The following is a 144179-nucleotide window of genomic DNA, read 5'->3' as shown; positions in this document are numbered from 1 at the left end:
TTTTTATTTAATAAAAAAGAAATGCAAAAATTGGGTGGCACTGTATCTCTCACTGGGTGAATCTTTATCATAAATTTTATGAGTCGCAGAATGCCAAAGTTACTCAACCACTGTGCTGACCTCATCTGAACTGAGAACTGGACAAATCAATTAATGAGACGGTTTGTTTAATTTAGCTCACTCAAATCATTAATTCATTTGAATGGATCCTTCATGAAAGACACAACACTAGATGGTAGTATTTCAAATAGTAAGGGTCAACAGTCCAAAGCAATGAAGAATGTAAAAAAGTGTGCAAGCAGATTGGAATGAGTGGAGGAAAGTGTCACGTGTGACATGTGATAGGGTTAGGGTTAAGGTTACCAGAAAGAATGAGAGGAAAAGTGTACCAGACAGTAATGAGACAGATCATGTTGTGTGGTTTGGGGATCGTGCCAATGATGAAAAGACAAGCGGTAGAAGTGGAGGCTGCAAAACTCAAGATGTTGAGGTTCTCTTTAGTAGAGATGAGGATGGATAAGATCAGGAATCAGTGCATCAGAGGGACAGCACTTGTTAGATGTTTGAATAGGCCAGACTGAGATGGCACAAGAGGAATACCAAAAAGAAGATTTAAGAATGTGGTAAAACACAACATGAAGCATGAAGTTAGTTGGTGTGAAGGTAAAAGATGCAGAGGATATGAATAAATGGAGACGGATTATTCACTGTGGTGACCCCTCAAGACCAAAAAAGTAGAAGAGTTAATACACTACCAAATAAAACATATTTAATGACATTATATATACTAATGCATGAAAAAATAAATCTTGAAATTATTCCCAATTGAAAGAGCAAGGCAATTTATAAAGCTTGTTGTGTTCAGGGACATTTTATGTCCGGCAACACAAGGCTTTCAGCACCAGACTTACAGACATCACATCCTGTGACTGCAGGCCCACCCTACTATGACTGCACTATTCACACCATCTGAAGCTTTTACTTTCCCTGTGGACACACAGAGCAGGGACATGCTGAGCTACTTTGATAGAGATAGCTTACATTTATGACAAGCAAAAAAGAGGGGTGTAGGCATGACTTCACAGGGGGTGGAAAGTGACAAAACAGCACATCAAAGTGTGATAGCAAACAGTTGTTCACATATGACCCAGTCATTTAGTCTCACATTCATGCGTGCTCTGAGTTTTGCATGCATGGTTTATACACGGAGTATGCACATTTTGTTGTAAGAGCTATGTGATGTGTTTTCTCATTACTCTCCTGCAGAGAAGCTGCACTGCAACTGGATTGGCAGGAATTTTTTTTCTCATACTTTTTCTTCCATTATTGGGCCATAATATATATATAAAAAAAGAAAAAGATATTTGGACATAAACTTGGTGACCTATATTTTTTCAATCTCAACTACACCAGACATCTTTGGTAAATGGTTATGTTTAAGTACTTTTCTCTACGTAAATACAACTCATAGGAGTTTTGAATGACTGAAACATTTTCTCCCACATTTATTTGCGACAGGCCACAAGAAAAGTAGGAACAAGTCAGAGAAAAAGAAGAAAAATACATACATTTCTGAGAAAACAGTGATTTTTTTTTGTGCAAAATATAATAGTTGAGTGTGAGATGACAACATCCCCTTTAACCGGTGGAAAACAAAAAAAACCCTCCCAAAAAATCACTCTCAGGACTACTTATAAAATCTGAGAAATTCATGTCTGCAGGAATGCTTTTCAGTTGTTGATGGGGTGAGATCAGAACTTTTGTTTTTTGAACACTTTTACTATACATAGCATGCCACCGCCACATGTGCTGTGGCTGTAATGAGACAGGCGGGTCTGAGCAGTGGTACGCACCACGCTAGTCAGTAGCTGTAACATGTGAAACGAAATAATAATTTATGTTGGGCTATCTTTAGGCTGAAATAAAACATTGTCTAACTTGTAGTAGTTAGGCAAGGTTTAATTCCACTAAAGTTCAAGGTTCACTGACAACTCCATGACATTCAGAATCTGTAAATAAGTCAACATGATCCCAGGGAGGCCTGTTCCTAGTTGGTGTGTTTTTATTTTTGTGTGACTGGTTGCATACATTACGATAAGGCCCATTTGTCAAAAAAAAAAACAACAAAAAAAAAACATGTTGAACATATCAACCTTTTAGTAGGTATTAAACATACTTTTCATTACGTCCACATTTCTCTCTAGTGTAATATTCTTATCTTAAATGTCTTGTTTTCATTGACTGTATCCAGAAAACCATCATAATTTACATTAACAAAGGTTTCATATTGTCAGTCTGTGTGTGATTAATCTACTACTATTTAAACCTCGTCCCTTTTCCTATTTGTCTTCTTCTCTACATCTAAAGGTGAAACAGTGTGATTAATTATTGTTTTGTAAATATTATATTTGATGTATATGTTTTATACAAAAAAAAATTAGAGCATTAAAAATTCATAGTAATCTGTGATCAGCAATGCATACATAGTCATTGATCTATATGGGAAATGCGGCTCTCGTGGGGACAGACTTGATCCATTAGCTGCAGCTGAAATATGAGTGAGGGATGTTGAGTGCAATAGTAATTTGCAATCACATGAAGAAAATACATGAATTTCCTGGAGTGGAGTGTGAAGGTGAAAGATGTTGCACCTACGTGAAATTGGAAGCAGACACAACTCTTACATAAATATGATCCTTAGACAAGTGCCTTTCTCCATTCTGACAGCTTATTTTCTGGGCAGACAGATGAGCGATGTTTCAATGGGTGTGACAAAGAGAGCGAAGCTGACTGTGGTTTTCTTTTTTCCAAGATGCTAAGAGCACAAGAGAATTCTTTTTGCAGAGAGCATTGAGAGGAAGGAAGAGGACATATTAAATGGTGGAGAGAAGTTTTCTGATTGAATGAGATTTTTAGAGAGAGGAGAAAGCATTTTGGAGAGAAGTTGCACTAAAAAGAAAATTGAAGCGCTAAGAAAGACATCACACCTTGGGAACTAAGAAAAGAAGATTTGCCACCTCAAGTTAAATTCAGATCCAGATGTTGTTTGCACATTATTCAGCACTCATCTCTTTTGTAATTAGAAATTGAATGTTGTTAAATAATCTCAATAAATAATTTATAGCACCTTGCATTGTACAAATACCAATTAAAGTTCAGATCATGATGATTTTTATTATTATCATTCATATTAGTATAACAATAATAATGATGATGACAATAATAATAATAATAATAATAATAATAATAATAATAATAATAATAATAACCTTTATTTAACCAGGTTTATCCCATTGAGATCAAAAGGCCTCTTTTACAAGAGAGTTCTCGCCATGACTGGCACAATACAGAAAGACAAAAGCATCTGTTGCCAATACTCTCTTATCCTTGAAGGCTTGCTGGAGACAGTGCCTGTCTCCAGCAGTCATTGAGCGAGAGGTGGGTATACACTGTACAGGTTGCTAGTCGGGAAACGGAGAGATACAGGACAAATAGTCATGCATCACACCTAAGGGTAATTTTGAGAAACCAATTAACCTAGCAGTCATGTTTTTGGCCTGTAGGATGTAGCTGGAGTACCCGGAGAGAGCACTCATGCATGAGAACCTGATAACTCTATGCTGAAAGACATCTTCAGTTAATTAGGAGGGAAAAATGTTTCTGCCTTGAATCTGGGTAGAACAAAATTATTAGTTATTAATGGGGTCACTCCCTAATTGGTGGCAGAACAATGTCCACTAAAACATCAAGATGTCTGATAAACCATTAAGGAAAGGAAACATAAAAGAAGTTAGGAAAATATTAATGATTAATGTAACTGTGGAGCATCTTTAGGTTGTTTGTTCTGAGACGATATTTTAAGCTTTTTGTAGCATTTGAAACAGGGACAGATTTCAGAGCTTGGTTGCATGTAACTGAATAGGAAAGCAGGAAATTGAAGGTATATAAATGGATTTGCCAGTAAGATTTGGGCATGCTGTGTATGATGTCTGCTCTGTGTACTAACTTTGACAGTGGTGGTGTCCCATAGACTGCATGTGCAAAAAAACAACGTACTTAATGTGCTATGCCACAATCCATTTACCTTTTTTTCTAACAACAATAGAAGTAGTTATTGATTTATATGTTGTTTTACTTTAATAATTTAACTTAGAGAAATTAAAATCAAGAATACTTGAAAGGAAAGTTTTTTTCTCTTAAAGTAAAGACTGAATCTGATATTGTAAAAGTGTTTTTTTTTTTTTCTGGCAGAGTTGTCACTTAGCATTATCTTCAAACTGTGATTTTTAGTGCATTTATTCTAAAGGATTCTACACATCTCAAGACATAAAGCTCAATGTGCCATCTACCATGTTTACATTACATATTTTATAGCCAGAAGTGATGTGGTAGAGTTTAGTACATCATTTGCTAATCCTTTCTATTTTTCTGTCTTCTCCTTTTAGTCTCTTCATAAAGGACCACCACAGTGAGGACAATCTACAGTAACAGTGGGATCAAATGATACACAGTGGGCCATTTTCACCACCTTAATTAGTATTTTATTTCAAAGGGAATATGGCTCAAGGAGACCCCAAGCTGAAACAACTGCACTGACTCCTAATATTTTTCCTAAATACATGCAGATGGTAAGTCTATTGCTATAAGTGAAATTATTTGCATGTTTGATTAATTTTGATTAAAGTAAGACACCATAGTTTTGAACAGAGAAGCACGGCTGCTAATAAACAACAGTAAATGAGATTTCATAAGTCATAAGCACTAAAGATTTTACCAAATGATGTGCAAAACTAATGCTGAGTGCCTATAATACATGCTGTAAAAATTTTTATTCACAAGGTAAAGTTCATAAACTATTACTTTTTTGTTTAGAATTTTTCTAACCAAGCAAGCTGCTCAGTAACATTGCTGAACATTTACAACAGTTTTATTCTTCTAATTGCATTAGAATGTATTTGAGTGAACTGCATTAATCTTATGCTGAGCTGAACCTTTGATCAGAATGCCACTGCACCAGAAAGTAAAGATATATCTATGCAGCATCAGGGAAAGAGACAATCCTCCATTGCTAACACATTAATATTTAATGTGTATTTTCTTAACAGTTGCTTCTTACCATCAGATAATATCGATAATTCCATTCTGGGTCAGGTCAAGGACAAACAAACATGTTCGAATATTATAATATGGTGAAACACATTACTGGTAGAAAACATTTTAGAAAATGTTGCACCTTGTAAAAACCTACTTTCCTTGCATAATGAGATGGATGGAAGAGTGCATTATTTTTCATGAGTTCCTATAAAAAATATGTTTGAAATATGTCCAAATGTTCTGTTGCTGAGTTTGTCAAAAGGTCAGTATTTGTTGTATCTCATGCTAAAACCTTAACTAGCTGCTTCCAGTGACAGAGCTGGGTTAGCCTGTCAACAAAAAAAGTTACTACAAATGGCACAAAATACCATTCTGCATTGCCACTACTGTTGATCCCTCAGACAGCATAGAGGCACGGGAGAAAAGAAGAAACCAAGGAACTTAAATGCTGTGGGCATGTAATGAGTAATGTGAACCAAGGTGAGTACAATCAGCAGAAAGTAGAGCAGCTGGAGGAGAATCAAACTGAGGGATAGATGAAACACAAAGGATCTAACGAACCAAAACCTAAGAGTTTGTTATCAACATTACAGATTAAACCAAAATGCACAAAACAACGAAAAACTAAGAAATTTAATGCAAAAATGGTACTAACATTGAGAGATACTAATAATACTAACATGATCTGAATCCAACCGAAATACAAACAGCATTGAATTATAACATATTCAGCTATTTCTGTAATGCTGTAAGATTTTTTGTCCAATTTTTTCCCTGAAACCAGTAATCAAGCTTTACAAAATCTTGTTTTTAGATCAAAAACAGTCCTATTCTTACTTCTCTTAAAAGCTAAAACACATGGTCCTAAGAAGAAAGAACTACTGATTTCAGCCATGATCCTCATCAGTAATCAAAATATGTTGCATCTATCCAAGTACAGTCCTCATATACAATACCATTGCCTGTGTTCATTCATACAGTATACCTACAGTACTTCTGACATGGCTAGATCAAAATGTTTTCTTTCAGGTCCAAGGTCTTGGAACATTTCAGAAAATTGTTTCTGTTGTACTAGTAAATAATTAATTACTGCATTGATAGTATGTTCTAAGTTAAGTTTTTATTCTTCCTATAGCTCAAATATGTTTCCGTCCATTGACCTCAGAGGACAAGTAACCTTGAGTATCCATCAACAGGCTTTATTTAAGATGGATGTGGAATAGTCTGTTTTCCTCTCATAGACAAGTGGCTACTGACACATTCTTTTTCACATTAGCTTGATGTTTACTATCTGGATGAGCAATGAGAGTCATTCCAATGCAGGACAACCCAAGTAATCATACATTTTAATAAACAATACTGTCAAATGCGTGGTTTGAGAAGGATGTCTTTGGAACTGTAGATATGCATCAGTGCAAAATGCTGCATAACCCAGCTTTGCTGAAACAGGAAAAACATGTCTTGTCACTAATTTAGAATGTGAACACTTTGTTAGAAAGTAGAAAATGATGGCACCAAAATAATTACTTTTGACAAGTCGATTGATAGAGTGTTCAGCTGTTGACAAATTGCAGCAACAAAATCTTGTTTCTGTCAGCCAATTTTTGTATAACCATTTCCTTTTATATTGATAGAACATTTTCAGGATGGAAATTGACATCTGAATTGATACAATCTGTCATTTCCACTGCATTTCATATTTCTTTGTCAAATATTCAAATCTGCACACATGGCATTTTGAGAGCAGAAAATTTATATTTATAAATGTCAAATTTATATGGAATGGTTGATAACATGGATGTTGCTGTCAGGGATTTAAACAAGAGCAGTGGACTACAGAAAATTCGGGACACACTAGCTGCCTGGAAAACAGTCTCACTCTACCGTTTCCACATCTTCATCATCTGAGTACCCAGAAAAAACAAACAAGCAAACACAAACAAATATCGCTTTTTTATGTGATCAAGTAAACCTTGTTGCTACTATTCTTCATAACCCGGATACAATTTTTCTTCTGCTGGCTGAAGTGTTTCCTGAAAATCTTATGAACCTTTTTGTAGAAAAAGAATCAGGTGATGAAAAAAACTTTAACAGAAGTGTGTAAGAGCATCCCAGGGTGTGCAGTTTAGCACTTTTAAGAAATGGAGCTAACTGTTTGTTTTGGTGAGATTTGCCTCCATGATCCAAAGAGAGAGCTCTAAACTGCAAGCTTGTCAGTTTCAGGGCCCTTGACACCCCTTCCCACCAAACCCCCTCTCTCCCTTTGCTTGGAAGAAGGAAGTGGAGAAACATATCCAATTAACAAATTCCTCTTTGCAGCTTTGCATGAAAGTTTTGCCAAGAATAATTTAACCAGTCTCTATTGATTTCAGTAGTGAGGCAGCCAATTGTTGTGAGTGGAGTGTTTCTTTTATTTATTAAGTTTACATTTTTAAATCTTAAAAAAAGTCACTATACAGTTTTACAAACTACATAAATAATCAAGGTAAATTATTATTCAACTGTTTAAGCACATGAACAGATCTTGACTGCTTCTAAAGCGCCTCTGCAAAATAACAACACTGGATTACAAAGTGCTCTCATAATGAGGACTTGAGCACCCCCAAAGGGACAATTAGGTGCAATGAGAGAGGTGTGCTGACATCGCTGATCTGTAGAATAATTAACACCTCTGCCCTTTGTGCTATCCCTACAGAGAGATCTTCAAACCACATAGGTGTGTAAGTTGTGATGGAAACTTACACATGGATGGAATAAACATGTGCACCGGAACACACAGAGTCAACCACAGTTTAGAGGATGGAATACTAGAGGTCTGTAAATACTGTAATCAAAATTTTAAAATGTTCCAAAAAACTCTTAAAATAAATAGTTATTCCTCCTGTCTCTTGTCATTGAAATCTTTTCTCTATTTGCTCAATTAGTGAAGTTAGTTTGGGTCTGCCAGAGAGCCTCTAATGAAACACTTGATAGCTAACACTGTTATTGAAACTATTTAAAAATCAGACTACAGTCCAAGGACAGATGCACTTTGATTTGGTCTATATAAAGAAAGACTGTTGCTGTTATTTTATACTTGTTTATCAATTAGTTGTGCCTTTAATCAGTATTCTGTATTACAATTACTTGACAGCCGTCCTAAGGTCAAACTTAATCTCTTTCTTAAAGGTTTTCTTCCCCTTCTCATCTGATGAATGGTAACTTTATTCCCCCTGTGCTTTCAGTCGTTGTTCAGCATGAAACAGTAAGTAATTGAAATTCTGTCCATATCATTAGGCTGAACTGTCTTGCCTGTGTCTTATCCTTGTAGGCCTCCGATAATGGTAAATATTTGAATTCTGCTTCTTGAACCTCTTCATATGTAATGTGGTCAAAAATCTGTAATGCCTCTCAAAGTTTCTCACATTGTCACTTAACAAAAAATTTCAACATATTACAACTGGAAATGTTTTGAGGTATGTCATTAGCAGCTTTGCTGATTTCAAGATGAAATCTTTTCCCAATTGTTCTTCCTAAAATAGATAAAGCTTAGCAAAATCATTTTTAAATCTTGCCACCGATTCATAATTGAATTTAGGTTTGAACTGGATCTGGTATGATTAGTTTTAAATAATGACAATTCTTTGATCCAAATCACTCCATTTGACAATGAAAAAGTCTTTATTACAAAAATACACTTAGCTTTAATCAAATTTTTACAAAAAAAGATTTGCATACTTCATCTCTCTAGACAACTGAGTAAAACATGGAAAAGAAATACATTAAAAATAGCTAATCTTTTCCTTGAGTAGCATCCAAGATAATATAGTTCAGATTTTATGCCTGACACTGAGTGTAGCCTCTGTTCCCCCGGTAGCCAGTGACTCCTTGTCAATTTAGCAAATTATATTTTATAATTTTCTTTTCATTTCCATTATTAAAATGGTTAGGAGACTGAGGGATATATTCGCAATACAAATTTATTTCTTTTTTTTCTGCTGCTAATCACAATCCTCTAGAAGGTTAGTATGGGAAACAGAGGGGATGATGAGGTGGAAAAGATGGAGAATGTGTTCGGGAGAAGATGGGAAGGGAAAAGTTGTGGGGTGAGTTAAGAGGACCCTTGGCAGCAGCTTTAAGAGTCATAGATAAAAGTGAGGAGGTAATGTGACTAGGCTGAGCAGGTGAGGAGCACTGAGATCAGCCTAGAGGAGAGATAATTACACAGAAGCACAGGGATTATCGTGACTCTAGATGAAGTGGGAAAGCCATGCAAAGCATATTATTATGATGAGAGGAAGTAGAACTAGATCTGTATATAATTTATCATCTGTGGCAGCACGAGAGGGAAGGATTGAGGAACTTATTTATCCCTGGAGGAGTTGAAAGTGTTTAGGCCTAAATAACAACTGGGAAGACTTCAAAGTGTGTCATCTTCCAAACAGGTCTACAACTTTGCCAAGCACTAAAATCCCAGAAAGATCTGTAATCAGATATATTAAACAGTGAGATTGCTAATTCAAGAACTTCAGATAAATCCAAGATTTAAGATGAACTGAACACTTCCAGCTGTACTAAAATCTGATATTCATAGCAAAAATTACTTGTAGGTGTGCATGTATTATAAAATTCATAGTGCTGTCCATTGATTAAATTTTTTTAAATCAGATTAATTACACTGTAGCGCTGTGATTAATCACGATAAATCACTATGCCCATCTTTATAAGGTTGAAATATGCACAGAGTTGTGGTTCTTGCAGGAATAGTGTTGTAGGCAAGCACACCTTCTGCCACACTCCACCCAATTAAAATGCAAGCAATTATCTGGATTATTTTGTAGCAGAAAGCAGGTAATGTAATCTCCCTGTACTCATGAGCAACTAACTGAAACTTACTTCTATACACATGCATACAAGTAGTAGCAAACTTTTTTCAAGCGACAATTGACAGATAAGCTTAATTTTATTTTCTAGTTCTTGGCTTCCCCACCCCTTTATGATGCCACCCTGGGCAACTGCCCATATAACCCATATCAAACCGTTACTGTATGCACATTCACGTTTGTCTAAACCAAACATGTCTGAAATTCTCAGTTTTCCATGTTATTATATTCAAGAAGGCTTAAAGGAAGAAATTTTGTTTTAAAAGTTATTTTAGAAATGCGGGCTGCACAGTGGTGCAGTTGGTAGCACTGTTGCCTTGCAGCAAGAAGGTCCTGGGTTCGATTCCTGGCCGGGGTCTTTCTGCATGGAGTTTGCATGTTCTCCCTGTGCATGCGTGGGTTCTCTCCGGGTACTCCGGCTTCCTCCCACAGTCCAAAAACATGACTGTCAGGTTAACTGGTCTCTCTAAATTCTCCCTAGGTGTGAGTGTGTGTGTGCATGGTTGTTTGTCCTGTATGTCTTTGTGTTGCCCTGCGACAGACAGGCGACCTGTTCAGGGTGTACCCTGCCTCTCGCCCGGAACGTAGCTGGAGTTAGGCACCAGCAGCCCTCCCGACCCCATTGGGGACAAGGGTGAACAGAAAATGGATGGTTGGATGGATTTTAGAAATCTTCATACATACATTTCCTATGGTTGATATGGTGACAATCGCTTCTCCTCATCCAGCCAAGTGACCGGCGTAATTTGTGCTGGTGAAATTTTTAACTTGTACAAATAAAAGTATGCATACAGACTAGCAACACAATACAAGAGAGATGAAAAATTTTCAACTTTTGTTCCTGTCTGGTGTCTCGAAAACGTTTTACCTTTCACAGTTGTTCATCACTTCCCATAACAGAAACGCATAACACGTTGCTAAAAGATAAGCGTGTTAAGTGACACGCTTTTATATCACAGTAGGTTGTTTGATTAATCTGCATTATGTAATATTAACTTGTTAAATTTTTCAGATTAATTGCATGTGTTAATGTTGACAGCCCTAAATTGTGTTCATGTAAAATTCCTCTTTATTTTCCATCCATCCATTTTCTGTACACCCTTGTCCCTAGTGGGGTGGGGAGGGCTGCTGGTGTCTATCTCCAGCTAATGTTCCGGGTGAGAGGCGGGGTACACCCTGGACAGGTTGCCAGTCTGTCGCAGGGCAACACAGAAACAGACAGAACACACAACCACCATGCACACACACATTCACACCTAGGGAGAATTTAGAGAGACCAATTAACCTGACAGTCATGTTTTTGGACTGTGGGAGGAAGCTGGAGTAGCCGGACACGGGGAGAACATGCAAACTCCATACAAAAAGACCCCGGGCTGGAAATCGAACCCAGGATCTTCTTGCTGCAAGACAACAGCTCTACCAACTGCCCCACTGTGCAGCCCCCCTCTTTTTATTTTGATATCACTATTTCAAAGACCAGCCTAATTTACACATCGTTCCATTTTTATCTACAGATGCCGGTTCTACTGTAGAGCATTAATCTCCCCAACACATTTCTGCCAGCTGTGTTTTTGTCGGCATGTAATTAGCCATAGTAGGTTATCAAATTAGTCTCAGAGGAGAATACTCTGTTCATGTCCTGGCATGGTGTATCGGAGACAAACAGAGTCTACTGCTTTTTCTCATAACTGAAAATATGTTTATCATTTAGCTCTTATTGTTTGACTGTACAGTTGTCCTCTACTATGCATTTTTTTTTTTGCACTTTGCTTTATGCTCTTAATCTCTCATTCTCTCTCTATCTCTTGAATAATATATACAAATACAGACTGAACAACTGGGTTCACTTTCTTCCCTGTCATTGCCAAACTACAGGCCGATTATAATTCTAAAACAGAGCAGAAAATTCATATAACAAAAGAAGTTGTTATGTTGTTATGTGCTCAGTTTCTCCAGTTGAAACTGAACTAGAGAAATCAAACTCAGTGGAAGAAATTCCAGAGCACTGTGTCACTAGCTGCAGTGGCTAATAGATGATGTCCAAACCAGTAATGTCAATGAAGAAGTCTCACAGTCACTGAAATTTGATTCTACTCCATTTTTGTTAACATTTTGTGAGGACGGAAGTTGCGTTTGTCTTCTTCAGAAGTTTTGTGTCAATTCTTTCTGTAGTTCTTGGTGCAGCGCCACCACAGATGAGGAGAAGGAACACGTTTTTCAATTAGTTTGAATCATTTCATTACACATAGCACTAGTCCATCGTTCATAGCTTTTTTGAAATAGTTGAGGGAAAAGCAAAGCTATTTCAAAATTTGATCAGGGTGGTGCAATTGATAGATCTTCACTTGCTCATACATAAACATATATACATATGTTTGCAGAAATGTTTACCTGGTGTCATGTTATCGGTTGCTAAAATCCTTTTGGTTACTTATGCTGACAACTTGCTCTGTGGTGAGGCTTCAAATCTATTAGCTTTCAAAGAGTGTAGCTATGATACAACGACACAAATCAAATTTTAATGCCAGGTGTGCATGGTGGTTCTTGGGATTGTCTCATTCTCGTTCCTTATCAGCCAGGGCACATGCTAATACCAGATTTGAACAGGCACTGCGTATGTCCTGCCACCACACAGAGTGTTTTCAGGGGTTAATAGAGCTCAGTACATTTTCAGATCTGGCATCAGTAGAATTTATTTATTTCGAACAGACTTTAAAACAATCAAAAATAAAATAAAATAAAATGGAATGAAACAACTTAAGAAATAAAATATGAAACAAATTATTATGCCCATGTGACATGCAAAATTTTTCTGTTCGAAAAGGAGCAGGTAGAAGATACATCTTATAATGTCCTGCCCCTTTCCTACTTGTCAATGTATTTACAATGAACTGTCATAACATCAAAAAGAAAATTTTTTCCATTTTTCCATCATGTATAACTATACAAAATTATTTTAAGTACTATTTATATCATCAATTACATTATAGCCTATTGGATATTAAACATCTTATACAGCATATTTTGAAATGAGCTCTGCTTTAATCAGCTTTTTAAATTGGTTTACATTTGTAATTTGTTTTAACTCATCATTCAATCCATTCCAGACATTTACTCCACACACAGATAAACAAAAACTCTTCCTTGTTGTTCTAATATGTTGTTTTTTAAAATATCCTTCACCTCTTAGATAATACCCACCCTCTCTGTCAGCAAACATTTCCTGTATACTGTGTGGAAGTTTTTGATGTCTGACCTTAAACATGAATTGTGTCGTTTTAAATGTTACCAGGTCCCAGAATTTCAGTATATTTGATTTAATAAATAACTGGTTTGTGTGTTCCCAGTATCCCACTTTATGTAATATTCGGATGGATTGTTTTTGTAAGAGGTATAATTGCTGTAAATTTGTTTTGTATGTATTCCCCCAGACTTCCACACAATATGTCAGGTGTGGTGCAATGAGTGTATTATATAGAATAAACAAAGATTTATAGTCTAGTACGAAGTTAATTCTTCTTATAACAGCAACACTCTTGGCTATTTTAGATTTTACTTGTCCGATGTGTGGTTTCCAGCTGAATTTATTATCTAATGTGACACCCAAGAATTTTATTTCATGTACTTCTTCTAAATTAACACTGTCAATTGATATTTTAATTGGATTATTTTCCTGTTTTTTATTGTTTCCGAATATCATAAATTTGGTTTTATCTAAATTTACAAATAATTTATTGTTTTTGAGCCAATGCTGTAATTTTTCTATTTCTGTGTTGATCACTTTAGAGAGTTGTTGAATGTTTTCTCCGGTACAGAAGATACTTGTATCATCTGCAAATATAATATATTTTATAAGATTTGATATTTTAACTATGTCATTTATATACAAAATGAACAATTTGGGTCCCAAAACTGATCCCTGCGGAACTCCACAGGTTATGTTGAGTACATCTGATTTCTGACCATCTAATTCTACAAATTGTTTCCTATCTCCAATGTAGCTCCTAATCCAGTTTAATGGCACCCCTCTAATGCCATACCTTTCCAGTTTTTTTAATAACATGTCATGATTAATGGTATCAAAAGCTTAACTAAATCTAATGTCTCCATGGTTTTCCCCATAATTGCTGTGGTAATATGTCCTGAGGATGACAATGCCAGGATGCATCAAGTTCAAACTGCGAAAGAATGGTGAAAAAAAAGTAGAATGCATCCTTTTCACAAATGGATAAGCTACCATGCAGCTCTTTCCTTAACTTTACTGAGAAACTTTCAGATTCATTTTTGCTAAACGGCACTCAGTGTTTTGTCTCTCTCATCAGTCTCAGTGAAACTAAATATTTACATCAATTATTGTGTTAGTGGGAAGTTGTTATGCACTGATGTATAAACATGCTTAGAGCACAGAGCTTTATGCCGAAGAAATTATATCTGCAGTGCTGGCATGCAGTCTGCAGTAGTCTACCCCAGGTGTCTTCAAATCCAGGCCTCGAGGGCTGGTGTCCTGCAACATTTAGATGTGTCCGTGGTCCAGTACACCTGGATCAAATGCCTCAATCACCTGCTCCTGTGCAGTCAAGTTCTCCAACTCCTGTTAATGTCCTAATTATTGGACTCAGGTGTGTTGAAGCAGAGACACATTAAAGAGTTGCAGGACAACAGGCCTCAAGGCCTGGACTTGAGGATCCCTTGCCTACTTCAAATAACTGAGGAAGACAAATTAGTAATGACAGTAAACCATCTACTTATTACATGAGGATAATACCTCAATTTAAAACAGCATCAAATAAAAAAAAAGTTTATATACATTTTGTATATTTCGAGATGATAAGATCACAATATGATATTCATAAATTATAAACTAGTGGTGCAAAAGTTGTGCATTTGGTAGAGACTTTAATATTCTACCTTAATAAAACATCAGTATCACTGAAGTGTGTGAGATATTGCTGATTCCTTGAACATGTCACCTCAGTCCTGAGCTCTCTACCTAAAATGGGGCTTTTGAGATGGATAAATATGCTTTCATTTTTCATCCTGTCTTACCACGGCAGGCCAACTACCTTCCATTTGCTAAGGTCTTTGCCAATAAAGACAGAAATTTGATATCTTAAGATAACAGAAATGATATTATCCAGAAACCATAACTGAGTTCTGTCATGGGGGAGACGGAGTGAGTGATTGCCCCTAGTTATGCAAGAGCTGATTTATCCCATTAGGCTTTGGTGTAGGCGCAAGCCCAGAGCTTGTGCCACTGAGGCTCACTAGCAGTTATTGCCTGACATGAAAATTCTTCTTCAAGCGTAAAATGTCAGAAAGTAGGATTGATGCCTCTGCTCATTATTGCTTCTGCATTTAGGGATGAGAAAAGTACTATTATCTTGGAAAAAAAAAAAATGAATTGTGGAGGACATAGTGGGAGTTTAGGGTTATACTGATAGAAATAAAAGTATATGAAAATAAACTGAAAACAAATAACCATTTAAAAGAGCTTAATGTGTGTGACAACCTATGAAATAACGTACAAGTGGGGGACATAAATTTCTTTTCACTTATGAGAATGTAATAGCACCTCAAAAGTGTTTTTTACAAAAGCATATTACATGCAGTATGGATACAGAAACCAGATGTCTAGCCATTAAATTAACAGTGGGTAAAAATATGTACAGATGTTGAATGACTAATCAAAATCTACTACTTGGTATGATGCAAATTTTATTACTGGTGTGGTCTAGTGTTAGTAGCCTGAAATGAAGATAGTTAAAATATTGGGCTGGTTATGTATCAACACCAAGAGGTTTTTAATGTATATCCATGATTTATTGAGTTTGCACGGATTCTTAATAAAGAATATTTGTTTAGCATAACTTGTTCCTCTATGGACAAGATTAACATCACATTATTGTACAAGTAAAACGAAAAATCTGTCAAAACATGGGTAGTCTTGCTGTCTTCTGTCCCAGGGAATTCATCCAAATGTTTATTATCATCTGTGGGCTCACCTTTCCACATTAATTAAAAGTTTGCTTATTATTGTAAATAAGCACTAAACTTCAGTAAAAAGGCTGTGATGGTGTATTTTTGTTGTGTGATAACAGTTGCAACATGTCCACTCTGTATACTGTCCCACAATTATGTTTTCCTGTTCAATTTTTAGATAATTTAAAGGGGTACTGGCCACTGCATCCCCATGCCTACTCAGTGACAGTGAACCAACTCATTTATAGTAACACTGCTGGCACAACAACAATCCGTGCTTACTACGCTATGCATGATTTGATGAAATTGCACATACATTTGTCGCAGAAAGCTGTGGTTTTTACAAACTGTGGATATAATTTTTAGTCTAAGACTAAAAAATAAGAGTAGGTTTTAGTGATAGGTTTTGGTAGGTATGTTAAAGATACATGCTCACCATTCTTATTTTTGATTGGAGAAAAAAGTTTGAATGGTTGCTCACAATTTTTCACGAGTTACAAGAACTTCAGATTACAAATTCAACTAAATTCAAAACTACTTTATTCATCTCAAGCAGAAAGTAAATGGGGAAAAAAAGGATTTCTTATTGTAAGGTTACAATATAAACTGTTAGTTGATTTTGGTTGATTCCACACCACACCAGTAATAAAGAAAATGTAAAATAAATTTACCGAAGACTACTTTTTAAACAATCTGACATTTAAATGGTTTGGAGAAAAAAGAACATGGCTAAAGAGCATTTTAAAGCATTAAAGGTCCATACAAAGGACCTTTGTGGAAGCAAAACAAGCAAGTGGCAGTGGTCCACTGGTTGTGTAGAAAACAGAATTAACCTGAACAAATACTCCTTACAACAAAAGCAAACCATTCGGAAATCCTTCCAGCACTGAAAGAGATCCCTAGTTAAATTTCCCTTCCTACCCTCTCATAAACATGCATAAACAGCTTTATAATTCCCTCTACTTCCTAAAGCACCCACAAATAGATGTGCCAATTACAAAACCCCTCAGTTACATAGTGTACCTCCAAGACGGTAAGCTCCTCAATAACAAATGTATAAATTTTATTTTCTTAACAGTTGGCATTGGCACACAGAGGGCAGCAGGAACAGTCAGCTCATTAACAAAGCTCAGCATGCTGCTTCCGCCTCGGCAGGAAATATTAACACAAACCCGCACAAGATATCATTCTCTTCTAATATCAGTATATGCAGCTGATAAATACCGAAGACATTACTGTTATTAGCAGTGTTTTGTTTTTTGCTGAACAGCCTTTTTCTATGCTTCCTAAAACCAAAATTATTCCTATTAATTTTATGGTAACATAATTCAATCTTAGTAATAAATAATTAAATGTACTACAACAAATGGGTTCAAAAATGTAAAACATGAATGCTTATATTTTCATGCTAGGATGAAAATAATTCAGCAATAAAACTGAATTAGTTTTATTGCCCTGCATAAAACAAATTCAGTTTTGTGCAGATGTATATGCACAAAAAACCCTAAACTGTTGTTTCCCATCATTAAAGAGTAAGGATGAAATCCCATACTGTTAAAATATGTAATAAAAGCGTCTGTCCAGACCTTTAAAAAGTAAATATGCGTTTGAATATATCACATGTCAAGAGCTTGGTAAAGTTTTTCAGACTGTAATATAATATAAAAAATACCTTCCCTTTAGCACATTTTGTCTCTACACCACTGAGTTTTTACCTTTGGGGGTAAATGTTTATTTTCTTTCATCAGACTTCCATTTTTAGATATACTGTATGTATATTGACAACATAGTGACACAGTGCCACTTCTACTGCTCACCCAGTTTTAGCCTGTAACTCCCTGAATCTTAGCAGCAGCCTACTTAAAACTGACAAAGTAAGTGCTATTCTGGTTGGCTGTAAAACAAACTGTTGAACAACGTCTCTGCAGATTTTGTGAAGCTCCATTTAATAAAGCTCTTTACTGGCTGACATTTCTACCTTTGCCAGATACACAGGACAGAGCATGCTTGTGTGCAAGTCATATCGTGTTCAAGTTTTAGGAGCAGTAATGGTTTTTTTCTTTTTCTGGATTATAAAAAAAATCTATTTTTCTAAACTACCAAGGTAAATTAGAGATATTTTGTTTGCTATACATCATCTAATAAAACATTAGACCATGAGCAATTTTCTTATATTTTTCTTGTCATTACGGTGACACACAAAACTGCTGCCAAAAATATTTTCACAATGGTAAATTAACAACTCAAATATGCCAAAACCAGAATGAATCACTCTGATATCCTGAGTAACATCAAATTCAACAATTACTGTACAAAAGCAGTGGGATTATTAGTTTCTCCATCTTTCTGTTGGATTTTGCTGATAAGAGTTTTGATTGGATTTTTTAGGTTTGCCTTTCTGTTTCTGTTAATTGGAACTCATTCAATGTATCCATCCTCAGTTTACAAAGTGAAATACAAACTTTCAATAAAATTGGATGTTTGTTGTTTTTTTTTTTCTATGACCTCAGTAACCACCACACATGTAAGTACTTTAAGATAATAATTTTTTAAAACATAACATTAATAGTGGGGCCCACGTTTTTTGTGAGAACATTTGAGTCACATGCTGTCTACAACCAACGACAACAAAGACAGATATGAGGTGGAAGGAAGCCCCAGGGGAAAAAGGCCGTATGTCTCAGTTTCCACCGCAACAATGGAGCACGTGCTGTCCGTATTGTTGCTATTGTTCTCCTACATTGTGTGTATCAGCTTTCCAGAAAACAACATCACATCCTGTCGCTGCTGATCTGGAATTTCGGGGCCTCACGCATTTGAATAGATGTGAAGATTTCCGTAACAGTCATCTGCTGGAAGTGAACCCCAGTGACCCCTGACATCTGGCACTTGCATCATTTGAAAGGGATGTGAAAGTCAAGCTTTCCACCAATGGTGTTATGCCACGTCAATGTTCTGACCAATCAGATTTTTGTATTCATTTAAAAATGTAGGGGTTTTTTTTGGCCTTTTTCTTTTTTTTTTTTTTGCTAACCACAGCAATGAAATGAAATAGTCTTTTGTATAGTATAGTCTTTTGTTAGTAAATGACTGGGTATCACTTAAATGTTATGTAAAGATACATAGCAGTTTTCCTTGAGTAATGAGTTTAAAAATGCCTTATTTTGTGAATGGTCAAGACTATTGCTCTTGAGCTTTTCAATAGCACTGGTGAGGGCAGTTAAGACAAGTAGCTGGGCGAAGAAGCAGTTAAAGCTGCCTAGCTATTGAGGAAGCTAATGAACGAGAACTGTGAATGGGTGGTATGGCACTGCTGGAGTGTGATTCAAACAAACAAAGGAATGGGCTACGGGGTGGTGTCAATGGTCTTACTGGGGCATGTGCCGTTTAAACCGTTGGGTTTTGCCACTAATCACTGTCTTCTAATCCCCGAGGCCCCTCATTTTAATTCCCAAAGGGTTCTTGGTGTTGAATGGGAATTATATATGTACAATACGAGTCAGGGTGAATGTTCTGTTGTTGGAAACTGACAGGTCAGTGTGAAGAGCACTTTGGAAGGATTGCAGTGCACGATGAAGACGAAGGTGTATTATACTAAAACAAAATGTGTTTTCCTGTCACCACTTCCATACTAAATAAAACCAAAACACCCTAGTTTTCAAAGGGTGCCACTGATAAAATAAGTACTTCTGACCAAAGAATATTAGGGGGAATATTTGAAGGGAATATGTTAGCTTTATTTATTAGATTAGATTTTAACAGCTTTGTGACAGCAAAGGAAAAACCCAAAAGATGTTGTTTGAATTTGTTTTTACACAAATTAACAAAAAATCTTGCTATTCTACTTGAGGTCAAATTTATGTGGACAACAGCCTACTAATTACTCCAAGTTTGTGCAACTTAAAGACAGTACTACTTAGTGACTTAATTAATGTATTTATTATTTATTTGAATTGAGTCTTAAGGGTCCCCAAACAGGTGAACAGGCTTTCAAATTACTTCCTACTTAGTGTGAATTAGAGTTAGGATGAATAGATCTAAAGGTTTAATTATTGGAAGAACGGACGGACGGACGGAAAAGTCCCAGATACATAAAATTTGATGCATCTTTTTGAACCAGTGTGAATGAAAATGGTTGTACAACTATGTCTTGCATTGGCCAGTGATCATAAATGTCTTTATGTCTTTAGAAATCTTTATGTTTTCAGATTTTTTATTAGGCTTTTTATTTTGGACACTTCATGCCTTGATGGGTGAAAGTAGAAAAATGACCATGAATTTGTGTGGTTGGTTACTCTTGGTAAAAATGTCTAGATCTGTTCTGTAGTCTCTGTCTGACTTCTGCCGGTTGTTTTGGTTGGATGTATTGGTGTGGGTAATGGGATTACCATCTGGGTGTGTTGTGCCATCCAAGTAAAGGGTCTTGCTGCAGGAAATATAAAGCAGTTGGCAGCACAGTGCACATCAGAGCAACCACATCTTGTTTACTCCTGCTGCAGCAATGCAAACAGGAACTGGGGCAAACAGACTGAAACATCTTTAACAATATTCAACTGAAATGTGTCAGTTTATATTATCCAATAAAAAAATAAATAAAATACAAGACTAAAACTGCAAAATATACAATTTGTTTTCTTTATGCAATAAATGCACCAGGATTACTTGGTGTAGTCCAGGTATTTGAAGAATTTTGAGTTTATTGTTATGGATTTTATTTTTTTTTAAAACAAATTTAGTCAATAAAAATAGCAAAATAAATGAACCTCTATCTGAAGAAAAAAACACATGTAAATATTACCAGTCCTCATGTTATCGTTCTTGCTTGCCTAATGGGTTGCAGTATCTGTTCTCATATAAAGTTTGATGCAGAATGCAGAGGGACTGAGTAAAACAGGAGCAACCCAGTAGATTTCAGTTTCATTACCAACTCTGTTCAATGATCATCTTCATTTGCTAAGAAAACAAACCGAGGCCAGATGGCAAAGCTGATGAGTGCTCATCGATCTGTGGTCCCTTTTGCGCTCTTGCTTAATTTTGGAAATAGAAGGGATGGACTTCTGAAAGGTGAGTAGGGAAAGTCTTAAGCAGATGTGACTTCTCTTGTTAATGCTGAGAATAGCACTCTTAACATGAGTGATATAAGAGTTTTAGAGTAGCCCTTAAAGTTTGGATCAGTCTCGCTAGTCAGCCTCTGTTCCTCAATGTAACAGAAGTGCTCATTAAAATATGATAATACCATTAAGTGCACATGGCTCATTAAACATGCAAATAATATTTTAATAGTCTCAAAGACATATTTGATAAGTCACATCTGTTAATTAAAGTAGTGTTTGAGGAGATCTCAGGTGCAGGAGATCTGGTCTGATAAAGCTACTTCACAGAGAATATTTAACCTACAGCCTTTGATCATTGTACCTCTGAGACTTTCAGATTTAGATGGTCTTTTGTTAAGTTTTTTAATAACAGAAACACTTTTACAACCTATTACATAGAGTTAAAAGCAAATATTCAAACCTGGCACAAGTTTAATTTCAACAAAAAGGCTATTTCATGATAATCATCTATGAAAACTTTATGTTTCTATAGACACTTAAAAGTTCATGATTAAAAAGTAAGTAGCAATTTAATCTGGATTTGACCTTAATGACCCACCTCCCCCATCACCACTTAGGCTGAGATATTAGGAGAACAGTTCTGTGATAGAAGTACCTTATTAAAAAACAACCCTTCATTACCATAATACATGGAAAAGTGGTTGGCGTCCTAATCTTTGGAAGCTGTAGATGATTATTTTTCCATGACCCAAAAATTTCAGCACAGTGCGACAGGGGAAAAACAACAACAAAAAAAACTGTAAATGTTTAGCCTCTGTTGTGGCCAAATCTCTATTTTCACTGTGAAATTGTGTTTAGTCATGGTGTAATTTTTCCGTATTGGCAGGGATGCGGTTGTTGCCTATTGGTCTCTGTGAGTGGAAGAAACAAAGTGAAAGACGGAACAAACGTGAGGACACATTTAGTGAAAGTTTACCAAAGCAGCACATAGAATTGCTGTAATGGATCAGATTATAACCAGATGACCCATCAACCAGGGGCATGGGAGAACTTGTTTTCATGCCAGGATTTGACAAATGCAAAAAGGCAGTGAGAGATGCCTAGTGAATACCAATTGATCTGAATTCAATGTGCTGGTGAGTGCCATCCAGGAAAGTTGGCAAGCACGGCTTCAATTCCACCAGTGGCACAGGACAAACAGATTGAGCTGATTATGCTGCTGATTATGTTAGCAGGATGAGAGACAAGAAGCAATAATAGCAATAGAGAAAGACATGATTCCTCCTGAACAGCTGACTTATTTTTCTATCAAGAATAAAGCTTTGCTTCCATAAAGTTCAAATATATACAGGATCTATGTATATATCTATCTACATATACAGATCTATGTGCAACACCGTAAGCATGATAAAATTGACACGGAAAATTAATAAAGAAATGACAATCCACAAAGTAATCCTGGTCCAAACTATTTTCACTAAGTCTTATATTTTGTTCTATTTACAAAATATGGAGCCGTTTCTATTGCACGTTTTAATTTCAGAGCATTAAATTGCGACAAATATAATCTCGCAGCAGTTTATGACACAAACAATTCATTCCAACACAGTCAAGCAATGGAGTCAGATTTAGATCTGGTTACAGGCAGTCCAGTTTAACCCAAATTCAAAATGGCCAAATTCAGTAATCATTTCATGGAAACTGGTAAAAAGTTATCTTTTTTAAGCTCATCATGACACACTAAATTATATTTTACAAGCTACAACCCAGGAATTCCAGTTGGGCAAAGTCTTGTTTTTAGCTGGGCACAGTTGGCAGGGTTAGCTGGCATAAAATTTGCAAAGAGTATGAGTGGTGAGACCCAGGCAGCCCTTGGAGGCAGTTTGCCAAATGTTTTACTTTTTATTTTTTGTCGAATCACAGTCAGATAGCTTCAGCTGATTATTGATCCACTTACTGATCTATTTGCAAACATCTGTTCCCAATTACCAATAAAGAGGACAGGGTGGAATTAATAACCTATTTAAGTTGATGAGATGAAAGAACAATACCTGTACATCTCCGTCCAGTTGATGGCGGTGATGCACAAAGTCTATAAACTGCCATAAAATGCAACAGAAGAAGAAGAACAATACCTGGAAGATTGTTGATAAATGTAAGAGAAAATTGAATATATTAAGATGTTTGGCGGGTAGTGATTGGGGAGCAGGGAGAAAAACCTTAAAGCAGATTTATACGGGGATAATTAGATCTGATCTTGATTATGGGTGCTTAGTGTACGGTTCAGCAGCTAAAACTCACTTAGATAGATTAGACAGGATTCAACATCAAGCACTAAGAGTATGTACCGGAGCATTCAAAACAACACCAACAGCAACATTAGAAGTAGAAATGGGAGAAATGCCACTAGATCTAAGGAGAACTACATTAGGAATTAATTATTGGCTAAATTTGATGGGCAATAAATGTGGACATCCAACTCGGGAAATTTTAAAATCATCTTGGGAAAAGGAAAAGAAAGAGATGAAGAGTTATGGATAGAAAATTGAAAAGGAAGTAAAGGAACTTAAAGTGGACACTCTGGAAATTAGTCAAATAGATCCAATATCAGTTATACCACCGTGGATTTTACCAGAAGCTATAGTTGATTTAACAATATTGGTAAAAAAACAAGATAAGTCAAATGTTGTAGAAAGGTATGCAGTGCAATCACATTTAAATAATTACTATAGACATGTCCAAATTTATACAGATGCTTCAAAAATCGACGGAAAAATAGAAATAGCATGTACAATTCCAGATTTCAAAGTGTATATTGGGAAGAGAATCACAGACGGGCTATCAACAGGAGAAATGTTAGCAATACTTTTGGCTTTACAATGGATTGAGGAAGTAAACCCTTTGCAAGCAATAATTTGCTCCGATTCAAGCTCAGCTTTGCTAAGCATAAAATATAATAATACGGACAGTAGGATGGACATTTTATTAGAAATATATCATAATCTATTTAGAATACAACATTTGGGATTAGTAGATACCTTTGTGTGGGTTCCAGCACATATAGGGATAGTAGGAAACGAGAAGGCTGATATAACGGCAAAGAAGGCAATAAATAATCCTATTAGTTTTACAGTTAAGATGAGTAAATCGGAAGGGAAAAGTAAAGTCAAAGAAGAGCTGATGAAAATATGGCAGAGAAGGTGGGATAAAGGGTTAACAGGAAGGTGGTTTTATAAAATTCAGGTGGCTGTAGGAAAGGAAAGAATAGGAAGAAGGAATAGGAAGGAGGAAAGAATAATAACAAGGTTAAGGTTTGGTCATACAGGGCTTAATTATTCACTTTTTAAAATACAAAAGCATAAAACTGGAAAGTGTGATTATTGTGAGAAGTCTGAAACAATAGAGCATGTTATTTTAGAGTGTTGTAAGTATGAAGAAGAGAGAAGATGCATGCTGAGAGAGTGTGTAGGTATTAAAGAAAGGTTTAATAGAATTTTTGAGGAGAGATTTCGGGAGTAGACATATTCAAATAATTATTCGGTATCTTAAAAAAACAAAGCTATTTCATAGGATATGAGTAGAGCAAGTTGGGTGTGAATGTGTAAAGAATATCAAAGAGGGGTATATAAAGCTATAAGCAAGTTGAATAATATAAGCAGGTGTGTATGTGTGGGGGTATGTTTAATCAGGAGTTAATGGAGGGAAAAGATAGAAAGTGTAAGTTTATAGACCATCTCGAACCACACTCCATACCGGTAAGTGGCGGTAATGCTACTGTAAGTTTGTTGCCAACCGCCAATAAATACCAAGAAGAAGAAGAAGAAGAAGAACAATACCTGGAGTTGACTTTGCCAAAGCAGGATCTTTGAGCTTTCACAATTCTTGGGTTTTTGTATGATTTTTTTTTTATATTGGGTAACTTTTGCTTAATAGTTTCTGCCATTTTAGTTTGTTCCTTGAGGACTGTTTATATTTACTGTGTTCCCCTTTATGAATCATTTTCCCTTAGAGTTTTCTTTTTCTAATCACAATCCGTGGTGTTTTTACCTCCGTTCAGATCTCGTCATATTCTGCACGTATGTGTTCCCTTGTATTAATTATCAAAGGTTCTTGCCATATTGTTTATTTCGTTTCTTAGTTTAGTGTTTCATTTTGTACTTTTTGCATTTCTATTTTATTCCCTTGGGCTTTCTTGGTTTATTGTTATGTTGTCTTGGTTGCTTTCGTGCTAGTCTGCCTCCCATTTGCTGTGTGTTAACGCCAGTCATCATTACTCATGCCATTCACCTGTGCTCCTTCATCACTCCCATGTGTTTCAGCTGATCTGCCACTCATTCTGAATTTGTTTTCTCTTCAGTGCCAGATTCTCCATTTTCTTTCTGATTCACCGCTAATGAATTACTCTGGTCTTCCTGTTCTTGAGTTTCAAAAGTTTTGTTGTTAAATTTCTCAATAATGCCTGTCATTAGTGGTTGTCTGCACAGTGGCTGTGTCTATTAAACATGAAGCTTGACAGGTTCCCATAGTCCTCTGTGTGCCAGCAGAGTGAGCCTGTGACAGATTAGGACCAAGCAGACACATTTTTTTATTGCCTGTATAGTGCAGAAATGTATTGGGAGTATATTTACGGGGAAACACAGACAGACTTTACCACCTGTTACAACAACAGGAAAAAGTCAGCAGTAAATGTGGTTAAAAAAGTGTCCCAGTCTATTGAAGGGTAAAATGTAGAAGTGGTGGAATTGCATACATACCAGCTTGCTTAAACCACTGGGTAGGAGAGACACAGGATTTTTTACTATGTTACTTTACTTTGCTTATCTCCTCCTTCTCAGACTTTAATTTCTGAATTGTCTTACTACCCTCATGTCATATGAGGATATCAACTGCAAATGAGCAATATCAAAACTCTGCTGGCACCAACCAAGCACAAATCTTATCTATTTCTTAGTGCACGTATTCTTTTCATTCATCAGTTCTTACAGATTTTTCTTTTAATTGAAAAAAATAGATGTAACTATTTGTAGGTAATGATAAAAAAATGCATTAAAAATTAGATTCTATTCCACTTTAAGAGACAGCAATGCTGACTTGAAGGTTTTCAGGTAAGAGTTTTGGCTAATTTGCTTGTCAGAATTAATTACATTTTAAAGCAAATGGACTTGCAAAAATGCAATAAAATAGACTTCAAATATATATATGTAACCCCCATAAACTATGCTGATCTGTCTGTATGTTTGATGTGTTTGTTTGTTAGTTCTTAGAATGTCCTGTAGAGGGCACTAGACCCACATTTCTCCTGTGTCGGTACGAGAAGAAGAGGGAAGAAGAAAAAAAGGAAATGGCAGACTAAGCACGTTTCAGCAGAAATAGAGAAGTTACTACTCATAAGTGCTGCTGTGATATGAAAGAAATCTGTTTATTTTGAACTGGATAATGTACATTCTGTTCTGAGATTTCTCCGGTGAGTCTGTTGTTTTATTTTCAGCTGCTTACTTACGCAGAATGGCTACCTAGCTGGAGCTAACGTTGCTCAGTTTTTCCGAACTGGAAAAAACAACAACCGGAGTATAAAGTGTCGCTCTGTAAGCAGCGTAGCTCTGTGAAATGAGACTGTTTATGATGATGATGTTAAGTAATTTCTTTATTACTGAGCGTTTTTGGTTTATTTTAAACGCTAATTTGATTTTCACTGAGAAGTAATTGAAAGATTTCTAAGATTTCCGTATACCTGCCTGATCGGTTAACGCTCTACATGCAGGTTGGTTTGTTTTTTTGGACGACCGATACCTGAACGAGCCAGAACCAGGAGGGTTCCGCCGCCATCTTTGTGACTCGGACTGAAGCCTGGAAAGACGGAGGAACTGGTGCTGCTGGATGTTTTGCGTGGACAACAGATAAGCTTATTGAATAAAAAGGGGGGCCCCAAATCTTTTTTTTTTATTCCACAAACTATTTGTTCATGAACATTTTCATAACGGACAACTTATGTGCACATTGACTGAACTGACTGACCGAACTGTTATACTGAAGGACTAACTGGAATATGTAATTTCTTTTGTTGAAATAAGCTTTAAAGCTACTGTTAAAAAACTACCCTCAATTTTCTATATATTAATTTGGTATTTTTATATAAGGGTGGACAATTTAAGTTTTATACCATAATTTTATTAAGGTAATTAGTGTTACCTGGGTTTTCCTTTTTTTTTTTTTTTGTGGGGAAAGAAAAATAAACTTGAGTTGTTAAAACTTGTATGCTCATCATCCTCCTGTGTGGCCCTAGAACAAAAGTAACTTTCCTACTGAATTTATTGCTAATTAAATTAAGTAGTGGTTACATATAAAAACTTAAAGTAAACAAAAAATGTGCACATTTTCACAATTGTGTTTGAAATCATAGTAAATATGCAAGTCGGGTGCCATAAATTGTAGGCAGTTTTTAAACTATCTTTTCTTAGCATGCATGGTTGGATTGCTGCTGAATCGGAGTTTAGCTATGGCTTCTTGAGAGAACAGAGTTTTTCCTGTTCTTCTCACCAGAGTAATGGTTAGAGCATTCCTATTACCTGCTCTGAGCTCTGAAGATGGGATTCCTGTTGAGAAGGCTGGGAGCGGCTCTGCTGCACTGCATTGTGATGAGTTATCCACTGATGTTTTCCTGCTCTTGCTTCTCTCGACTCATCTCAACAGTTTTTCTTTGCTTGCCTCCTCTCCTTAACCAGAGCAGTTTTTTTTAGTATGTCTGGCCTTTTGAGCTAATTCTGTCCTGTTGCTTCACCGACGTTTACTTTTCACACTGCATATTTTTCCTTCACTTTTTGAAACTCACTTTCTAACTGAAGTTGAAGCAAATTACATTATAGCTGATTCAAGCAGCTTTTTGTGGATTATCCTTTCCTTGTATTTTCTTTTTAAAACACCCCTAAGTTTCACTTAGTTCAACAGTCATTATTTGACCTGAAAATACAACCTAAAATGCAAGTAGCCTTTTTTAACTTTTATTCCTTTATGGGGAAAAAAAAATAATCTGAGATTGTTCACGGTCTAGACTGATCTTTTACTGTGTTGTGCCTGTGTAGCCTGGCAGTGTGATAGATTGGCGATATGTTTACTTCTCGCGCCTTGTCATCTGGTATAGGTTTCAGATAAGTTGCAACCCTGAACCAGAAAGCAGGTACCAAAAATGAAGACGGGAAAATCATGTAGTAAACTTTACAAGTTAGAAAACATAAAACAGTCAAACTTTTAGCTTGCCTGACATTTATTGGCTTTTTTGCAAGCTATGGACAATTACATACAACACCTGCTTCTACAAATAATAAATTAAATATATGAAAGGCAGACTGCCTGTCTTTTTTCCAACAATTGTTGTCTTGCAAGATTTGACTCCCGTGATCCATACCTTTTTTAATTGTTCTAATGCAGTAAGGCATTGTTTTATAGACTCATCTGCACATGTGGCAATATTGGATGTTTATAATAAATAAAACATTGCATGTGTCATGTTTTAATGAAAATATGACAGAATTAGTTTTATTGGTTGATTGTATTTATTTTTTTTAACCAGCTGTCAAATAGATGTTAAGCGAAACCAAAGTTTCACTAGACTTCAAACAATATTATGGCAAAAAAAAGACTTTTGCAAGAAAGGACATTTTTACAAAGATTGGCTCAAATTGTCAGGAAACCAGAAGCCAGCTTACTTTCATTATGGAGCTTAAAGAAGCAGAATGAGATGCATATGTGATATGTGCCTCATATGCAATAACAAAAACTGGGAAGTTTACTTTCGCAAAGAAGAATAGAGAGACTGAAATTGGCATCCCTTTGGTCCCTACTGTCAGTTTGTCTCCTTATTTTTAACTTCTGTCCTCATCCTCATTTCTCTCTTCCAACTAATGCTTCTCTATGTTGTCACTCCATGTCGTGTTATCAGACACCATTGTCATCTTATTTCTCATGGGAACCCCAGTTGTCTCCTTATTCCCTCTATATCCTCTCTCCTATCCTGCCCTCCTACTTTCTCTATCTTCCCCCAGAGCCTGTTGTCAGTTTTTGGACTCCCTGCGGCACATCTCACAGCAAACATTCTTGAGTCATAATTGTAAAAAGATTTAAACAGAAATATAGAATTGAGAGGATCAAAGATATTGCAGAGAAGATGCAATGTAGTAGCAATCCAATCAGTAGTAAGTGCAAAGATGTGTCTCCATTGCTCTTGTTTCATAAACTCAAGAAATTTAAAGACAGTTTGAGACATGGATGCATGCTGTTTGTTTGTGTGTGTGCATGCTTATAGGGGTGCAGGGGTGTGTGTGTGTGTACATGTAAAATAGGTGCCAGGCTTGAAAGTAAAAATGAAGTCTATAATCCCCAGACAGCTTCACACTATTCCTTCAGACAAATACCCCTCCTACTTTCAAAGCCATCTTCAGGGTAGTTCTGGCATGGGACACTCTTTTACTGGGGAGTCGACAGGAACCAATATCCTTTCCCTCTGAGCCTGCAGGAAGTCTGGGTTTCTCATCACAGAACTGGCTGCCTGACAGCTCATCCATTCAGCATGGCCCCACTAGGCTTTGCCCCAGTGCTTACTGTTTTAACTGGGCCTCCGCAACAAACCTCTTTGCCATGTTGACTGTGTAGAATAAAAAGCCGTGACACTGAAGCCGGTCAGGCTGCATGATGGTCAGGAGTCGAGGGGTTGTTGGTATGGTGGGAGTGGAAGAGGAAGAACCTAAGCAATGGGAGACAGAAAATAAAGAAAGACGGAATGAAGAGAGATCTTACAGTAAGTAACCTAAAGCAGCAGTGTAAGGAAGAATAGGCATTTCTCTTCCAAGTCCCTTGTGGTTAGCACAGTGAGCAATTTTTCAAGTTAAAAAGAAGGATTTGGGTTAGATATGGAAGCCCATGAGAGTCAGTGTGGCATTTGCACTACATGTTTAGCACCAGCTGAAAAAGAGAAAAGTCCAGAATATGAATAAACAGGAATGTGTTTGTATTTGAGACATAATGAGAAAAAAAAGATTTGTGTGAAAATAATTTCAGTTTGGTGTTAATTACTATTATAAAACATGAAACACCTTCCCATTTGAAATTTAATAGGTGTTAGGCATATAGGCGCCACTCTTTTAATCACGTAGACCTAGATTCAGAGAAGCGCAACCAAAATAGCTCCATGTTCCACCCGTTTATTCCCTCAAGTCTGCGGGTGCACCACTGCTCAGTGACGTCCTCCATACTCTGATGGTGGCCAGCCTCCACCACAGATGGAGGGAAAAATATACAGAGACAAAAGAATGGAATTAGGACAAGCAAGGCCTGAAGCAAATGGAACAAGTAGCTGGAATCAATTTTATCATCTAATTATCATTTTGGCCTGACCTCTGTGCACTCAATATCACTTCTTACAGTAATAGATTTGAAAGCGCTTTCTCTACATCCTAATTAGAATGGGCACATAAACCTACAGGTGGACATGCATCAATTCGGCTAATATGTGTGAGTTTAGACTTCAGGTGAAAATTGTTAGAATAGTTATGTGAAATCATACCCATATGTTTGAAAGCTAATTAAAAATAATTGAATAATGAGCCTGGGACAATATGGAGGCACATCCACTATTTGCAGAACTGGTTTTTTGAGTACCAGGTCTTGGACAAGTTAAAGTGTCTGTACACATGCACATTGTCCGAGTTTGCTCTTAACTTAGTGTATGTACTTTGACTGTGATTGCAGGGTAGGGAAGGGGGTCTGAGTAGAAGGCAACAACAACTCAATTTACCAATTTATTCTACCACAGTATGTAGAATACCATTTCTGAATACCCATGTCAAACCTTGAAGCAGACGGGCTACAGAAGCAGGAAGACATCCTGGGTGCTACTATTGCCATCTAAGAATATCTGAGGTTACAGTTCACTCAAGCTTTCTGAAACATTAATAAATTTAAAAACTGCTGCCTGGTTCAATAACTTTCCATTTCCATCTTTATAATTCAGATGAAAACTTTGAGTAGCATTCATTATACTGTCAGTAAACTTGAATGGTGTGAGTATGTGCTGAAACAGGTAAGGCATCCCTGTGAGATTCAAAGCATATCTGCATCAGTGATACAGATGTGCATGTTATGTGAAATGTTAAATTTTCAGCATTAATGTTGGGACATTACTGTAAATATGCAGGTTTTTATCTCACATCATGGCTGCAGCCAAGCTGTTTTAGCATCTACCCTTATCATTAGGTCACAGTTACAACTTTTAAAGACAGTTAAAATTTCAAATATATAAAATTAATTATATCAGCCCAGAATCTGTGGATATATAAAATAAATGCATGTAATATTTGTTTTTAAGAGATAAAACTAGTGGTAGCCAACATAGCTTCATCTTAGATCAAACTGAAAAATCAACTGAAAAATGAAGAAAAATGCTCCAAAATGGCATGAGGTAAGCTCTTACCACAAGATCTGTCTAGTAATTTTTAAGAAAACAATGTATTCTATTAAAAGATTTGAACATAGCAAATGTACAGAATAACATCAAATCATCAGGGATGTTATTGTATGTTACTGGCTTGCTGTGACACCACTGGACACAACAATCAGTTACAAAAAAAAGCATGCTGACACCAAATTTCTGTAACGAGATCTTGCTATCGTGTTGCACAAAGTGCAGACATCAGGCATATTTGTGGATTAGCAGGAGTGAGCGACCTTTTACCCAACAGCAGCACTTGTGAGTCATGTTTCCTTGTTTATGTATCCTGACTTTGCCTCTCCTCGTCTGTACAGTGACAGCCAACAGTGACCTCTGCCAGCATACTTCAGACCTGACCTGCTCTCGTCTCAAATAATGAACAAGTTAGGCAAGGAGCTTTGTAAATAGAAGGAATCCCCAGGCTGGTTTCTGGATAAAATTCTATTTAAAATTCAACTAAGACAAAAGAAAATACATGTATTTTTAAATTACTATTATACTTTTCAATTCATTATGCGATCTGTTTTTTTTTTTTTTACAGTTTACAGGCTTGTAAAGCAAGCATGTTCAATGCAGTCGCACTAACAATTATAAGACACTTTAAAGAAAAAATGAATGTATGTAGACCTACCTCTCATTCTGTGCTCCCACTCCTTCTATTTTCATTTATAGCTTACTGTCTAAGAATACAAAATGCTATTTGATTCTGAAGCCCAGCAAGATCAAAGTTGTTTTTGTATGGATTTATGAAAGAACTGATTTAATTTAGGAGCTTTACTTTCCTTTCTACAGTTTTGTTGTCACAGTGCACAATAGAAATAAATCTTTGTGTAAGATTGTCTGTCAGCAAATGAGTCAGAATCTCAGAATTGTCTGTATAAGCTGACAAGTGTCATAGTTGCACCAAAGAAGAATTCCTTTGTTTTAGTGCAACATCAAATTGCATTTAAATAAGAATATGATTGTATTTCACCTTGCTCTTGAGGTATGTCACAAAAAATAAATAAATAAAAAAAGCCATAAGGTTATTTGCATAATTCCTCATTTGAAATTGCACAATTTCTCTACTTATATTATTGTATTTTGAACACTTAGCTTATGCACAATGTTATCTCAGTCATATTCATGTTTTGGTATATGACCCTATTGCACCCTCTTTTACTAAAGCTGCATAAACCTCAATGTAAAGTGGCAACCTCTAATCCCCTCTCAGGATCTCAATGCTTACTTTGTAATCCTAAAATATGATGGAGATATAGAACTAAATGTTGTGCTAGTGTGCAATAAAAGTCTTGTTGTTGCGTCACTTGAACAATTTTCAAAAAATTGTACAGTTTTTCCTTGTAGTTTTACTGGCTAGATTCATAAAACTTTATGCACTATGTGTTACGCCGATCCATCTTACAATGTAGGAGGAGTAATCCAAGCTTTGCATTTGTCTCGGTATAGAAAAATAATCTAGTTTGGTAGAAGTGTGCATGGCCAATGTAAAAGTGAGGTAGAGTCATTCAAGGACTGAGCTGATATAACGTTCTTTAGGGAAAGGCCCCACAATTTAGGAGTCGTTAGTAAAAACACATTGTCTTCCCCAATAGGGCTCCCCAGATATTGAGGGGTAGGACATTTTTAGTCTTGAGTAGTAGTTGGGTTTTTCTGCCAAATTGCCTAGTCAGCTTATCCCCTCATTTTCTGGTTCTTCTGGCCCACATGTTTTAGATTAATAATAATTAGTGAGAAATACAAAATCCCTACAACTACAATAGAGTCCCCTGCTATGCTGGGAGCAAGAAACGGCCAAGCTTAGCATGGTGCATTTGCCTGCTTCTGTGGACTTGGAACCTTAATTACAGTTAACAATTTCTTCAATGGAAATACATTTTCCACACCTGAAGGATTTATTTTAGAATAACATTTATTTATCAGTCTATTGAAACAGATTATGTTGCATAGACCCTTGAGTATATGGGACCCAAAAACACGTTCTTTGTTGTAATGGTGTAGGTTAGATTTCATCTGCTGGGTTATGTGTTGACATTTTCTGCTACTCAAATTGATGTAATCCTCTTAAGTGTGATTGTGGAAAAAGCGCACAGAAGCGGGGCGACATGATGTCGCTGAGGTTAGTAATAAAAGTAATTGTAACAGCTTCCAGAGAGACCGATAGTAATCCATATGGGAACCTAGCAGAGATTAAAGCTTCTGACCTTAAGGGTAACAGTGTCACATGTGGCTGGATAAATGAAACCAGGACAAAAAAGTGATTCAACTAAAATTGATGACTTAACTTTTATTTTGCTACCTCTTCCTAAAAGTAATTTTAAGAGATTGGATGGTGCAATGTCCGTACAGTGATGTAGTGGTCAGCACTGTCACCTCGAAGCAAGAAAGTCTAAGGCTTTTATCTCAGGTGTGTGCAGTTTGTGTGTTTTTCAGTGCATGGCTGGGTAAACTGGTGATGTCTAAATAGGCTGTAGGTTTGAGTGCAAGTTGATGAACTACTGACCTTTGCAAACTTTTAGCTTGTTGATGGACGACAAAGATCGATGGACAGATGGATGGCACATCTTAGATCACTTTTAATAAAATATTTAATTCAGTCAAAATCCATAAAAGTCTATTTTGCCAAAGTCTGACAAAGACTTCAACATTTTGTAGGTGATAATTAACAACTAGAGTTTAGAAAGTGCTTGCCTCTTCATAAAGCAATTATTTATTTCAAAACACAGACTTGTTTGACCCGAGATGTCTCCATTTTTACTAAAATAAAACATAGTGGAGACATCAGATTTTTACAGGCGACCTGATTTGCATCCTCAATTGTTAATTACAAGGGGGCTTTAACATCTTTGTCTAATGGCAGAGTTATAATTAGTTTTCTTGAGTGGTGCCGTTCATAATTTTCCCCATTCAGGAATATTCATCCTTTCCACCGTGCATTTTTTACTTGTCTACCAGGTGCTCTTGTATTTTTACACCTGGTTTATTTACCTGATTTTAAACCTCCCTACTTCCCATTGTGTGTCCAACACTAGCCTCATTACTGCTTGGAGTCTCACTTGCTCTTTGTTTGAGATTGCCTTATTTGCCATGATGCCTTTGTTAGATAGTTGTGATCCCACAATCCTGTCTGATACCTGTTCTGGTGTCATTGTGTGTGACCTATTGAAAACTCATTAGTCAGTGTGATTTAGTGTCTGATAGTTTCCCCTTTTAAGCAAAATCTGTCATCCAATACATTAACTACCTTACTCACCTTATTTTAATAATTTATTTTATTTTACAACCATTCTGAGATGTAGCATTAAAACTGTTACTGTCTATATTAGGAGCTGATATAGTCAAGAGAGCCAGATCTCTTTGGCAAAGAGAAATGTATATTTTCAATAATACAAAATCTCTTTTTCTCTTTTCATCTTCTGTTCAATACCAAAGTATGAACATTATATCACTTTCTTTTTGGTCAGTCTCTGGCAATCAAGATGATTTGTCACAACTTGAAAAGTCCCTAAAACTAATTTATTTCCCTCTCTGATGCTTTTGATTTGAATGGTTTTAACTTCAGCCGGCTGTCTTCACAGTACATATTATGGTATTAAAATGCTGCAATGAGATTTAATGATTTCATTTTATCTTATGATTTGAACAGACATATGATCAGGTGGCCAATGAGAGTACAGTTTAGTATTTAAAACTGTATATTTTACTTAGAACCATATATTTACCTTCATAAGTATCACAATTTCAGGAATGAATTCCTTCTTCCTGCCTTGTAAATGTCTCCATGTCAGAAAAGTAACTTGCACACCGGGTTTCTGATGGGTCCATAGAGTGGAAGATTATGAACAAAACTAAAGTGTAAAGGTTGGTAAAGCACAGGTAGACTGAGGCAGAGTCTTTATGTAAATATAGCTCGTCCAAGAGAGAACCATGCATTTGTACATCTTTATACTCTATGGCCTAGTTCACAAGTATGATTGTATTTTATAAAAAAGTAATTTAATGCATTTCTCAGCAGATGAACAGTCTGGCACCATTACAAAAAAGGCTTGTATCCTTGAAAATGCATTTGATATAACAAATCACACACACTGCCTGTGCTTATGCTAGTGTGGACAGGAAACAAAAGCTTGACTTTTGTCCTTGACTGACTGCACTTGCATGATGAAAGAGGCCAAAATCCAAAGAAATATTGCATACTGAATTATGTTTGCCTGAAAGTGTTGGAAAAAAACACTTTGGTATGTCACATCATGCTGACATACAGAATTATGGTGTCTACCTTCACCAACTGGATGAAAATAATGAGTACTAAGTGACTTCACAGTCTCAAGCCTAGTTCGATTAAGAACCTTAACCTTAAACCATTGGTGTACAACAATCACTAATCTACAAGTTTTGCATAAAAAAAAACGTAGAACACGAGTAAAAAAGAGTCATATGATAAAAAGTAGCCACCACTGTTGAGACAGGTTAATGGGATGTAAAATTAAAGAAGGTGTGTGTAATGCAACAATGAAACTGAAGCCTGGCTTATTTTTTTATTTATTTTTTGGTTATCTTCAAGAGGCTGAGGCAAATGTATTTTTGTCTGAGTCATGGCTAAAACATGGATTTGCACAGTGTTTTTCTATTCGCTAAAGGCCTAGCAATTCAGAAATGTCTTTTTTGACAGGTGGTTCCTTTTGTTTGTGAAGTCATGAAGGACGAGTTGTATCTCTTAAAGCGCTGCTCCACAGAGAGCCGTCCTTTCTTGTCACTGTATGACAACAGTTAAAATTTTAATTTCAACTGAGACATGTCAGAGATAAGAACCCTGCAAGGATATTTCACTCCTTGTGTTCTTCTGCAACAAACGGTAGCAAGCAACATTTTGTGTACAAGTGTTCTGGTGCTGTCATAGGAAATTAAAACATTGCCTTAGAGCACTGGGATGAGTAGGAAGTTCTGTTTGAAGTTTCTTTTTTCAAGAAGGAGAGCAATTGTGTCTTATACAATACACTGAATAACTATTTAGACAGTGATACATTTGGTATCCATACTCATGTTTTTAAGACAAACCTCTCCTTTTAGTTTTGCTAAAGAAAGGCCACAATGATAGGTTTGGCATATGTGACATAGCCAAGACAATAGCATCATCATAAACTATGCACAAAATAAAGTGAACAAAATGTCAGAAGCAAAACTTCCTGTGTTTCCAGCTGAAAAGGGAAATGAAACAAAGCTCTCTTGGGTTCATTGTTTATATATTTATTTATTTCTAAGAGTCCATGCTTTCATTTGGTCATCTGTGGATAGCAATATTTCCATTTTATTTTACCAGTGGCCAACTACTGCACAGCGTGCAATGGCATGGTTCCATATTGCATGTCATTGTTCAAAACCAAGTAAAAAGAAAATAAACATAATTATAGCAGGAATTTTACCAGAACTGTTAAACTGCTAAGCTTTAAAGTAAACATTATTTATCTGATCTTGTCATTTCAAATTGTGATATGCCAATCCTTTGTATTATTTGTATATAGTCATATGGTCCAATTACAACTTTTAGGTATTACCCAAGCACTGGCAGAATCAGAGGAAATGGGGCTTTGAGGATTTATTACATTATCAGCACATGGAGTTGAATAAGTTCAGTAATGGGCTCCTTTTATTCCCCTTAAAAGCAGGAGACAATCTTCTAATGGGCAGCAGATAAAATGTAGGGCAGCTTCTTGTGAGAAGAAACTAAAGCCAAACAAGACACAATGACATACATCTCTAAAGTGTTGCCAGAGACAAATTACTTTCCCTTTTAAGCAAAATCTGTCATCCAATACATTAGCTACCTTACTCACTTTATTTTATTTATTTATTTTGTTTTAGAACCATTCTGAGATGTAACATTAAAACTGTTACTGTCTATATTAGGAGCTGATATAGTCAAGAGAGCCAGATCTCTTTGGCAAAGAGAAATGTATATTTTCAATAATACAAAATCTCTTTTTCTCTTTTCATCTTCTGTTCAATACCAAAGTATGAACATTATATCACTTTCTTTTTGGTCAGTCTCTGGCATTGCCAGGAAATCAATAAGACATGTTTTTTTTTTTTCTTTCATGGAGTTTGGAAATCATGTCAAAATGGAGTGATGAATGGCAGGAGAACAGGCCTAACCATAGAGAAAAATGAGCTGGACGAGAAACTGTAGGTCAACCAGGTTAATGACATTGGTAGTGATTATTTTCAGGTAGGAATGATTTGAGGTTAATCATTTGTTGAGCAAAGCTTAAATGACAGAAGAGGTGAAATGGCTGTGATCAAAGTGGGAATGTTTGCTCCATCAAACCTTTGCTGAGGCAGAACAACATTAAGCCAGGGCAAATAGTGCAGCTGTCCCCTTGTCTTTTATCAGGACATATACAGAACAAAATCTGCCTTTTTTATATATGACAAATGCTTTATGATTAACATAAAGCCTTTCTGTTATTTTATTTAGATTACCTTGCAGGACTGTCATTTTTAAATATTAAACATATTGGTATCCGTCACCAAGTACAGTGAAGATATATGAATGGACTCAAATGCACATTTATATTGCTCTCCCTAACATGTTAGACATGCGCTCAGTCGCCTGACTGGACAAAAGCAGATTACCCAGGGCTGTGACAAGGGAAGATACATATATGTCTTTAAGACACACCTGAGAGCACCAGAAAGCAGCTGATATAGATTTATTGGCTCGGTTTAAATTGCATCTCCACGCACATCTAGACCCAGATGTCTGTGTGATGCAATCAGCAGCCTAGCACTGGGAATATCGTAACAAGGAGAATGAGTGGGTACAGTTCCAGAAGGGTAAACTCTGAGATTGCAATCTGTGGTAGAATATGTGTTTATCTATAAAATGTATGTACAAGTGCATGGTCTGGCATTTTTAGATTTGATGAGACTCAAGTTTAGTTTTAAACACTATGAGTAAGAACCCATTTCGGGAGAGGAGAAGCTCTTGTGCTGAGACTAACAGTTTTGTAGGCATTACTTTTATCCATGTAGATGCTCAAGGACTGGTTTAGTAAAGGAATAAAAAAAAAAACATGTCTGATAACAGTTTTATTATGCTTCAACCTGCATTTTGAATATCAAAAGAAAGTCCATCCAGGGACTGACATCATATGCATGGACACAGGTATGCATACAGAACAACTCCTCGATAGAAGCAAAGGTTTAAAGTATGCTGCAATAATGTGAAACTGTATAGAAATATGTAGAATTTTCACCATACACTTGAGAATCACATAGCAATAAAGCAACACATTTGGTTTTTCACTAAAGCAGAATTCATGATTAGTGCCGCAGACATCTAAAGGAGAGAAAAGAAGGTTGTCTGAGTAACACAGAGGACCTAAGTTATGTGAATACCATGATTTGTTTCAGGTATTTAGCTTTGGTGCTGCATTCCACAGCATGTGAATGATTGTAATATTAATGAAAAGGATAGGGATGCTTTTCATTAAAAGGATATTTAATCATTACTACTAAAGGTATGATTTTTCTGCCACTGGCCTGTCATTGGCACAGAAACACACAGCATGAGTCCTGAGGAAATCAATAAAGTGACCTCCCACAGAGCTGTTTATGTCTTACGCATCTGACACATAATCAATTGATAAAAGTGAAATTATGAAGTTGAACCGATCACGTTCCATTCAGTCGATTCGTCCATGAGCCGTGTGACTGAGCAGCATACTAATGGACAGGAAAAAAGCAATCAGAGACAACATGACAGCAACATACAGTGAATGGGTGTATAGGTTAAGAGGATGTTTACGTGTCAGGGATGATAAAAGTGGATTCTGTGATTTTTTTTTTCATTAGAAACAACATTGTAACAGATGAAGTACCTCCATTTCCTTTACCCATCCTTTAGATTACCAAGATCCCAATCTGATTTAGTGAGGGAGGGACAGGTCAGAGGGAAGCTACATCCTAGAACGCCACACCCTATAAATCACAAGATACAAATAATCTTCAGGCATGTTCATATTTGAACAAATAATGCTCTTTTGCAGCACAAGGAGTAAGTGATAAAGTAAATCATAGAATATGAAAACCTTTAAAAAAAAGGGTATATTTTTAAAAGTAATGGCCCTTTTCTTTTGCATTCCAATAAAATAATTAACACCTCAATAAATGTTCTGAGCTCCCATATTTGCCTTTCTGTATGACAAGTTTTGTTTGTGTGTAGATCTCAAGACACAATTCTATATGCTTCATGGTTCTAGTTATAGAATTACAAGAAATGTTTTATCATGCACATGCGAGCCCTTATTTTACCCTTGAGTTCTAAAATAGATCCAGTTCCTAAAGTCTGAACTCCCAAAGACAAAGAGACATCATAAACCCACACACCAGCAGCTTACACTTGGAACAATAATCAGAGATAACAAGTATTCTCATTAATTTCAGATTCAGGTTGCATGTGCTTTGAAATTGCATATCCTTCAGAGAACCCAAGTTATTTCTCAGACAAGGTCAAAATGTGTAAAAAAAATAAAATAAAAAAAGAGAGAGAGAGAAAAAAGCCCTGCAAAAACAGCACACCTTGTAGGAAAAGAATTTCCTTGTTTGAAAGTTGCAACTATCCTGAGAATTTTACATCCCATTGCTTTGCTGTTCTGAATATTTTGTGAAAGCAGCCACACACATTGTGCCTAGGCTTGTTCTGTGAGCTATGGGGAGGGTAGGACAATAAATAAGATTAGGAATGCAACAATCAGTGGGTGTGGTTAGAGCTGACATCAGATTTGACCTATGGGTTTTCATTTTCATTCATAAAAGTACATCAGTTTAATGCAAATATTTTTCTTTGTAGAAGGAGACTCTTTCACAAGAGATAATACACAACCTAATTAATGAGCATTGCAGGATAACACGTTTGGTTCTCTCTTTTTTTAAAACAGACAAAGGTGTAGCCTTTCCTAATTTATAGTAATGTTTTAGCAGCAAAAAGACAGCAAGGAAGTAGTCCATTAAATATATGTCATATTTTAGTGGATATGTACTGTATAACAGAAACGACTGGAAAAAAAGTTTGGGACTGACAAAAAACCTAAACCTATCAAGTTTATGTAAATATATAGAGAACTAAGGTCATTGCAAAGTTACCCCATTAATTAAAAATACTTAATTAAGTATTAAAGGTCAAAACAGAAACGAAAGAAGTCGAGCAGCCTAGTCAAGTTCATTAGGTTTTTCTCAAACTTTTTAAGTTCTGGAAAAATTCAACAATTAAATTAACTACTCTGGAAAAACTTACATCAGTGTTCAAATATTACTCATAATTAACAATACTCTAAATATCTTTGTCTCTGCTTGTGATTGTAATTGTTCCTATTTCTAAGAGATGATTTTACTGATAAGTGGAAAAACATATGCAGTAAGCACATTATTTGGAAATTAGAGGATCTGTTGTTGATTAGTAGTGTTTGTTGAAGATTTTCATTCACACATCGACAATATCTTTGGTGTCAAATAATCCACATCATTTTTGTCTTTTTAAACTTGGGACTGGTTTGGCTGTATAATCAAACTTTAGCTCAGATTTTAAAAGAATCTGAGCTAAAGATTCTTCTGGCTTCAACATGAAAAAAAAACAAGCAATCGTTACTGTAGTTCGCAAACGAAAGACAAATTGTACAGTGTACAGTTCTTGATACTCAATGTTATTGCTGTATATACACAATGAAATTTTCCTGTGTAATTAACAACAATGTAAATGAGATATTTACATGTACTTGTGACAACCCAAATATTAGGGGGTCTCTTTTTCTTTTCTTTTTCAGGCTGTAACCTACCTTTAGTGGTATGAGATGCAATGTTCTCTTACCCTTTAAAAGCAGTTTCTACCTGTTCTTTAGTGGTGACTCCTCTGTTTAGTGGGGAGTGCTGGTTACTTCTAATATTTGGATTTTGGTTATGTCTGGGTTTTTTCACCATACAGATTTCCACACATCCAGAAATTACTAACAACTGATCAAACCTTTTAATTTTATGGTTTAGATAAATAATTTATTTCCTTAAAATTCTACCACCTCATGTTGTCTTCCTTTTTGTTGCAGGTCTTGAGCCAGCATGTAACACACTGTGTAAAAACACAAAGTTTCCTTTCTTACTTTCTGACACTAAACCAGATTACGCTTTTGCTGCTCCGGGTCAATCAGGTTTACTAAAATTATTTATATTTGCTAAAATGCCAAATCAATGAGCAAGAACAGTTTTTAGAGATTATTTTTCATCATTTGAATTCTGACTTTATTGAAAAGCCAGAATTGAATGAATATCCTTTCCAAGATTTCCACTATAGTTTGTTGGAATGTTGGCCCATTCCTCAGAACAGTGTAACTCAATCAGAGATGTAGACTTTGCTCACACACACCATTTTAAGCTCTAAAATTTGCTTTAGGATTAAGCTCATGGTTACAGACACTTCAGAACATTGACTCTGTTCTCCTTGGGCCACTATGTGGCTAATTGGCAGTATGCTCATAGTCAATGTCTGTTTGACCTATTCGCCCACAAGCCTTTAATTGCTTGGCTGATGCCTTGAGATGTTGCTTCAATTTTTAAGCATAATGTTCCTCTCCTGTGACGCCACCAAGTTTGTGAAGTGCTTAAGTCCCTCATGCAGTAAAATACACCAACACAACATCATGCTGTTCCCCCTGTACTTCACAACTGAAATGATATTCTGAGGTTTGCAAGCGTTTCTCATTTTCATTCAAATGCACTGATGGTCAATATGGCCAATGACTTCAATTTTTATTTAATTAGACAACAGAACATGTTTCCAAAAATTAAGGTTTTTGCATATGATTGCATTTGCCGCCTGTAACCTGGTTCAGGCTTTTTTATGTTGCTTTTAGAGGGATGTCTTCTTGTCTAAATGGCAATTGAGCACATGTTAGGTACAGGACTTGTTTCACTGTGGATTATAAAATTATCTTTACATGGTTTTTTGCTCATACTGAAGCATGTCAACTCTGATAGCTAGACATTTTCATGGTGTTTATACTGATAATAGGTTGAATAGATGAAAGTGGCCCAGAAATGACAATTTTATTTTCCCTAGGATATGTCACATGCATCAAGCATCCCAAAATAAATATTTGAGGTGATTAACAAGAATGGCACATCTATTCATTAGTGAGTTTTTTTTTCTATGTTAGGTGTTTTTTTTTTGGGGGGGGGTAGAGTTGGTCCGAAACTCTTGATCAGTACATGGACAGCCTATTTCAGTTTAATTGTTGTTTGCAATAAAATGCTTACTCTGATTTTTTTCTGTCTCACCCCTATTTCTTCTTTTTGCATTTTGAAGCTCTACTTACGACCTTTATAAGATTATGCAGTGCAAAATGTACATTTTGCCATTTCTCAACTGGTCTTACAATTTTGATCAGGAGAAGAGTAAGAAAATTGCATATATTAACCAACATATTGCTCATACACATTATCCAGAACACCAGAAATATATAACAGTGGTAGTATTAGCCCTCTATGTGGTTTCTGACTAGATATTTGAGTTAGTTTCTTAGAACATTGAGAATATTTCAGCCTTATGGTCACGCAAAGTAGACATAGACAATCTTCTAAAGTGCTCTTTTAAGAGCAACTCAATTTGTAACAAAAATAGACACTTAAAGAATAAGCTTTCCTAAATGGTCTCCAAGAAACTTTGATAATAAAAACTTAACTTTTGTAAAGGACAAACAGTGAAATGTCCATGAACGGAGTTTTCAGGATGAATGATAACAAGGCCAAATGGTGCACAAAAGTCTGTCTAAAAAACCTTTGAATTTGTCTACAAAAAAGTAAGAAATATTGCTTCAAAAGACGACAGAATATAAAACACCATTTCAATCGTGTGGGAGTGCCGGGGTTACGAGCAGGATTGCTTTACCCCCTCCTCTACCCCACTCTAACTAATGAGAAGCCGTAAAAGAGGAGGTTTGGACCATGTTTATCTGGGTAGCTCCGAGGGGGCCAAGGTGCCCTCACACACAGCAGTGCGTGGAGAAGATGACTGCTGGGCATAATACTTCACACATCAGCTGGCTCTCACATATGGCTGTCCTCGGCTGGTCCTGGTTCCTGCCCCATCTGCCTTCCCACCTCAGCTTTTGGAGTTTGTTTTTCCAACTAGCGACTGGCTGCCTCTGAGCCCTCATTGTGTTGCCACATCACTCCCATAGCCAGACGTTGTTTGCTTCCATGCCCTCTTTTTGACAGTCATGCACACATAATAAGCCTGCTCTTCTCCATTCAGTGCAAGGCCAGCTACCCTACTATCTCTATAACCTTTCCCCCCCTTCCCTACTCCGAATCAGTGCCTCCATCCTGCCAGGCCTGGCGCAGGGTCACATCTGGAATGAAGAATTACTGCTGTTCCACCCCATCCCTCCCTTCTGTCTATTTGCAGATGGCTTGTTGATTTGAAAGTTCTCTACTGTATGCTGGATGCAGCCTGTTGGCAGAGGGAGGATGGTTAATGTAGGGGGAAGCCCATTAAGGGCTGAAACACTTAAACTGTTTTTCAAACAGATGGAAGGATTATTAAATATTTCACACTTACTATAATTTAAACCAAACTAATGATATCACTTGTGTCCATGGAAATTGGCCATTGCTTGGCAAGACAAGTACACTGTTGTTAGATAACTGGGAAAGTTCTTGCTAAGGTGATCTGGGCTGATGACCCAATAGGCTGATGAAGAATTATGTTAAAACCTACCTGGGTTTCTTATGTTCCATTTTTCAAGTAAGGATTTGCTGCTCCGTTTTCTCAAATGGGCATGGCAAGCATTATGTTTTCCCACTGTGCTGCTCTGAAACAGATATTTTTAAATTAAATGTTTTTTTTTTGTGAGTGTAAAAAAACAACCAAGTATGTTTTTTGCTTTGCACTGATCAATGCCTTGTATATTGCTCTGCTCTTTGTATTGATTGTAGAAAGTAAAAAGGTACAATTGAATACCTGCACATAGACTATGCTCAGATAATCTCTGAACTAAACAGAAATAGGGGACTGTTAAAAAAAACAATTCTGCAGGACTTTAAACACATTAGGATTATCTTGTTTTACAAGCACTGTTCATGTTAAAATAATTTAAATTCTTTTTATTCTCTTTAGTTTTATTTGTTTATATCTTGGTGGTGAAACAACCTCGGCTCATATTCTCCATCCAGTTAATTCATTTACACATAAATCTGTGAATAGTGGTTTGATATTTTCAGATGGTGTTGCTGTTTGCAGCAGTGTGGTCTTGGATTAATAAAAAAGTTGCAAGTTTGGTGAACATATTGTGACTCTGCAAGTACTATTTGATTTCTGGTGAAATACCTGAGCCTCTGATTAAAGACTGTTGTATTTTATTGTATGAACAGTACACACTGATTCTTGCCAACCAGAATAATTTTAGATTAGCATCAAAATCTGTACTTCTACCTATATACCTATGTAAAGGATATTTTGTTAAATTGTATTGTTTATTATTTATATTACAACTTTAAATACATTCAATAAAAATATGTTCTGAAAAATCTGAGCATTGCCAAAAAATTCTACTGGTCAGTCTCCGTGGAACAGTTCACAGACTGGTAGTGGAGTGGGTGGAATCTAGTGCCTATTTTCTAACTATGTATGATATTTATGGCATAATTTCTTTCTGATTACCTTGAAAGTATTTTGTACTGTTATTTTACTGACTCACCATGTTTTGTGGAAGTTCTATTTTCACCAATAGTATAAACTAGTACAATATGGAGAAACTGGTCAAACTATACCCATCTTGAGATTTGTAAAAAAAAATTTTACCAAATTAATAAAAAAAAAATATATATAGTACACTTAGTTTAAATAAGCAAATGATGACATGCAGTTATGTTTAAAATCATTAATTCAAAGAGGCATGCTCAAAATATTAGCAGTGTGAAGTTCAGTTCATGGGTATTATGGTGCAGTTCTCTCTGAAAGTCTGAATAAGGTGGATTGATTCAGACTTTCAACAGAACATTATACTTTGATAAATTGAATGTAGAGGGGAAATTCAAAAATCCTAACCACATCATACACTATGATTTGATAGTATGATTTGAAAGATGCCAGCACTGACATGTGCCAGTTCACAAAAGAGAAACCCTCTTGTTGACCTACTACACGCTGTGATAAATATAACCTGGAAAACCGCTTTTGTCTAATTTCAGACCAGAAACTTTTTGCATGTCAAGTAAACACTACATTATAGAAAATGATATTCTATGTAATATTCCTGGTAGAGGTGTCCAAAATTTGCCAAAGGCTGATTTTAATGAATGGCTGTAGACAATGACAAATATTAATACTACAGATTATTTTATAGACCACATTAACTTGGCGAACAAACTGTCAAACGTCTATTTCTGCCTGATTTCAAAAATAAAAGTCTATAAATGAAGCCAATGATGACTGCACGTGTTTCTTTCGAGGTAACCATGGTTCACAGAAGAGAAACAATGATGCCAAGCACCAGCCTCTTTTTAAAGTGTCCAGTGGTGTCATTCTTACTTAATCATGACAGATTGATCTCCAGCCCTGTCCTCATCACCACCCACACCTGAGAACAGCTAGAGTATTGAAAATGTTTCTTTGTGCAAAATCTTAGGTGCAATGCCAGATGGTCCTATTTGAGACTTGAACTCAGATAACTGGATTTAAAGTCCAGAGTGCTAACCATTACATCAAAGAACCCATAAATGACAAAGTGACTGAACAAGCCTTTATTTCAAAGAGGCCTGTATTGAGTTTAGATAAGAATGGAGCACTCCTCCCTTTTCAAGGTTTTGAAGATCTTTGTTAGCATTCCATTGCTGAACCAGAAATGTTGGTTCCCATTCTCCCAGTGAGAAAATTTGTGATAACCTAAGTATAAGACGTTAGTGACTCTGCCCAGTTAACATGGATCAGACTGAACAGACACTGGAAAACTCTGCTTTCTGTTGACATTCTTGAGAGAATTTATAAAGTGCTTTTCAAGTGAAAATCACAGATCTCTGCTTGGTAACTAGTACAGTACACTAAGGGAAACTCCATTTTCTTTCTTTATTTTTTTGCATAATCAGTTCTGTAAAGCGGTAACAAGTTTGATATTATATTTACACTTTGAGTGTTCCCAATGTACTTCCCTTCACAATCATGCTACTTTAATTTTAAACACAACTGTAGGTGTTTTTCACTGCTAGCAGGTTTTAAACTTTGATAAAGCTGTCCTCTCAACTTATTAAACTCAGAACATAAACCATGCTGAGAAAAAAAAAAAGCATTTTCCTGTAATAAAAATGAATGAATTGAAGGATAACTCTAACTGCTGTCTGTTTAGGTCAGGTTACTTGGCTACATTCCCACAACAGCTGCTTTTTTTGCCAGCTTTTAAAGCAGAGCAAGAAATCAATACACATTTTGAGACAGCATTGGTAGGGATGTAGACATTGTGCCAGTTTAATGACAAGCTTCTTAATTTTTGAATATACCTATGATATATGTCCAAATCCTCACCAATAGTCATAAGTAGTAATATAGATGATAGAAAGAATAAGACTGAAAATTTGATATATAAACAAGTAGCTGAAACTTCAGGATGGCTGGACTCAAAGGTAGTGACAGGGAGATCAGGCCAGAAATTTAAAAGGAGCTCAAAGTAGAGCCATTGTTTCTCCATATTACAGGGGAGTACAGTTAAGGTGGTTTGGCCATTTGGAAAGGAAGGTTGGAAAGGAAACCTTCTGAAAGCTTTCCAAGGAAGGAGTTTCAGGCATGAAACCAAAAAGAGTCACAGGAAAGACTCAGTAAAGGAAATTTCACACCTTGCAGCTTACTTGTGAATGAATCTGAATCTGAGTTCCAGCTGATGACACAGTGCAGTAGTTGACAACAGGGATCTGGGGCTCACCGCTAAAGCTGTTGCTGCTATGACCTGGACTCAAATAAGTGTATATATGTAATAATGTATGGATTGTTGAGTGGACTGTTCTTTCATTTGAGTACATTCTTTTTTCCAGATTCCTCCTGTGTTATTTATATATTTTAAAATTAGATATTTCTATGCTTCAATCAATGCACAGTCAAGTGCGTGATTGAGCAATTTATTCACCAGACACCAGACAATCAGCACCATAAATACAGGTATGCTCTGAGTCAACGGATGAATGACAGGTAAATATTAAACTTCACCTCAACATAAATATGCAGTTTAGTCATAACATTAATATAGTTAAAAAGTTATAGTACCTTAGTAGTTAGAAAACTTGTTACAACTTGATCCTCATTAGTTTGAAAGTACAATCAAGTTGGACAATTTATTTTATTTAATCTTCAATTGCTTTCAGAAACAAAATATTCCAATGATTTTTTTTATTATTAATTTGTTGGTTTAGTGAAGGCATACTGTTGAGAGATTAAAAAAAAGTGAGTCAGTAGAGTACAAATAAAATAGACTATACAGACAATTTAATCTGAGATTTTACGTTTTGACAGTTCATAGCAATTTGGCTTTGTCTTGCAGTACTTTTCATATGTAGATATGAAAGGAATTCATTTGAAAATGAATGCACCATATGCTGCTTTACACATCCAGAGCCAAAAAACCATTACTTGGAAACTGCTTACAGCTGTTCTTTCTCAAGAGTTTGGCAAAAGCACCCTGTCAACAACAACAGCCCATCTAAAGCCAGGGGGAAATGGTGTTTCCAAAATGTGACTTCATAAAATTGGCCTGGACTCCCATCAGCTGTTTACCTGCTTGGCCAACAGAATAAAATACCTTTTGCAGATCTGATTGGACTGTGACATTTTAAAAATAATATGTTTCTGAAACAATTTTAAATAACATCTATAACTAAAGTGAAACAACATTGGATGTGGTTATTTGACAGGAACTAACTCAAGCAGTTAGTCTCTTAAGTCCTGCTTTAAAAAGCAATCAGTCTGTTCAGTTTAAATTGGGTAAAAAAAAAAAAATCGATTTGCACATATGGATGTCTGCTCCAAAAGAGATGTTTGGTAATTGCTTCTTTCATATATTTGTGGCTCACTATGTTGCGTACTCTGTTATAAACTAATGATGATAATGATCTCACCTGCTCACTTCTGCCTATTTTGAGTTCCTTTCAGAATTAGCTGTTTTAGGGCCTCTTGTCACTTTACATCCAAATAAACTTCTTCTGGCTATGCCCCCAACTCGGCATGTACATACCTAACATTATCTGCATGCAACAGCGTTATTCACTTCCTCATTATTGGCCCCTAACTAGAACAACTCATGAAGAAATATAGACTTTTCCCACTAGAATTTAATGTTGTAGACCTTAATTCAGAAACCAAAACCTGTTTTTAGACATTTCCCAGTGTTAGATAATAATTTCTAAATTAAGAATTTGGGTTTTGTAGATATTGTAGATGTTTTCTTTAGTGTACATTCTGCATTTTTTGTTAACCCTGTTTCATTGTATGTCCGTTAATTTGAGGTTGTGGTAAGTTATACAAGCCTGCCTATTAAGGTAATTGCAACTTGCTACTGAGACCACATGTAACCTGATGAGCAAGGGTTTTTTTTGGCCTGTTAGTATATCTGTTCAGTGTCAGAGAACCAATATACTAGTTGATCTGAATCTTATCTCTTCCTCAAGTTTAAATCCAGCCACTAAATTTCATTCTAAAAATCCTTAAGAATAAAACGAATGAACAGATTATATAAATTAAAGGTAGAATAGATTTAATTTACATGGTGAAAGAATTATAGTCAGAATTTTGCCCCTAACTATTGTTTGTCTTTCTGTTTTATTTGAAACATAACTTATAGCAACTTTATATTAAATAAATAAAAAAGAAATTGTGACATTTTCTTTACAACACCAACATTAATCATACCTAATCATATGTTTCTTACTTTTATTCAGCAAACAGCTGTGAAATATTGTAGCACAGGTTGGTTATCTTTTAAGAAATTAATGCAAGAAAAAGGAAGACAACCTACTGTAGATGCAAAGTACTTTCCACTGTACAGAGACAATATGGCTCACATGTGCTAAAATGCATTAATAATAAATTTGAAGGCAAAGTAGATCCAACAAAGGAAAAGGTTTATTTCTTAATAGCACTAAGCTCTAAAAATGTTACTTATATATTTTATCTGTTTATAGGACATTAATTAGAGATTCTTGGTTCTGATTTTGTGGCTATTTTGGAGATGATTCACAGACAGATTCCCTTTTATTTCCCATATACATTGTTAAAATCATAGGGAGTAGGCATCAAAGCCCACACATGAAGGCCACATCTAAGATTCAAACTGGGCAGATTTTTTTTTTCAACAGCGCACACTATGGTGCCATTAAATCTTTCACAAGATGCTAGTATTTTGTGACTAAGATGGCACACAACTTTAATTACTGGAACAAACAAGGTCCAACAAACAAGGTAAATGTCTCTTCTTAGGATCATAATTCAGGGCATAACAGCAAAGTGGTTGAATACATACACACACTACTTTTTATAGTCTTTTGAGTTTTTAAAACATGTTTAATTTTTTGTTTCAGTTTACTAATTTAGAATATTTCACGTCATACTATCTAAAACATGAGAAAGAAATTAATTGAAAGCTGCCCTAGTCTTACGAGTATCCAATTTCTCTGTGCTCTTGCCATTATTGCTTGCCTATAACAGAACATGAATGATGATTTAATTATTTATTTTTAAAAAGGGAAACAAATCACAAAATCTGCATTTTTGCTTACCCACATGGTCTCAAAAAAGGTTAATTGTGAAACAGAGAAAGACATGGGATACCGTCTGAATTTAGTAGACATACAATTAATACTAGCTTTTTTTTCTTTTGGTTTTTTTTTTTTTTAGTTGTTTAAATTGTAGCAGAAAATCTTAGCAGTTTTACAAAGCGGGTGCTGGCATTTTGGGCAGTGTGTGCTGGTTTCATATCCTATTGGAAAAAAAAGTCAGCTTGAAGCGCTCCAAATTTCCTACCACATAGCTTCAACGATTTTAAGTTTGATAAAACATAGTGGACCAACACCAGCAGATGACATGGATCATCAATGAATGTGGTAAATTCAATCTGGATTGAATTTCAATGGATTTTGCTTTATAATCTTCTCAAAGCTGTGGAATAGCCGTGTTGTTAAAAAATATATTTTTTTTCTTCATTAGGTTGCACTGCCTGTATAGGTAGATCAAAATAAGGATATTTTGTGGCATACCTTCCCTGTGTAAATTACTTTATGTTTTCAATTCTGTCAAGTCAACAGTCTTCTCTCCTATGGTTGTGTTGGCCATACAATGGTCATAACAGTTTCTTGAAACATTTTGTTTTGTCTTATTTGTAATTTCATTAGTTGTAAGCTACAAAAATTAATTATTACCTACAATGTAACACTGTGTTTATAATTTCTGAGTTTTGCTTTTTGAACTAAAATACTTAAGTGACTTAATCTTTTGATGATATTTTAATTTATTGGGTCTTCCTGTCTATTAAATAAGTCTTGTAACAGGGCTCTAGCCACTTAAAGCAAGGACTTATATCATAAAGTTGAGGGAGAAAAAATAAAAAGGAACCACCTGGAGAATACCAAACCAAAAGTAATAAAACCCTGAAAAAATGTAAACTTAAGGATAAAGTTTAAAAACAGATCATAATAACCATTCAACAAAGTAAAGAAAAAAGATAAAAATTCAAAAGGTAAAGGAAGTTTGATCTTAGCTGATAAAATATTGTTAATGCATATTTCCTCTGCAGTCAGTAACATTTTAATTACAAGAAATGTATTAAAAACATTACATGTTGTTTGCATGTGATTTGCATTTGATTAGTGACAGAAAAGAGAAAGACAGTTGGCCAGTAGTGTTGATAAACAACAGAAGAACTGATTTTACTTGCAATGAGGCTGGACATTTTCTTTTGTAATAGCCAACACTTCACACATGCACAGTTAATATTAACAGAAGTGTCTGTGTTCAGTTTTTCCAGAACATCATCAGCTTCTTCAAGTTTCTTTCTGCTTCCTTTGAACTGACAGGTTTCTTATGATAATCACTAATAATAAACTAACCGAAAGACAGCCCTTGGGGTGGATTTGTCAAGCACATGCTTAAATACACATTCTAGAGTGATGAGGAAGCCAATGCAAGCTTTTGCTGCCATGTACAAAGGAAAAGTTGCGAAGTTAAAGCAAAGAAAAAAAATGCCTGACAGAATGTTGCAATAAAAATGAGATAGACAGAAAAAAACACAAATTAAACAAATTTAATACAATTATCCTTGTGAAGATGTGTATTTTAGAGGGCTTGACAACAGACAACCAAATCTAATATTCAGAAAGCAGCCACTGAACAAAATGGAACCTTTTATGGAAGATCTTTGAAGTTTTTAGATATTCATTTACACTTCCTCTATTTATAGTTAGTGCATCGGTATTCTGATTGAATATCTGTCAGATATCTCTAATATCTGAGAGTAGATTTGTAGTGATTTGTAAATTCAAGTCTTTCCTTAAGATGTTGTTCTCAAAGTGCAGTTGAGAAGAGCTAGGCAGATACTGAAAACCATAACGACAGAATTGAAGAATGACAAATCCTCAGGTGTTAAACTCTAGCATTTTCAAACAAGTTGGGGTTTTTTGCTAGCTCATACTGCCAGGTCAGTATTAGAAAATCAACAACACAACATCAAAAAAAACAACAACAATCAAATAAATCCTGGCCTGTTATTGAAAGTGAACACTAACTGTAAAAGCATATTTTGTTATTCACATCACCTCTTTCCATTCTTGTTTTGTATTATAGTATGAATGGCAAGGGATGTGAGCTGACTCCTGATTTCCCTTCCTTTTGCATTTGGAAAGTCCCAGCGATTTGTGTTATTACGGCTCTGTCAGGCTGATGGAGGCGGGATTGATGGGGCTCCTGAGATTCTGCAGCATACGCGAACAAGAATAGAGGTTACAGTCTTTTTCTCATCAACACCTATGATATGGGAATGACTGGCGGCTTGCGGTTTTGACTGACAACTAAATGTGAGGCCTGCCTGATACCTATATTTGGATAAGAGACAGCATGTGACTCTAATTTCAGAAAACCAATGCAATTCATGAAGCACTGGAACTTACAGTTTGAAAATTGTTTGAGGAGGAGACAGAAAAGAACAGGTAGGGTTGAGAGACAGGAGGAAGGTTAGCAAAAGTGTTTCAGGTTGAGAGTAGAACTGACCGAAAATAATGAAAATGCATCAAAGTAGGAGGAGGTTGGCTTATCAGTAGTGTAATTCATCACCTTGTCAATGTACTCTTGTTTGCTTTTCTGTACTTTACATGTGGAATAGCAGAAGAGTTTTACCCCTTGAGGTAGTTTGTAGGTGCCTGGGGTGGCTAGCAAAGTGTAAGGCACTTGGGTTGGTTTAGGGCTGTCTGGTTCTTGTGTACTGTGGAGAATTATCCATTCTCCATGCTAAGTTCTTGATGTATAAGGTTGAAGAGGAGCCAGTGAGTTGAATTCATGAATTCCATGTATTAATACCAAAATATAACTGGTACATTTCAAATGCTACGTTTAGGAGCTAGCAGGACAAAATGGCACCCAAGAACAGTTTGTGATTTCCTTTGTTAGCCTCTATCTAAGCTACGCCCTAAAGAGGGCATTCCCAAGTGTGTCATTTCCTCTAACCCTAGCTCTCATTTGGCTTTTCTAACATGTAATTCCCTTTAGCTATAGCTTAGCAACTAGCTAAAAGAGATAGAAGGAAAGCACTGAATGATTTATTCTCAACAGTATTCGTAGTATGAGCTGTGTTTGCATTATTGGGATAAAGTTGGGCTTGTTCCTAGTGCAGTCCATGCAGTCAATGAGGGACTATCCCATGTCACTGATCCTATTTCTGGTTTTCATCAGCATGATCTCAAGGTTTTGTCATTTAAAGGAGGGTGATTCTTTTTAAACCTTCTGGTGTGTTCTTTGCATTTTGTTCAGTTGGCATCTTTACCTTTAGGGTGCAATGAAGGGGTAAGGTCAAGTGATGGTAAGATGGTGAGATAGACAAATGAATTTCTGCCATGTTTGTGGTAATGAAGGAGTTGGTTCTCTCTGTCAAGGTAAAGAATGAGCTGAGCAACAAAAAAAGTCTTGATTTCTTCTGTTCTAACTCTCACCTAAGGTCATTAGACATTAATCACTGAGAAGTTTAGTGGCTGTGATTACCCTGAGCAACTGGATGAAAAGCTCAATGTAGAATAAGTTGGCCATATGATTAGGATCTCTTCAGCTTGGCTCTCCTTTCTGGGCATGCCCATGTAAGAGAGGTATGTTAAACTCTAGTCCTCAAGTCTTCCGCATGTCTGAGATTTGTCCTTGCTACATCACATCTGATTCAATTCATTTACCTTTTCATAGGCCTTTTAACTAAGCACTGCTTAGGTTCAGCTGTGTTGAACCAGGACAACACTTAAAACATGCAGGATACTGGTCCTTGAGCACTGATGATAGACACCACTAATAGGAGACCCAGGAAAGACTCAGAACAAATTGGAGGGACTACGTTTGCCTTGTGGACTGTGAAGATCCTAGAATACCCCTGGATGAGCTGAAGGGTCTTGCTGTGAGGAGAAATGTGTGAGTTTCTCCTCTCAAAGCTCTTACTCCTTCAGATAAGCAGAATATAATCATTGGGTGGCTGGACTTCAGATTTAACAGGCAAATGTCTACACAAACACAAACCAGAACAAGTAGACATGGAAAATGCTCTTGAAACATTTATCATTATTTAAACCAGTGGTCCCCAACCCTGGTCCTCAAGGCACACTGTCCTGCATGCTTTAGGCATTTCCTTGCTTCAGTCCAGCTGATTTCAATTGATGACTGATTAACAGGCATTTGTTGAACTGCAATCAGTTGAATCAGGCACATTGAAGCAGGAAAACCTCTAAAACATGTAGGACAGTGTGCCTTGAGGACCAGGGTTGGGAAACACTGATTTAGACAGACCTTGGATAACCAGTTGACACTGATGGAAAGAGCAGGTGAACATAACAAGGTTCCAGGAAAAAAGTCTGTCTGCAGGAAATGAAAAATAATGACTGACACAGCAGAGAGTGCCAGGTAGGGAAAATTGGAGTTCTTTGGCACAAAAGGCTGGTTTAGTCTAGGTTAACATCAAGAGAATTTTCTTCTTCTTACATAAAAGAAAGGACACAGCAAATGTACAAATAATTTTCAGTAATCACCACATTGCTTGCTAGCTGTGCTAGTTAAAAAAGTTATTTCCAATTTTGCTGAAGGGCCAAAGTGGCTTAACCCTTTTCAATGTCATGTTTTTCATCTGTCCCTGCATCTGTCCTTGGACAAAACAGCAGAGCGAAAACAAGAATTAGGATTTGTGAAGCAGACTTGTTGATTACTGTATGTGCCCTACCTCTCCAATTTGCTTTCATGGCGGATTTGAAATGACCTCTATAATTGTGGCACAGTAAATGGTCAGATGTTTAATCCAAAGGGAAACTCAGAGGTTACACCAGAAAGCAAGACAACATATGGTCAACATGATCCTGTCACACATCTCATCCTCTTTAATCTCCTTGCCTCTCTCAGTCGAGTTCAGGCCTTTTGCATGGGTGCCTGTATCAACAGCGCCTTCTAAAGCCAACATCAGCAGGTAGTTTATCTAACTCTATATCCTCCTTCATCACAACAGACCACCAGCTGTCACAGCAGACATCCTTTCAGCCACCACACTGAGAGGAGAAGAGTTCAGTCCAACTGAGCTGCTAGGGTACATCTGCAACATCAAGCCCTCCTAGGAGGTAGGAAGCAGGAGCAAAGGGAGCTTTCCCTCTCTCCCATGGCTCACAGTGTGCAAAGATAGTTATTATCAGCAGAGGGAGGTGAGAGAGCACCTTATGAGGCAATGTGGTGTCGAATGAATGCATCTCTTTCTTCCTTTTCTTTCTTTATGCTTCTTTGTATCTACCCAGCACTTCCTCCCTTACTGAGCTTCTCTTTCCACCTTTCCTCTCTTAATGCCTCCTGCACCGCTCCAATTGCACACAGCTGACACCAACATACGTAATTCTGACTAATGTGACAAATAAACTCTTCTAATCTCAACAAAGCGGCTGTTGCTTTCTCCTGTGCATTCATCTGCGTTAAATCAAAGGTTTTATGCAAATGCACATTTTTATGAGGTACATTTCATCCAAGTAAGTAGGTACATCGAGTTGTAAGCCGGACAGGTTTGAATTTATGAAGTAAACAAGTGTCAGGCTTCATTTTGAAACCTCCCCAATGTTTGGTTGTCAAGATCAGAATTTTTTTTATTTCAAATTATAACTCTTCTAACTAAAAAAAAACATCCATTTCTGAGAGGTTTGCCTTTTTTATTCAGGTGTGTCTGGTGTGCAATTCACCTTCTGTATTTAAATCTGCCGTGACCTTAAACAGCTTAGTGCAACATCACAACTTTCTCCTAACAGTCTTAATTTATAGTTACAGCTTTATGCTGTCAGCTGTGCAAACTAGATAAATAACGCCTGTAAAAAGGCTGAAAGCTCCACACATGAAAACGTCAGATTTGTTGAGCTGTGAAGTCTGATTAGTCACTTTCTAACTCCAAAAGTTCCATGCACCTTATTTTTCCATTTCCACCTCTCATCCTTGTGAGGAAGTACATTACTGTGCTTTGTATTGGCACAGCGGTAAAAGCATTTAAACATTAACAACAATACATCAGAACGTATGGGTGCTGTCAGTCTGTATCCTTTGTGTTTGGCTGGAAAGCACATCGCCAAAGCACAGCTGTCTTGTAAGTGAGGTTGGGTTCAGTGCTGCAGAAAGACAAAGCGTCACTCTGCAGTATTTATGAACAGTTTTTAGAGGGTGGTGCTGAGTGCTCTCCTTTGTACTCACCATCCTACATATCCTGGCCTACATAACCTCCGTGTGACAACAAGCAATTGTCTGCTGAGCAGTCTGCTCCCCAAGGGAGAGTTCTTGTAGTCTGTTTAATGTGCCAAGCAAACTATTCGTTGGCATGCAGGTACACAATAATGGGTACACCAACATCCGTTCACCTGCATCAAAAATAAACATAATTCCTCCCCTTTTAGATCTGGCCATGCAAATAGTTTGGGTTGTATGTGCCAAGCTTGAAGGTCGCTGCCAGTGAAAATTATGCTGCCAACCCATTACAGTAGAGGTCTGTAAAATTCTGTTCTGCCGAAAGCAGTGAACGTTTATTTCTAAAATATTTAAGGCCACCATGACTTTGCAGACAGAATAAATAATTTCAGGCACCATGTGTCTCATTCTGATAGATTTGTATGCACAATGTCACAACAACATTTCCATAAAATGAAGCAAAAGCAGTTTCAAAAAAAATATCTTGATGTTTTGCTTATTTAAAAGCATAATCCTTTCGTCTTCTGACGTTTTGAGGGCATCAGATAGTTTTTGCAGTTTAGCCTTTCAGTTGTCATTGGGCATCAGTGCCCCTGTGGTGCTGAATGATGCCATCAGGAATGGATGTGGTCTACATACCACACAGGCGCCTCAATACCGTGCCAGATGCAGCTTTGCCACCCGTGGCACCATCTCAACCTTTGAAATTTAACGGTTCATGTACGTCAAGGCTGAACCATCTGGCCCTTTAAAGCAGTTTTGCATGTCAAAATGACTCGGGAGATGATACATGGGCAATCTGATGACTGTAAAAACATGCACTGTTTTCCATTTATATTTTATGACATTTGGGTAGATGGTATAGTTGCAACATACATCATTCCTGTTTTTTCAGTGTTATATTATACACCAGGGATATGGTAACAGGCTTCTAATAGTATGATAACCTTGAGTAAAAACAACACTGTTCTATGCTATGATTCAACATGTAAAGAACAAAATGTTTTCACCAAAGGCAGAGCATTACATCTGATTAAATTATTTAAGATGTGACTAAAGTAGTATGAATAAATTGTATCTATAACTATTTTTATTTTTATTTTATGTTTTTGGTCATTTTAGCATCTTTAGCATCTCCAATAAAAGAACATTAAACCATTGGAATATATTAAAGTTTATCCATGTTGATTTCACATTAAACATTCTAAACTCACACCAATGTTGCACACAGCAATTTTTGACTAGTCAATTAACAACTGGACATTGAAATTACATGTTTTAAAACACAAAATGCATACTGGGTAAAACAGTTTGCAGTTTGCTTACCTTTTAACAGAGCTACAGTTTACCATTCATTACTGAGATAACAAAATATATGGAGGCTGCTATTATCTTGCAAAAATACTTTAGTGGTGTCTTCTGCTGAAAATAACCCTAATTTGTATATTTAGAATAAAAGTGTTGTTCTAATACACATCTTACATCTATATTAAAAGTCTAACTTGACAAGTTAAGTTTAATATTAGCTGACATTGATAAGACTGAGCTAATCCCAAACTCAGGAGATGTTTATTACTAAACAAGTCCATCAGGTGAGATGCTAACTGTATGCTAACTGCAGTCATTGTGTCCTGATTAAAAAAAATAAAAAATCCCTTCCTCTTCTGTCTGACAGATATTCTGTCATCATCATCTCTTTGTTATGAGATACCTGTGAGAGAGGTGCTATGGCTGTAAGAGATTAAGTGTGTTTCTAATTTCAGATTTGGAGGCACTGAGAGCAGAAAAAGTCCATTGTTTGATGCCTCTTCAGTGCTATAAACTCTCATACTTCTGTTGGCTGAGAATTTATAGAATAGCTCACTTTGGTAGAGTTCATTGGATACTGGGTGTATCAGAAATACAGGCACAGAATAACAATGTCACTCTGCTCATTTCCTATGCTCCCATTGTTTTGGTCTCTCATTTTTAATGAATCCAAAGGCCTGTCCTTTGTCAATGAAATATTGATGTTTCTCAGTGGCTAAAGCGAGATTGAAACCTTGGTCATAGAAAGCTTGTGTATAACGAAATCAATGGTCATATCAATAGCATAATCTGTTAAGCAGTTGATTGGCCAGATAATTGATGCATCTCCCTGTCACAACATGAATTTTAGGACAAAATAGGTAATTTAACTGGAATAATTTGCCCGAGAACACACCCTTCTATGTACAATGTGACACGTCATTGTAAGCCAGTGACAGGTACATTGTGCAACACAGCGGATGTGAGACAGCAAGTCATCGTCCTTCTGCCACTCAACGGATACTTGAAAGCAGGGTGTTCGGATGTTCACTGGGCTGTGATCTAAGCTGTAATACGAGCTCAGATGCGCGACACACGCACAGTTACTCACTCACGTCACACGCCAATACCCGGGCGGTCTGGTGGAAGACAAAGGGAGGGAGAAAAACAGCAGTATATCTAAAGGGTGAAACAGTAGAAGGGCATTTTTAATGTTTTCCATTAAGGTAAAGGAGATATGATGGTAGAGATGTTTGACCAGATAAGAGCAGAAAGTGACTTAAATGGAAATGTATGACTTTTTTTTTTTTTTTTCTATTTCCTGAATAACCTCAAGCGGCTATGATTTAACTGTGACTTCGAATGCTTATCTTGAGGCAGTACTTCAGAGTGTGGTCTGCTTACAATAAAAAGATAAATTACAGCACAAATATGGACAAAATGCTTGCAGTGAATAATACGCAGTGTTCCCCATATCTTGATTTCAGATAATACAATGAAGTGTTGGTGCTGTGGCATTACAAATAAAAAAGGAAGATGGAAGCTGCTAACATCATGAGGCTAAAGTGTTAAAGTCTTGAAGGTAATTTTCCTGGTAAGTGGTTATACAAATGTCAGATAGCATTTAGACAAATCAAACCCTCAAACAAGTGAATCTTGATGGTATGTAGCCCACACCTCTAGGGACTGTCTGTTATTTACACCCTCTTATCCGTCCTGGGTTGTTGCCATGTGGAGGCATTGCATTCTCACTTTGTTGTAGATCTGCCTGAGACTGCTTTAACTGTCAGCTGCAGCCCTTTAAATCCCTCAAGGCCCATTTTATTTGCAGTAGCCATTAGAGAAGAGAAGACCCCTGTCTGTTACTCTGTCTGTTTAGCAACTCACTGTTTGCTTTTCTCTTGCCAATTCATATTTGATCGTTCCGTTTCTCACTTGTCATTGATACGAAGTTCATTTTAACTCTCATGTTTCATTTGATAAGTTTGGGGAATACTTGGGGGGTGGCTGTGGAGGTTTAAAGCTCAGAAGGATTGTCTAATCATATGCAGGCAAGCTGTCACAGGCTTTAATCGCCTTTGTGAACCATGGTTTTGAGTTCAAAGTGAGGCCGATGTCCCTGCATGATATCTGTTGCTGTGTTCATACGGGAGATCCATGAACTTTAAAATCAAAGGGAGGCAGGAAGGGGGATGGAGCTTTGAACTCACTATAGGTTTCCAGTTCCCATCATTACACATACTATATCATGCTAAAGACAAAAGATTTTCCAGAATGGACAAATGGAAGCAGTAGCAGAAGATAAATGTTTCCTAGGTTGTTACTATTCAGATCAGTCTCAGTGCAGAAGAAGGGTAGAAGAATTTCTCATTCTGCCAAACCATGTCTACAATGAATCAAAAGAGAAGATGTAAAGGTTTACTAGTAGGCAAAAAATTATACATACCCTTGGCAGACTAGAATGTGAAAGTAATTTTTTATTCAACCAAGAAGTGTTTCTGACAGGGAATTAGGTAGCTGTCTCTTAAGAGATTAAACAATGGGAGTATCAATTTTGGAAAAAAAACAAAACATTGTTCTAAAAACTTGCAAAGTTACTTATATCCTTCACAATAATCAATGAAAACATCTTTACAGGCAATACAACAATTGTAATTGCTGATCAGTTTTGATGATCACCCCAATCACCAAGTTCAAACTGGGACGCTGACTGGTCCACTCTAAGGCATCAATGTTTCTTCCAGTCAGAAGTCACATATTGATCAGACTAAAAAAGCTCTGATCAAAATCTTTGATCAGAATAAAGCTGCAAGAATAATTTTGGTCTAAGTCAAAAAGAATATAAACTTTATGGTGTTGTCATTACAAGTCATAAAATCATATTTCTTATAGCTATACTCTTTGTCATTTTAAATCTATATGAACAAAATCTATGAATCCACACTTATTGAAAATTGTGGGTTTGTGTGGACAGTGTGACATGTCTGACTTTACCACAGTGAATAGTGAGCTTGTTGAAGGTGGCAGCACTGCTTGGTGAACCAGACAGACAGCCAGGACGGCAGCATTAAATCACATAATTGCTTGGAAATGTCATTTGTGTTCTTATTATAACAAAGTAAGCAAATATGGTAGATAAAGAGCAAAAGCTATTACGATAAATGTAATAATTTGTTCCACTAATTTATTTTTCCTATCACTGTGATTTATCATGCAGCAAAAGTAATTGGTGAGCGTGGGGGGTACCCGTCTGCATGTGCCCCTCTTTCACTTCAGTGTGTATGTATAGCACAAGAGATTTCCCAAAGAACACTCTCAAAATGACATTGCGACTAAAAGCTCATTTAACAATTGTATGGCTAATTGATATTGGAGCAATGGATCAAAGGTGCGGTGCTGCCAAAGCACAATAGGTTTGGTCATAAGAACTTTGTCCCCAAAGTCATATTCTGTTACTGTAATATTGACCTTGCTGTCCCCCCCGTCCCATTTGGTTCAAAGCACATCCTGTTGTTATAGTCCAGTCAGTTAGGTATCTGTCTTTTCTTTCATCCAATACATCCCTTCCCCATTGGTCTCTGATGATATATCAACAAAAGCTAACTTCTAAATCACTTGTATTGATTGTTTTTTTGTTTTTTTTTCACAGATAAAAAAAAAAGAAAAACATTCTTATAGAGCCAGATTCAGTTTGCAAGCAACAAAAATGTCCTCATCAATATTCCTTGATAATTTTTCGTTTGGTGTGAAGAAAGACAAGAACATTTGAAAGTAGCTTTTTAATGGCCAAAAAATATTGAAAAACATAACCAATAAAGAAATGCATCTTAGTGAAACATAAGAATGCCAAAAGCTCACATGCATAAGTCATCACAAGCAAAAAATGACCAAATACAAGGGACAAAATAGTTGAATGGAGCAGTTCTAAAAGTCCTGGTGGCATTTAGTGGAAGGTCCCCTTAGTACTCAAGTGTCTCACTCAGAAGACATTGGATATTTATGAATTGATTCAGCAGTGTCAGTCAGTCCTGCACTTTGCCAGCGGCACTAATCCATGTGATAGAATTCATATGTCTACTTCATATTAAGTTTCCCGTGCTGCTTATTGACCTTTTCATCTAGCATTTTCCCTCCACTGATGTGAACTGGTCCCTTCACAGAAGCTGTCTAGAGCCATTATTTGGTAGCTTTCAATTTTGCTTCAGGTGAAAAACACTCGAACACTTAATGCAACGGTGAAAAGGGCTTTGAAAGTGAATGAGGACTTGGAGTACGCAGTCCGGGGAACATAAACAATATTCTGTCCAATTCTGCTTACATTGTACATATCATGAAACATTCATAACTTTTTGCAAGTTTCTCCACCAGTGTTAATTTTTAGTTGAGCAATACCTAAGGTGAAAATGCTAGAGAAGCAAATATACTCAATATTTGATTTGACATGTATTCTATATTAATTGATGTTTGCTCCAAATAGCTGACAACATACTTTTATTTAAAAAAAGAACAAAGAAAAGCAAATTAATCTCTTGCTTGATGAAGGCAAGAGTCTTAAATACTGTTGCTATAGTTACCTTCGCACTCCTGTTTTGTTTTTCTTTCAGGTTCATCTGAACTCCTTGGCAGGAAGAAAATCATGTTTTCACACAAATGAGATGCGACTTGAAAAGCGATGAGTGGATTTTTTAAAAGTCAAAATATGCAGTTATGAGAGAAATATTTTTGGCTTTTGTAACAAACATTTTTTAAATTAAGATTTTTACATTAAAAATAATTAAAGCATATTCCAAATTTTATGAAACAGACTGAACAACAATATAATGTTAACAGAAACAACCCAACTATCCATACTGTATAGGTTTGTAAGTCACCAGCTGCATGAAAATATCTGCATATTTTGTTAAAGCAGAATTGAATTATTCTAGCATTGAAATTTTGTCAATGTCCATCAATAAAGTGCTTTTTGAAATTATGTTTATTCTAAGACTAAACTTTAATACATCCATTTTAAACATATTTTATAGTTATTATTTCTGTTAAATAAAACTAGGTGTTGAGGGGATGTGGGTGGTTGTGACAACTGTATACACATTTTTTAAATCCCTGCACCAGGAAGAAGAGGAAATGGGGACACACTCTTTCCCATTCTGAGGGAGTGAGTAGGGACACTGATAGTTAGGGCAGCAGAGTTGAACCTCCTCCCTCCTATAGCAATCAGAGCAAATTCAAAGCCAACAACATGAGAGAAGCAGAGAATAAGCACAAGCAGAGGGACCAGTTATAGCAGGGGACAAAGAGAAAACTTTAAGGAAGTTGTCTGAACTCTGATCTTAAAGTGGGTACGCAGCCTTTTGGAGCCACTGCCCCCTTTCTCTCTCTTCAGAGAGTGAGATGTGAAAAGTTTGAATGTTTGCTGATTACTTTTATCCTGGGCTAGATGGTGGCTTGGAGCTTTGGAGGTAAAAATTACTTTATACCAGGTTTTAGCTATTTTGCAGAATAGATATAACAAGGAAAATATGCATAGAACACATAATCATTTATTACAGTACTGTATAATTCCAACAGGGGTATTATTATGAATTTTAAGCCAAATGTCAGTTACAACCTCAGTAAGTCACAGACACATATAAATCAAAACATGTTAGACTATAAGTTAATTTGACAGAGGAAACACATTTCAAACACCTAAAGAAAAGATGCTGCAAAAACCAACAGAATCCAACGAAACACTGGAATTTGTATTAAAAAACAATCCTTACTCGTAGCAGTACAAAAAATATCAGCTGGATAAGTCCTAACTGATGACCTGTAAAAGGCTGTCTCCTTACCAAAAATAGCAAAAGATGCAGTTTAAGATAGGTAAAAGCAAAAAACTATTCGATACCTTTAAAACATTATTGTTGCAAAATATACTATTGATATTGTTTACAGATTCATTTCTACGCTGAATGTTCTAGAAAGTACTGACAGGGACATTATGAGCAAGTGGAAAGAACATGATTTCACCAGCCACGATCAGGTGCTCCTTATAAAATGTCTGCCATATGAGAAAACTGGATCCACTTGCAGAGAGGTTTAAAAAGATGTAGAATTTGTAGGTTCAGATTTTCTATGAAAACGCTGAGTAATACAATCGATTTCACACAAAAAAATAGGAACACTGAATCTTGTTTGCTTTCTGCAGAACATTTGGCCAAGCAAATTCAGTGCTGGGAGGTGATAGTTTTGTCAGATGTCACCAAAATGGAATATCTTGAATGTCATTGCCTGCACCTTGTTTGGAGGAGGAATGGTGCTGCACCATAATAAAGGTGGAAGAAGGACACCTGGATAAATATACAATGACATTCCTGGTAAGAAGCTAAAAAAGAAATATGGTTGGATTTTTGAGCAAGACAAAAATCCCAAACACAGAGCAAGGACAAATCTCTGAGAAAAAGTATGCTTTGTTGTTTTCAAAGTGTATTCTTTCATAATTGATATACTATTTAACAGTGCAATAGAAGAAAAGTAAAGGAATATTTAATGTAAGGTCAAATGTTGCTAAACCTATCTTAATAATACTAGCTGAAGTCATGAAACCACCCAATAGCAGTTTTAAATGTATTAATAGAGTAAATCTGTATGGCAGGCATTTGAGTTTTGGGGGTTGGTGAAATCCGTAGCTGATTAACATACTGGTTTTGTTTTGCTATTCACATGCTTTTGTTGTTGTTTTTGGCTAATAAGCTGCACATCTAAAAGGAACACATGGCTACTTATCGCTCCTACAGCAAAATCTGCAATTCTCCACTTGGGACATTGTCGTCCAGCTGCAAACTTCGTCCTGTGAACATGTAAACTTAAGGATGGATTCTTCAGCAGCAGAAAGAGAGTGGCAGGACATGAGAATAATTAGACATCTAGAAGGTAACACGTGCACGGTCCTTATTTTGCAGATGACAACATCCACCATAAAGATGCCAGTGAGAAGAAAACACCCAGGACCACTCATATGATCAGTCTGCAAGTATACCTTCAGTTTATCAGTCGGTGAGTTTTAGAACTTTTGTTTTTAGAAAACAATTATGATATAGCGCTAAAACATTTTTCAGGAAATTTATTCAATACTTACAGTGTAATATGGTGGATTTGATAGGTCCTGATTTCTATCACACACTTATTGCAAGTCTGTTCCTGCTCTCCTGTGCTGAGGTACTGCGGTTGTGCTTAGTGGGCTATGATAGTGACCAGGAGGGTGTTGCATCAGCAGTGGTGTGCACTGCATAAAGTGGCGGTAACACCTAAAATAAAATTCTTATCTATGCCGGGCTTTCTTCAGTATAACAAAACATTGTCGAACATGTTGTATTTAGGCATGGTTTCATTTTACTACTGATCAAGGTTCACAGACAACTCCATGATAAAGGCTCATGGTAGAAGCTCACATCCTTATTGGAAAAAGGTGGGTTAGATTATTGCAAAGTGATGTAAATGAACAGACACTCGCAGGTAGCTCATCAGGTATGGGGACAAATCTTCTCAAACTTTGAGGCCTGTTTTCTCAATAATCTTTGAAGTTTTCCAACATTCAAATGGTCATATCTTCTTCATTTTCTGTCTATGTTTGAAGTCATTAGAAAGCTTAGAATCCACACTTTCAGAAGCTGTAAATAACTCAAAACATTCCTGGGGAGATTTGTTCCTGGTTTTGTGGAGGCCAGTCACATTTTCACTGCACATTTATGGCTGATCACGTAGACTAATAATGTCACATTTATTAAATTTGCTACGCAGGCTGTGGAACGTCAACATGTGTAGCACGTGTGTAATCAAACATGTCTATTGAGACAGAGAGACAACAACGGGCATGTGCCAACTGCCTGCTCCATTCATTGTGTGACACTCCACCACCAGAGGTGAAGCACAGCTCATCACTGCCTCATCCTGCACTTTTTCCATGTATTTAAACTGGTCATTTTGGCCAAAAAATAGTTGAAATCATATGTAAACACATTTTTTGAACAGTCAAGTGGAAAAATTGATTTTGTTTTATCCTTGTCAGAACCTATTTTACTTGTCATGACAAATGTCTGTCCTTTCTGCATGTCACTGCTGAACAATAGAAAGATTTTCGTTACTGTCATTACCAACCAAATATTGTTCTACAAAGTCATGAATGCATTTCATTAAATTGTCAGTAGCCTCATTAGAAGGGTATTTGTAGTGAAAACATTTTAGAGATTCAATATTTGTTTTCTCCTTTTTACTTTCAATACTTCATCTTTATTTCATTAAAATTTCAGTCTAAAAAGTTGCTTTTAACACATAGTATTCCTTAGTAATCAATATTGTAAGCTTTGCCTGATTTCAAGGATGCACAGTGGCTCTACTATCTTGCAGCAGGAGGCTCCTATGTTTGGTTACTGGCCTGGTGTCTTGCTGCATAAAGTTTGTATGTTGTCTCTGTGAATGAGTAAGTTCTCTTCAGGTACCCTGGCTTCCTTCCCCAGTCCAAAAATAATTACTGTGATTAGGTTTGACTGTGTATATGTATGGTTGTTTGTGATGTGTCTCTCCATATTGCCTTGTTAAGGACTAATGACCTGTCCAGATGCACCCCCCTTCTCATCCTATGACCCTTTAATTAAATACAGTTGTTTAAATGGTTAAGACTATACTCTGGTTTATTATCCCAAATAATGGACCAGGAGGCCACAATGGGTTTAATTTTGATCAAAGCTAAGAACTTTTCTTACCTGGCCCAAAGTGTTCTTGTCTGGATTTAACTGCAGTCTGTCCTTTGAATGTCCTCCATTTTATTTGCCAGCTTTTCAATTCTATGAGAGGCTTGCATTCAAATTTTCTGTTGAGCTTTTTCTCACACAGACATAGTCTTCCTCTCATAGAGATGCGTCACTTATTCTAATTTTCTGTACTTTCCTGAACACTGTCACAAATGAAAGGACAATTCATGTCCTTTTACAATAAAGTATGATGAATACTTTCTCCTCTTAATGTTGAAATGATCTTTTCCCCAGCTGCCCTTTTAGTCAGCTCAATACAGAAGAGTGCTTGATTAAATCCCATCAGCACTGCTATTTGGATCAAGGACCTTGATTAAAATGCAGAAATATGTTTTCCCATCTACTGTTAAGCTGAAATCTCAACCTGAGCTCGCCTGAGACTAAACAACTAAACGAGGCAGTAGATTCATTTAGTATATCATACCCTAAAACTGTATGCAGAGTTTAGTGAATAAACATGACCGCTGTATGCAACGTTGTCATTGTGGTTTCAGTTTCAGTTTCATGACTTTGAGTCACTCTGGAATGGAGTGTGCTGCGGACATGTGGGGCTGAAATGCATATCTTCTCATCTTTGGGTTGCATTTACCTCACTATGCATTCCTAGCGGCTACAAACCACGCTCTGCACCATGTCATTAATATTTCACACCTTCATGTGGTTTCCTTAATGAGTGGTGTGATCTGTAAAGTTTTTCGTTGAAGGTGAAGAACACGTACAAGAAGACAGCCTGTTATTTGCTTGAAGGTATGCTGTGGGTTTTTGAAAACTGACTACCGGCCAGAACTAGCCAGTCAAGCATGAACCTGCTGCAGTCCTAGAAGTGGTGTTTTTATGTAGGAGTGCCTCAGCTATCTTTTTAATTAATATCTGCCTTCAGGCGACTAGTTAGATACAAACAGAAAAAAAAAGAGGGGAAAAAAAACCCTCGACGCATACGAATGGACTGTTAATCCAGCAAGGGGTAGAACATTCCCTCTCTGGTCAAAATAAAAATTTATTTGATTGAGTCTTCTTCAAATAATAAATTATTCTATGAATAATTTGACTTGATGTAGCTGAATGAATTCTTTTGGCATTGAATTTTATAAGCATAAACAATTAACTTAGCTGCTGCAGCTAATTTCAGTGTTTTAAAACACATTTTAATAAGTATTAGTAATTGAACATTCCAGCTCAAAGCTTATGGCCAGGTTGAGAGGGAGCATAATCAAAGAGGGGTTTAGCCACCTACAAATAAACTTCTAAATTCAGCTTGTCATAGACCTTGATGTGAGCAAAGTTTTGTTTCTTTAAGTATTTTTATTTGTTTTATTCTGCCCCATTTTTATGTTTTGTAGTTATTCTGATTAACAGCACTTTATCTGTTCTGCCTAATGTTGCCACCTTGATCCATGTAATTACTTCAGGCCACTCTAGCAACAATTGTAGCAGTTTTTTCTGACTTTATTGGAGATCTTAACATAAAAATATTTTTTATTATTATTGTTATTTTTACTTTTTTTCAACAAGCACCAGATACTAACATGAATCTCATCACCTTCCCAAAGTTTTCACAGCTGAAATTAGACATTGTGTGGATTGTATAAAGATCCTAAAAATATTGTTGTTAAAAATATTTGTGTTGTGCTGACAATTATTTTAGGTTCCCAACGGGACCATAGGGTTAAAAACCAAACCAGACTTGAGAAAAGTAAACTACGGTAAAAATAAATAAATAAATAAAGAAATACATAAATAAATAAAGAAATAAGATGAATAAAAAATATACTTTCTATTTTGGATTACTTCCAGGTCTCAAAAAGAAGAGGGTTAGAATTTTGACATTAACAAAATAGGGTTTTAGTGCTGAACTTGTTTTTGTGTCTCTCTCATTACGTCCTCCTGCAGCTTCTATTAGAATCACATGCAGATGGCCTATTATGCAAATTAGTTGATCATATAATTTCAGTTACTAGAAAGAAAGCCAATATCTACTTTACTTTTACTTTTACTGGGGAGTTGCAATTGCATCCTCCGTATGTGGTTGTTGCCAGTGCAGTGAGTCCCACCTCTGTTTTCTGTGTACATTGGCATTTGAGTCAGTAATTGCAGAATACATATGGGAAAATAGTTTTAGATTCATAAAATAGTGCCCACATAAATAAATGAGTGTTTTTGTGATTGGAGTTGTTTTAAGGCTTTGTTCACATGTAGCTGGGTCTTTTTAAAATGATGTTGTGGAGATATTTGTTTCTATAAAATAATTTCGTTCACAGTTGATCGGTTTAAGAAAAGTGTTCATACGCACAAATCTGCTGAATTACACTACGGAGCATTATTTTAAACCTGCCAAACCCATAGGGGGCAGTGTGGAGCAAAGCTAAGAGCTATATCAATCAATCTCATTCCTTCAAATTAACTACGAATTCCCTTTAGGAATTAAACATTTGTGTGGACAGACAGAAAGGTTAAACTACTTTTAAATACCGTGTTAGAAAATAAAACCAATAGAACACAATGTGAACTGGGAATTATGTTAAAGCAAGTATGTGGACGCATGTGGAGGTTGAACAGGATTGTGTCTAGATTGGGACAGATACCTGTTGTAAGACAGCTGACCTCCAAGTGCACTTTCTCCTTTGCAACTCAACATATTGGTGCAATTGGGCTTATGAAAAACAAGAAGGGTTTATGAACAAGTGCACCTCTGTGAAAGAAGTCACCTTTCCTTCACTGCAAGGCCAAACAATAACAAAGGTCACATATGAGATGTTGCTGCTGCATTAGTTGTTGCCTGTGATGCATTTACTTCTAAACCTCCGGTTTCCAGTGTCCACATGCAAAAAAGGAAAATTTGCAAAGCTTCATTTTGGCCGGAGGTTTTGTTTATAGTGTTTTTTAGTGCTATTAAACAGAGGTTACATATGGATGAAAGATCAATTGGCATAAAAATCTTGTCGGTTTATCAGGTTTATGTGTAGAGAAGGCCTAAGACAGCAGAAGTCCATTTCAGTCTTAGCCCTATTCTACTAGCCATTTGCTTCCGGCTTCTGAACATGTTGGGGTGCATTTTTGCCAAATTAAGATGCCAAGATGTAAAATATTACAGTTCAGAACCCGTTAAAAAAAAAAAAAAATCAATGACTATGCCTTTAGAGAACCACCAGGTTCCTGGAAATGTCAGGATATGAGTATTGTAAATGTTTACAAGACTACAAGCTAAACAGTTACAAGCTTTACTCTTTTAACAGCAGAATAACAGGAAAACATCGATATGCTTGTGCAATCAAACCAAGTTGATGGATAATGGTTCCCTATTGCAAGTGCAGAACTATAGTGTATTGTCATCTTCTCTGTTTCATTTTGGCTTGGGCAGCACAGGTGATTAAAAACTCATTCAAAAGCAACAAAAATAAACGTTTCCTTTTGGCAAGCTAAACATTTCAAAGAAGGTCACACTTTGAATATGCTCCTTTGTTCAGCATCCATTGCCTTTAACCGGCATAAATGGTGTGTTACATAAGCAATATTTTAACAGGGTAAATGTGAAGCCTGTTGGCTATCACTAAAAGATGTGAAGAGAGAAGTATGTACGCGTTTGTGGTCCTGGCATATGTTTAATTACATTCAATCCAGTGTATTTGTATAAAGTCAATTAAACATTTAACTTTTTATATTTGAATGCAACACAAAGTTTGTACAACTATTTTGTATATTCTCATTACTGATTAGTTGTATTTTTATGTTTTCTTATTTTGTAAACACAACTGTGAACTGCCATATGTTATTAAACAAGCAGTTTAAATAAAAACAATAAACAAATAAAAACTGCAACTCCTTTTTAAAGTAAGCCGGCACTTGCTCACAAAACAATGCAATTCAAGTTGACATTAAAATACTGGCCATGTAAAGATTATTGAGAGCAAAGAAGTATCGGGTGTGCACGGTTTTCTCCTGGGAAAAAAGAAATTAAATCAGAGCCAGGACTAATCATTCCTCAACCAAGTCAAACAAGGACAAGAGAAAAACATTTTGGTTATTTCCTTTTTATTTGCGCTTTTAACTGTTTTTCTTTTTTAACTTCAGATAGATCACAATGAACACAGCCTTTAGACAATAGCAGAAATAATCCATACAAATAAAAATGTCTCTGGTCTTCTCATGATAAAGTGGAGCCCTATGCTATCAGTGCGGGCCCTGTGGGTGAGGGAACAACACCAACATCATTGGGTGCTTAATTTAACAAACCAAAAAGGCATATTGTCTGATATGTGTCTGTGTTTGTGAAGCAGTGACTGTCTGAGTCTGTGTGCACTTGCATCAGTGTGAGTAATAGACCAGAGGTGGTTAGCCACATTCAACAAGGCCCTTCCCTAATCGCTTGGTAAAGCCAACAAGTCTCAAGTGGGCAAAACATATCACACTCTAGGCTTGAGTAATGCACTGCCAACAGTGCAAGATGCCAGTGTATAATTAGACAATAATGAGAGACCTCACATAAAGCTCAATCTCTAAACTTCTGAGGCCAAACTATGCATTGGCCCTGAACAGCAGCCTCTGCTCTATTAAACAGCAAATTGCCTGAGAAAAGGGGGCCATGGCTTCAGAGAATTCCTTTCCACAACTGGACCCTGCACATTTCTTCACCTTCGGCTTTTATATGTGCAGACAGTGGCCAGGGCGAGGGAACACCATCAAAGGGGACAGTACCTTGAATTGTGACAGCGACAGTGAAAACAATGAAACCTGGGATGTCCTCTACATACCTGTTTTGAATAAGGAAAAGAAAGGAAGGACATCAAAATGGAGTTTGAGGTGGAGAAAGAAGGGAAATGGACAATATGTACAGAAATTAAGCAAACAAGCACGCAACACAAAGAAAGATTACTGGCTCTAGCTAAGAGGCAGACAAAGTCGCTCAACACAAAAAAATCACTAGGGTAAATAAAGAAGACTCAAAATCAACTTTGTAATGTTTGTTCCCTCCCTTTAAGTATATATTTCATTTTCAGTGCTTATGAAAATGAAATGCCTAAATGCACCAGTGCATTTAAGCATTGTTACTTAAATGCACTGGTGTTATTGAGTGTGTGTGATGGCATTCCTGGCTGGATCAAAGTTCCAGTGCAAGCTGCAAATGTGAACTGTTTGTGCTGCCTGTATCATGTGAATCTGAGGCTTGCTTGATTTATCCAGATATTTAAATTAAACTAGAAGAAAAAGTCTCCTCTGAAAAAGAAAGAGAAGCGTAAATATTTGTGCTCCTCTGTCAAAGCCTCTAAGCTCTGCCTAAAAATCTGCATTCTGCTTTTCTCCTGCAAAAAAGAGCAAGGGTAAACCTAAACCAAATATTTTTCAGACGAAAGAGAGGAGAAAAGGTAACAGTTGCTTTGCCCCTCTAAGGAGAGAAAACAGTCAAAAAGGGAGAGATGTCAGTGAATGAATAGCAAAATGCAAAGAAGTCAAAATGATGCAGAACAGAAGAATGATAGAATGCCCAAACAAAGGAAATCCAAACAACATGAGTGTGATTTGCCTGTATGACAACAGGCAAATCTACTTCCAACACATCTTAGTGCCACAATAAGTCACTGTTTCCTATCATGGCTGCAGGTTATATACATTTTATGATTGTGGTCACATTTTCAAGAACACAAGTAGCCTACTGTTCTGTGTACCTTACTGTAAGGGATTTTTTTTAAAAAGCACCCTGCATTAGTATTTCAGACTGGCCGAAACTTGCCAAAATTCTCAAAAATAAATGTTTTTCTTCTTTTTTTATTTTAAGAAATCCTGAATGCAAAGACACCTGGTTGTACAAACCATGTACCCAAAGTAACTTCAGATAGAATTTCAGATAAGTCTCTCTGCAAAGTATGAGATTTCCAACATGTATTGAAGAAGAAGTACATACATAAACAACGCAGACTGTTGAAAAAGAACCTGTTTTGGTCCTTTATAGGAAATGCACATTTTGGTGGACCAGGGCTTAAGAAGCAGTCACAAAGCTCCACAGATACAACAAGCTCTCTGCAGAGACAGTAAGGCAGTTTCATGATCACCAAGGAAACCACTCCACTTTCCATATGGCAGGTTTCTTTTCTCTCTTTTTTTTTTTGGAAAGAAAGTAGAAACAGAATGAACAGAAAATATGCAGACTTGTTATTGTTAAAGAAAATAGCTGCCTTATAAAAATTTGCTCAGTAAAAATAGTCAAACTGTCTCCTTGTTGTTGTTGCTTTTTTTGTTGTTGGTTTGAATCATCTTCCAGATCAGCTGGCTCATTAAGCTTCTAACAGTTATTGTATTTGATCCAGCTGGATCTCAGGGTAAAAAGAGGCGACATCTCAAAAGCACTGAGGCCAGTCTGCCTGCAAAGATGCAGAATAGAGATGGAAAAAAAGGAAACACCAACAGAAACCCAAAAGCAAACTCACAGAGTTCGACAGCTACTAAGGCAACTTTTGCCAAATACAATATAAGCCCATGTATATTGCAACACAACAATATATTAATTTAATAAAATACACAATATAGCTTTTGTACACATAACAATTTGGCTCAAATGCACAGAAATTGCAGTAAAATCAATAAAAATATGTCAGTTTTTCTGATGTAAACACATCTAAATTGGATACATATACACATATAATGATATTATGTATAGTGATAATGTGAAGGGACATTTTCTTGTTTTGTTATATTTTTGGATATTTGTCTTTGAAACAATGGCAGTGTCCTTTGCAGTTCTTTCCTGAAATGCTTCACACCTGACCTCAACTCCAGGACACTTCACTTCAAATTCCTTTTTTTTCTCCTTACAAAATGTATACATATTTTGCTGATATTCTGACACTATACATGGATTCATACATACAGTCATCTATATAACCATATAGATATTATCTTTTCACAGCTGAGGAAAGAAATGTCCCTTTTTATACAACTTGATTGCCTTAAGGCATAGTCACACACATGATAATTCACTGTACACAAGGGACTAAAAGCTGATGGTGTACATGTATAAGACAAATCCACAGATGGGCAGTTGTGTGTGAGCATTCATTTGTTTGCGTGTTTCTGCGTGTGGTGCAGCATCAGCGCGTGTCAGTGTACTGCCATGTGTGTATGCAGAGTGGTAGTGGACATGTGGTGACGTTGGTGCGTGCGACTACATTGCTGAGCAACATGAACATTTAAATAGAGGTGTGAGACAGACACAGCTTACACATGTAGTTACAAAATGACGGGTGAGACATGGTTACACTGTTAATAAATCCGACTGAAACAGATCCGACTGGTCCATAGCAACCCCCCTAAAAGGAAATCTCTTCAGGTACAGATCTGGTCCATCACACGCTACACTTTTTATCACTTAATAAAAAAATAAAAACAACAAACAAACAAAATAAACAGGTAAAGTTGTATTCCTGTCTTTCACTGTCCGATTAGATCAGCTTTTGTTTCTCTTTTTCCACATCGATTGTCAGGTCTGACCATAAGTAGTCCTTTGTCATTCAGTTTCAATGTCCAACACGCAAAACAGAAATCCACCTACGCACATTTAAAAAGATATGTAGGATTTCACGATAGACCATGAACAACACACGAATGAGCTGGTGGGCACTTAGATAGGAGCTTGCGAGGTGCCAGAGGCTTAAACCCCTGCAATTTTCTTAAGAATCCAAAAAAAGTTTAGAAATTCAGAAAAAGTCAGATGTCAGTTTCTTATTTTGTTGGTTGCCATATGACTGACGTAATAAAAGTCCAGTGTCTGTACTTTTTCTACAACAAATACAGTGAAAAACGCTCTGGGGACCAGAGAGGTTTAACCTTTTCAATTTGTTTTGGTGACAGTTTTGGCATGAGAGTCGTTAGAAGAGCAACAAACCCCGACTTTTATCTTCACAATTCCTATGTTGCAGTCATTTGAGTCACTTTCTCAGTGTGCCAGTGGCCTCACTTTCTCTGCAGTCCTGCAACAGTTTGTCGATGTCTCTCACCACCTGGTCAGCGTCCATTCCGTCGCGGCTTGAATCTGGTTCCGCCTGCTCCAGGACACACTCCATTTCACCTGCTGCCTCCTGACTGATCCTGGAGCGGGCCTCTGCGAGCACCTTGGCCACTGGGTCTGAGGGAGGCAACGATGGGTACACCCCTTGGTCTCTTGTTTGTTTAGTAGGTGACAGGTATTGACCATCAGGTGGCCCGTAGTGGACAGAGCAGCTGGCTAGGGGAGGTTTGCCCTCAGCCCCATCTGCTGGGCCTTTTACTGCGGAGCAGGGAGGCATCGTGGAGCAACCCTTGGTTGGACTGCTGGAGGCTGAGGGTACCTCTTGCAGCAGGGGGCTGAGGGCACGTTTTGCTTTTAGGTAGGGCTTGACATTGGCGACAAGGATGGTGTGGTCGCGTCTCTCCTTGCCAAAAGTACAGAATGTTTTCTTGCCGTTGGGGTTGACAGTCTCATAAGTTTCTGTCTCGGCAACTGCCTCCATCCCGGCCGGCACAAACATATTGTTGCGGTAGTCAACACCTTCCGCCTGGTTTCCGCCTGCAGGGAACTGAGGCATCCAGCAGCGGTCAGAATGACCCAGCACTCTGCACTCCTCTGTGCAATTTAAACAATCCTCATCTGCAGACAAAAACAAAGGGAGGGGATGGATGGAGAAGAAAGCAACATTAATGTCAAACATCTATATAAAACAGAATTAAAACGCACAATGAGACGGCGCTTAAATCCTACTGGCATTAAAAACCAAAGTAAACTTGAGAAGGAGTTAAAGATAGAGAAATAGAACAAAAGCCCAAAGAAGTCCCCAAAAAAGAGGAAAACCAGCAAAGGATGTCCCATTCCTAGCACACATATAAACACAGTCACATGCGCACTAAAGCACACAGAAAGGCACACAGCTTTCCAAGGGAACTGGGGGACACCTGCTTGCATTTTCCAAAGCTCTGATCAAGGGGATGGCAGAGCATACAGAAAAGATGGGAAGGGAGTGAGAGGAAAAACAACAACGGTTCAGGTTTGGCAAAGGCACAGTGGCGTTATCATAAATTCATGTCAGTGGGCTTTGAAGCCCTCCCTAGATAGTGAGCCTGTGCCAAATGGCTTGTGCTTCTTCCCTGTGTGTTTCTGCCTGTTTATTTGTGCGTGCCTTGTTGCCTCTCGTGTGCATATGTGTGCATAAAAGTGTGTGTTTCTCTCTTTCATCTCTATTCAGAAGGAAGCACACTTTGGCTGATTATGGGAGTGTTTCTGCCTGTGTAAAGTGGATCCAAAACTTGGTTAAAAAAATAAAATAAAAAAAGTAGATTTTTTTTTTTGCTCCTGATGGAAGAGAGAAGGTAACATTGTGTGGCACAAAAGGTTTGTTGTATGTTGGATACAGAGACACGATTCTTACAAACAATAAGAAATAAAATTACTGAAGTTTATGCCTTATTTTTAACAAAAATTATTTGTCACTATAAAGTGACAAATTGGAAAGATATTAAGAGGGGTCTTAATGGATATCATAGTAAGTTTCTGTAATGTTATCAATCAATCTAGTAGACAGATGTGATGTCACTGTAAACATGTTAGAAAAACATCTTCATAGCAGCGAAACAGCTAACAGTCGGTGTTAGCTTTTCCAAACAAGTCAATTTAAGAATATTTATGAATGTGTTACATTAGTAGATATGAGATATGTACATTTTCACAGGAGATTGTTAAGCCTGTCTCTATGTTCTCTGCCAAACAGCTTCCACATTACTCCACGGAAGTTATGTTGAAGGCCGTGACTCGTCAATCTGCTCTAAGTCCACCGATAGTGGAGCAAATGCTTGAATTTCGCAACAGGCTGAACTTTATGCAACGGCACTGCAGATGGTGCGTTTCTGTCCTTTTTTCTTTTCCTGGTCTCATAGCTGTTTGGAAACGATGGCAGCAGATTTCCAGTCAGGCGAATGGGCAGATCAGCAGTTCAGTCCGCCAACAAAACTTTAGTTACATGGAAGTTGTTTGTCTAAGTAAAAAGCAACAAAATTCATGGGATCTTCTCAAGGTGAAATGTGTTATATGCTAATAGAGTATTATATATTGGAAATATGAGCAGTTTAAGTTTAAATTGATTTAAAAGGCTAATATTCAGGTAAACATGGTATTTTACTGACAAGAAGTCAGCCTGCTAACTGAGTATTTTATTATGTTTCATACTTACAAGTAAGAAAATTGTTACTCATATTTTTACAGAAAATTCGGGACCATTTACCAATTTACAAAATTTCCTTAAAAATCCAGAAGAAATAGCAATCAAAAATGGTTTCCAAGTAGATATTACATGTTTGCAATGAACCCAACATAGAAAGCCATTAATACGGTTTACTTGAATACTTAATTATTGCAAGCATGTCTTTATTGCAGCCCTCGCTAACAGTATTTAATATCACATGTCTTGCATTGACATTGGAGAATTTTCTTCACTACAGAAGATTGTAAGATGATCGCAGTGTGAACCTGGCCCTAGTTGAGATGGTGTTAACCTTGTGTCAAACACAAGTGTTTGCCTCTTTCTTCCTGTATTTATCATCCAAGTTATACCAGTTAATTTCCACCTACTTTACTTTTCTTAAATAAGACTGAGGATACATTTTTATCCTTGTACACCTGAATTTGACAAATGCACTCCATCATTTTGATGTTGGTTTATAGTAAAATCAGAGGTTTTAAATTCTGAAGAACTTATCAACACAAGGCTACGGTTTGTTCTCGCAAATGTAAAAATGTAAAAAATGTAAAACGGTAACCTTTTATTGGAGTAACAACAAGGCTACTTAGAACTGTGCAGCGTTTGAGCAACTATTCTCAATTGACTCCTGAAGGACAGAATTGCTGTTAGGAACTGGAAAGCTACCCCATCAGCTCCATTATGCAATGCGCAAGGCTCTACAACACGGTGAAAGTGCTGCTTTAAAGACCAGAAACCTGGGACTAATACAATCTTTCGTTGATGCGAATGAGCAAGCAGAGTGGATGTGCTTGAGTGCACTTGGCTTGGCCGTCTTTGCCGTGTTGCGGGTCAGCAGCACAGATTCCCAAGAGACTGCCCTTCCTAAGCTGTGGAGATGAGCTTAACACTTCACAAATGTTTGAAGAAGCCAAAAAGCGCTGCCAGGGAGAGCCTGACATTTCCCGTGTCAAGGCAGTCATCTACAGAGGAAATAAGGTGAGCAGGAAAAGCGAGACTAGACCAATACAGAATGGACTACATTTAAGTGGTATCGATGACGAGTGAATGCATCTACACACACCGACTGAGAGTGATGCATGTCTGAGGCTTTAAGAAAGTGATTTAAGATTGGAGTAAGAAAATATAAGCGAAATATCAAAGCGCAGATTTCGCTGATTTTGTAAAAAGACTGCACATAAAAATACAAGCTTGAATATTGTTTTCAACCAGAGCACACAATGACTGTAATCCATCAGCAGGGTTAAACCCCCCCCCAAAAAAAACAGAGCCAGCATCTAACAATGCATGGACAACTGCTGCCTTTCACCCACCCACTCACAAAGACACAAACAATTAACTTTGCCCCTACGATGTCTTCATGCTCTCCGAGGTGATTGTCCATTCAGCATATTAAAGCATAAATAATCCATGCAGACATATTTCTCTCTATTTAGTCGAAGAAAACCTCTGATAGATTATTCATGTCTCTGCTGCACGTACAACCTTGAGGCACTCTCCTCATATCTATGGCTAACAATATGACATATGAGAACAGGGGTGACATTCATCTCCCTCTCTCTCTTTCTTCTTCCCTCTTTCTGTTTTTTCACTCTGGCTCAACCAGCTCTCTAGGATGGGCAGCAAAGGCCTCCACCAAGGACACATTTGCTTATGATGATTTGGCTAGTGGGGGCATGTGCTGTTTCTTCCTCTTTAGTTCCTCTGCACTTACATGCACTTCAAATGCACTTCAGTGGTGCAAGATAAATTACTCTGACAGATACCCTAAAACATGCCATCATTTGTCCAAACTTAATACAGCTCTCTGCCAATAATCTGGTTTAGGCCACTGGTTACTGAGACAAATTATTTGGCTCGTTCTTTAATTTTAATTTCCTGCAGATGATTAATAAAAACACCATTACCTTCCATGCTGTGGACTTACTATTAAAAAGAACTCTTCATTAACATGTCGAACAAATAAGTGTTATGGTCATTTCTTATTCACTTTTCTCAGCGAGTGCACAGTTGCCGTCTGGGTAACAAAACATAAAAACAACAAGGTGCATGTGCAAAGAGCTTGATAATGGCATCCTTTCCTGTCTGACTCCGACTGTAACAGAGTAACAGCAGAGAGATGTTTCACTACATTTGTCACAGCATTTCCCCCCCCCTCCCCCCCGTTCTTTTAAAGGAGGCTGTAAAGAAAAAAAATCCACTAAGCTGGTAACAACCAGGGGAACTTAAGCACAAACGTAACTGCTGAGAGAGGAATGACAAGCAGTAAAAAATAATAATGGAAATATTCAGAAGGTTAATTGGGGTTTGTTTATTTGTGGTCATTTGTGACCTGTATATAACTACCTGATACATGGGTCTTCCAGTGTTTATTCTTCATTCAAACTGAAATGACAGGTACTGACTTTAGCTGGTTACAATTAGGTTTAAAGTTCCTCAGAAAGAACATAACTCTTTTCCAAAATGTAATCAGAAACCCCAAAAGTGCTTTGCTTTAAGGCAAGTGTCACTAAACTCTGATTGAATCCCCTGATCGGGAGTCAAGAACTATTGACTATTCTATCTTGGCAACTCTACTGAAGACACTTGACCTCGATTCCTGATTGGAATTAAATATTACATCTCTGGTGTCAACAAAAAGGCTTAAGTAAACTCTACACAGTTTTGTGTGGTTGTGGAGACATTTCTACCAACAATTAGATATTAACATCTTGCTACCTCAGATAAGGCTTGCAACAAATGACTGAGGTTTGATGTGATGTGCAATTGTGCACACTGAAACTTGTGAATGTAAAAGTCCTCTTGTGTATCAGCATGTATCATAAAACATGGTGTGATTTCCCTAAATACCCTTTTCTTCCCCGAGACACCTGCCCTCTGGCCCTACAAGCCCGTCCCTTCTCGCTTTATTACCCAGGCCGGTGATTAATGTCCCTCTGTCACATGCTGTGGTTCCCAAAGAGGAAAGGATGAGAGCTGTACTCACAGGCTAATGCTAGCAAACCATCAGCATTACGCTGAACACTGGGTAAAACAATGTAGAGGTAATGTGTTCCTTAAGTTTAAAAATGAGGGAAAAGACAGCAAACCGATAACAGTGGCAGCGAATCATTCCACTGTCGTGCACGGATTGGAGCCACTACACAGAGCAAAATGATCTGCTAAAGTGGACTACAGGACTAGAGAATGAACCAAGGTAATGAGTGTGTGTGTGTGTGTGTGTATCTTTGTGTAGAGGTTGTGTTGTGTTAACCCACCCGAGGTGGACAGGAGGAGTGGCAGCTGACGAATTGAGCGGGGCATCTGTGACAAACCATGACTGCACCTGTTCACCTGAGGGAGCTCACAGTGTGTGTTCGTGTGTGCAGGCGTGTGGGGGTGTGCATTATTGTGTTTTTAATCTTCTCACCTACTGCTATCCAGCCCAGCTGAACCATGCGCTTCCTCTTCCCCACCACCCTTGGCTATATCAGCCAATCAGGTTAACTAAATATCTGAACTGAGCCGATGAAAGAGTCTCCAATCTGATGGGGTCAAATGTTCAGCAAATATCTTGAGACTTTTTATTAAGGGACAACATCTCAAGCTTTGGGTATCGGTGACATAATTTAGTATCCCTCTAAACAGACAATATTGTGATCATGCATAAAGCTCTACTTTTTTTTATTTATTTTGAACTATTTAAGAAACCTTCTTAAATTTTCCCTGAGATTAAACTGAATAAAGTCTAGTCTACGCAGATTTATTTACAAACAGCAAATTTTTTAATCGAGTTGGACGATTGTTGTTTTCCATTGTTTTCCAAACTCACGCTGGGAATGTCACTTGCCCTCTACAGTTGGCTGGTTTATTATGCCAGCATTATATCTGCAGTTCTTGTGTACTCATCACATCTTGCTGTGGGACCAGCATTTGTGATGGCCAACGACTCTACTTGAAACCAGAAAAGCATCAAAACCAGGTCATAATGTCATTTTATGATACTTTGGAGCAAATTGTACCTGCACACTCTTGTCCTGTAAACTTGCTTCAAAGGTCCAAAATTATAGTAAGTTTGCTTTCTTTGGAAAAAAACACATTTTCAAAGGAATTTTAAATATTACCCAAACCTTATAAGCAAACAAACAAAAAAAAAGATTTATTCTCTCATCTCTACTCTTCAGTCCATATGTATGAAGAGCACAGGAGTTCCTACTGAGGAGGTTCTTTAGTATATTTGTGAGTGCTACTGAAATGTTTTTGCAATGTTCTTGTTTTTCCAAAATGTTCTTAAATTTTTTGCTAACTGCCTTCACTGTGGCCATAAACAAATAAGATGCAATGGTGTTTTTTTTAACTGTAATTTTCTCCTGACTGATAACATTTTGACATTATTCTGAACCTTTGTGATCTGTTTGCAAACTATGACTTTAGCTGACATATGCAATTGAGCAATGTCAAGACATTCCTATTACAACATCTTTAGAATTAGATTCTCTATAACCTGTGGCAGGTGTAAATTTAAGAAGACTGAAAGCTTAAACTGCTGAAAAAGTTTAGTTAAAAGCTTTTGCAAATTGTGCCATCTAAGTTACAGATTTTCTTTTTAAATATTTTTTTTCCCTCCAGTTTTTCAATTAAACTTGACAGGAAATATCTTACATTAAAGGGTAAAAGAGTTTTGAAATGATAATGAAAAAGTCTTTTAAATCACAAAAACCAAACATTGTATTATTACAAATGTGTGTGTATTTTTGAGAGCTATTGTATATTCATGCTTATCTGACATTTTTACCTTTTTTTCATAAAGACTGTAGCAAAAATGCTAACTATTGATCAGGAAATTCAAACTTCTGGTTGTATAAATGTGATTTAATATAGTGTGTCTAGATTGTTTTGTGGAGTGAATGGCTTAACAGAATGAAAAGAATTATTATCTTTGGTGTAATAGATGGCATAACAGCGAGAGGCAGGAGAATACTGATGCATAGCAGGAAGTGCTCAGCAGCAGCCGTGGGGAAAAACCGTTGGCTGGCAATGCACAGACTAAATCAAGAACACCTATCTAAGGATCAAACACGTCCTCTCTTTAGGCATTCTGCCGCAAAACCGCAGGCCTCTCAGTTGGCTAATGCTTGGCTAAGTTGCTCAAACAACACACCGAAGAGAAAGTTTATGCACAGCGGAGAGAAGGATAAAAAAACCTAGGAGCAGCATAAGCTCATATTCAAACAAAAACAAACACGCAAAGCTTAATCAGTGATGAGCAAGCAGAGCCAGGGGGTGTGGGTGGAAAAAAGGGGTCTGCAGGGCTGTGGAAATAAGGGGCATATGGGCTGCCAGAATTGTGTTCTCAAACAGCACTCTCCTACTGGCACAAAGCAGCCAAAGTGCCCTGAAATGCGTGAGGTTGTCTTTAAAAAATTTTTGCATGGCCACATAAGGGGGTGTGCATGTGAGTGTGTGTACCAGTTGGGGTTGTTTGTGTCTGAATGAATTGTGCACTCACCCCCCCAGTGTCAGTTTATCTGCAATGTGAACGCATATCAGTTTTATTTTTAGTGAATCTAATCAAATAGGATCTGCTTTTCCTGGCATGTTTTCCCACATGCTTTAGATTTCCCCAGGTGCGCCAAGAGCTGCCTGGTGTTATATTATTAATGAAAGATGCCTGCCAGCTTTAACTGTTAGCAAAGGTCAACCTTGAGATTTCTGTGGGAAAAAGGGATTTCAACGTTTTTTTGTTTTTGTTTAGATTTTTCTTTTTTTTATCTGCTGGCAATCCTCACAAACATGTTCAACAGTAATGAACAGCCATGAAAGCCTATTCAAAAACATGCTGAGTAAAGGCAAACCAGTGTTTAACAGTAACAATGTTTTCTGTTACAATATTCAAACCGCTGTTTCGAACAACAACTTTAGTGAACTTCTCAGTCTTGATGTATTTTCATCTTCCGTTACGTACAGAATAAACAAATTAAAAGAAAAACACACTTTTTTTTGTTGTTGTTGTGAATAGAACAGCTTTGAGCTTTCACTTCTGACAGCAGTCAGAGGCACTCAATAAATATTGCAAGGTCAGGTAAGGAAGATCCTTCCCTTAGCCTATCAAAATACCTGAGCCTCTTCTCCAACGCTGTGACTTTAGACCTTATATAATTCACATTTCCTCTAGGTATAGATCGCCCCTGCTTTTGCTTCAAAGTCTTTTAATGTTGCAGCTTTTGAAAGAGAGAAGCCATGGGCAAGCTATTAGATTATAGATGACTGAGAAGAACAAGCCTAACATCATTCCTGAAGTGATCAAGCTGTTTATTCTAATTAAAAAACACTGAAAAATATAAATAACCTAGTTTAGCAACGCAAGGTATCCTATGAATATATTAAACACTACACAGTATATACATAAACACACAGACAGACAGATACCTTGTAAAGTATACATACTTCTTGAATGTAAATTCATGGACTTTAAGTTATAAACAAACACAAATAGAAGCATAGTATTTGTGAAATAGCATATAATTGTGAATAAGAAAAAAAAACCGATCTAAACATTTTTAGAAATACAAATCAGGAAAGTGTAGCATACTATTATATTGAGCCTTCTTTCCTCTGATCCCCCAAAGTAAAATTCAGTACAACTAGTATATTTCAGGAGTTATCTAATTATTAAGGAGTGTGCTTCTGGTCAAATCTTAGCAGTTTGTCAAAGAACATCAGTGAACAAACTGCAACATGAAAAGCAAAAAAGCAACAAAAAAAAAGAAAAAACACTTGACATGTTAGGGATTAAGTTTTGTAAAAAACTATAAAACATCTGCAAAGATACCAAATTATGGCTGGCCATATGGATGGAAGGTGCTCTGGCCATACAGTATGAGCAAAAATTTTTATTTTTACGGTTTTGTGAAAAATCCTATGTTTAGTGTAAAACTAACACATGAAACATGGGGATGGCAGCATGATGCTGTGAAAGATGGTAGAACTAAACAGGATAAAACATTTAAAAAGACAACATGTTAAGAGGTTTAAATCGACTTGAAACTGGGGCGGTGATTTAGATCCAGTCGGCAAAACAAAGACACTCTGAGCTAAAATGTAAAGACTTTGATCAAATCATAATCATAGGTAGAGGATCACAATGCTCAGACTTAAATTAATCGATCATCTGTGGCCAAACATGAAACTCGGTGTTCACATTTGCTCATCATTTAAGGGGACTGAGCTTGAGGTATTTTCCAAAGGCTAAAGGACAAAAATATAAATCATTAAAAGTTTAGAGCTGGCAGAGACGGGCTAAAAAAGATTAGGTGTACAAGAATTGAGTTCAGATGAATAAAAATGCCAAGCTTTTTATATCATAGGGAGGCACATCTCCTGTATATATACACTATATCTATTTATATACAGGATATGTATACATCCACAAAGTAAACTGAAGAAAATAAACTGCAGTTAACGGTTGTAGTGTGATAAAGTGCAAAAGCGTTCTAGGACCATGAATAATTTTTCAGAGCACTTCAGGACGATTTCATGTTTTAAAGCATTTAATATTTATCAACATGCAGTAAGCTATAACCAGAATTTTACCCATAAAAGCAAGTAGGTCTCTGTGTAATAAAACTTTAAGAATGTTCTTGAAAAACAGGGTTAGATATAATGAATTTGTCCCAAGCCTCATGTTGAACTTGTTTCCATCGTTTCATGTATTCCCTGGTTGATGTAGTGACACTGAGATCTAAGCTGTGTGGGTCCACGGCATCTGGTGCAGGCTTCCTTGTTCTTCTCACTGCAGAAGATGAATCTGTGTGACTCTCGCTGTGTGATTGGGGTCATTGTATGGTGCAGATTGAATTTGGGACCAATTAGATGAACGCCTGATGGGGCTGCACAGCGGATATGAGTCTCAGCATTTAAAGTGACTACAATGAAGCAGCACTGAGAGTAAAATTGTTTTGCTGCAAACAAAGTGCTTCAGTTTAATTTAAAAAAAATGAATAAACAAACTTGAGAAGTTCATTCACAAAGAGAAACAGGAGAAATACAGATGAGCCTAGGGTACTGAATTGTACAGAAATGCTGAACCCATGATGTCGAGGACCGCAAACAAACAGATCTGCCACACAACCTACTTTTACAAAGGATTTAGTTTTTGTTGTCTGGAGTGTAAATGTTGGTAAGAATGGGCAAAGAAAGAAAGACAGACTCGGGACAACAGTATCCTTCTACCTGTAACTGAAGAAAGACATGCGGGGTTGCACAAAGGGTGGCAAGGAAACAAGAAGAGGACTTATTAGAAGATGAGGCGAGAAGCGTGGTGAATTGGTGGCTAATCCTCCGTTTCCTCTAAGCCTGTGTAATTAGGACATGGGGGATTGCACCATAACAGGGGATGCTTCTGGACCGCCTTGTTTTTTTTCCTCTCCGCTTTCTCCTTTGTTTACTTTTCCCCCTTTAGTCTGGGTTTGTGGCACTTTGTCATCTAAATATAGTATGCTTGTGTGCTCCCTGTCTTTCCTGTGTGTGTGTATCTCAGCTTGTTCGCTCATGAGCAACACAAACAGACACAGCAGGCTCGCACCATGTTTTACTTCTGCTCACTCCTCACTTGTTTTTTGCGCTGCTTTCTTTGCTCCACGGCAGCATTAAGATTATGTCTGGTCATATTTGCGTGCTTGTTTCTATCAAGCAACTGTTTGGTGAGCCACAAATGTTCACCAAGCAGTCAAGAGAATTGTATTTGAAGGCTGCAGAAGAGCCTTAGCAGAGAAGAGGTTCACATTGTGTTTGAGACATTAGATCAGAGACCAGAGAGGCTGATCAGCAGCCGTCTGCCAGTTAATAGCCTTTATCTACTTCCTCGCCCCTGTAGATGGCAAAGAAAGTTACCTTGGCCCATTTAGAGAGATAGTGAGCACAAGACTTGAAGTGAGAAAGAGAGACAGAAAAGAAAATGGAAGGAGAGGAATTTAAAAAAATTAAGGCAAGCGAATCTATGAGTCACCAGCTCATTACAGAAATCCTGTTTCTATCCAAGGAGAAAACAGGTTTAAAGAGCTTATTAAAGAAAGAATGAGGGGGAACCTATTGTTGCTAATTCAGGGAGGGACGTCTTTAGAAGCGGTTCACTCCACCAAATTTTTACATTTTAACCATGGTGCTTTAATGATGCCATTGCTCCCTCAGCCATTTCCGGAGCTGAGGGAGCATATCTTGGACTGAATTTAGAGCCCTGTCGCGATAACTGGCCTGAAGCAGGGAGACTGGTGAGCGAGATGAAGCATGGGCGCTTCATAGATACAATCCATACAATAATATAATCCACCATTAATTTAATACTGTCACGTTTACTGAATTAGATTACTTCTTTATTGTCTCCCTCTCTCTACTTGTTGCTCAGTTTTGAACAAATGGATTTGAGCGACTCAGGGTGTTGCGGCTTTGTGCAGGAACCATTCCCACGTGTGCCGCTTTAGCAGGATTAGGGAAAGTGCTTCTGATTCTCAATCTCAAAACAACCCTTTGCATATAGCAAACGAAGATTGAACGGTTTGCACCAATGTTGTTCGTTTTGACCTTATGTATGCGTCACGCGTACACACACACACACGCAATTCAGCCATTCTATGTCTGACCACAGATCAGAAGATCCGAGGTAATTGTGGGATTTAATTTTAGGCCGATGAATCTTCCACAAAAGGATTGAGCTACTGACCTTTTGACTGCATGAAAGCTCCTTGTGGCAAATTGTCACTGCATTGCATAGTTTGTTTCAAATTATCTTAAATATTTTAGCATAGGGGGTTTTGCACTAAACAAACCAGCTCTGGCAGAAAAATCTGCATTGGAAATGATAATAAAGGGAATATATGCATATTTGACAGCTTACAGCCACAACCTGTACCTTCGGCTTAGTGACTAAAACATCTCAAACTAAAATAAAGATAAGGTGGCTGATGATGCATGTTGGTAAGCTTGCCAATCAAGCCTAATGTAATCCAAAAGGTGGAAAAAACAGCATAAGAAGAAATTAGTCATTGATGGTGCTCTTTTACAGACTAGAAAACACATTAGTTTTCTTTTTGCATCAGCAGTACAAATCTTTCTTGACTGCTATATGACAAAATTTGGGGGGGAAAAAAATAAAAAAATAATAGTTTTCATTTATATATATATAAAAAAATTATACTGAATATAATACCCATTTACATATTCAGTGGGGGAAATAAACACTTTATAGGCATCCCAGCTGTCAAATTCTCATAATAGCTGAACTGCTTTTCAGGTTTCCACCTGTAGTTTGACATTTTATCTTTGGTGATCGGTCCTCGCCATCCTACTAATCTTTATCTCCCTTCACAGATTCTCAATCAGTCAAGTCAGGACAGTTTGACCACTCCAAAGCCTTAATTTTACTTTTACTCTGAAGAAAGATGTTGGTAAAGTTATAAGAGAGATAATGAGTTCAAGACTTAAAGTGAGAAAGTCACCACATAAAGTAATCTTCTTCAGAGTCCTACTCATGACATAATAGTATGGATCATTTTGGCCAATAATGCAGCCACAGAAAAATCAGAGTTTAAGTAAATGTTTAAGCAAATGATACAAATCAAATATTTTAAAAGTTACTTTTCAAAATATCTCATATAATATCTCATATTTTGTTATGGATTCTACACTTTCCATGAAATTCCAACTATTTGGCAAACAATTAGTAAACAGTGGCTGTGCTCCTTTTGATTATGTCATTAGTGCATTACATGATGAGGTTTAAATAAAGTACTTAGAAGATGCCAAACTCCAAGCCTAAAGAACCACCTGAATCAAAAGATTACATCATGAGTAGGACTCTCAAGAACATTACTTTATGTGGTGATAATGGACCATCATAGTTGGTCTGCTAACCACCATAAAACACAAGAAGAAGAAGCTGACTGAGGACATACACTGTAGTTGAGATATTTGATTCATATGTGTTGCTCAACTGAGACATCTAAATGTCAGTTGCTGAATGTCAGTCCTCAAGGACTAGAGTTTGACACCTTACCAGAGATGAGACTGATGTAGGTGCATATGAATGGCATATATGGTTTCATCACCTATTCTTACTGCCTGTTAAACAGGGTAATGGAGAGGTCACAGCATGGGGCTCAGTGTGAAGTCAAAACACCTTTATAGTTGCATGCCATGCATCACAATACATGGCATGCAATCCTCTAAATTCATCCTCCAGAACATGGACTTGTGAGACTAATAAGTCCAATGAGAAAAATGTACACTTAAGCATGAAGGCATTTGATCAATTTTGCCAATGAACAGCAGTGTAACTCCCCTAAGGATATTGGCGGGTGTTGAACAGAGGCTAAGTGGAAAGGTGGAGTGAGGTGGGCCGAGTCGATGGTGTTGGCTTTCTCAGCCCCGGGGCCTAACACATTTAAAGAGCTAACTGACACACTTTGGATGTATTAGCCACAGTGAGCTCTGCCAACCTTTCCACTACTTCTGCTGCACCGCCTTTTCCTCCTATCGCCGTCTGTCTGCCACTGCAATCTCCCCTTCCGTGCAAAGCCAAAGCACATGCCTAGTGTTTCAGCACCATTGCTTTAGCATTGATGTTCCTCTGTGTCCCAGCCAAATTAGTGTTTGCCGTCTAGACAATGGCCTCCTATGCCTCTGTTATGGATAAACATACGCAAACAGTAATGCTATCACTCATCTGTTTATATGCATGATTAGATTAAAAGAAACTGACGGAAATGCAATAACAGTTTATTAGTGCACCCGTTGGGGGGAGGGGAGTAGAGGGGGTATAATCATTTCAAATAGAAATGCATTTTCCATCTCACTATCTCATTTATACTTTCTTTGCCTCTCCATCTGCTTTACGCTTGAGACTGGTGAGTTATGAACAACGAGCTTTAAAACTCACAGGGTCCAAGTCCAGGCTCTGGCAATAAAACATAAATAAAAATAAATATAGAGCTATAGGCACATTTCAAACTCAGCTTGAGAGGCAAAAAACCCAAAAGACTGGAGAGCCTAGGCTCCCTGTGACAAATCTATGCATTGAATTTGAAGGTGAGAGAAACAACTCGCCTCAATCCACACTGCCCCATTCTATTCAGCAGTTTAAGATTAGGGTCAAAGATTAGAAGGCTTACACAAGATAAGAATGGGATTAAAAGAGCTCAGAGATGTAAAATTACAGATCAGAGAACTGGCGAGAACACACCTGAATCGTAAACAAACTCCTAACACGGCTGCCACCTGTCCTGCTGGACAGCACTGGCATCATGGGGGAAAAGCAAAACAATGCACTGCCGATGAGAGAGCAAAAAAAAAAAAAAAAAAAAAAAACAGAGAAGAGAAGTTGCATCCAATATTCCAGCGAGGGATTCAGCACACATCAAAGGCTGCTTCTGCAGTATGTCTGTTAGATTTGGGATTAATGGACTCCAGAGGGGCCTGGACACACACACACACACACACCCCGATGCCCGCACACACACACACACGCAAACAAAATCCCCCACAACTCTGCCTGATAAGATTCACAACTCGGCTAGCAAAGCACTGCAGTGCAGAATGAGTATCTTTTCTAGTAACTCTCCACAGTAGGCTCTCTACTGCAGTATGATACATTGTACTTACACCTTAGTAAAGGCTTTCAGGGTATTTTTTTTTTTACATTCCATTAACTTTTGGGTAACAAGCATTTGAAATGTCCAGGTAATTTAAGATTTCCACGGATTTGGTGCAGGCTTTTCCAGGCGCGTTCATTTGATTGCTTGGACAAGGTTTTGATTTCTCTTGTCGAATTGCAAAGCACATGCAATCATGCCTGCATGCAAACGTGCACATACGACCGTAAGTTGCCTCCAAGCTCCAATGACTTCATGCAAATTATAAATATGCAAATAGGGGCGGTAAAGCCTCAGCTGTCTTGTGATGCATTTTGAAGAAAACACAACAAAACGGGGAGGGAGGAGGCACACTGTGAATCTATTTCCTTTAATCTTTACAGACAGAGGGATAGCCTAATCCCAACTCCGACTGCCTTTCCACCCCGGTGCCCTGCTTCGCCACCATTCTCCCGCCCCCTGTTTCCCTCCCCTGTCCTCCAGGCTGAAACCACAGGTGCACACAAATGCAAACCACTGGGTGGAAAATTCTCGTTGACAGCATTCTGGTGTGCTTGCGATTGGTCAGTGAGCAATGAGGGAGTTCCCTGAACCACTTGTCGTGCTGACAGAACAGCTGGACACCAACACCAGACACAGATCAGGGTGGGAAGAGATCATGCGGAACAACAGGGAACTTAAGACCAAAATGAGATTGAGCAAAGCTTAAGCTCACTGTCATTTCACAGACTGAGTCAACAGGGCGAAAGAAAAACAAAAGAATACAAGTAAAACTAAATCTGTTTGTTTTTAATATTTCTCAAACAAATAGTTTGAAACAAACAAGCTGTACATACTGAAATGAGGAGAGATGGACCAATCAACCTGCCAAAGATAGGAATGGACTGTTGACCATTTCCCCATTGACTGTCTCTGATTGGTGATTTATTGGTCAAATGCTAAAAAATCTGATATTTTTTCCTCTAATTCATTAAATGAATCACAGCTAAGAACTTCCACCACTTTCAGTCAATAAGCAAATCTACCAACACTGATACATTTTAATGAGCTTAAAAAACAACGATGCATTAATTTGAGTGATCCTGTACTCCTTTTCTGTTACTAGTTTTTTGTTAAGCTCTTAAATAAAAAGAATAAAAACTCTGTCACAACTGGAATTAGCAGGTCTGATATCAAATACAATTGTAAATCAGTATCTACACGGAAAACCCTGTATAATAATAGAAGGGAGATTTTTCTCATATTTTCACAAGCAAACACTCAAACATAACTGCTCTCTAATATTTATCATACTCTTAAATCCATAAACCCCTGACATGTATGACCTGCTGCTCTCTTTGGTGCTCCAGTGTATCGTCTCATCATGCCAAGATGTAAAGAGTTCTCTAAGGCCTTCAAAAAAAGTTCTAGATGTTTGTATTCTATGAAGGGATTTAAAAAGACCTTCAAATTATTAAAAAAAAGATCATCCCCAAGTAAAGGAGAACATCTGCAAGTGGCACACATTTGAAATAGCTGCCAATTTATGGAATGGCAGCCTCAGCAAAAATGGCTAAAGAGAAAAAACTATTTAATGCAAAAAGGAGTCTGGAAGTCTCCTAGCAGATTCTGCAGGTAAATACTGTAGCTAGTGGTGTTAAAGCGAATGCATAGATGGATAGAAAATAAAATTTAAAACTAAGTGGTGGACATTTATGCTTGAAATACATAAATGAATAAATAAATGAATGAATGCCCTCTTGAAATAACCTGCTAAGAAGAAAAGCAAAGAGAAAGGCTGTGTGGCCGCAGCAACAGACACGCGGCAGAGGTCACAGATGGCTTTTCAGGAGCGGAACTTCACACCAAGCGTAAAGTGTGGAAGAAGTGTTCTGGTTTGAGGTTGTTTCACTGCCCCCGGGACAGGGCAGCTTGAAGCCACTGATCCAACTATGAATTCTGCACCATATCAAAGAGTTTCTGGAAGATAATGTGAGTCAATCTGGCCAAAAGTCAAAATTGGAATTGAAGTGGACCTTTCAACAGGATAATGATGCTCCACACACTAGCAAATCCACCAAGGAATGACTCAAAAAGACCAAACAGGGAGAGTTATGGAAAGTCGAGCTACAGGCCAGACTGGAGTCATGTTGAAATGTTGCAGTAGTGAGAGCAAAGAAAACCTTTGTAAATCTTGTAACTAAAATAATTTTACATGAAGGGGGTAGAGGAAAGATCATGTTTTTGTTCCAAACTAGAGAACAATCATGCAAAATTCTTTTTTGTTACTTTTTTGATATTTTACACATGGACATATTATGTTGTTTTTTTCTTTACAAGTACATTGTTGTGTAAGATTTTCCATGTACCCCATAATGTTTCAGCGATTCACCCAAAGAATCACAGTCACCAAAAATATAGCAAAAACATTTCCAGTTATAACAGTATTTATTAAAATTAAAGTCTCACAACATATTTGAATTCACACTAAGCTAGAACATGTTATATTTCATCACTGTAAAGCTAGAAAAGGAAGATAGCAGCAATCATCTGTCATGAATGCAAAACGTTATCAATTCTGATGTGGTTGCCTGGATACACCTTCAGCAAAAGTGTGTTTTCCATCTCCCTACATGTGCTAATTCACTGCCTCACTCTACTATTGTCTGCCATTTGTCTTTTGAGCACTAACATGCTGACAAGTACCTCATGAGGATGAAAAAAAAGAAGAAAAAAACACTACCGTGAGCACGCCCAGACCCGCTCTCATCCACATGATCACCCTGAGAAGCATTATCACAATCTAAGGGACTAGATTATCCCCAGGCTCAAAACTTCATCCTCTTTGATCCGCACTTGGGAGGGGATAAGAGGCAGTGCGGCAGGAGGACCATTACCCAGACTTCGCACTTGCTAATCACGGCAGATTTTGATCACCTTCAGGGACAGATGGACAATAGATTCATAAACATCACAGCAGAACAGACATGAAGTGGTCAAGCCAGTTTGTAAAAATTTTGCAAAAATCCTGACAGAGTCTCAGAGGTGCTTATTCCCTGAAATGCATTTCAGTCATCTAAATGATGTTTGTGTTCAACTGAAATGCTCCAAGAATATACTATAAAAAATGTTTAATAAATTAGGTCTGATTAAAAATTCACATTCTAATTAAGAAGCAATAAAATATCAGTACATATTGAGCAGGTCATTAGGAGTACATTGATGAAATTGGTAGTGTTAAAACAAAATCTGTATATATGCACCACATCCATGAATTTACTTTAATGTTGTTTGTGTAAGAGGTCCAACTACCCATCACTCCAAGTTGTTTACACTATAAACCCTCTAAATCTCCGTAATAGATCTTTGTTGTGTTTTGAGGTGCGATGGTGAGGTCAGCTGTTTATTGGCTGCTAGTAATTACAGATGCATCCTAAGCTTGCTGACATTGTCCATGGGGCTTTGCAGGCACTATCAACTAATTCAATGCAGAAACAACTACAATGTACTGAAAATTACACTGACTCTCATTAACGTGAAACTTAAGAAGCGATAGGAAGTCGTGGTGGGCCTAATCTGGTGTTCACGGATTCACAGGGAAACTGCAGGAATTACATTTTGGTTTTAAAATGTGTTAAGTGATTTTTAAGTATTTAGACTGAATCGCAAAGCTCTTTTTTCACAAACGTAAGTCGGCAATTACTCTGAACTCGTCTCAACATTTTTCTACATCATATGCATCATTCTTAAGTTTTTCTGTCCTTCACCAGAGGCAATGAGAGTGTTTCTTTCCCTTGTGTGGGGTTGATTCCCGCATAAGGGAGGCAATACGGGGACAATAGCAGCCACCCAATTAAAGCTGTGTTGGCCTTGCAATTCCTCAAGGTATTGCCATGTGACAGTTTAATTAACCAAGCCCGTTATCTTAATTTAGCAGGATCAAAAAGTAACAAACTGAGGTTATCTGGGAAAAACACTCCTAGTCGCCATACTCGTATACTCACATGTACATGCTCTCTGTCTCTGTCAATGTGGCAAAGCTTCGGTGAAATAGATATATTTAATGAAATTTATTATGTTGGCACTGACAGCTTTATGTTAAGATACCATACTTTAGCACAAGTTTATTCTGTTGTGTAATTCTGACATCAAGGCAAGCTTTTTGACAATCCATAAAGGTATATCCCTGACTGGGACAAGACTGAAGCAGATCTTACCAGTGTATGTGTTGTCTTTTTCATCTGGATTGGAACTGGTGTCTTTGTAAGTCTATCTCCAATGAAGCTAGCCTGGTGTAATGCTCATCCATAGTGACCCTCTTATTCAGATGTCATATTTTAAAACCTAATTAGGGGTTGGGTGCTTTTTATGTATATAAGTCTCAATCATTCAGATTTATGAAATACCTAAATAGTTTCTTCTGTGATCATCCCATCCACTGTCATTTCATAAAGTCCACCCTACCCCCCTTTGTTTTAGCATCTCTTCTTTTCAAAAACTCCATTATCTACTACACTGCAGGCAGTGGATGAAAGGACATTACTAGTTATGGTTGAACTGAGAAGAAGTCCTGATGCCTTGGACAGGCCTGGGCCATTTGTCTCTCTGGTTCCTGATGCAGTGTAACACGGGGAAACAATGCCCCAGGGCATCACAAATATTCACTCGCATCAGGCGTGGAAACAGTGCAGACGGAGGGGCCTTCCAATTGCATCTTAGTGATTGAAGTTGTGCTGAATTCATTGTCTCGGGAAATTTTCATACGGCAGTTCATTTTCACATAATCAAAGCTGAACAATTTCTCCAGTTTGTAGCTGACTGCACAGAATTGATCAAGCAATCTGTCATTTTTACTATTGTAATTAATAACGTTGAGGAATTCAATATAGGGGGAACTCAGGACATAATATCGTGAGCAGAACTACAGCAATCAGCATGTGGCTGCTCCAGTAAATCCATACAAAACCGTCTAATTATAGCAGGATATTAACAGATGGGACCTCTAAACTAGGTCTAGATATGCATTTTGAAGCAAAGACATTTCTGTGTGGCAATCTGCAAACTGAATTGACCTTGTGAGTAAAATAAATAATCTATTCTTCAAGTTGATTTCAGAGCGATTGTAATTTTGTTCAATGTAATTCTGTGGGTGCTTTGACTGATTTTCTTTTAGAGGTAAAGTTTCACAGATCAGCATAAGTAAATAAACACACACATAAAAGTTATCAGAGCCACCTTGCACACAGAGCATCTGAAAGCCTCCGCAGATGTTTGGCCATTAGCAAAAGATATTTGTGCTACTGAAGTTATGAGATGAGTTTTTTTTGTAGATCATATTTCCTTTTCACTACTACCTGAAAGGCCTGACTATATTTTTCATAATTTCAAAACCATTTCTTTTTTAACATAATGGTGTCATTACAAAGAGGAGTGTTATTGCCATGTAATTTGTGGGTCTAGTCTTTGAAAAATATCTTTGTTGGTGCAGAGTATCAAAAAGATATCTGTGTTAAAGCAAGGAAGCAGATTTTAACCATAATAGGGAACAATATATGAACTAGTCACAGGTGGACTGAAGTATTGGGCACTAGTTGAAAAGTCTTTAAAACTGAGTATTTAAAAGGGGGCTGTTATGTATTTTTCAGTTCCATTTTATACCACAATAAAGTAAGCATGTACTGTAACTTACAGTTGTGAAAATGATATCAAAATATCAAAACTAACTTCAAAGAAATTTGACCATATCTCACTTTTTGAAATTGGCCTTTGTCACTTTCAGATGATCCAAGGCAGAGCTTTCGGTAAATAGGTGCGGCTTTGTCTGAGCAACGATTAGGCACCATGAATGGTTGCCACGGGAGACTCAAGGATTTCTCAAACATGCATGAAAGAATCAAAGCAACACTCTGGGCATGTCTTTGATGAGAGAATGACATTATAACATGATATAAAGCTGGAAAAAAGTAGATTTCACATAATTACACAATTAATGAAAATCCCCTCTTTTCAAGACGTCTCCATTTGTTATTAAATTTCTTGCTTTGTTCTTGAGAGTCCAATATATTTTTCCCTTCCTAACATTGTAATCATCTGACTAGCCTGAATTTTGTCACTTATTTCTTTTCCTACTAACAAGCTTTAAGATCTTGATAGCTGAGTTCTGTTTTAAATGTAAACCTAGAGAACACAGAAAGTTCTTCAACCTGCCCATAACCTTATTATTAGCAACCAGGCTCTGAAGTTGTTCTACTCGGAGTATGACAGCACACACTACTGTCATATTGCTGTAATTAGTCTGGTTCTCTAAACCTCTCTGAAACGCTAAACCCAAAGTATGAGTCCAAGTACTCTCAATTTTACTGCATACAAGAACATGTTAAAACACAGTACATAAAGATTGTAGAAATGGCAAAATCTTTATTTCAATCCCATAACATAAAAAAATTTAATTAAAATAATTTGGACCGAGATAGATATTGTGAAATCTAAATCCCTCATGTAGTTTTATGACTCTAAGATTAAAGTATAAACATAATTCTTTTCTCTCAAATTTTATTATCTGTTTTAAAAAGACTCTGTGGTGAGTTGGCTTCATTACCTAATTTATCACTGTTCTATGACTGTATCATTAACACTGTCCTTATTATGCATTTGCTTTTTGTTTGCAAAGGACAATAGCTTGTTCCTCTCTGTGGGGCAGAGCTTGTAGTTCGACTTTGGCCTCTAATATTTCATAGGTTAAGTAAAACAGCAGAAAATATAATAATTCCACTTTAATATTCAGTATATGCTTAAAGCACTTAACATTACCTGAAGGCACTGCTATAGGTCAAAGAATCTGACAGGTCACCGAGCGGCTGTAGCACCAGTGTAAGGTCGCTCTCTAAATATACTTAGAGCTCTTTTATGAAGTGCTAGAGAGTTGTCATGTCCTAATTTCCTAATTAATTTCTAGCAGTTTTGTATAATGTAAGGCAATGTGGAGAAAATGAAAAGAAGAGTCTCTCTGGTTATAAGAGAGAGTCAGTTTTAAAAAAAACAAAACAAAACTATATATTTTTAACTTGGCTGAAAAACTGGGTACTAAAAGAAATGGTAATGATCATGTATATGGCTGGACAACGATAGGGAGCAAGTAAAAGAGGCTTTCAAAGCATATGTAAAACAGCATGGGTAATGTCTAGAATTACTTCTCGCACACCCGCACATACGCACACACACGCCAACACGCATGCATGCACACAAATACAAATGCAGAAATGCCCGGCTGTCCGTGGACAGAGGACAGATGGCTACGGAGTGGCTCTGATCCAGGGAGTGACGATGTTCTGTATCATTATAATCTGCTCCGTAGTATCCTCCCTACTGCTGTGCAGGACAACATGTTTCACCCACTGAGAGCAGACACTGGAACAATTCTACTGCTGTTCTCCAGCACATACACTCAGACGCTTGCAAAAATAAACTTACATTTGGCATTTCCAACATTCCATAGCTATCATCGCTTGTTTACTACTTCCAATTAATACCCATGAACTTAAACTATTGCATACTGTTTCATTGATCTTTTTAGTTGTATTTTTGATAAATTATGGAGTTAAATACTTGCTTTAAAATGCTTAAATCTACTATATATATATATAAAAATAAATTAAACATGAAGTTTAATTAATTTTTTTATATTTTCTCAAAATGTTGCCTTACATAATTTTTCCATTTGCCCCCCCTCCTGTTTGTACCAATGAAGTGTGGTGGGCCACATCTTAGCTCACAAAGAGTAGTAGAGACATGAAGAAAAAGAAAAAATAGAGTAAAATGTAAGTATAGTAAATATAGCTATAACAATATTCTTCTTTTTTGTTTCCAGTGTGGCTCTCAGAGGTGTGTCTGAGTACCAAAGTGAAGCAAAACAGATTTACTTTTCACAAGTGGAGCATTACAACTTTTGTCGTGATGCTCCAATGCAGATTGATTCACTTGAGCATATCTGTCTATCAATCTATGTAAAACTTGCTTTTGGTTTACTTGAAATGTAAAGGATGCAGACAGAAAAAAAAAGGAGAAAAGAAAGGCAAAAAGGTGGGAAAGAAGGTGAGAGGAATACTGGATGCATTAATGAAAAGTACACAGATCGAGGTAATACAAGATGTATTTAGTGGCAACCGCAGCCCAGTGTAAAGTGTATCTAAAAACAAGCCATTACAAATTCAATGAAAGTATTGCAATCACACTTTTCCTGATATCATGTAGTATTTCTTAAAATGCAAAACAATGTGTGCTCTAACCCTCAGGCTTTCTCAAATCCAACTTGCTTGCAGTAGCTATTGCTTTGATTCAGTTACACATATAAAAGCAAGTTCAACCTTGCAAAGCACAGTTTTCGACTGTTCAATGGGCTTCTTCACTGTTTATAGAACTACTCTGAAAAGCTGCAACACAACATCTACACATTCTGAGTTGCGATAGTTGCTGTCTTTTAAGCACTTCTATTTAAAAGCTATGATAACACTTTAATTGTCTGAGTTGAATTCACAAAATTAACAAAGCTATGGATCCAGAGATTAATTCCTGGAGAAAAAAAAAAGGCTGCATTGCCATGGGGCTCAGCTACATAGTATTAATTAATTTCATTTATAGCTCAGACACCCCATCTAGGAGGCTGTTGATCATGTGATTACAAACGGAACAACTGGGAACAGAAACATGTCTATCATGATGATGGAGCTGATAAACACTGGATTTTCTCTCTTACAACTCCTTAGGGAGATTTTATATCTGCGTAGAAACAAGTTTGGTAGAGTTGTTTTCTTTCCCAGTCAACTCAGCGGAGTTGAATCATATTCTCTGCATGATAATGTGGGTTACTAGCGTGTTTACAGCAAACAAGTCAGCCAGCATGTATAAACTGTAAACATAAAATATGCAAACTAATCAAACCACCATGCCTCACTTTCCGAGCTCTATTGCGCACAGACAAGGCATTAAAACAAACACATGCAAATTTGTGCACGGGGCAGGGCCTGCGATAAGAACAATGATGACGAATCTGTGGCTCGAGAAGAGCACCGGGATCCATATTTATGGTCCTGCAAGTCGCAAGAGTTATGACTGACAAAAAAAGCAAGTAAATAAATGATTACACAATATCACTGGAGCTTTACTGGTCCTGATACTGGATGAAGGCTTTAACACTATGGGTGAAGAGTGATTACCCTTAAATCTCCAGAACTCTGGACTAATCCTCATCCTTAGCAGACATACATTTTTCAGTAAGCTTTGAATAACATTTTCATTGTGTTCTACTGGATTTGCGTTTTCTTTTTTCCATGTAATATGAGACTCTTGGAGTAATAGTTTGCCATTTTTGAGGACGGTCTGATTTTGGTAAGCAGTTGTAGCTTCAGATATAGGTGACAACCATTCTCAGAAGTATATAAGGCAGACTTTTAAAGGTGAAAAGTCCAACTATGCTGTGTAGAGAGGTTATGAGGGCACTTAGGAAGAAATAAGAGGTGTTCTCTCTCACTGCTTCCATAAACATGGTGTAATTATTTGCTACTGCTACCAGAGTAAAGGGATAATGTCACAGATTTACAGCCTAAGTGGTAAGAGTCAGAGATATTCATCAATCCTCTCCAGCACTAGAGAGTTGGAGATAGGCTACACTGGCTGAATGAGGATTGTGGGTGATCCGCCATGCAGTCGGGCTGAGATTTAGAGGTGGATATCACACCCAACAGCCGGCCCGGTCTGAAATAGCTTCCCACAAAGCACAAGAGGAAGGACACAAGAATGGACATTACCCTTTATAAACCACAATCATAACAATAGGATTTAATAAAACTTTGTGTGGTAAAGAAAATAGACTAATCCCTTTAAATCTTCCGTAATGAGAGGGAAGAAATCCTCAGACTGTGATAGTTCCCCTCCCTTCACCCCATAAGATTTTAGGCTTTCCGCAGGATTCCAATAGCTTAGCCGCAAATCGTCTCACTGCTGTGCGATACCACCACATCCTCTAAGAATAGGGGTGATCTGGCACATGTGTATGGCACAAAAACACTCACAAATCTTATTTGACTTTGAGTGATGCATCCTGGAGAACTCCAGACTGTTGATGGCTTTTATATTCCCCACCAGGAAAAGTAAGTTGGTGAGGGTGCAATGAATCAAGCTATCGGCCTGGCCAGGGACAGACCGCAGAAAGCTGAGGAGATGAGGGACAGGAAGAGATGAAAGTCTCAGAGACAAATCCTCCCTGCCCAATGGCTCGCACAAACAGTTAGAAGAAGCACAAGCTGCTGGCTGCTGTTTTTGGATGATGCTTGTTTTTTAATCTACTCCCCAAGGCCAGGTTGCAGAGTTTCACAGCCATCCTTTAGTGGCATTGTGGTAAATCACAATTGATACTTCATTAGATGATGCGAAAAACAATTCCAATTCTTACATTAATGATTTCTGAAGAAAGGTGCAAACAGGGAAACAGGAGCTGAGGAGCGCTCCAAATTGTGCTTGTGCTGGTATGAGGAGGATCACTGGAATGACGCACTTTCATATCTGGTTGGAACAACGGGTGTAAACACACCCCGATGGCCTAAATTAATCATGTTTAAACAGACGGATGCGATGGCATCACATGAAACCATGACTCCTCCATATGCTACCTGTTTGGAGCAATATTTGTAAGCTGACTAATTACAGTGCTCTCAGATGAAGCCTATCTCTTAGCAGCTGTTTGTCCATTAACCTGTGGAACAGTTATTTTAGCATGGGAACCAGCACACATCAACACTGCTCTAATTGTAAAAGAGAAAATAAACACAATGTTTTTGCTTTTGGCATTGAAAAGCTGGCTGTTCATTGAACATGAAGGTTAATTTTGTTGACTGTTGCCTTTTCTAACTCCGTTCATTGAGAAATTATTGCTGATGTTGCTATCGATTTTTAAGTGACAAACAATTCAGGAGTAAATTCAAGAAGGATGTATTAAGTGTTAAACATGATCAAACCTTAAACTGTGTGACTGATTATAAACTTGGACACAAAGGCAGATCTGGATCTGAAATAATCAAACAGAGCAAATAGCCTCTCCCTCTCTATCTATCTCCAACTGATTCAGGTAAATGAATGCATCATTCCACTTTTTTTTTTTTTTACAATCTGCAGCAACACTTGTTGATTTAGGCCATTCTTCCTTAATTTTTCTAAGCACAATTTGTCTTTAAAAATGTTAGTCTTGCTTTTTCAGGACAATTATCAGTTCCTTATTAGCTGAAATTTGAATAACAAAATGAGAAACTATCTTTTCAATCTCTTTGATCACTCCAGCTCCAGCTGTGTTTGTGCCTGGAGAAAGTATTACCGTGACTTGATGCTATTTGCAGATTTCTTCCATTACCAGCACCCATCTTCAGGTATCTAGAGCAACCTGCTTCATAAACCCAGTAAGGAAACGAAAGTAGGCACTGGGTGCAAGACAGCTGCAGAAGTGAATCGTGAATCTTCCCTCTCAAGTTTCTATCTATCAATGGGTTTCCTTTAACAAAATGCAAAACAAAAAAAAAAAAAAAAAAAACTTGAATAGGATGGATCACAGTGTCACATATATTGAATAAAATCATGAAATATATGATGGATGTAATAACTGCAATAAGAAAGGAATTATTATGTGTCAGTGAGCCGTCACTTTAGGGACCCTCACAAGAGAGGCAACTGTTGCTTTTCAAGTTTTCATCAGATGAGTAAATGTCAAAAAGTCAGCCTCCCTGTCCGGATGATATGACTGAGTCACATCCTGGTGGCGCCATGGTTCGATCATGCCACTTTGGATTCAAAGCTTACTGGAAGTGTTTCAGAAGATGTGCGTCTTCAAGCAGCCTGTCATTCAGCAGCCAGATTGCGTGTTTCTTTGTTCATTTGTTGTTTTCAGAATTCACTTGTGCAGCATCTGAACTGTTTTTTTCCCTTTTCAGCTTGCCTCTCTCTTCCTCTCCCTTGACGAAATATTCGCTATGAACCATGCTTTATCCCTAAAAGGGAACCCAGATGAAATAAATTGGAACGATAAGAACTTGTTTGTCCAAAACCATTATTGACAAATCTCAAATGGAGCAGCTGACAATGTTTATGTAAATACAAAAACAAATACTTCTCTAATGAAGCTGATAGCCGTGTAAAATTTGCACTCGATTTTCTTTGAGTTGGTATGACTGGTGAGCCCAAACGAAAGCATTTTCTATCAGCCCATTAAGAGGAATTCTAAACATAAATACATCAAAATAGTATGCGTTATTGATTTCACCCACTACTGTAATGTGTACTGTCCTGAGGGCTGTATGTGTCAAAATGGTACATGTCAATAATGAAGTCATAAAATGCTGTCTGGGATGCCTTTTTAATACAGATCCAAAAGCATTCATACAGCAAATGCTCTATCTGACCATGAAATATGAATGATATTCAACGGAATCCACTTTTCCAACAGTCAGATAAAGGTTTATTGAAGGCCATGGTGAGTAGGAAAGGGGTTGCCATGGCTACATGGTTGAAAAGGGCATCTGATTTGACTTCTGACCAGTCAATTAATCTTGCAACTGCATTTTTTTAAATCAAAGGTTCACCTATAATTCAAAATTAATTGCTTTGTACATAAAAAAGGAAAACTGAGATTGTGAGGATTTAGGAAAGGTACCATAGTGCTAACGTCTTAAGATTAAGCTGCCTCGAGGGAAGATGGGATTAATATTTTAGATGAATTTAAGCCAGAATATTTCTTTGACTTCGTCTTTGCGAGGACTAAAAGAGAAAATGTTTAATTAAGCACAGTAAACTATGTGGACTCAATTTTATTCATAGTTTTTCAGAAGAACACAGAGTTGAGCCCTTCTTTAGCTTGAAAACATCCTAATGCCACAATAAGGTCAGGAAAATCCACTGCGTGAAATCCTCTTTGATAGGCTGCTAACTTTTCTGCTGCGCTTGTTGCTTTGGGCTACTACATTCAGCTGAAAATGCTACTGATAAAATTAGAAACACTGATGTGTAAAGGGATAAATGGAAATTCACACATCACCCGCAGAAGTACATTGATATGAAATATTGCCAGCTCAGTATTATTTTGTTCTCTTAACATCCACCTTTGCAATTACATCTCAGATTCAAAAGAAAGTGCAAGACACTGCCTATAGGATCCATCGAAGATAAAATGTCTGATTTTATTTTTGTATATCTTTAAGTTTGTGCATAAAGCAATGAAGTATTCTATAAAACATTAAAAACACACTGCAAAAATGTGTGTTTGATTTGTTACCACAGAAGTAAATAGAATTGCAAATTTTTATATAACTGTATATAATCATTATATACTGGTTCATTCTCAGTATATTACTTAGCATTTACAGAAAAAACAAGCAAACTGAAATGTAGGTTTTCAAGTAAGAGCTGAATATAATGCCATCATCATTATCTTTTTATGAATTACATTATATGTGCGTGTGCGTGTGTGTGTGTGTGTGTGTGTATGTGTGTGTTCATAGACATCACTGTAAGGGAGCATTTGAATGATGGGGACCACTGACCAATCATGGCATTTCCCTTACTTAATCAATTCAAAAGCTGGTGGAAAATGTGCAGGTGGATATTTCTATTACCAAGCCACAAATAACTGAGAAACTCAATTTCATCACCTTCCACAGTGCTGTCATAGGAACACATCTCATGCTGTCTCCTCACAGTATCCACACTGTCCTTGTAGTATCACATTATCCTCCCACACCCCCATCCCCTCCCTGTCCCACTCATCCCTCCCGTTTCTGAAACAAAGCAGGAGGCGGTTTGATTATCATAATCCAGTTGCAGATAATTAGGAAAGGTCAGGTGGTGCACTCAAACACTGTCCGTTCCTCTCTGTGCTCCAACCCCCCGCCCTCATCCCCCACTGTTCTTCTTGCTCCCTCTCCATTTGCTCGGACAGCCCTATCAGTGGGTAACATCTCCCAACACCACTGCCGACTGTCTGTTCATGATAGCGACTGTGGCAGTCATCTCCACAGAGGCAAGCGATGTGCTGCCAACCTCTCCGGCGAGCCAGACAAGACCGTATTAATGTCTGCTGCAGGCGCGCTGGAGCATCAATTAATCGCTGTTTAAAACTGGCAAAAATGCATTTGATATACTTAAGCTTAATTAATACATTGCAACCAATTTTGCGAGACTAATTAATCAATTTGAGACTGAGCTGCAGTGCTAAGATATCTAGATTATATTGTCTAGAAGAAACCTATTCTATAAGGGAGGGAAATTGTTGAACTCAACCTACTTTTACTGGAGGGCAGCACAAATCCAGGTATTAAAAGAAAAACCTAAACGGGATGGCAAAATTAGGGTGAAAATAAAGAAAAACTTGGTTTCTTTTAGGATAAGAACTGACTGAGGTGAGGATTAATTGGGACTTGAACTACATGCTCTGTGCACTGCAAGTCCTGTTTATACTGAACTAGTGAAAGAGGCCACAGTGTTCTGACAGAAAAGCAAAGAGCTACAGAGTAATTGAGAGGGCTATGCTTAGAGGGAAACTGGTCTTAAGATGGGATAAAGGATGAAAGTTGGGGGTGGGGAAAGGTGGGGGAGGCAGCTGTAAAGAAAGACCCATGAACTATACACTAAGTGATTAGATGTATAGAAAACCCTGTAAGAAAACAACCTCAGGGACACTGACCAGTGTCAAGCTTTTTTTTAACCTGTTTTCATCTGAGGAAACAAACTGGAGCGTTGTTTCATGAACAATATGCTGCATCCACACTTGTGTGGGTTTATCTCATGTGGGTTAAACAAATCCCAGTGCATTAAACTTTTTTTTCTCTTAACAGCTTCAGATTTAAGTGATCATACTACAAATTACTTGCGCATGCATGGGAGAGTATAATTTTCTTTCTCTTCAAGATATAGCTTGAATACAGAACATACGGTGATATTTATTTTTCCTTAAGATAAAAACATCATTGAGCACTCAACTAGTGGTTTAGAAAGTTGATAAAGATGTGCTAGTGTAGTACCAGAGTAACTTCAGCGTTAGCCTACAGCCTCTCCCCCACAGCTTAGCTAAACCCCTATGTTATTGGCAAAACACAGCCGGCTGCTGTCGGTTGACTGTCTAATCTCACATCAGTCGATTTCCCCAAACAAGGAGAGGGGGAGAAGTGGAACGACACTCATGGAGGAGGAGTGGGAAAAAAACCTTAAACACAGATTACACCCTCAATAAGTTACCATCACCTCCGGACTTGTGGTCTGTGAGTGCATGTATGTGTGTGTGAGTGGGTGCACGTGTAGGCATGTGAGCACATTTTGTTTTGTTCAAGAACTAAATTGTACTGCTCAAAGACCACACAGACAGAAGTGTATAAACATGCTGCATCTACCAGAGCTCAAACAGCTACCAAACACCTAAAATTGCATACTTAGTCTTTAGTCACGTGCTTTTGTGTTTATAAATGTGATCCTTTGGTCCCTCATGGACAATTAAATGAGAACATTTTCAAAATGAGAAACATATGGAGCTTTTTAATTGGCCAATTTCTCTTGCCAACATGTGTGGCTTTTTTTAATTCTAAAATCAATGAAAAGGAAAAAAATGCTAGCTTGTCAGACTCGCATATTGCAGCACAGAGTGTTGCTCAAATTTTCATTGTCCTTCCGTACGGAGTAAAGCAGCCCTTCTGTTCCCAGGATTAATAGCACCATTACAGAGAATCCATGTTCAGTACACAAGACCATTCTTCAGGATCCTGTCAGCGAGATACAAACTTTTTTAGTGTAGATGTTTTAGCAAATTTGTGTTTCCCGGAGTATTTCCATTATGTTAAGCGGGTAATTGTGCGCACCAAAGCAAATCTCCGGTTAAAGCTGCTAAGAGAAATTCACTGTATCTCCTTTCCCATTTCCTCTCTCTTTCTACTCTATGCATAATCTTAAATTTCTTGCCTCTCTGTGACCATGCACTAATCATGCGAGGTTGAGGGGGGTGACTGCAGCAACTCATATCTGGGGAGTTATTGTTCTACACATGTCATATGTAATCTGCCCGACCCACAGTGCTTAGAATAATTATTCATATTTAATCACCAAACTACGAGACTACATCGCCTGCCGCTTGCTAAGTCATTTTCCATGTTCCATTATCAAAGTTTCAGAGATGGGAGCTCAGAGAAAGGGGACTAAATGCAGAAGCAGAAGTAGTTGAGCTTATAAAAACATAATGGGCTTGTCTGCTTTGATAAACTGAGGACGTGTGTAGCATGCACACATAGTCACACCCTCCAGTCCAGGCATACTGTATGCAGAGTGCAGTGAAAAAAGTGGGGCGTGGATAAAGGGGACCGATGCAATTTCATACAATGAGTATTTAGGCAAGTACAAAAGAAATATGTTTTTAATTGTATTTTTTTGGCTGTTTCTTCTCCCGTCTGCTTAGATTTGCCAGGGAGGGCTCACCTTGTTCCAAAGGTGGTGGTTTCACACCTGCAGCCTTCAGTTTGAGGGCTTCTTTTGCAGACATATCACAGCAGGAGCCTTTGTTGGTGTCCTGGTCGCTGTCAGCCTGGTCGCTGTCACCATGGCCGCTGTCTCTGAGGCTGGCTCGCTCTGGGTCTTTGAATGTTGAACTACTAAACAACAACAAAAAAACAGAAGATTTGGATGCATCAATATGACCACTTTTAGATCTAATTGACATATGCATACTCTGTAGTACGTTTTGGTAACTAGTAATGACTTGGATACAGTTACCTTATAGATTCCAGCTCTTACCTTTGAACAAACTGTTGTCTGCTACCCATATAATTAGGTTCAGTGGGGAAACTGTCCGTCTGTGGAAAAGTGAGAATAAAGTATGCAGTGTTAGTAAGAGAAACATTTTCTGTTGTAAAAACAAGAATTCCTAAAGATATACAATTAATTATGCAGAACTGTGAGGTGCAGGACAGATTAGTTGAAAGGAATTGAAAGTATGCACTCTGCTTTGCCAAGGTTTAAGCATTTCACTAACCGTATGAAACGGGATAATTAGCCATTGGAGAGTAACCCACACAGTTAAACATCAGGTCTGGCAGACATCAGATAATCAATGACTCCAAGGACAATTGTCTTGATGAAAATAGAAATCTTTGCAATTGCGGTGTCGAGCCGTTGGCTAGACATCTATTAGCTAGATTACAGTACAAATTGTACAGGAATAAGAATGTAATTTCTGCCTTGTTCCTGTTAGAGAACAACTAACTCTCTTAAATTCAACATATTCTTTCTCAATCTTCACTCACAAGTATATTAAAAAATAAAAAGACTTTGTATAGCAGGGACGATTAGTTGAATATTAGACGGTCCATTCTTAGATCTGCAATGACTTTCTTGCATTTCATGTCGACTAGTTGAGATCACAACATGCTGCATGAGGAATTGGGTGGGAATGTCATAATTAGAGCTTTACGCTGTTATAAGAACACTGAGAATATCTAGAAATATAGTTCAAGCTGTGTTCAAAAGATCTAACAGTCTATCCATGTGATCGAAACAAACCAAACGAATGAAAGTTCTTTCAATGGAAACACACTATATGTAACTCAGACCAGTAATTTGTGATGGCCACTCTGTTAAGCCACTTTCTAAATAAGCTGGTGGTATGCTTAGGGTAATTCTCCATTTGGAAAATCCACTTTTGCTTTAACGTCTTAGCAGATATGTTAACATGTAATGGTATTGTTTCCGAAATTGGCCAAACACTTTACTCTTGATTTCATTGTCTCTAAACATTAAGGTGTTTGTCCCCAACTTGGTCATGGTTTATTTTTACCCATGTTTTGTTATTTAGTTGATAGGCACATTTTGCTACACAAAGAACCCATCGCCTTCTTGAACAATATGATAGAAGGATATCTATTTACACTTGGACATAATTGTTTAAACCAACAAATGTGGTAAGAGCTGTAAAAATATTACAGTTGATTATTACTACTATCAATATTATATAGCCAATAGGAATGATTTGTATATACCAAACTAACACAATAATAAAACTTCAGTCTGATTTTAATGTCAGATAATGAGAAAAAGACTTTACATGTTCTGTACAGTCACATTAGGAAGCATTTTGATGTGTGACAAAGTGCAGCACTGTAATGTAATTCTGGTACAAGGCACTCTGCATAAATGGCACAAATGCCTAATCTTTGGAACAGTACGAAGCACCGCCTTACGGGGTGGATCAATCACATCGGCAACGAAGCACTCTATCTTAGTCCCAGTGTGTCTCACTGGCTTAGTAATTATAGCAAGCCACAATGTATTGGAGATTTTAATCATGTTAAGGAGTTAAAAGGTTAAAAACATTGCAGTGTGCTTACTGGCATTTGCCAAAAATAAAGGCCCAATATCAAAAGATGTAGGATCTTTTTATGAAAACATTTTTTTAACCAGCATATTTTTAGCTCTGATTATTGCAAGGGAATAATCAATTTCCTCTTGTGTAGTGGTAGGAATGATTGAAGAAAATGCCTTAAAGAGAAAATGCTTTCATGCTCTTGTAGCTGCATTCATCACAGCAACACAAATAATTACACTATGTTGTGCACAACTCTCTGTCTAGAATTCATAGCGACGAAATGTCATGTTTGGTGAGTAATGCGTCGTTGTGCCAGGCTTTTTCACATGCACAGCTTGACTCATGGTCGATAGAGTATTTCAATGTCATCGGTGCGCTGCAGTGGCTCAGTATGAAAAAAGGGTGTGTGAAGGTCAGACAGGCCACCTCAGTACTCTGACCTTCCATGCTTTTGCAAACACCTTTATCTCCTCAACATTTTATTCTACTTCAGCCTTTGCCAATGTTAAAAGAAAACACCCACGGAATATATCAAAGACTGGAATCTGACCATAAAGCAAGAGAAGAAGGAATGTTTGAAATCATTTGGCAATGAAATGATAAGAGCAGCTGAAAAGAGTTTTAAAAAAATAAAATGAAATAAATTGAAATAAAATTGGAAAGAAAGAAAAGGGAAGATTAAAATCTTTTTCCAGTGATGTGTCCCATCTGTACTTATTTTGACTATACAACTAACCTTGGGCATGTGTTTCAAACAATTCTGCTCCATAAAGGTCATCACAAGAAAAGGGCACTACTCAAAGATGTTTTTTGCAATTGCCGTGCTGTGATTTCTTCATCACAACATACAAAAATTAAAATTTTGTGGTACTGAATAAAATAGTCGACAGTTACAGTTGATTTGAATCCAAGCGTAGTCTCAACAAATGTTATTCCCACCTGTAGTTTTTCTTAACAGACAAAAAAAAACATGCCTCTACTTAAAGTACCATGCCGTTCACTGCACACAAGGCAATAAAAAACACATTACACCACTTCATGGAAACCTCTTTCCTGCCAATTAAGAGTTCTGGGTGATCTTAAGCCTCCATCTCTTCCTGTCTGACCATAGCACCCAGCCCTTTCACTTCAATGGGCCACTTTCCAATTAATGGGTCGATAACAGGCAGCATGAACTGCTTTCCGCTGAGAAAGTCAGAGCCCACAATAAATACAGGATAATTTGAGGCAGGCTGATAAACTGCATTGTACACTGCATAAATTCCCTTTGCATTATAGGTATCATTACTTTCAATGCTACATGTACCTAAACCTGAATAGCCAGAACTCGTTTGAAGATTTCCCTTGCTTATTGACTGAAGATCTGAGTCATTACCGTAAAGAGCTAAAGAAGTGAAGAACCTGTTCAATAAAAGATGAATCCAGCAAATCCACCTCTACTCACATTGTTCACATAACAATAAAGGCTGTTCTTGTTTTGTGGTGTGGATGAATTTTCCAAAGGCATGTGTTGCTGAAGTTCAGTAAATGATGTGTTGTATCTAGTTCAGGGAGCAAGGTCACAAAGGTCACAGGGATACTGAACACAGCCAGGCTGAGTAAGTGTAAAAAGCTGCACTCTATTCTGTATTCCCATTGAGGCCCCTAAGACTGACCGCCCAGACAGCAGGCCGATTGAGACAAATGGGACGAGAATATTGGAGTGCTGTTCTCCTCTCGGGGCATAGTGGTGAATTCTGGGCTACTGTTTGCTTCTGTGTGGTTACATTTGTGTATTGCTACCTTTTCAGTGTGCATTTGATATCCTACACAGGGATGGTGAGCGAGGACAAATTGCAGCTTCTTTTTCACACATCATTGGACCGCTCACTTTTATTCAAACGAACAAGAGTACACCCCCTTCACCTATTCTGAGAGGTATGATTCATGCATTTCTCCTTTGCTGTCGTCCTGGAAAAAATACAGTGACCTCCATATGTATTGGCACTCACTTGTAAAAACAAGTGGGTGCCAATTCCTTCCTTACAGAAACATGTAAAAACCGTAAGGAAGGAATTATTATTTTTTTATTGCACACCGTAATCACACATAAAACAATACAACAATACACAAGGTCAGAGCACGCAGAAAGAGACCTTCAATACTTGTTCTTTGTTGACTTCAATGTCAAATTAAGACAGTTAGGTATTTTCTTGCAGTCATTTTGTGACTCGAAACTCAAAACAAAGGCCCTTACCTTACATGGTATTGCAATAGTGACTCACAAGATGTCATGGATGTTGATGAAAAGTTCCGCCACAAAGTGACCAAACTTAAACACAACACAAAGAAAGTTCAGTTACATTTATATTTTAGGAATCGTTAGGCCAAGTTTAGCAACAGTGATCTAAGTAAAAACAACTGTTTCAATTTTTTTTTCCATAAAGAGGACTTTTTTCCATAAATGTGTTAAATGAAAATAGAATTTTTCAATTAATTCTGAGGATTTTAGTTCATCTTCAATAACTCTCAATAACTGTTGAAGATACGGCAGAAATCTTGTTAATGTATATGTAATTATTATTATGTTTTTTGCTAAGAAAAAGTAATCGGAGCAACCTGGAATCACCATAGTCGTAGTAATAAACTGAAAAAATCTATGCACCAGTTACACATTGGGAAAAAGCGTTTTTCAGCTGTGCAAAAATAAAGATTGTAGAGTATATCAGCACCAGTCAGACAGAAATAAAGGACAAAATGAAAAACATACTGAGACCAGGGAAAAACAATAAGGAAATGAATGGCACAGAAAATGGGTTATAAAATAATACATTGAGGTAAAACAGTAAACGCTAAAAGAATCAGAAAAGAGGGGTGGAGAAACAATACATTGGACCACATAGAGTATCTAGTGGTTGAGGAGCAACTTTAAGTGATCAGATCTAATTAGCATTTAAACATCTTCCTGGAGATAAGAGACCATCAAATCGATGGTCGTAAGTGAACTTAAGGCCAACACACTACCTGATAAACATCTTGCTTTATCTACTAAATAACTCAGAACAGAAGTGATCCAGTTGAATTTTTGACAAGTAACGGTGTCCTAATGATGCCAGTAAACACAAAAGGTTTAAGCAGTTCTGATGGACAGGAGTAACTAATTAAGTAAGTAAAATCTTATTTACAAAGAACCTTTCAAGATAAAAAATACAAACAACTTGCTTTAACAAGCGGAGTAAAAATATACAGGGAAAAATTAAACATTAGCAGACTTAAAAAAGTACATTTTTAGCTGTCCTTCAAAGGGTCTGCTGATTGCAGTCAGAGGAAAAGAGTTCCAGAGAACGCTCTGTTTCTTATAGTTTTCTGTTTTATTTGGGAGGAAATCAGTACGTCTAGGTGTAGACTGGTGTCTTTCCATGAGAACCTCTCTAAGTCAAAACCAGAATCTAGAATTGCAACGACCAGAAACTAATGTTTTGTCACTGGAAGTGATAAGACATTAAAGATGACCCCAGCAGCAGCATTCTGTACAGACTGCAACTGGTCTAGGGAGGCTCAGGATAGACAAAGTCCATCGCAATTATCCAGATGAAATGAAACAAAAGCTATTGTCTCCCGTCCATCTAAGGACAAGAGACAACAAGGTTAAGTTTGGCAATATTTCGTACATGGTAGAAACAGGATCAAACCAGAACTTTTAAGATATTTTCCAGCTTAAAATCTGAGTTGGAGGTTATTCCAAAGTTTCAAACAGAAGATGGCCCAAGGATCTGCTTTATCTTTACCGATACTTTTTGTGGCTCAAAGAGGATTTCTTCAGTTTTTTTCTTCATTCAGTTGAAAAAAAACTTTCACTCATCCAGACATCTTAGTAAAATGTGTAGTTTCAAAACTTAGTTTGGAACTGGATATTATCTGCAAAGCAATGATGGGAAATAGCCTTAAAAATTGATAGTATTGGACCAAGAGGAAGCAGATAGAGAAGAACAACATATAGGAGAGCTGCTGATGGACTGATTTATAAAATATGGTTGGAAAGAATGACTGGTGGTTTAGTTTTTTAAAGAGTTTGTCTTAAAGTTAGTTATTTTGAACATCAAATTTTTCTGACATGCAAGATAAATGTCACATTGAAACCCTTTACTGGTTTGTTTGCAGGTTTTTTTTCAATGAGAATATACAGTATATTAATGCACATTTACTTGTGAACACATAAACACAACCCAAATGTGGAAGCCGTAGTCCTTGAAGTGTGGGTCAGAGTCCCATAATGCCCCCCCTCCCCTCCTCTTTCATTTCCCACTGTCCTGTCTGACCATTCTCAAATAAAGAACCCTAGTGAATGAAATCTTTTTTTTTTTAGACGTATCAACTATGATGCATGCCTCTCAGTAAATGTCCATGCATGCAGGTCACATTTACAAAACATTAAACATAATAAATTGCATTTAATTTAAACTAGTACAGTTGCCATTGTACACTGATGTGGAAAAGCACTTGAGTGCTCACCCAGACATAAAACCAACACATTTGCTTGTTGTCACATTTGATGGAAAGCAGGGAATGTCTGAAAGTGGCTTTAAATTCATTACACTGATACAGCTCTGAGGAGATCATTACAAGTCTTTCACATGCTGTTTAGCCCTAGGATGTCAGGGTGCGTTTTAAAAGCAAATTACCCAGAAAAAGTAACAGCAAACATTTAGTCAACTTCACCAAGCCTATACCATAGATAAAATTGATGAGTTGCTACAACCTAAAGCTATGTTGAATAAGAAGATAGAGTCTGGGCCAAGCAAAACAGTATGATGATGATGGAGGAAATTTTCATGGGATGGATATGAAGATACCCCACAGCCAATGTGTTGCCTCGGGGGTTTTTGTTACAGGAGGCTAAACAAACTTCGACTACAGCAGAAAGTAGTTCATACTTGTAGCACTGTAACTGACAAAGCAACAAAAGCCTCACATCATGTGGTAAAGCAAGATAAAGCAAATAAACCCCACAACATCAGTGAAACATGTCTGAATGGAACATCAAGTATAGCGACAGCCAAAGGTTTGAAGACATTCTAGCAACAATGTAGAGGGGCCTAGCTCCCCCACATTTTTAAAACTCATATCTTAAACAATTGCAAAACAAGTAACAAGTGTTACTATGAAGAAAAAAACTGAATGTGCTCCAATATTCTCTCCTGGTTTCAATTCTATTATATGTCAGCAACCCTCAAACACAACCTCAAGCATAATTCTAAGATGCCTGGGAGAGCTGTGTTGTTGACAAAGGTCCAAAATAGCACTTCAACTGGTAATTCCCAAGTGTGAACAAGTGCGGCTACATAAATGACACGAGGCAGAGCTAAAATCGAGCATGCATGCTCAGCAAGCGTTTGAGTACAGCTATAATAAAACAGTTAGTTTGTAGGTTTAGTCATCTAAATCACATGGGTCCTTCAGAAAACCTGAAAAATCTTAAAATGTGTTCTTTAAAGCAATGTAGCAGCAGAGAACCTTTTTAAAAAAAAATAATACGATTTGTTTCAGGCTTGACATTATTGATATCAGTGAGGTATATGTACAGATACGTGCAGCTGCAGAATGATATGCTGTAGTGCTTAAAATAGCTAACATGCCTTACTTCCTATCACAATGTTTGTGATATGTGGCAAGTTACTGTAACGCTAATGGAAACAAATGAGCTAATACTTGATGTAAACTCCTTTGTAGCAGACTTGGTAGATGTACATTAATGAATCCTTTGTATGTATCTATTACAGAAATTTTCATTTTTCCAATTGGCATTTGACAGCTACATTCATGTTTCCCAGATTTTTCTCTGCAATACCAGCAAATTATGAAAAGAACTCCTCAGTATAGCAAGAGAAAAATGATGTGAAACTAGCACCGATGTAATGATAAAACATCACTTGAGACCGTAACAGAAAATATTGATTATTTGTTCCACCCAAAGAAATGAGTCATTAAATCAGATCCTTCTTACAATCTCTTATCTGCTGCTCATCACTAGCTGCAGTGAATCTGACATTACAACAAATCTAACACAAGACAAAGTAAATAAAGACAAACAAAGAATCATCTGTTAACGCTGCTGTGGTGTAGAAGTATCATCTGTGTTTATTATAGAACTACCTTGGGGCTATTTGTAAGAAGCTCCTTTATTATAAAGCTGGCAAATTCAATCTAACTCGGCACTCATACCTTGTAAATCATTGTCTCATCATTTTAAGAGATTTGTTTTTTTGGGGGGTTTTTTTACGTGTTGGGAATGGTACCTTTTCCTTTATTAAATTGGTCTAAGAAGCACTCTGGTGACTTTTTTATTAATCTATATAAAGGACACGACTTCTTGCTTGCTGATTAATTCCTCGATTCAGTATTCATGATTAACATGGAGTCCCTTTCAATGACCACAAAGTATCATTAGGGCTCCCTTTTGACATCCTGGTAAACAACAAACAAGTAGAATTCATTGTGCGTGCTTAGTGGCACGGCTGCTGTTATTAAGAAAGAACTTCATTTGAAATATATACAAATATAGAGTGGAAGATGCAGTGGAGAAAAGTTGGCTTATGTTTTTTTTTTTTTTTCAAGCCTATCTAAACTTACAAGTGAAAAACAAACAGGACAGTCAGTGCAGTTACTGATAATCTATTATTCCATTTGAAGTGGATCCCGGGCAAACATACACATATACTTTTCACTTCTGTCTCCAAATAGCTGCTTTAGTCTCATTTATAGTTTTCGGCACAATCCGAATAGCTGCATTTGCCTTTGACAGTAACAGTGTATGAGGGTTCATCAGTTTTAAGAGCTTTTTTTTGTAAAGCACTTCATCCATTTGTAATAAAGTTTGTCATTTAATATTGAAAACTAAATGAGTTTTAAAGAGCAAGGAAAGAACACTGGTGGATTAACACCCCTGTGTCTGACAGACTGTCACTAAAGAACTGTTAAACTTTAACTTGATCTTATCGGCATCATGAGGCTACACTTCAGATTACAATGAAGAATTAATTATTCTTCTACCCTCAAGACAATGTGTTCTCTTTATAATCAAGGAAAATACATAATAATCTGATTACTTTGGACAACAAAAATATATTACATTTTTTTCTTTTAACTTCTTTGCATGTAATTGATTCATTAATAGGATGATTAAGCAGGTTTTTAAAGGATTCTCCCTATCTAACTATGAAGAACATCATTACCCATAAATCATGATGTGGACCAGCATCCCCTTGGGTAAAGATTACAATAAGCTGCAAAATTGGAAAAACACCATGAGTCACGAACACACAATGTTGCTTTTTTCTAAAATTGAAGCAAGATGGTCTGTCTGGTCCCTATTTTATGCAAAACTCCATATCTACTCTGAAAATCATCAAACTAGGATTTGTGCCATGGAGGTCATCACTATATCATATTATGACACAACTAACCCTGCACTCAAACCTGAGGTTAACTTCAGATAAGACTGTGGGAGGAGACTAAAGTGGATTCAAAAGGAGAACACATGGGAAGTACACACCAAAAAAACCCAAACGGAAATTGAATTGGTGGTCTTCTGGCTTTGAGGGGGTGATGCTTACCCACACACTTCTGTGAAGCTAATCTCATTAAATAGTTTATGATATTGAATGAATGCATTCAAGAATAGAGGGAGGAGACAGACACCTTTGAAAGATGATAAAAGTATCTGTCCGCTTACCAAATTCTTCTAATCTTTCTTCAGACTAGAAGAAAGTCTTGTGCTATTAAAAATTTCAATGTAAGAACACAATCCTTTCCACACAAAGCTGAGAAACCTTAGATTCTTAGTTGTATGTTTGAATTATTACCTCAGTAACTTACCTGACTTTGTAAGACTTGCATATAATTTCTACCAAATCACAAGTCATGTAGACACATGTTGAACTGTACATAAAAAACATCTGAATGCTCACTGCTAGTGGCTTAAAAAGATAAAACTCCTTTAAGGATTATTGGGCTAATTTCTGTTTTATACAAAATGTATAAAACAGAAAAGAAAAATGTAAAATGGTGGATCAAGCTGTTTATTATATGTCCATTCTTAATTAACTTATTATGGAGCTTTACTGCTAATAAGTCAACTTTAACCATATTTGAACCAGCGATAACCTGGGCCCATGCCACTGTTATTTTGTTAAGACAAGAGCTGAAAATTAGGTAACCCCTGGATATCAAAATACATGTTATGTAAGCAAGTGTCTTCACTTCAATGCTCTCCATTACTTTAATTACTTTCATCTGCATGGACTAAATATTAAATAACGCTTTATTTTAAAATGTACAGTCTATTAAAATAAAGTGGAAAATGTTTTTATGTTGTTGTTGGTGGTGTACTCCAAAAAGCTTCAAATTATAATCAGCAGTAGCATGGTGGAGGTACGTTTTGGTATTTCTGTTATATATTGCCTATTTTATTCAGTTTTGTGCTTTATAAAGTGCAAAGGAAGCATAGCATAAGGCTAGAGCTTACCTACTGGACTTCACATTATGATTCCAATGCAGAAAGGAGACCAAGCCTGAACACATTAATTGGTAAAAGAATGTTATTAATGTTGAGAGACTGCAACCACAAAGCTCCATCACAGTCCACAACAGCCATTACTTGGACAAATCTTTGTCCAAGATCATTTTTATTGTCACTAGCAGTGGTGGTTTCTGATATGTGATATAGGCAACCGCCCAGGGTGGCATGTTGTGAAGGAGATGGCATGACAAATTATAAGTACTTGTCACATTTTAAATCAGTGACATGATATATCTCAATTAACATTTGAACAAAATAGCAAGTAAAGACTATTTCAATCTTCAGGAATCATAGTAGATAGTGCTATTGAGATGACAGTGCAATGTATTCCCTGCATACTGATAGGCACAGACATACTTTAAGCCTTTTGCATTTTTTGCCTTCAGTATAAATAAGTGTTTTTAAAAATCCCAAATCCCATTTTGCTGTTTTTTTCTCCATCAGTACATAACAGAGTGGGTTATAGCTCACAGGAGCAAATAGTTTCTTCTGTGTGAATCAAATGAAACCCAAATGTTTCGCCTAATTTTAGATTTAATTTAAGCAAATGATTCTTGTTTTGTAAAGCAAAAATCAACATCAATTTAATTCTGTTAGTTTATGGTTTGCATGACAAACAAGTCATAAGTGTAGAAAATTGCAAAAATCCACTCCTTCACAAGCTGCTGTACATTTGTCTTCGGGCAAGCAGACTGTGGGATCACTAAAATGCCATGTGAGTGGGATATTCAAGCAGAAAAATTAATTCAAATTTCATCTGGGTGGCACTGGCACAATTCATAGCCTAACAAGCTGCAAACTAAATTCAAATTGAGTGAATTCATATGACTGACCCTAGGGTTTTTGGGGCCGAATGAGAAGTCATAATGCTCTTCTACCAGACCAGGGAGTTGGTGTCTACATGTGTGAGCTAATCTGTGCATGATTCTGCATTAGCCTGTTTGTGTGACTGCATGCTTATGTGTGTGCACTTCTATTAGTCATAATGTTGGGACAAAAAGCTGTTTAGGCAGTCCTATTGTGTGGACCTGCCAGACCTTAGGAATAAAAACAAGTAAACAAAAATATTAAATGATTATATTTCATGGTAATAGCTCTAGCCTTAAATGTGAGGTAATTTTTGGTTAAGACTGAACCTGTAAACTAGTCATCCCCAACCCCGGGCCGGTACCGGTAGGTGGACCAATTGGTTCCGGGCCGCACAAGAAATAGTTAAATATTTCAGTTTTATGCATTATTTGAGTCTGGAGGAGCTTTTATTTTGAAAATCCTTTAACCAGATTCTCTTAGTTACGTCTTGCGCGCCAACATTGAGCTCACAAGCAGCAAAATGAGTAAGAAACAGATCATATGTCTTTGGAAAGCTTCTTTGCGAAGGGGAATTTGTCGTTATCGTGAGATAAAATTTTCATGAAAGCAAAATATTCGTTTTTGTGGCGCATCTGTATCGTATTTTGAAGAGATATGTAAATGTTACCATAGCGACAGAGTCAGAGAGCGTTAGGGCAGTGGTCGAGAGGAGAGTAGAGCTTGTGAGTTTTAGGTCGAGTTCACACGGCACGATTTAAAAGTTGTCGGCTGATTTTCCAAACCTCTGTGAACACACAGGTTCAATCGGTTCGTGTGTCCAGCCATATGGCACAAACCGATTTCACTCACAAACATCCTGATTCCTGAAGAAAATCCCGTAAAACCCCCCACCATACCATACGTCAATTTAGAGTAACAAACATGTCCGACGATGTAGAAGCAATAGTGATGGTTTGTGGACTCATGTTAAAAGACCTAAGAAAAAGAAAAAAACCTTGGATAAAAGACTGCGGGAGCAGCCGCTCTATTTGCTGCACTATGCACCATACCAGGCTCTTAGTTGCGCAATGTTAGCTGTTTGAGATTTCCCCTCCGTGCTTATGTCACCGTACTTTCTGATTGGCCACCTGTCACATTCAACAGGCTGCGTTCTCGTTCCTAGTCAGGGCAAATCCCACAGGCTGCCATAAAAGGGCCAAGACAATCCATGTTGAATATGCCCGACTTTAGATCGGAGCGGCCCCGACGTTCTACGTAACACACCACACAGGAGGTCGGAACGTCCTAAGATTGTCATAAGGGGAGAATACCCTCCTCCCCCATAACTTGCTGTTTGGCCCCAGGAGTACATGATAAATATGACTTTTCAAATAAATACAATTCTTCATTACAGCACAAGAAATGTAAATGAAACATTAAAACAAAAAAGAACAACTACATGAGACATTTGTATACAGACAGATTTTACTAGCTTGTCTGAGATGCGTAGGACCAGTCTTTTGATTATTAATGAAGAAAAATATGAAACATCGAATAAAACATGTCAGAAATGAGAGATAGAGGATTCTCCTTGATGCCACATTCATCAGTTACATTTAAAATTATCTAGAGAACACACAAAAGTGAGAGGACAGTATGAAATTTTAGAGCCAGGGCTACTAATCCTCTATTACTTGCTCATTAATAGTGACAACTGTTTGAACTGAAGTTATCTAAAGCCTAGAATCCACACTGATCCTGCTAAACCCTCATTATTCCAAAGCAAACTCAGCTGAGAAGGTCCAGCTTGAGGTAATATATTGTCATCATACAAAAAGACATTGTACTTAGTCATAAAGAGAGACATGCATAATGCATATTTGCTGCAATAAGTAAACAGGGAGTTACGCCTTTATACAATTCTCTTCAAGGTAAATACGGGTGTATTCACTTTGTTTCTGAAACTTTTCAGAATACTGAAACCACTTTGGTATCTACATAAAGAAAATAAAACCTGTAGTAAAAAAAAAAAAAAAAAACTCAACTACACCACGTGTTTATTTATTTCAGTCAGGACATATGTTGCTTTTCTTTAGAATCTTGTTTACAGTTTCCATTTTGTATGTTAAATGTAGATTAATAAACTCATTAATTTTCAGGTTAGGTTGTGCTGGTGTGCAGTCTGATACCTTTGGATTTTTCTTACTAACATGGAACTAAGTTTGCTGCCTTAAGATTCAGACTTGGAATTTAACTTTATGGAGTAGATGGATATAGATAAGTGTTTCTCCCCATTGTTTATCTACTGTGACTTGTGTTTTTAGTTGTTATTGTTTTTCATTTAAGTTATGACTAAGGGATACGGAAACACTAAAGATACATCTCACTGATAAAATGTTTTAATATAATTCACATCACCGGGTGGAAATATGTAAATTTCTCAATTTGAAAAAAATGACAAGCTAAAATCAGCTATTCTCAAAACAAAACTGATCAGAGTTCAGACCAAATAGCAAGCCAATCTGGACAGAGTGCATGCCTTACTGCTTGGCATGTTCTGCTAGCTCAACAGAAGACTTAAACCCACCACTGTATGCTGCCATGACACCATGTGTAAAAAATGGGCCATTCAAAACAAAGAACTCAATTTCTGAAGAAAGGATCCACAAAAAACAAAACCAAAAAACAAAACAACACATTTTCTTCTTCGAGGCACGGAAAGTAATAGAAATAATTATGTTTAAGTTATATTTTCTAATAAAATTAGGCAGCTCATTTTGTTTTAATGTCCAAAATTAAGCTGATTAGGCTCACAGACAACCAACTGTAGGCATAAAGTTTTATTTCTTTTCAAGATGTACACAAATTTATAAAATTGATTTACTAATCTATCTGGAAATTAAATTTGGACCTTTAAACATGAATTATGATCTTTTTTTTTGTTTTTTTTTCTGGAATGTTTGCAACAGCCTTATGAAGCTTTACAAAGGAGGCGCATGTTTTCATCTTTCTCTGTTGCCCTTACTTTCTCCCAAAAGTAGTTAATTCCAGTCTAAAGAAAAGACTGGAGGAGAAATGAAGCCTAGGCGCAAATTCAAACTGGAAGACTCTTTAGCCCCACCTGCATCATCCAGTCGGCGCGTCCCGCTCATCACCGCCGACCTATCAACGCTGGACCAAGCAGCAATTATTACTTAAAGCTAAGTATAAATAAAATGGGTCGAATTCTTTGGCATTATCAGAATTATTTCCCATCTCAGAAAATGGGCAATTTGTGTGAGTAATCAGGAATTATTATATCTTTTCACTACAAAGGAACCAGAGCAGAAAGAGGCATCTTTAGGATGAAGTCAATAAACAGCTGCGTGATTCTGTGTTAGGGATAATTGTTAAATAAACATATTGTGACCCAGTGTTTAGCTTCAGCATACAATAATTACACTTGTAAACTGATTTCATTAAGTCCTCTTATTTTGCAGATTTATTTAGTTTTTCTCCTGCAAAGAAATAATCCAAAAATTATTGGCTTCTCTGCTGATAAACAAGACAGAAGCTGAGAGCTTGTGAACAAAACAATAAAGAATACAATTATTCCAATTGAATGGAGGAGGGGGGGTGTGCCATTCTGTGGATGAAAGGGCTTTTTAGAGGCTTCCCAAAAGCCCAATACCAAGGCCAGACACAAAGAAACACACAAATATTGACACAGACTGAATGCATGGGTCTCACATTAATACATACACCAATGCATGCCGACACACATAAAGGCCTTCTTGTCCTCACTCCCTCTCAATGAATACTCAAACAGACACAAAATACATTGAGGTACTTTTATAACAAGGTGACTTATAGGGTCAATAGGGGGTGTAATATTTTAGTAAAAGGTTGAGCCTGAATAAGACACAATGGAAGACAGGGTGGAAGCTATTCTTGCTCCTGGGGAAAAGCAGGAAAACAAGCTTTGGGATAATGCTCTATTGTCAGAGTGTTGGATGTATGTTTCTCTCTGTCTCTTTTAAGTGTCTCTATGGAGCGTCAAGGATCTGGCAGAGCAGCTTTGGTGTTAATCAGCTAGCCCACTGAAGAAACAATCACACATAATCGGAGCTTCTAAATCCTCCTGACCTTCTCTTCAAATACATAGAGAGACCCTGCTTCAAACCTCAGCCTTTTTAAGACACACACACACGCACACCCCTACACACGCTAACACACATGCACAAAGGCGTTGCTAACTTGTTTTTGCCCTGCTCTACCGCCCTTGGATTCTGTCTGATTGGCAGCACCCATGTCTCTCCACCTGCAAGCATTTCGGTCAAGCATGTTGCTATGACCTCAAACAGGGGAGGGGAAAAAAGGAAGAGGAGGGATTAATTGAGACAGGGCATAAAAAAGATACAAGAGGAAAACGGAAAAAGATCCATCCATCATCTAAGCAGTGTTGAGAGTATATAAATAGCAAGATCTGTTCAGAGTTATTAGTGAGCCAAAGCTTCCATTGTGGTACTTCATTTATTAGGACTTTGCACAGATCAATACAGCAGACATATACACCCTGTACCGTTGACAACATAATCTCATCATTATAAATTTGGCTTGGGTCGTCTGTAACATGAGCAATTGCTATGCTTATCTGAGATGACAAGGGCTGAGAGAAAGAAAAGAAATCCTAAAATTGAAGGCAAAAACCAAGAGCTCTAGGTTTTTTTTTTTACTTAACAATGCTAAGAGCGCAAGATAATGAAAAACAGTAAGTCAGTACCAAACAGAGTAAAAATCAATAAGAAACGGAGCAAACCAGCCATTGATCAGAATGCTAAAGGACCCAAAAAGATTTCTTGCTAAGACATAAACCCAGCAAGGGGCCAATTCAGTACATCTGTGTGGTACAACAGACGAAGATAAGACTGGTGAAATAAAACAATTTTCAATATGCCTTTAGCACTTAGCGTTGCCACTGCTACCACTAAGAACAGAGACCGTCAAGGTTTGACAACAAATCTTGTGCTCCCACCACTTAGTGGCTCTTTGTTTAGGCAATAGCATCTTAGAGTGTGGGACCATTCGCCTCTATTTCCATCAACACTCCAATACACAGCCGCTTCTCGATTTCTCTCATGCACACTCAGGGCTATAGACACGCGGGTCAAATTTCAAGCTGTGCGATAGATATACGCAGCAACAGAAGAGAACGGGAGGATCTCTCTCATTTCAGTTTCACAATCTCTCACACACACTGTGCACAAACTCAGATACGATTGCACACAAATTGCGAGGGAAATCGTAATTTCCTATTTGTAACCGGCCAGTAATGTACTCCTGTGATTGTATGAGGGAGAGGGAGTCATTTTATAACAGCTTGTTTTGACATGCAGTTAGGTTCAATTATAGCAAATGAGATGGTATGCATGATATATGCCTCCAAACAATTAATCACATTACTGATGAAGCTGAAGAAGAGCTGAACTGTAAAAGGCAAGGACAAGGAGAGAGAGCGAGACATTCAGGCAGAGGGGGATAAATCATTTCTCTTATACTAATGAGATAGAAGGTGAGAACAGTTTCACATAACTCATTCTTTGAGCTACGTGTTGTTTCTACAGCACATGCCTGGGGGGCACAGTGAAAGAAGATGTGGCAGAAATAAAAGCTCTCTCAGGCTGGACCGGAGCCAAGGCACAGCAGAGCGGACTCTACTTTGTTTGACTTTGAGAGCGTTTGATTTACAGCAAGGAGACCCAGTTGCTGGCAGTTCAAAGAATACATCACCATGCTCTGTACACCTAGGCGACCCCTTGTGTGTCGTGCATTTTGTTGCACATTAATGTGTGGTCATTCCTATCTGAGCCTGTCTTCAGTTCCATCTAAGGCCCACCTGTTACTTAAAAAGCCAAGTGTAAGGACGTCGGCAGGGATCCAGAACCTACAGGGGACAGGCGGCCTCAACAGAGAAGACCATTACGTTCTGGGGAAACCAGCAAGACCTGTGCTTCAGAGCTCTGCTGGTGGTAGCACAGGTGCGAGGTTGTGTGCACACACACACGTCCGCGCAGAAATACAGGTAGACGCGTGGCAGTTGAATCACAGATTCCTTTGCTGTGAAGGTTATGTTTTGTTCTTTCATCTCCTCTCCCTCTCAGCACAATGCCAGCAGCACCAAGCTGAGTGGCAGCATGTGGATTTTTTTTGACAAAATATTATTTTTTTCTCACAGGAAACATCTTAAATTATGCAAAAAAATAAATAAATAAAAACATTACAGTAGATGTATTCTCAGGTACAAAACGCTGAAATGTATCCTGTGTAGGAGTGCACCTGCAGCATAACAGAAATATGCTATCAACAAGGTCTGGCAAACAAGAGAGTGCTGGACAAGACAGCATCCAGAAATAAAGAAAGAAGTGTGCTTGGCTTCATGGAATAGTAAATAGTTGTATAAAACTTTCCTAGTCTCTCAGTTAAATGTATGTCAAGCAAAATGGTGCTGAATTAGGCATAAAAATCTTCATCATCCTCTTCCCCTCTGTCTCTAACACAGCTAGGCATACACCACCACACAATAAGAGAGCAAGCATTCACTAACAAGCCGCAGTTTTATTATCAAGCTCATGTCATCTCCAATTGGCTGTTTCCTACTGAGCCAAGAAAATTGGTTAATGTGTCCGGTCAATCTGGCTATCATGAAGGGTGACTTGTGTGCTCATTTCCTGTGTCTTTCATTACGCTACCAAAAAAATAAAAATTCCTTTGTTGGCCTGCCTTGCCAAGTTGGGAGGTCTGTTAAACTAATGAAATTATGCAGCACAGCTAAGTGCGGAGTCCATATGGAGAGCGCTTCCTCCGCATCCAGTGGGTCACCAACAAACCAGTCCATATCTGTCTACAGCATGTGAAGTTTGTTTTTAGTTACAAGGGGAAATTGTAAGTAGTGGTGAGCGAAGTATGGAGCCAACAGATAAATTATTTAGCATGGTTACTGGGATTTTTGAAAACAGGAAATAAATAAAACATTCCTTTCTAAAGCTGCGTTAAATCTCAAACAAACTTTCAGTGTGCTTATAATATCTGTTTATGTAATGAATGTGGGAAGATAAAAGACATGGGTGATGCACATTGCAATCAGACCTAATTTTCTGCTCTCCATCTTTCATAAAACTTAAATACAATTCCTACATCGGAGAGTGGAAACTGATTGGCTATTTGAGAGGCTACTACACTGCCCTCTGTCTCTCTCTCTCCTTCTCTCGCTGTCTCATAATGTCTCAAATAAGCACTCAAATTCTGCCTATATCAGCCAGCGAGTATCTTCTGGTTCCCCACTTTCTCTGAGTTCAGTTATCCTCATTTGGTCCGGTTCATAAACAAGTAGCCGGAGACCTCTGATGTTTATTGTGACATCTTCTGCTTTAGCTCTGATTTGTTAAACATCATGATTAATTAATGAAGGAGGATGCAAATACAGCTTTATGCTCTGCTTTGCACAGCCGCTGCCACTTCTAACCACTCTGAAGGCATCTATATGGAAACAAGCCCTTTTTCAACGATTACTATTAAACACTAGCGACGGTTGCAAATAAAATAAAAATATACACATTATCCAAACTTGTGCGTGTTGGGAAAAGAGATCAAATAACTTGGAGTTATTCCCCAGAGCAACACTCTTTGGTTTGACTGCACTTCCTCCCAGTTGTATCTATCATATCAGCTTTGGGTAGCATGAAGAGACATAAAGGTGTTTATTAATAATTTAATATTTCATCGTGGTGTGTTATGTACAGTAGGGGCAGGTTTATTTGAAGAAATACAAAAATAAACCCCAAGGCAAGATAATATTTCTTTATGTACAGGCGAATAAAATAAAACAGATCTGTCTTAGAGACTTAGTAGGCCCACAAGGGGACAAATAAACACAAATTGCAAAAGGTTTCTCGAAGTGTTTCTTATTTGCCATAATTGCCTACACATTTTGTTGTTATACTGCAAAACCTGACAGCAGGTTTGAGTATATACATGTTTACTATACTTACTCTGTAGGAAGCTTCAGACCAAAAGAGTTATCGAAAGATGAAAGGAGAGAAAAATGAAATAAAGAGTGCTTTTCTATTCATTGGCTCAGTGGCTACTGAAGTGTGGGAGCAATTTCAATACAATATACCACTGAGGCTTGGATAAGACGTTTTGGTTGAATCCTTAAAAAAAACAGACCTACGTGTGTGTGTGTCTGTATGCGCGTGTGTGTCTCTTGGAGGAAGGGTGTTTCAAGGTTCGGACAAACGCAACATTGTCACACTCATAAAAGAGAGGGGCTCTGTCACGGAGCCTGCCAGCTAAAGGCTTAAATCACATGCCTGGAATACACAATGACACTACACCCACACACGAACACACACAATCTCCCTAAATTATGCAGAGTAAGACCATCCCTCGAAGCATCCATTCTCAACATCTGCTCCAGTTAAAATGTTGGCATGCATATTCTCAACCTAAACAGATCAAAAGAGTGAAAAATCCCAAGCAGAGTAAATACGCAACTTTAATGGTCACAATCACATCACTTAAAAGTTCCTTTTCCTGCCACACACACATATTTGTGTATGTGTGGCCAATATTGCAGTCCATGTTTCCTGAACCCTCAGGGATTTCGCTAGAGACTGGCTTTATTACTCTGATTCCATTCAGAGTAAATTCCTTTAACACCTTAAAAAGAAAAAAACAACAACAAAAAAATTATATATACATATATATATATATATATATAGAGAGAGAGAGAGAGAGAGAGAGAGAGAGAGAGAGCAGACGGTGATTTTTTTTTCTTCTAGCAACATGTATTCCTAAATGAACCATCGATATCATGGATTCACTGTCATAAGTTCAGTGAATGTCAATCAGACCTGTAGCAGATGAATGCTGTAAGAGAGGCTGCTTTTAAAAAAACTCCTAAAGCTGATGATTCCACATATATCCTTTCTTGATAGAGCAGAACTCTTTTAATAAACTGACGAGTGACAAGTCAGTATATACTGGAGCCCAGTTTTCTTGCCACTCTCTTGTCAATGCTACCCCACAAAAGGCAGAATACCGCCACCTACAGGCAGCTTTTACAGCCTTTTTTACAGAGCCACTCGTATCTTATTCACAAGAGTTATGTCTCACAGACATAACATTAAGTTTTTTTATACAAGAAATAATACACAAGTTTACATAAGTGCAGCATCTTCTGTTTGACAAAGCAGAGTTTTAAAATGTGGTCACAATGAAGACTTAAAAAGGAGAGCCTCTAAACAAGTCAGTAAGTGACTTCCAGTTTGGTGAATCTGAATCCATTTCCAGTCACTTTTAGCACAGGCTCTGTTAAGCAAAAATATTACAGTCCATTCATCCTGAACCCCGAGGAATTTTGCTACAGACTGGTTTTATTATTGATTCCACACACAGTAATTTCCTTTTACGCCTTAAGCGGAATTAGGCTTCGCTGTATATCATCCATCTCTTCTAGGGAATTCTGTTTACGAATGACAATATTCTCCACTATGTAATGTCCTTGCATGGTGATGAGGATAATAAGGAAAGTGGAGCTTTGCTGAATTCTTTATATCATTCCTCTATTCAAGCTAAACACCATCTCAGCCCCTCTCCTAGTGCACCACTATAAAATATTATTTGTGTAAACCAGCTCTACAGATGAAGACCACACATTGCAGGCAGTTAATATTGCTCCACAATGCACAGATGCAGCCAGCACCACAAAGGTGCCCTTGTGAAGAGGTGATATGTTCATCCGGTTTATTCATCTATTCATTTGTTTTTCCTACTCAGCCACACCACTGTGGCAACCACAGTGACAGATGGGCCGAGAGGCCTTGGATCGATAGAAGGGGAATTCTGTCTTTGTTTCCTGACATTTTTACCATAGACACTTTCCTGACTCAGGTTACTTACTGTCCATGCGAATGGAGTGAGGGTAGGAGGAAGGAGGAGGGAAGAAACTGATATGTTTCTGTACAGCTTCTGAAGAAACTTAATGCCTCAGGCCATCTCCCTCAACACAGGTTTCTATTGAATAATACAATAAAGCACCCATACGTTGAAGGGACCTTCCATAAACAAGGCACTGTAGAGTGTGGTGATCCCTCTTGTTTTTTTGTTGTTTAATTTTTGCCTTTAACAGTTAAGGAGAAGAACATTAATAAACAAGTGTAAGACAGCCTAATGCAGTCCAATTCATCATGAGTAGATTAGCAGGGAAACTGTCTGTGGAATGGACCAGCAATTATTTTGTCCCTCATAACAGAAAGCATTAACGGTCTTTGTGCTGACCTCTGGCCTTCAGAGTCAGTTCATAATAGAAGGAGGGCAAAGAATGTGAGACAGAACAACAGACATTTGCCTTCTTTCCTGGTAAATGATCGCAGTCATCATCCCAAACTCCATCAGGGTTGTTCCCTGCAAGCAGCGTAACCTAGACTATGATAGTTGAAGTCTCAGAGGATAAGTGGAGATAATAAGCATAACTGGTTTTAAATTGCACCTGTTTATTTTTTCTATATATAGTGCTCCAAGATTACATCTGTTCTGAATAAGAAGTAGCTGAACATAATAAATATGGAGAATAAATTTGTGCTATATTTGGGGAATATAAATTAAGGCCTTTATCAAATAGCAAAATAATTAACCCAGATAATAGAAACAACACCCATCAAAACTACATTTAGAAGGGACAGATATCAACCAAAACTGGAACAATAGTAAGAAAACAAGACATTGGTTAACTTCACTGTGACTGCCCATTAGGTGTCGTGGAATACACCACTAGCTTAAGCTGGGTTTAATCCTTGTCGACCACGACAGACCTTTAATGGGCTTACGGTCAAAGACTTTGAGAACTTATCACGTTGGAAGCTTATGTACCCTACTACTTGGCACAAAGACGTATAAAGTAGTCAAGAAAATAAGTACAATCTCCTTATCGCCAGGAATTAAAACCACTAGAATAAGTATGAAAGAAACTGTAGAATAGAATGTCATACTAAGACATACATATTAGAGATAGTTTCCTCTTCATATAAGCTGTTGTTTTAACCAACTAAATGCATTGCATACTAAATACATGGTTGTGTTTTTTGTAGGTAATTCTTTAGTAATTTAAATTGGCATTAGGAATAAGAAATAGGGGTAATGCCTGTTTTATAGTCAGATTACAATTATAGAACAATATAATATTTTAGTTTCTGGGATAAATTGCTTTCTCCTACAAGAACAGAAAACATTAAAGTGATATAAAAACAACTGCACAGAAGCTGATCTAAGAAAATAAATAAAAGTTGTTGTCACATATTTCCGGCACAACAGATTTGCGTTGATGTCATCGGCTCCGTTCTATGTAAGCACCAGAATGGCAGTTTAATCCTTCTAATGCTCACCCCTCCCTTGCATCTTTTTTTTTTATCACTGCTCCTGGGTCGCTCTGCCACTGTCTGTCCTTGCCTTTTTTTTCATTTAAAGAAACAAAAGTAAGTGGCGATGTGGGAAATGGGAGCTTTGTGCAGCTTGTGATCTAAAAACGATGGTACCACAGTGGAGAAGAATGCAATTTCTCTTACCTGTATGATGGACATGCGGTTAGTAGGTGTGTCTGTAGTGCTGGTGACTGGGCCTGTGAAGCTGGTGTGGCATCCCACGTGGCTTTGGGGCACGCTGAGGTTATTGGCAGTGGGTTTGAGGTACATGACCTCTGACCTTGGTGAGCTGAGTGGCAGGCGTGTCTGATAGTCAAAGTACATGGGAGAGGTGGCCAGGGAAGGGCTGCTTACCACATTCATCACATTCATGGCATCCCGCTCCTCCACTTCGCTTTGCACCAGCATGATGTCGTTCTTGTTGATCTTTTTCTTCTTGCCTTTACCCAGCTGTGGGTGCGAGTACTCTGCAATGCGACAATTATAAGTACGAATTTCCTTGTTCTCCCGCTTGCACTTGATTGCTATGGTCACCATGGCAGCTAGAAGCATGATAGATATGATGCTCAGAGTCACAATAAGAGGCAGTGACATGTCCCAGTTTTGATTGTCTTTCATGTGTGGAAGTCCATCTGGAGGACGCCCGTTGGAAGCCTTGACAATGAGTCTGGCAGCGGCAGTTAGAGTTGGCTTGCCGTGGTCTGATACACGAATGATCAACTCAACAATGGGACTTACATCATCCCAGAAAGGGTGAGCCGTTCGCACCTCCCCAGTTATAGGATCAATCTCAAAGAGGTGTTCTTCATTGCCATCTGAAATTTCATAGGTGAGTCTTCCACTCTCACCATAGTCATTATCTACTGCTCTCACTGTGGTAACAATGTAGCCAACTCCAACATTTCGTGGAACATGGATTTCAGCTGTGTCATTCTGGAGAAGCGGCAAAACTATGACAGGGATGTTGTCGTTGACGTCCAAGACACTAATGCGCACAGTAGCATTGCTCTCTAAGTGTGGAGATCCTGCGTCTTTAGCAAGAACTTTGAAGTCAAAATACTTTATTTGCTCATAGTTAAAAGATCTTACAGCATAGATGGCTCCGTTTGCGGCATTTACATTAACATAGGTGTTGACATCACCCCCACTCACGTTGGAGTTGATAATACTGTAGTACACAGTGCCATTCTGGCCTAGATCTGGGTCATGTGCCAGAACTGAACCTAGGTACTCCCCAGGGATGTTGTTCTCAGGAATTTGAAGTAGGTAGACTGACTTGGTGAAACGAGGAACATTATCGTTCTCATCAAGAATCTTCACCGTAAAAGATTTTGTGGAGTTTAAAGGAGGAATGCCATTGTCTTTGGCTACAATAGTAACGTTGTATTCATCCTGCACCTCTCTGTCCAGGGGCCTGTCTGTAACCACTGTGTAGAAGTTATCATAGTTCTCCTCAAGTTTAAAAGGGACATTACCCAACACCTTGCACTGGAGCTGCCCATTTCTTCCAGCGTCCTTGTCTGTGACACGGACCAGAGCAATGACAGTGCCTGGGGGTGCTGCTTCACTGATGGCCCCCTGTCTCACAGACACAAAGCCTATAGATGGCCAGTTATCATTCCTGTCAAGTACTTTAACGGTGACTTTACAGTGGCCCGGGATTGGATTGGGACCTAGATCTTTTGCCTGGACGTCAATCTCGATAACTGAGCTCTCTTCATAATCAATTTCCCCCTGAATCTTTATGACTCCTGTTCTAGAATCTATTGAGAATAGCTCACGGATTCTCTCAGGAGCATAGCCACTAAACGAATAAACTACTTGACCATTGTTTCCCTCATCAGGGTCTGTAGCATTTAAATCAATTAAGACTTTTCCAGGAGGTGAATTTTCAGGAATTTCTACAACATATGAAGATTGATCAAATACTGGACTGTTATCGTTGGAATCTATAACTTTAACATTTATCTGCATTGTACCTGATCTAGGATATTCTCCACCATCAGTGGCTGACAAAATGAGAGTGTGATGGCTTCGTTCTTCTCTGTCCAGTGGACGCTGAATGACTAATTCTGGGAATTTGGTCCCATCCCCTCGGGATTTTACCTCCAATGAAAAGAGATTGTAGTCATCGCGAGTTATTTGATACGTTTTTAGGCCATTTTCCCCTGCATCAGGGTCATGTGCACTGGTCAGAGGAAAGCGTGTCCCTGGCACTGCATTTTCAGAAATGTCGATGTCAATTTGATCAGAAGGAAAAACGGGTGAGTTGTCATTGATGTCCTGAATATCTATTTTTATCATGCATATCTCCTTGTCATTGGCAAACACCTCCATGGAGAGCTGGCACTTGGGGTTTCTCTTACACAATGTTTCCCTGTCGATGCGCTGCTTTGTGTACAGCAGTCCGCTTTGGGGGTCCACGTCGATAAGATGTGGGGCTGAGTTCTCCAACACCCTAAAGTTGGCTTTCTTACCCTGTCCTCCCGGCCCAATCTGTTCGAGTCCAAGCCTGGCATCTTTGGCAATGTTCCCAATCACTGTTCCTGGTCCCTGTTCCTCCGGGACAGAGTAATTCAAGTTTTTCAATGTCAAGGCTTGAGCCCACAACAGGAGGAAAAAGAAAATAGAAAGATGCATCTCCACTCAGTAAAAGCTGCTTAAATCTTTGCAGTGATTATTCTATCTGTGACCTGTTGATATTCTGTTCAGATTTGATACTTCTATCACGACGGGTAAAGAAAAGAGTCCAGTTCATCATGTGATGTCTTGACATTTGTCACTGTAGATTGTCTTTGCTTTGTTGCTTTCTCTCCTCAGCAAGCAATCTGTGGTACTGAATGCCTAATTTATATTCAGCTGAGCACCCAGACTCATCTTAACAATAATCGAGATCCAGACTCCAACAGAATAGTCATTGTAAGTGTTCACTCATATCACCTAAGAAAGGAAAAGGAGAAAAAAAAACATGTTATGTGAAAATCAATTAGTAAATCAAATAAAAACAAAATGAGCTACAAGCCACCCTGCCAGAGAGAAATCAGAAGAAATCAGATTCACTGCCAAGCCAAAAATGAGACACAGCTCATGTGTAATTCATCTACACAATTATGGGAGAAGATTGTTAATTGGTTAACCTTGGAAGGCGCTCAGCCCCATAAATACACATGCAGCAAGTATTCTCCTGCAGTCTATACATAACAAAATCCAAGACTCTGCAGGCAGTTTCAAATCTATATGTGGTGTGCATGCATCATTTGACCCCAGAGAGATAATGACCCATACATTTGTTGAGGGTGCTGACTGAAGTGTAACAGGGCAACTTTAATAATGCGGTAACGCCGCAGGCGTAAAACTGAGGATGGCCTATTGTAAGGGCTATTTGAAGGAGTGAATATAAAATTATCTTCTTACGCGCATTAACAAATCCGCATAATCCGGATATTTAAAATGAGCCTTGTAAAAAGTCAGAAATGAGCTGCCAACATCTCAGCACAGCCGTTTAATTCTCTCCACTGCTGCTCTCCGTTTCCTCAACTCTGCTTCTCTCTAACGCTCAACAGTCCTTGAGAGAAGCTGTTGCGTCGGGGTGTACGGGAAAAGGTTAGGGAATAACACCGGTTTGAAAATGAGCAACAGTAAGAGCTTCAGGTGGAAAATCACGAAAGCGGATAAGACACAAAGAATATATAAAAAAACACAATCTTACCACGGGAGAAACTGTTTCGCTAGTTCAAAAGGGTAACAGTAAAAAAAATCAAAACAGTCAATTCCAGTGCGATGAAGAGATTGTTTAATTTCCACTTCACTAAAGGTACCACCCGTATCCTTCTTCTCCTCCGTGAAGAAGGAAAGCCACAAGCCTCCGATGCACACGCACTCTACAGTACAGCGCAGTAGAAATAAAAAAAAAAAAAAGTGCTCCAAAGTATGACTGTAATGTCAATGAGCTGAAGACCTCTCTCCTGTCTGATTAGGATGCAGCGGCTCGCCCTCTGCCTGCAGTGAGTCACTGTTCTTCAGGATGGAAAACTGTTGTCAAAATTACTGTGTAAAAGAAAGAAGAATCCAGATGTGTGGAAAGGTAGCCGATATCCACAGTGGACATTTAAAGGGCGATCGGTGTTCTCTCCCCACGTCCGAGACAGCTCAGAGTTAGTGATTCCCGTAGTGGCATTTTGTCCTTGTGCGTCGTCCCCCCGTCAAAGTGCGCAAAGACAGACGGACAGCTGCTGTGGAAGTGGTCAGCAACAATGCCGCATTTTAGGATAAGTCTCCATGCTGCTGTCAGAGAAAATTTTGATTTTTTTTTTAAACTACTCAAGCCAAGTCATCACTTACTATTTTCAGCACGTAACACAGCCCTAAGCACAGCAAGCGCTTCCTCTCACTGACTGGACTCCGGACACCGCATGGTGCATTAAACATTGTCGCTACTCCTGTGGCAGCCAATGAATTTGAAGAGGTGGGAAGAGAAGGAGGGATTCAAAAGTCGCCGTGGGTACAGACTACAAATGATTGGTGGGTCTTAGTTCACCGGTGGCGGATCTGTCTTTTTTCAAATATCACACTTCATTGTTGTGCGGGGCTACAATAAAGGAAACGGTGCGTTGACCACGGTCACCAACGGATGTGCTGAGGCCAAGCCCAAGTGGTTTGAAATTTCAGTTAGACTGGGAGGAAGAGAAACACACCAGTTAATTCCCTTTCCCGCTAACTGAATAAATAATATCCACGTCTCCTTTTTAAAATTAGTGGCATAGTTAAAAAAAAAAAAACCTTGTCATTTAAATACAAACACACGGATGATGTTGGGTTATTTTTGTACATGCAACGACTTGCAAAAGTATTTATAGCATTTAAAGTTATCCCATTTTGTACGATCAGAAAGTTTAATATGTCTGGATTTTATGTAATAGAGCATAAAGATGTAGACTAGAGCATAGTTGTAAAGTGAAATGCAAATTCTTACTTTTTTAAGAAATCTGAAAGGTGTGGTGTGCACTTGCATTCCCACTCGCAATATACAGCAGAATGTTTTACCCCTTGGTATTAGTAAAACCACTGTGGAACAGGCTGAAAGGGTTCCATTTGTGAACAGCGGATTTTTTATTTATTTATTTTTAGTCTTGAAACATTTTCAATTTGACTTTGGTTTGAACTTTCATTTTCTTTGCTTATGGATGTGCTTTGATTTCTAAGCCATTAAGCCATTTCTCTGACTATTCATTTTAGGTAATTTTCTCCTGAATGGTTAACATCTTCAAGTGTTTTGCAGCCTCTAACAGGTTGTCCTAAAGGATTTCCTTGTATTTAGGTCCCTCCATCTTCCAATCAATTCTGATCAGTTTCCCTCTCTCTACTCCAGAAAAACATAATTTCAGCATGATATTGCCACCACCACGTGTCATGATAGTGATATATTAGTGCACAAAATGCATTGATCAGATTGAATATATTTGGGTTAAATAATGCAAATATATCATTTATGTGGGCACAATTTCATTTAAGTTGATCCTGATGTGTTTATGTGCACCAGGATTTATTCAAACAAAAGAAGCATGCATGTCTGCACAGTGCATAAAGACAAACGCAGAAGCACCTGTGTTTGTTTTGCATTTTCTGAGTGCCCAAAATGGACTTGGACCATAAAAAAGGCTAAGACTTTACTGCACTCCCTAATTAAGCTACAGGCTAAGCATATGCTAATGGTCCTCCAGTGTTACAGGATGAGAGAATGGGAGGCAATTAACATCCTTCAAAGTTTTAACCATAGCAGACCAGTTTTGCTTTCCCATTAGTTGACATAGCTGGGACATGCGCAATCAAGTCAGTTTGCCACAATCAGAAAGACATCAACAGAACAAGTGTGTTTTGAATATTGATCAGTACAAGCCATCACTTTCATTTGGATCACAATTTCATTCCTATTGTTCTGAATCCGATCTTAGATACCATATTTTTATTTCAATTGGCAGGTTATTCCAATTACATATGTCCATGCGAACATGCCTACCAACGATGTTTGTTCAGAATAGTAATGGGTCGGATGGGAATGTTTCAGCTCGTATAGAGCCGGTTCTTGGAAGTGAGTGACGGGCGCCGACTCCTCGCTAACAGCAGTTCTTCATCGGGAAGGGCTATAGACACAACAGCGCAACTATCATAAAACACAAAAGGTGAAGAGAAAGAGGGAGAAAGAGAACGAAAGGGACTGAGCTCCGTCTCCACACTTTCGCCCCTATGGCACTGCAGAGCCGGCCCGGTCCCACTCTGCTCCCTAGCCTGATATAATCTCACAACTTCCTAGTCTGTATCAGTTGTACACAATCAAATATCTCAAGGTTTTCAAGTTGATCTAGAGGATGAATCTGCGCTCTGTGCTACACTGGAATTACAAGCGCCTCTTCAGTCACAGATTTTAATGGTAAATGTAAATAACATTTCTCCAATTGAACTGATCAGAAGTCACCAAGACTGTGAATGAGGGAATTTTCCACATGTAGCTGGGAAATCACTCAAGCCTTGGTGGTAGTTCAGCAGTACCAAATGTGAGTTCAATTCTGAGAGAACACTTAGGTGAAAATTTTTTTAGTTAAAAGTAACGCTGAGATAATTAGTTTCCTCAGCTTCTTCGCTGACAAGTGCATACAGAAGGAGCTAGACGGGATAACCAAGAACAAAACTATTCTGCTTTCTCTTGGGAGATAGCCTCGGCAGCTTTAGCAGGAATTTGATTGACATGACGGTCCGCCCACTTTCGAAGTCGTACTCTGCTCAATGCAAAATGACCAGAGCAAGAGTAAAATAGGGCTGAATCTTCAGTGCAAAAAAGCCTATTTTTTCTGCCTTTGGCTGCTCAGTTCTCGCTCTCACTGCAAGCGCTCTGCTCAAGGCCCAACTTTGCTTTGATTAGAATGGCAGCCTTGTGACCGACCACATGTGAGAATATGGGATTATAGCATTATGTAAAAACAGAGAGGGGACAGACACAACAGTCAGGTGAGGACTTTCTTTCACTCAATAGGCAGTGGTGCCATAGGACAAAAAGTTAAGTTATGATGCCATCCGATCATGTTTGTTGTGCCCCCTGAATGGCTTGTGGCAAAATGTAAATATCTTATCATTTCTTTAAATAATGGCTTTCTTCTTGCCGCTCTTCCAGATTTGGGGAGTGCATGCCATCCATCCATCCATCCATCCATTTTCTGTTCACCCTTGTCCCTAATGGGGTCGGGAGGGTTGCTGGTGCCCATCTCCAGCTACGTTCCGGGCGAGAGGCGGGGTACACCCTGGACAGGTCGCCAGTCTGTCGCAGGGGGAGTGCATGCATTATTTGCAATGTTGAAAGATTTTTTTTTTTATCTGCGCTATGAATCTTTTCCATATTTTATTTTTCATTTGCAGATAATAGATTGGACAACTTTATTAGTGACTTGATTAGTAACACCTTTATTGCTTTATTTATACTGAGATTAGAGTCTTGATATTTATACTCTATTTACTAATTAGCTCAATTCTAAACGCAGCTGTTTGTGGTAAATATAACTTAAAGGTTTCCCAGTAGCAGAGACTGAATACACATGTGTCAAACTTTTCAGATTTGTATTTTTAAAAAATATATAGAAATCCATGGGTATTTTTCTTTCCATAAGTCTATCACATGAAATCATGCTAGAATACATAGAAGTTTATTTTGATGACATCTGGAAAGGTTCAAAGGGTATCAACACTTTTGCAAGGCACTGTAACTAATGACCGGCATAACACACATTTTTTTTCTGTATATAACACAAGAACACATGATAACGTCAGTAGTCTTTAGACATTTCCTGAAACTGCTGCAAAAAGAAGTGTTTATGGTGTGAGAAAGAAAGTAAAAAAAATAAGACAGTTTGAAAAAAAAGTGTTTGGAATATTGCATGGAGGGTATATTGGCAGTGTGCTCATACAGTATATAAGGCATTTTCCTACATGAACTCAAGAATGCCTGGAGAATGTATGCATGGAATTAGGTAGAGTTTCACCAAAGGTGTTGTTCACACATTCACTTCACAGCGGGATATTCTCCACTGGGGAGGCGTTCTCACAACAGAATACTCTGCAGGCTGGTGCTGTGGGGTAGCACACAGAGAGCACAACATGATGGAGAGACCTGTGCAGCAGAAAAAAAAAATTGCAGTTGTATATTTACAGCATGTTGGTAATGACAGATGCAGCGCCCCATGTCTCTGTTGTGATGAGTACTGATATCATCCCCCCATGAATTTTCAGCATGTAAAAAAAAGAAAGTCCATTCTCCTTCCAGTGTCCACTGTTTTACATCCATCCATCCATCCATTTTCTGTTCACCCTTGTCCCTAATGGGGTCGGGAGGGTTGCTGGTGCCTATCTCCAGTTACGTTCCGGGCGAGAGGCGGGGTTCACCCTGGACAGGTCGCCAGTCTGTCGCAGGGCAACACAGAGACATACAGGACAAACAACCATTCACACACACACTCACACCTAGGGAGAATTCAGAGAAACCAATTGACCTGACAGTCATGTTTGTGGACGGTGTACCCGGAGAGAACCCACGCATGCACAGGGAGAACATGCAAACTCCATGCAGAAAGACCCCGGCCGGGAATCGAACCCAGGACCTTCTTGCTGCAAGGCAACAGTGCTACCAACTGCGCCACTGTGCAGCCCACTGTTTTACATATAACACAATATCTATCCATATCAGAGTCTGAAATTACTAAAATCATACTTCAAGTGACAAAATATACAATGTGTTCTACACTGTCATAATGTATTTAAATAGAAAGCACAAGAAAACCCAATAACACATCATTGTTCAATAGCTTGTTGGACAATCTTTAGCTACCATAATTTATAGTAATCATTTCCTTTGTTTATTAGGCTGATACACTGTTATGGTAAATTTTAGTCCACCTGCCTGCACTACTATTCTGACTAATTAGGCTTAAAATGTATAAATGTATCCCCAGTGTTATGTAAGGCTCCCCTACAATATTTTAGATGGATTAAGATCTGGGCTTTTACTTGGTCAGAGGATCTGGTCTTTACTGCAATACAAGCCCAAATAATCACCCTTTGTTCTGATACCAAGTTGTATATGTTTTTAGTAATTAAGTTAATTTATGTAGGTCAAAACGAGGGAAAGCCTGCCTCATGTGTTATTTTTAGGTACTGCAACTTAGCAATCGTTTTGAAACAAAACTTTATTGAACAGCAATAGCAGTCATCCACTTTGTGATGTCCGCTTCGAGTGAAAATCTGCAGACATCTTTCGTTCATGGTTGCATTGCTGTTTTGTACTGCACGAGTAATTATGTGAGGTCGTTTCTGTACTAGATGTAGCTTCCTAATGTGCTATTTGACTGCAAAATAAGTTTTCTTTGTTGTGTAATTTAACCGCGAGTTGAGAAATTACTCAATATGGCGTCGGTAGCCTAGATCTATACACATAGATGTTCGGCAGAAACTCAGTATAAAAGTGCATTATATTCTGCACATATTTATATATTTATTGTATTTTTTGTCATGTTTTTCAGTTTCACCCTTTTGATTGTTAATAAACCTGCTGACAACGGTCTTTGGTCTTCAGAGTTTTAATAAGAGAAAAGTGTTAGCTAGCCTTTGCATCAGACATGTAGGCCTACAAGTAACGGACGCCCTTCACTTATGATAGTCTTAGGAGTTTGGATAATTTGTTTTCACCAAGCATGCCATATATTGAGGTCATCTCTTTGACCCCACTGGTTCAATATACATTGCTCAAGGACTTGCGTTTCTTTACGAACCTGATTTGTGAAGCCTTATTATTTTGATTTTCTCCTTTTAATTCTTTCAGACATGCTTTACTTTGTGCTATTTTTAATTGTATCAGGAACTACATTAATGCATTGATGTAGAATAGTTTGGTGAACTGTGATGGACAATTTCACCATATTTTTCAATAACTTAAAAAACATAGTTTTGTTAAACAAAAAACAAATAAACATAGTTTTGTGTAAACGGTGGAACAATGACATTTCATGTCTGCAGTATTTCACTTGTACATAGCCACATGCAAACCATTTTGATACAAGTGTGAAAGTCGGAGCTAATATTGGCTATGATGGTTCTTTGAATACTACAGTATGTAGAGACAAAATAAGTAATTCTACATTTGATGTGACTATTTAAGTCCAAACATATCTATTCATTAATTCAGTTATCAATCAAATGATGCTTATTGCTAGGGCTGTTGTAAAAGAATATTTTAGTAATTGAGTACTCTATAGAATATTTTTATGATTAATCAAGGAATCTCCCTCTTTCTTTCTCTCTCAGCGCCATTCCTACCGTTCGCTCCACGACGTGGCTCCGACAGCAGAAACGCTGTCGTACTCCAACCATCGTGCCACAAAATTCAACAATCCTTATTTCTCCCCAAACTCTCACAAATGCCACACAATTCAACACCATGCTGCTAGCACTTCACAACAACTCATAGGCAGAAGTAAGACCGCTGCCCACCACAAATAATGATCCGGGTGGAACATGGTGCGCTACATAATAAAACATTATTTAACGAAGCTTCGAGGCAGATACATTTTCCTCGAGGAATTTTAATAGTCGAGGTACTCGAATCATTCGAGAAATTGTTTCAGTCCTACTTATTGCTTCATTTATTACTTAAAAAATGTTTGACAAAGCTTCTAAAGGATTAGAGTATATCGAACTGGGTCTCACCTCTATTGCTGTACAGCCCTCTCCCCACCTCCCATATTTTAGGAAGGGTGTACTTTTTTGACAATGCAAGAAGCTTAATTCCTCCACGATGCTGGCTTAAGATATAGAAACATTTAACATTAATTTTGTCAGGATATATACATGTTGCCCTGCGACAGACTGGCGACCTGTCCGGGGTGTACCCCGCCTCTCGCCCGGAATGTAGCTGGAGATAGGCACCAGCAACCCTCCCGACCCCATTAGGGACAAGGGTGAACGGAAAATGGATGGATGGATGGATGGATATATACATGTTTTTAATTATAATACATTGTCAGGTATTATGTATCCTGACAATACATGTATTTTCAGGAAGGATGTATCCCTAATCAAAAATAATCATAACCATAGCTTGCACATTAGTTATTTAAAACTGATCATTTCCAGAAAAATTTGATCACTTTGCCTGTTTGAGCTTTGTCTCTTTTTGTTGCAAGATTTAACAAAGCCTTTTATTCAGGCTTTCTGTTTTGGCATGTCAGCATTGTTCAGTACAATCATCTATAAACATGGGTCTCAACCTCTTTGACTTTCATGTTGACCTTTCCCTCTGACAGCAGCGAATGACAACAGTGTCAGATTTGTTCAGTCAGATGGCGACCAAAGCTCATTATCAAACAGCAGGTTTGATGTACTAATGTCAAGATGTTGATAACTGATGAAGGTAAATGTCACATCACTGTCTCTATCTGTGCTATGAGCGTGTGTCTATGTGCTGCACATTTTGCTTATTCATGTCTTTGCCCTTGGTTCCAAAATTAAGGAGTTCGAAATGAACAAGTAAAACATTACAAAATGTGTGGATAATTTAAAAAAAATTATTCATTCTCCTTTTAAATAAAGTTGAATTAGCCATTGTCCTCAGGACCACATTGTTACCAGCACCATTTTCCATAATTTGCCCAAGTAACACACTAGCATTTTTTTTTCTTTTTCACTATGAAATGCACTGAGCCAAAACAATGCCTGGAAAATCACCTGCTTTGATGAAATGTCACCAGTGCTTCCAGAGATAAAGCCAGCCATTAGCAGCTTTCTTCATTAGCCCAATTAAATGGCCCTCAGGAAATGCACTGACAGAAAGTGTATTTGGAATGGGCTGCTGGTGAACAGCTGCATTAAAACCCTATTTCGTAAATTAAATTTCAATCTAATGGCAATGGCCTTTCTTCAGGTGGTAATAAGAGAGAGGAGGCCTATTCCTGCCTGCACTATTTAACCTATTTCTAGATTTCCCTTCCCCATTTTTTGGCATCCAGATTTCTTTCTTTCACACAGCTTAAAAATATCCAACTCTTCCACTAGATAGAAATTTGAGCCAACAGAATGAAGACTAGGTGTGATTTTTTTCCCCCTTTACTACTTCTTTAAAGGAAAGAAAATTGAAATGAGAGCAGACTTTTACACATGGAGAAATTTTCCTGCAACACACTTTTGCCTCTTTCATAGTGACTTTTTTTCTTGACAGTGGTTGGCTTCACATGTTCATTTTTTATCATGTTCCCATCAGAATCTGTCCTCTGTTTTCTTCTCAGTGTTCAATTCTTTGCTGTGTTTTATTGAGAGAATATGTGACACAGTGTGCACCTAACAGTACTTCTTCTGGTATTAGATGAATCAGCATATTAGAAGGCTGTGCTAAGAACATTTCTTAAGATAGCACATTGTTGGAGTAAATTACCAAAATGCTGCATTTTAGTTTTAAAGTTTAAGGCTGTTCCACACTGAAAAGGTCAGAAGGACAAAGTTTGAATGGACAGAGAATGCACAAATATGTGCAATTTTCATTCAGTTTAGTTCCCTTTCATACAACGCTTTTGAAACTTCATGCAAAACATCATGTAGTCATAACAGCTGTTCACCTGAGGCAGTATCAAAAGAGGCTGCCCACTAAGAGCAGCAATACGTGGCACCAAGCTACCCAGAATGTAGTTCTGTGCATCTGAGATTCAGCAGTATAGATAATCACATAATGATGATCACATAATAAAGTAATGTAAATAGGCCATAACGTCAGTTTTGAAAAAGTAATTAAGCAATAAATCAATTAATCAAAAAACTTGAATACTCTTCTCCATATTCAGTAGAAAAACCTTTATTTGCATTACAGCAAACAAACCCTTCTTAAAATTGCTGACCAGCTTTTTGCATATTTTCACTGCAATTTGGAGGATTTATTTTTGGCAATGAGTTCCTACCCTTGAGGTTGGAAGGCCTCCATCACATTGCTCTAATCTTTAGCATCCTCCGCAAATTTTTCAACAGATTCATGTTGAGACTCCGGCTGAGTGTAAAACAGTAATGTCACTTTTATTAAATAAGAAACATATTGGGGAATCTAATAAATCTATAAGGAGGTATGCATTACAATATGTCTGGAAATCATGCATCAACCTCATATCTTTGTTTTCCTTTCTATATTTGGTCTGCTGTGTAGTCTGCTTGCATTCTAACTGTAAGTGAACAGTTAGAATGCCTCTTACAAGTAGGATAACTAAGTGGTGCGGAAAACAGATTCACTTGTTTCAAATGAACCAGTTGGCCTTTTTGGACAGGCGTGAAAGCAGATCAAACTGTTTTGGTGCAAAAGCACCTTACAATAACCCCAATTTCAACAATATGTAATTTCAAAGTAGAGCTGAGTTCCTAACTTTTACTCTTTCATAATCTGTTTTCTATATTTCACTGAATTGCTCTGCCATGAAAGCGTATTGCTCCAAGTCCATGGATTGAAACTACTACTCCCCACGATGCTATTTGTGATTTATTGTGCTAAAAACAGGGGGAATTACAACTTGCATATTTGAACATTCATATTATACAACTTTCAATGTACCAAAGTGCAAAATTAGCATAATATGCCTGTCGCAGCCTTTCGTTCCAAAAAGCCAAAAATAAAACTCCAATAAAGGCTGTGGGTGGTAACAGGTGGTTTGGGATTTGTACGCACTTTGACTTGATTCATTTATTGTTAAAGTAGAAATAAAGGTCTTGTAACTTAGTTGAAATGAAAAATAATCTCAATTTAATGTTTGAAGGTATAAACAATTGTAAACAAGTGTAAATAAGTGTTCAAGTGGTCAAAAAATCATTCTACCAAAACCTCCCGTCCACACCAGACATCCACCAAACAATCCACCCAGCACCCGGTGTGTTCTTAATTACTCAAATTGGTGGGAGGGTCTAACAATTAACAACGTAAACTAAACAATTCCAAATATAAAAATTAATTACAAATTTTGATTCTAAATTAACTTAAATATATTCCAACTACCCAAAGAACAAAACAAAATTGGTAGAAATTATAAATTACAAAACTTTTACATAAATGGCCACGACAATGCCACTGCAAACGTCAAAGAATATATTACCACAACTTGGTGACTGCACTTGTTTTAATCTGTTTAGAACTTAAGTTTTTGATATTTCTTTATCAAAGTACCAATACAATTCCTCAAGGATATCGAACTGGAAATAATGTACCAATGTTTAATCAGATAAGAGTTTAAGTGTAATAATTCCATGGTAACCACAACATCTAAATAGTTGCTGCTTGTGTTTATGTATATTTTTGAGTGAAATGTAAGTATAACTGATAGTTTTGTTCCTGTTTCTTACAGCATGGGTCATGCCAAAAGTCAAATGTGAGAACCATTAGCTTTATTTTCTTTTGTGACGCCTAATGCAAAACTGACTTACATTTGATCCAACTTTTTTTATACTGATGCCGCTGGAATCGTTAATCTCACTCCAAGCTCCCCACTAAAGCTGGTACTACCAAAATACATACTAAAGCATACACTGTGTGAGTTGTCTTCGTTCACGTTCCCTGAGTCACAGCTTACTTTTCACTATGTGATGGTACACAGTTAAACTTTTTGGTACGTGCTGCTACTTGATGAAGTGAAGACTGACACTCTTCACTCCAGTAAATTGCTTGTTAGGAGGAAAGTAGCAGTCTGCAGACTCTCACACAAAGGATTGTTAGTTTGAGATGAGTCACAGACAATGTTTTCCACAGTCCTTTGGCACTTCCACTTTACTTTCACTCAGTGTTGCTCAGTTTTTAGCTCCACTGGTGAATGGACAAGAAGTCTGCCCTGTACAAAACCATGTCACAGTGTTCCTGAAGTTCCTAAATTAAAATTGTCTAATGTCAAACTTCTATGTTCCCAGATATGGTAATAGATGCTCCTAGTATATGTGAGTAGCAACAGTCTCCCTGCTCTGAGACAGTGCTTGCTGCAGCTCATCTTCAGATGATCTGATTTCAGTAAAAGTAGTAGCCTGTCCTCATAGAAAGCCACTGAGAGAGTGAAAAAAACAAAAGCTACATTATGTGAAAGTTTACATTACTTACATTTATGCCTTTTTCATCTCTGATGACAAAGAAGAGTTGTGCCCTAACCCTCTTTCACAGTCAGGTGAGAAGGAGAGTTTTAATGGCAGGCCAGATGTCAATGCACTGATCGATTCAGAAATACTCCCAGCGCTGCTTTAACCCATTTAACAACAGTTTTCGCCATGGGAATCTGTCAATGTATGCTTCTGTATATGCTCTCTGTGCAGTATCTGTTTGCAACAGAAACAGATCCTGTCCTGGGTTTGCACATGCCAAAAGGAAGTCTCAAGACAATGTTTTAAAATAGCTTGACAGGCAACATGCTTGCCCAAATGTACTGTGCATTGTGAATGTGTCACTCTGTGTCTGTTTTTGTCTAATGTATGTGTCAGGACAGTGTGTAATGTCAATATGTTGATTTCTAATTTGTCTTCACAAAGGCTCCAGGTAATGTATGCTTCTATCAGAGAGTTTAGGAAAAGGACAAGCTTAATGGTCAAGCTCAATTTGAATCTCTTTGAACCTGTTTTCCTGTGAATATTTTTTTTTCAACCACGTTAA

The 144179-nt window shown here is 37.6% G+C and overlaps 1 protein-coding gene across 3 annotated transcripts; it reads right to left on the bottom strand.

Moving 5' to 3' along the window:
• Positions 1-70511: 70511 nt before the first annotated feature.
• pcdh17 (protocadherin 17) lies at positions 70512-132914 on the bottom strand. Of its 3 annotated transcripts, none has more exons than XM_028015264.1 (5): positions 132204-132914; positions 128849-131434; positions 106126-106184; positions 105811-105983; positions 70512-75117 (listed from the first exon to the last, which is right to left on the bottom strand). In XM_028015264.1, exons 2-5 carry the CDS (start codon positions 131132-131134, stop codon positions 74420-74422), a joined length of 3216 nt encoding a protein of 1071 aa, XP_027871065.1. In that variant the 5' UTR covers positions 131135-131434; positions 132204-132914; the 3' UTR covers positions 70512-74419. The 3 variants fall into 3 exon arrangements, with proteins under 3 accessions (XP_027871065.1, XP_027871062.1, XP_027871063.1); XM_028015261.1 differs by having other exon boundaries at positions 128639-131434; positions 132204-132913; XM_028015262.1 differs by having other exon boundaries at positions 105811-105980; positions 128639-131434; positions 132204-132913.
• Positions 132915-144179: the final 11265 nt, after the last annotated feature.

The sequence above is a fragment of the Xiphophorus couchianus genome, chromosome 4 (genome assembly GCF_001444195.1).
Source record: "Xiphophorus couchianus chromosome 4, X_couchianus-1.0, whole genome shotgun sequence".
In the NCBI taxonomy this organism is placed as follows: domain Eukaryota; kingdom Metazoa; phylum Chordata; class Actinopteri; order Cyprinodontiformes; family Poeciliidae; genus Xiphophorus; species Xiphophorus couchianus.
This window is presented reverse-complemented; position numbering and strand designations above follow the sequence as displayed.

Bases quoted from the DNA above. Each gene is read 5' to 3' on its own strand.
- pcdh17 (XM_028015261.1), bottom strand. From the start codon at position 131,134: ATGCATCTTTCTATTTTCTTTTTCCTCCTGTTGTGGGCTCAAGCCTTG. The intron at 106,185-128,638 runs GTAAGAGAAATT...ACTTTTCCACAG, and splicing joins ACCGCATGTCCATCATACAG to ACGGACAGTTTCCCCACTGA. The intron at 105,984-106,125 runs GTAAGAGCTGGA...GTTGTTGTTTAG, and splicing joins AGACAACAGTTTGTTCAAAG to TAGTTCAACATTCAAAGACC.